The sequence below is a fragment of the Capra hircus genome, chromosome 21 (assembly GCF_001704415.2).
Source record: "Capra hircus breed San Clemente chromosome 21, ASM170441v1, whole genome shotgun sequence".
NCBI classification, from domain to species: Eukaryota; Metazoa; Chordata; class Mammalia; order Artiodactyla; family Bovidae; genus Capra; species Capra hircus.
In genome coordinates this window covers 60,939,777-61,083,955 of record NC_030828.1, presented here as the reverse complement: position 1 = coordinate 61,083,955, position 144,179 = coordinate 60,939,777, and the positions used below count along the sequence as shown (strand labels likewise).

The window sequence follows — 144,179 nt, the reverse complement described above, 5'->3', positions numbered from 1 at the left end:
AACCATTACTTATAGTTTAAGTAATAGTTATATCCGCGGATCTTAGTGCACTTAATTGAAAATGCATGTTATTAAAACGCAAGACTTAATCCTTCAAAAATAAAAGCATGATCCTAAAGAATAATTGAATACTCAGACGCAGAGCAAGAGAGAGGGCGGTGGGGGGAGCTTTAGAAAAAAAAAAAAAAACCTTTAAATACAGCACTTCTCTCTTTTTACGTGGTATTAGAATTATGTCAGAGTGAAATTAGCCACCCTCGACCCGTTATTTCAATTCAGATTACGACTGCCTCTCATCCGGGTGTCAGACTTGGCATCGGAGTCAAATCCGTCTGCCGAGGAGTGACATGTCAAGGGTGACAGTGACAAATTGTCACTAAGTGAGGAATAACACATGACAGGGCGTGTGTCCGTAATGAGGCATATGCATGCCAGGACGCCTCGGGACGCGCGGGGCTGAGGGCAGAATGCTGGGAGCGCTCCTGATACTGCGCTCTCATTAGGGCTCTGTGCCTCCCTGGATGGGGGTTTCCATCATTACAATAAATAAATAATAAATAAGCTCCTAAATGAACAACACACGGACAAAGCTCTCTCTGGTTGTTTTTTTTTTTTTAAAGGAAATCCAAATGTTTGTGATTATTTTTTTCTTTTTGAGGGCTTAAAATAAAATAGGACCTTTCTTTGTGACCTTTTCTTCCACATTCATGATTGGTTTCTTTGTTTCTTCCTTTAACTCCACCAAGATCAAGGAAATCCACACTCCAGAATGAAATGATTCTATCTCAGTGTGTTGGTGCAAATGTTTCTATGAGCACGTTGAGAGTCCATTTTCCCAAGCAGAGGCCAACACACAGATGTTTCACAGAAGCACCAAAAGAGCAGATTTCCTCTTGGTCTCCAGTGCAAATGACTGTCTTTTGACCCCAAGCAAAATGCAAACTGAGAGGGAGAGAAAGAGAGAGCAAGCAAGCAGGTAATAGGTATCATTATGAAAATTAGATCAAGAGGCCACAAAAATGGGAAGCATTAGGAGAGGAAGATAGAATCCCCTATTGTTTTGTTTCTTTTTGTTGTCTTTAATTTCCCATATGATATCTCTGGAATTGTTTGTCCTAATGCACAATGATGTTTTTATACCCAAGTCACAGGGATACATAAAGAGGTTCAGTTCAGTTCAGTTCAGTCGCTCAGTCGTGTCCGACTCTTTGCAACCCCATGGATCGCAGCACGCCAGGCCTCCCTGTCCATCACCAACTCCCGGAGTTCACTCAGACTCACGTCCATCGAGTCCGTGATGCCATCCAGCCATCTCATCCTCTGTCGTCCCCTTCTCCTCCTGCCCCCAGTCCCTCCCAGCATCAGAGTCTTTCCAATGAGTCAACTCTTCGCATGAGGTGGCCATATTACTGGAGTTTCAGCTTTAGCATCATTCCTTCCAAAGAACACCCAGGGCTGATCCCCTTCAGAATGGACTGGTTGGATCTCCTTGCAGTCCAAGGGACTCTCAAGAGTCTTCTCCAACACCACATTTCAAAAGCATCAATTCTTTGGCGCTCGGCTACTCTTGGGTTTTATTGGGTGATAGATAGAGGAATGAATGGATGGATGGATGGATGGGTAGACTGAAAAATGGGTGAACAGATGGACAGTGAAAGGATGGTTAGGTGGATGGGTGGATGGGTGGGCACAGAGGTAAGATAGGAAGTGACGAATTCACAGGTATGACTGGGACAGCTCCTTGAGGGAGTCAGATGTCATGTAACAGTATGGCTGTCCAAGGTGGTGAGTAACTAGCGAAGGCCCTCAAGTTGGAGTGGCGCGGCCAGATCCACACGGTGGGAAGATCACACTGGCTTCGGTGTGTGTGATCCGTGGGGGTCGATGAGCGTGGAGACAGGGCGACCAGGGAGGAGGCTGTGGAAATCTTCCAGGTATGAGACAGTAAACCCCAAGATAAAGTGCTGCAAGAGATCAGGAGAAGTGGACAGACATAAGGGGCAGTAGAGAGAAATAATCAGCAGAAGCTGGTTAACTGGCTGAATTTACAAAATGGAGATAGAAATTTTAGACGTCTCCAAGGTTTCCGGTAGCATGGTGGAACCAGTGGCCAACAGCAGCACAGAGAAACAGCAAGTTGTAGCAACATTTTATAAATGTTGAAATCTCAGCAAAAAACAACAAAAGAAGTGGATTTGGGTGCCTTCAGCACATTAGTGGGAATTGAAGTTGCAAGAGCGGAAGAGATTCCTGTAATCAAAGACTATATTTCTGCAAACTAGAAAGAACCCAAGGGGAGTGACGTGTGTACATTTCTGTAGTACACTTTCTCTACATACAGGTCTCCATTTTTTCAGTGGGATTATATTCTGTAATCTGCTTTATCTTTCTCAGCAAAAGTATCATAGACATTTTCCTTTATCCTTTTTCTTTAATTCCATTGGCAATAGCTGTTTCAATTCACATCATGAATAACTGAATAGATCCCCTTGTGTTGGGCATTTAGGTTATTTCTGGGTTTTCAAGATTATAAACAGCCTCCTGTGAATTTTGACTCTAATATATTGATCTTCTCAGCAAAGATTCCTCAGAGCTCCAGTGTGATAAAAAAAAAAAAAGAGGGGTGGCAGAGGAGAGGCATGGAGAGCTGCAGAAAGCCCAGATGCTCTTTATGAGGGTCTAGTGGTGGGAGGTGATTTGGGGATCATACACCATCTGGGCTGCAGGGAAAGATGCAGATACCACAGGGGTTCTCCGAACAATTCCTGTCTGCATCTATAGCTCCACCTGTTCCAGGGAGCCTCTCCAGGAAACTTCTTGGTCAACCATTCACTTAAAAGTCCCTTACAATAATTCAAAAAGACACATGCACCCCAGTGTTCATTGCAGCACTCTCTACAATAGCCAAGACATGGAAGCCACCTAAATGCCCACTGACAGAGGAAGGGATAACGGTGTGGTACACACACAATGGAGTATCACTCAGCCTCAGAAAGGGATGAAATTGGGTTATTTGGAGAGACATGAATGGACCTAGAGTCTGTCATACAGAGTGAAGTAAGAAAGAGAAAAACAGATATTGCATGTTACACTTGATCTTAGCCAAAAGGCCGAGAAGCAATCAAATATTGTATATTAACACATATATGTGGAATCTAGAAAAACAGTACAGGTTAATCTATTTGTAGGGCAGGAACAGAGACACATAGAGAACAAACGTGTGGACACAGGGTGGAGAAAAGGAGAGTGGGATGAATCGAGAGAGTAGGATTTACGTACACACGCTTACATGTGTGAAATGGATAGCTAGTGGAAATCTGCTGTGTAGCCCAGGGAGCTCAGCTCAGTGCACTGTGATGACCTAAAGGGGTAGGATGGGGGGAGGGGGAGGGAGGTGATATATGTATACTCATAGCTGCTTCATTTCATTGTACAGCAGAAAAGAACACAATACTGTAAATCAACTATGTTGCTGTTGTTCAGTCGCTCAGTCGTGTCTGAGTCTTTGTGACCCCATGGACTGCAGCACACCAGGCTTCTGTGTCCTTCACTATCTCCCAGAGCTTGCTAATGCCCATGGAGTCGATGATGCCATCCAACCAGCTCATCCTCTGTCACCCGCTTCTCCTCCTACCTTCAGTCTTTCCCAGCATCAGGGTCTTCTCCAATGAGTCAGTTCTTCACATCAGGTGGGCAAATTATTGGAATTTCCACTTCAGCGTCAGTCCTTCTAGTAAATATTTAGGATTGATTTCCTTTAGGATTGACTGGTTGGATCTCCTTGTGGTTCAAGGGAGTCTTGAGTCTTCTCCAGCACCACAATCTGAAGGCACCAATTCTTCAAGGCTCAGCCTTCTTTATGAAAGCTCAGACCACTTCAACTGTATTTCAATTTAAAAAGTCACTTATGAAATTCAATACCCAAATATCGGTGCATCGAGTCTCACTGTGACTCACAGACGTCAGCCTAAGTAAACAGCCTAACTGCCTCGTGACTGAATACAACCAAGTTTCCTTTTTGATCGTGCGAAATACCCTCATGTCCATTGCGGGTCTGTAGGGGACTCTGCTCCATACAGTGCCTCAGGGACCCAGGCTGACAAAGGCGCCACCATCCTGGAGCTTCACCATCTGGAACATTCTGCCTTGTCAGTCACTACAGTGAAGAGAGAGAGATTAGAGGATCCCGCGTGAGCTTTTCCCAGTGGGAAGTTCCGCACACTGTTGCTGTTCACAGTCCCTGGGATAGAACAAGTCAGGTGACTATGCCTAACTGCAAGGGGGTTGGGACATGTGGAAAGAGAACTGGAATATCAGAGGCTTTACCACCTCTGCCGCAGCCTACCCTGCCACGACAGAATATGTCACTGTTCCATGAAATGCCCACTGTATCCCGGCAAAAAGGATCTGAGACAGCCTCAGTGTCCGTTAGTAGGAAACTGGTTAAATGAATCTTACAATCATCCAGGTTGTCACAGAGCACCAGCTTTGGGTTCCCTGCGTCACACATCACACTCCCACTGGCTATCTATTTGACAGATGGTAGTGTATATGCTTCAGTCCTATTCTCTCAAATCATCCCATCTACAAAAATAATATATATATATTTTAATATTTATTTCCTTATTTAGCTGGGCCAGGTCTTGATCTTCAACCTTTGTTGCCTCATGTGCGATCTAGCTCCTTGACCAGGGATCGAACCCTGGGCTCCCTACATTGGGAGCGAAGAGTCTTAGGCACTGGACCAGCAGGGAGGTCCCCAGAGAATATATTTTAATCAGAAAAAAAAAAAAAAAAGAAAACACTCTTGCACCAATAGGAAATAATCTCAAAATATATTATGAAGTAAAGAAATGAAAATGAAGAATGGAAGGTATGGAGCCATGCCATTTGGTAGAAGGGGGTTATACATACAGCTAACTAGAGATGGATAGTCTCTGACAAAAGAAGCTGGTAACATTGGCTGTCCTTGGGAAGAAGGTGAATGGCTGAGAAATGGCAGGTCGCACCATGTTCCCGGCTTCCCTTCCCTACCTTTGTAGCATTAAGCCATGTAAATGCATGAACTATTAGCAAGATTTCTAAATCATTTTGTAAAAACCTTTACTGAAATTTGACTTCCAGCCTTCCCTACCCCTGCAAGAACTTGGACACACACACACCCGCGAGCCCAGGCAGCACTATGAGAAGGTCCCGGCTGCTCTCTCACACCTCTACAGGTCTCCTGTGAAGCCACCAGGTCTCAGCTGTGGCTGCCCAGAGCCCTAAGCAGGCCACTTTCCTCTGAGCCGACTCCTTCCGGTGGTGGTCATTGCTCCCCGTCCTGCCCTCTGGCCTCGGAGTCAGGCTGCTGCCTTTTCCATCTGACACCCCTGATTCAAGGCTTTCGGCTGTTTCAAGGCATCAGGGAAGCCTGGGGAGAAACAGAGAGAACCGAGCATCTGCTTCTGGACACGGGGGTCCTTGGGGACCACAGACCCTGCTGGACGCTGCTCCCACTTCCACGCCCAGGGGCGCTCAGCCCACACCCACGGGAGCATGCCCTGTGTCGCTGCACGTCCAAGCCTAGGAAGCCCAGAGTCGAAGCTCCTCTGTGGTACACCCACCTGTCCAGCCCTCATTTCATCCCCAAGGCGGGCCTCTCTGCAGGATGACTGACAGCGGAGTAAGCCACTCCCACCGGGGGCGTAGCCTCGCCCTCTGGTCCCAGTAGGTCAGGAGCCCGGGAACCATCCCACAGCTGTGTCTGGCAGGTGTGCAAACGCAGACTCACCTAGGAGGTTCTCCCCAGTGTGGTAAAAGTGTGGCGAGCAGCGTGGGCAGACGCATGACAGACCAGGGCGGCGGGAGAAAGCCCGGGACTCTTGCAATAGGCTTGCCAAACCCAGCCCTGGCAGGGGTGAGGTTCCCACCGAGAGAGAGGCTCTCAAGGCTCTGGTCCACCTAATTAATTTCAAGTGTTTGGGGAAATCAGAGGAAATACGCTGAAGACGAATCCCAGAGCTCCCATTGGGCAACTGCTCGCCCTCCTCATTTCCCCCTTAAGTCTAGTTCTGATGCAAATGCATCCCCGCCAGCCCCTCTCCTCCTCTCAGGGGACCCGCTTCCGCTCCCTCCACCCACCCTGAGCTCAGTCTCCCTTCCCTGCCAGGAGCATCCCCTGGGGGAGGTCTCCCCTGCCAGACCTCAGACCACAAAAACCGTGGCGGCCCCAGGCTGCCACCCTCCTGTGGGCAACAAGTGAGTCCCTGTGTTTCAGCGGTGTGACCCAGTGGGGACAGGGGTCTACCTGGCCTGCGTGACTGCAGGGGTCCCAGCTCTGGGGGAGGCAAATCCTGACCACGTGCTGGGCGCCGTTCTGGGCACTGGGGAAGGGGCAGTGAACAGGACGAAAGACTCCCTTGTCGTGGGGCTGGCAGAGGAGACGCACCACAGAAAACAAGCAAAGACTGACGAACGTGGAGAACTGTAACAGACCGTGACACACTGACTCTGGAGTCCCTGGGGCGGGGGTGAGGGCATAGCAGTGGAGGTGATGAGCTGGTTAGGGCGGTGTGAGTGCAGGCATGTTCCCCGGAGGAGAAGACCCGAGGGCAGGGAGAGGGGAGCGTGTATACAGACCAAACATGAACGTAAGCTGGAACATTCCAGAAACTGGGGGGAAAACAAAACAAAGCACAATGCCTGGGGCAGAGTGAGCCGGGAGACAGGAGCCCAGGAGGCTGGAGGGGTGGGGGTGGGGAGGGGGGCTGTGCGGGGATTTTAGCCCAGGGACGGCTGGGTCATGGGAACATGTGTGAGACGCATGAGCTCAAACTGCACTCGAATTACCGGTCATCAAAGAGCAGAAAGACAAACCATGGATACCCGCTGTTCACATAACCAGCCAAGTCAACAAATCAGAACCTATATGAAGGTCTACAAATCAGTAAAAACAAACAAAAAGGGAGGTGCCGGGAGGGGACAAGTGAAAGGAAAGACTCTGAACAGACTTCCCGGATGGAGAAACACCAAGAGACCACAGACAGGCGCTGAGATGGTCCGCCTGGTAAATAACTGGGAGATGCCAACTTGCTGCCCTTGGGTTCCAGCTGTGCAGGGTCCATAGCAAGCAGACACTCCATTAGGAAGTGATTGGGCTTCCTGGTGGCTCAGTGGCAAAGAATCCACCTGCAATGTGGGAGACCCAGTTTTGATCCCTGGGTCGGGAAGAGCCCCTGGAGAAGGGAATGGCAACCCACTGCAGTATTTTTACCTGGGAAGCCTCATGGACAGAGGAGCCTTGCGGGCTACAGTCCATGGGGTTCCAAAGAGCTGGACATCACCGAGCAACTAACTTGACTTTGACTTTTTGTGGTTAAGAATAAAATCAGAACATACTTTTTCAATTTGTATTTATTATTTCTTTCAGATAGCTACTGAGATGTTGTTGTTTAGTCACTAAGTTGTGTCTGATTCTTTTGCAATACCCCCAAAAACATATGTCCAAGTGCTAACTTCCAGAACTTGTGAATGGGCACTTACCTAGAATTAGGAGTCTTCATGGGACTTCCCTAGTGGGCCAGTGATTAAGACATCACCTTCCAGCGCAGGAGATGTGGGTTCAGTCCCTGGTTGGGGAGTGAAGTTCCCACATGCCTCACAGCCAAAAAACCAAAATGTAAAACAGAAGCAATTTTATAGCAAATTCAATAAAGACTTTTTAAAAAAATGGTTCACATAATACTTTTTAAAAATTACTAAAAACGAGTTAGGAGCCTTCGCAGATGGAATTATGTTGAGAATCTCCATACGAGAGCATCCTGGGGTTAGGGTGGGCCCTACTTCTATGATTGGTGTCCTTATAACAGGAAGTCAGAAGGAGACTGAAGGCCCAGAGAGGCCTGGGGAAGATGGATGATGTGCAGACAGAGACTGGAGAGATGCTGTCACAGGCCGAGGATCCCCAGGAGCCCCATTCACTGGAAGAGGCGAGTAAGATGATCCCCAAGAGCCTTTGCAGGTGACACGGCCTTGATGACACCTTCATTTAGGACTTCTGGCCCTCATTCCTGGGAGGAAACAAAGTCCCATTGTTTTAGCCCACCTAGCTGCTAGCCCCAGGAAATGAGGTTCAGTTGTCATGGGATCTACCACGAGCCAACAGTGGGGACTGGGCTTTATTCAGAATTCAGGATGGAGTTGGCACACTGTAACTCCCAGCAAACCCACCAACTAGGTCCAGACGTGTTTCGTGGAGCATTAGCAACTCTGGCCTTGGCATGATGGTCTCCGCATGTGAGCTCACTTTTTCTTTCTCTTCTGCTGCTTCTTGTGCACAGCATTCCTAGGCAGAAGGAGACGAAGAGCTGCAGCTGGGGAGCCCTTTGCTGGCTCTCATCCCACATCCACCATTCTGTACTGTGCGGTCACGGATCTGCCATGCCCCTCCCTGGGCGCTTGCTGGCCCATCTGCAGATGGCCTTGCAGAGAAATGAGTCAGCAATTAGACCTTTAAAATCCACCTGCAAAGGACCCTATCATGGGCCTGTTAGCCACAGACCACCCTGAGTTGTCATGTCACCATGGTGATAGCATCTCATCCCTGGGGGGAGGTAAGGTGGTTTCTGGATGTATCCAGTCAGCTAAAACTGCCATAACAAAGTACCACTCTGGGGCTACCAGCTGGGTGGGTTAAGTGAACTGAGACGCATCGTCTCCCAGCTCTGAAGGCTGGAATTCTGAGATCAAAGTGTCAGCAGCATTGGTTCCTTCTGAGGAAAAGTGAAAATGAAAGTTGTGTCTGGCTCTTTGAGACCCCATAGACTATACAGTCCATGGACGTCTCCAGGACAGAATACTGCAGTGGGTGGCCTTTCCCTTCTCCAGAGGATCTTCCCAACCCAGGAACTGACTCCAGGTCTCCCACATTACAGGCAGATTCTTTACCAGCTGAGCCACCAGGGAAGCCTTACGAGGAAGTGAGGGAAATCTGTTCCTGGGTCTCTCCCAGCTTCTGGAATCCTCAAGCGTTCATTGGCTTGTAGACGGTTTTCTCCCTGGAGCTTCTCATCGGTCTTCTGTGGGTGTCTCCGTGTCCAGATTTCCGCTTTATGTCAGGATGCAAGGACTTCATTTTAACTCAACTGCCTCTGTAAATGACTGACTCCAGTGAAGGTCACAGTCTGGGACACTGGAGGTTAGGACTTCAACATGTCTTATGAGAGGGACACAATTCAATCTGTAACCTTGAAACAGCAACAACAACAACAACAAAATGGGTTGATTTAGCTCCTCCTCACATCTAACCAGCTAGAGGGTGCAGATCTTCCAGAAGTCAGTCCACCGCTTATCACAGGGGAGGTGGGAAGGGCGAAAACAGCGATCAAAGGTGGTATTTGTCGATTCGTTGTGACAAGTGGTCAAGTGCCTGGCCATGCTGTCTGGGCTTGAATCCCCAGCTTCATCTTTCACTAACTTGGTGAACACAGGCAATTTTCCTAAACCTTACAAGCCTCAGTTCCTTCTTCTGCTACACGAGAACCAAAGTCGGGGTCCCCATCCTGCTAGGTGACTCTGAGAGTCTATAAGATACTCTAAGCACCCAGAGCAGGACAGGCATGTGGGTGCCCCAGATGAACCAGAAGTGTTACTGTTGCTTGTGTCCCCAGTTTCTTGCAGCTTTCAGGGGTTCCCTTTGTGCTTGGGGAGTCAGTGTAAGAATTCAGAGAATATATAAATGTAAACCAATATGCTGGCATAATTTTTACAGGTTTAGAAATGACCACCCACCTTCCTTGCTGATGCAAATGACACATGGGCCTGGTGGGTTGGAAAGATTGCCAGTTGCCGGTACGTGTTTCCACCAGGGGCGACTTCCGTGGGAGACGGCAGCCCCACGGTTTCTCCCACTGTAGAGACTGGTAAATGTTTTATACTTATTTACAAGGCAGAGCAATTATGTGTAATTATTCCATAATGCAAACACATTATGAATACTTACAGCACTCCTTTCCCCTCCTCCTCCTGAGGAATCTGGCTGAACCGTGCGTGAAAAATATTTTGTGTAATTGAAATTTGGAACAGGTGTAAGAAGGGAAAAAGGAGCCTTCTTGATGGAGGTGAAGAGAACTGCAATCAGATCTCCTGCTAAAAAAAATCAGAAACGAGGGACTTCCCCAGCCGTTCAGTAGCTACAACTCTGTGAACCCAATGCAGGGGGCCGGGGTTCAATCCCTAGTCAGGGAACTAGATCCCACACGCCACAACGAAGATCTGGTGTGCCACAACTGAGACCCGGTGCAGCAAAATAAATAAATATCTTTTAAAAAAATTGGAAAGCTGGCCTAGGAAGGACTGGGGAGGGGCTCTGTTATGGAGGAATCCTGCATATGAGAGAGCTTCAGACTCAATAGGTAGAGAAATCGAGACCTCAGAAGAAGAGGTCCCAGACACAGCGAGGCCACCCCTGAAAGAATCTTCATTTGATCCCTTGCCCACCTCTCACATGGGGGGTCTTGTTCACCGGTGTGTCCCTGTAGCCACAGCACCCCAGAAAGGTCTGGACACACAGTAGGCACTCAATAAATGCCTGTTAAATAAGCAAGCAAAGCAATGAACACATCACTCTCTGGAAGGAAGCCGAAGGGAGGAAGAATTAGCATTAAATGAGCGCTTACTATGCAGGACAATCATGTGCTCATGTTCACTCTCACAAACACTCTTGGGTCTGGGGTTTGACCCCAGTCCACAGGGGAGAAGCCTGGGATTCAGAAACACTAAGATCACAGAGGTACCGAGCTACGGAGATTAGAGTCTCGCTCAGGACTGGGCTCTGTCCGCTGCACCCCTGACCTGTCTCCCACATCTAATATCAGCACCCTGATAAAAGGGGCATGCTGTCTGGGTGCCCAGAACATCTCAAGTCCAGCAACTGAACAGCACTCCCACGATCAAAGGAGCCATCAGACACAAACGCTGTTTTCAGAAAAGAAAAGGAAATCTGAGTAGCTGGGGGAGGCCGTTCATCCAGGGAGCTCATTTTCCCAACAGCTGCATGGAAACTTGAACTACAGCCTCTCAACCTGAACTTCGACTTGGCCTCATTCTATATGGAGTGGCGACAGTTTGCCATCTGTCCTGGGTCTGGCCTGAAGAGGACCTCGAAGGGCAGATCTCATCTCTTCTTGCTTGGCCTTGACATTCCAATCCGTCTGTTCTTACTTAGGAAACAATACTGGCATTTATGGCCTGACCCCTCACAGATGGCCGGTCAGCCGTCTGCTCCCTCTGTCCCTCCATCTGAGAGAGCTGGGAAGGGACAGTCACTTTCAATCTTGGGTAGAGCCGATAAAAGCCCTCATGGCTGGAATTAGATGGGACGTGACAGACAACACTCGTGCACCTTTGCCCTAAGTGTCAACTGGAGACGCCCCATGGAGACAACACAGACTTGGGAATCAGACTGTCATCGGACCCCGGCTTCCTCCATGCTAGCTGTGTGAACTTAGACAAAATAATTTACTTCTCTGTTCAGCTGTCTTTAGCTTCAAAGATTGCCCCTTCCCCAGTGGATTACTGAAGATTTAATTTAATGGGATAATGTCTGTAAATCATCCTGGATCTGACATGGAAGGAGCTTCTTAAACAGTAGGTATTACTGTTAGCAGGTTACTTAGGCTCTCAGCGAGGGTGTCTTAAGCCAGAGAAGTCTCCAGGAACACAGCTGCAAATCTTTGCCTTTGTCGCACTAAGCTCTTCCCAGAACCCATCCAGAAAGTAAGTTTATCACAGAGCCATGAGAGATCTTGGAAGCAATTTGATCAGCCCACTTTACAGATGGGGACACCAAGGACCAGAGGAAAGGGATGCCAGAGCCACCCAGCGAGACCGTGGTAGAGCCAGGAGTGGAACCCCAGGTCCCCAGGTTCTCCATCTTCACTGCCCCAGCTCTGTATGTTCTGTATCAGTTACTCTTGCTGCATAACAAATATCTCCCAAGTTTAGTGACTTCAGACAACCACCACCATATTCTTATCTGTATTCATTTGCTGGGCTGCCAGAGTAAAATAATACAGACTGAGTGGCTCAAACCACAGATTTTTTTTTCTTCTTCTCACAGTTCTGGGGGCTGCAAGTCCAAGATCAAGGTGTCAGCAAGTTTGGTTTCTCCTGAGGCCTCTCTCCTTGGCTTGCTAATGGCCACCTTCTCGCTGGGACCCCTCTTGGCCTTTCCTCCGTGCACCCACATCCCTGGTGTCTCTTCCTCTTCTTAAAGGAGACCAGTCATATTGGAATTAGAGCCTCACCTTTATGAACTCAGTGAACCTTAACTGCCTCTTTAAAGACCTGATCCCCAAATATAGGCACATTCTTAGGTACAGGTTAGGACTATAGCATATAAATTTGGAGGAGAGAGACGTGACTCAGCCCATGGTAACAGCTCTCACTGTTTCTGCAGGTCAGGGGGTTCAGAGGCAGTTCTGCTAAGGGTTTCTCCGGCTGTAGCAGTCAGATGGTGGCCAAGATGGAACCACGGGGGCTGGGACACATGAGGACTCTCCACACAGTCTCAGGGCTCCGCCAGGCATCTCTTCACAAGGACTAGCTTGGGTTTCCCCTGGAGGTGGGATGGCTTACCTGGCAGCACAGGGCTCTGACCCAGGTGATCAGCCAATGAGCTGTCAGGTGTGTGGTCAGGCAGGGCATCACTTTCGCCCCTTCTGTGTGTCACACGTCTCCGGGTAGGAGACTGTACACCCAGAATCCATGTACACCCAGAACCCCAACATGTCACTTCATTTGGACACAGGGTCTTTGCAGATGTGATTAGTTACAATGAGGTTCTAGACTTCCCTGGTGGTCAGTGGTTAAGAACCTGCCTGCCAATGCAGGAACACTGGTTTGAGCCCTGGTCCGAGAAGATCCCAAATGCCACGCGGCAACTTAGTCCACACGCCATGCCTACTGAAACCCAGGCACCTAGAACCCACGCTCTGCACCGAGAGAGGCCACTGCAGTGAGAAGCCCGTGTGCCTCAACCCCACTCGCTGCAACCAGAGAAAGCCTGTGCACTGTGCTGAAGACCCAGCACAGCCAAACATAGATAAATTAAAATTTATTTTTTTAAATGAGGTCCTACTGGAATAGAGTGGGCCCTCAGTCCATTATGACAGGGTGTCCTAATAAGGAGAGGGGGATTCAGATGCAGAGACACGGAGGAGACACAGAGGGGAGGGGAGTGAAGACAGATGCAGAGACTGGAGGGCTGCAGCCCCAAGAATCACCAAGGATGGCTGGCTGCCACCAGAAACCAGGAAGAGGCAAACAAAGAGTCTCACCTAGAGCCTTCGGAGGGAGCGTGGCCCAGCCAACACCGAGAGCCCTTGGTGCTCCTGAATAAACATCAAGAGAATAAATTCCTGTTGCTCTATCCAGTTTGGATAATTTGTTACCCAGCCTGAGCGAACCAAGACACAAACCCAGCCAGATTCAAGGGGAAGGGAATAGAGTCCAGCCCTGGAGGGAAGAGGTGAAGGTCTCGAAGAGCACAGATCTTCTTGCAGGGGCCACCTGTCACCAGTGCCATCTGCCACAGACTCTCAATTAGACAACTGTGACTTAAGCCACAGGCCTCCAGACCCTCCCGAGCCAATCCAAGCTCTCGGGGGTGGACCACCCCCAGCTTGGGGAGCTCCAGAACCATGAAGATAGTGGTTGGACCTGGGGCCAGAGTGAAGGCTGGCTCAGGTGGGCAGAGAAGCTGGGGAGGAATGGCCTCTGGACTAGCATGAAGCGAGTGCCCTTGAAGCCTGAATAGGGATGTTGACCAGGCAATGCCAAGAGTCTGTCTGAGCTTCAGGGAGATCTCATCTTTCCAGGGCCAGCTGGGGCTAAAGAGGAGGACCCTTCTGATTCTGGAGATGCTCTGCTGCTGCTGCAGGCTGTTGTCCTGCTCTCTTAACACCTCACCCTCCACTGGGGCCAGAAGGAACTGCATTGCAGTTTTTTGCATCACAAGTGCCAACCTTGATTCAGTGTTAGGGGTCCGGGCTGGGGGCCAGGGTTGAGGCCCCCAGCTTTCCAGGGCTACATGCTAAGACCAGTGCCCAGAGGTCTCAGCAGGAAATCCTAATCATTCCATCAATCAGGATGCTGTGTGTGTTTGTGTGTGTGTGTGTGTGTGTGTGTGTGTGTGTGTGTGTGTGTTAGTCACTTAGTCATGTCTGATTCTTTGCAATCCCATGGACTGTAGCCTGCCAGGCTTTTTTGTCCATGGGATTCTCCAGGCAAGAACACTGGGGTGGATTGTCATTTCCTTCTCCAATCGAGATGCTAAGCGCTGCCGTAAATCAAAACTCTACCTCGATCTCAAAGGAAATGTTTTCCTGCCTAAAAGTGTCAGATCAGGGGTGGGGCAAACTCCAGGCAGACCGTATTCGTGAAGGAAACTCTAGTGCACGCAAAAGCAAAGTCACAAGTGATTAATGCCACCAAGTACAATAAAGGTTTATTTCTCTTTATTCTCTTTATTTCTCTTTATTCATGTAAAGCCCAAAGCAGTGTTCTGATGGGCAGGTGCCCCTTCGCCGAGGTGTGATTCAGGGACCCAGGCTCCTTCCATTCTGTGGCTTCTGTATCTTCTCCCATTTCGCCACATTCGACTGCATCACTTACAGAAATGATAAGCTCAGCGTAGAGGGTTGCTTACTTCCTGTCTCCCCGACAAGAATGCAGGGGCCGTGCGGGCAGAAAGTTGAGTCTGTTTTATGCTCTAAGGTATCACCGAATGCCACGCAGTGCTTGGAACATTGCGGACCCTCAGTAAGTCTGTGTTGGACTAATGAATAAAAGGACTGCCAGAGCAATCAGGGCCGTGTGCCTCTGATTCACACCAAGCAGGACAAGGAGAGGGGATTTAAAAACTAATATTCCTCCAGCTATGAAATACAGACTCCCTTTTCTGGCTTTTGAATCTGACCAGGCCAGTTTAGGAGGCATGCTACCCCAAGACTAGGATCCCCCACCCTCACTGACTTGGCTCTTTTTATCAAGCTTCTCCCTCGTGGTTGCAAGATAGCTGCTATAGCCCCAAGCATTACATCTTCACACTGTAGCATCCAAAGGAAAAAAGAGAACTCCAGCAAAAAGGAGGTCCCCATAGATACCTCTCTCTTCTTGTCAGAGAGGAAACTTTTTCTCAGAAGCCTTCCTGAGCAACTCATACTCCCAAATAGGAAGACAAGACTTCCCCTAGCTGCAAGAGAGCTGAGCAAAGGGACTAGCAGGATTTTTGAGCTTCCAGCATGGAATGGGAACAAGGGTGAGGGGTAGGCAGCCAGTAATGTTTAGCACACACAGCCTCACTCATGACCAGCTCAAGGTGGAGCACTGTAGAGGCCGCAGGGAGGAAGAATCCGAGGTATCCAGGCCATCCTGGGAGAGAGCCAGCATGAGCCACACACGGCTGTTAGTCAACTAACGGGAGCAGAGATGGACTCTATGCCCGACTCTCCACGCCCCAGCCAGCATCGTCCCCCAAGCCCCACTCCATGGGGTGTGAGCAAGAAGATCCTGGGAAGCACCCATGAGTAGGCTCAGTGGCAGCTTCCCAGCTGGCTCAGCGGTAAAGAATCTGCCTGCCAACGCTGGAGACCCAGGCTAATCCTTGGGTTGGGAAGAGCCCTGGAGGAGGAAATGGCAACCCACTCCAGTATTCTTGCCTGGGAAATCCCAGGACAGAGGAGCCTGGCGGGCTACAGTCCGTGGGGTCGCAAAGAGTCAGACACGACTGAGATAACTGAGCATGCGTGCATGCAGGTTCAGAGGTGCCCACCTCCCATAAGAAGGAGCACGGGATGGAGATAAAGCACTTCACTGCTTTCGACCAATCCCTGCATTTCTGTCATAGCTCCTCTCCAAAATCAGCAACAGCACGCTGACCAAGGAAGAAACCGGCAAACAGCACTGCTCACCCACCTCACGATACCCGTGCATCCTCCTGAAGCTGTTTTCCTCCTATTTAATTTCCTCCTCTTTGAGCCACTGTAATATACAGTACAATATATATATATATATATATTTTTTTTTTTTTCCCGGAAAGGATAGCTATTTTATCAGCATTACCAAACACCTTCAATTTGAACTCAGCTTGTAACCACAGCTGAGGACTGCTTCACGTTTAGTCACTATTATGTTGGAATGTTATTCATCACTTTTTCCTATTTTCAGCAATATGTTTTCTATCAATGTGTAAATCTTTTGTGACTCTTTTTTCTTTTAACACGATTGAATTCTTCTCTACCACACTATTACTTGAGGAGAACACGTGTGCTAAACTCCAGAGTGTCTTTGACTTCTTGGAAAGGAAAAGCAAGATGGAACTGAATTGAGGCTCTTTTCCCCGAGCCCATCCTCAGGACCTGCGGTGACCCCACTTCCTCCACCCTCCAACTGCTAAATGAGAACCAGGCTCCGTGGGGACACAGAGTAGGGTTGGTCTTCCTGGTTGCCCCAAACTTTGGGGCTTGGTGGGTCGTGCAAGCCCACAAGTCTAAGTTGGAGAGGAGGTGGGTGGCCCTGGAGACACCCCCAACAGAGGGGACAGCCTGCTCTGGCCAAGGGAGCGGTTACAAATGATGACAAGTGGAAGCAGCCTCGGCACATAGGAGAGTCAGGCTAGGAGCAGAGCCTCAGAGCCGGTCTCCACAAAGAGGCTCATCCCCTTGGGCAGGGGGAGGGCCACCGTCCCTCCTGATCACAGTCTGTGGCCATCTTTAAAGTCAGGGCTCTCTACCTGGGAGTCTTGGCTGGTCTTCAGAAAAAGCAGAACCGATCAACAGGGGTTGGGGACCTGACAGTTTGGGAAGGAAGAGAAGCAGGAAATGCCTCCTAACTTCAAGGTCTGTCCAATGCCACCTCCTCCAGGAAGCCTTCCTGATTCCTTCACCCTCATCACTGTTGCTCCTCTCACAATATTCACTTGGGTTCTGCGTGTTTCTGCCACACCCGAACTTCTCTCATTCATCAGTGAAAGCCCAGAGCCTAATTTCTTCTTTTTTTTAAGATTTTTTTTGATGTCAGCCATTTTTAAAGTCTTTATTGAACTTGATGCAATATGGCTTCTCTTCTACACTTTGGGTTTGGGGACCCCAAGGCATGTGGGATCTCAGCTCCCTGACTAAGGATTGAATCTGCGTCCCCTGCATTAGAAAGCAAAGTCTTAACCACTGGACCACCAGGGAAGTCCTGCAGAGCCTAATTTCTACTCAACACTCAGAAAATACTAGCTGACTTGCTTGATGAGCTCAGGCATGTTCAGGGTGGTATGGCCGTAGACCGAGTTGACTTGATTGAGACAGTCAGGGGTGCAGACACAGGTAAAGATAAGGCTGAATAGCGCCAGCCTCTGCAGCAAGTCCTCTGAGTTCAGGGTGAGGGCGCTCTCGAAACACAGCTCCTTGAAGAACTGACTTAGAGAAAGGCAAGGCACATCCACGGAGGCGATGGCACCCCACTCCAGTACTCTTGCCTGGAAAATCCCATGGACGGAGGAGCCTGGTAGGCTACAGTCCATGGTGTCGCTAAGAGCTGGACACGACTGAGCGACTTCATTTCAATTTTCACTTTTATGCATTGGAGGAGGAAACGGCAACCCACTCCAGTGTTCTTGCCTGGAGAATCCCAGGGACAGGGGAGCCTGGTGGGCTGCCGTCTATGGGGTCGCACAGAGTCGGACATGACTGAAGCTACTTAGCAGCAGCAGCAAGGCCCATCCAAGGGCCAGGTCGTGGCTGAGTGGTCCTTTGGAAAGGTGAATCCCATCATTTCCGCATCACCTGGAGAGCCTGTAATTAACCAGCTCCTGGCAAGTGTGTTGCCATTTACAAAGAGCTCTGGAGGACAGGAAGAAAAATACATTTGAAATGCCTAGGCTAGTGCTGGGTTACTTAGTGTCTACAATGGGCACGCTGCTGCTGCTGCTGCTAAGTCCCTTCAGTCATTTCTGACTCTTTGTGACCTCATGGACTGCACAGTCCATGGAATTCTCCAGCCCGGAATACTGGAGGGGGTAGCCTTTCCCTTCTCCAGGGCATCTTCCCAACCCAGGGATCGAATCTAGGTCTCCCACATTGCAGGCGGATTCTTTGCCAACGGAGATATCAGGGAAGCCCACGAGCTTAAGAGACCACTGATTTCAGAGAGGTTAAAATAATTAAGAACATGCATATAAGAATCCCTGAAACTTGGTTATTTGCGGACTTGGAGGCCATCTGGGACTGACGGAGGAGAGGAGATTGAGACCAGGCAGTGGCTAAAAGCACTGGTCAGGATGACACACACGACTGTGTAAATCAAAACAATAATTCTTACTAAACTTATTAAGATGGGTGTCTATGTGGAGGGAAAGATAAAGAGGGGCATGGGGAGAAAGTGGAAGAAGTAACAAGTAATGAACAATAAGAACAATGGTGACAAAAGCGAGAAAGGGATCTTGAAAATATTAAAGGAGGTCACCCATTCAGCTCATTTAATCCTGATAACTCTGACAACCTCCAGCTGGTAAAACGGAAGCTCTGCAAGAATGGGATGGAGACCCAGGTCCAGGAAGGGGAAAACTATTTATTGAGCACCTGTTGTATGCCAGGTGCTTGTTTAGCCTCCTAACAATCTGCCCAGGCAGGTACGACTGTCCACATTCTATAGATGCAGAAACCAAGGCTCAGAGAGGGAAGCTTTCTCGTCTGAGGACACACAGCTCAAAAGGACCAGGCTGAGATTTGAGGGTGGGGATGAAGCTCCACAATTTGCCTGTTTCACTGGGTGCCCTCTAAAGGCTCAGGCCAGGAGAGAGAGGCAGAAGAAAGTCTGAGGAACTAGAGCCTAAGGCCATGTCTGCAGGGAGTTAAAGGGCTGTGAACCCTGGAAGATGGTGGGAATGGGGAGCTCCAACCAGTGGAGGAGCCAATCCCCTCTCACTACGGGAACTACGAGCTCAGACGGCTTCATCCACAGGGCTCAACATGCGGGAGGAGACACGTGGCCCAGGAAGGCTACAGCCAAAGGGCAGGCTTGGTAGACAAACCCCTGTGGGTGTCTTTGCTGCATCCACACTGCCCAGACCTCCAGGCAAGTTTTAGAGCATCTGAGCCCCGTGCATCCTTCCTTCCAGCTGCCTACAAACACTTCCGTGCCCAGCTTTGGAGGCCGGGCAGGAGGCTGATAACCAAGGGACAGTTTGGAAACAATGGGGTTAGTATTAAATTATGGGCCAGTTGAAAGCCAGGAGGGCTTCTTGGAAGAAGCGCTCTTTTGAGCTGGCAGGAAGAAAGGATGACAGCAGCTCGCCAAGGGGTGTGGATAGACGACAGTGAACATCAAACCCCCAGGGCTGTGACAGCGCTGTCCTTGCACGGCCCTATGCACAGAAAAGGTGTGGCCTGTGTTGCCCTGATGAGAGATCTGAGTCCCAGAGACATGAGAGCTCACTTGGGTCTCTCTACCTCCAAACCCTGCACCCTTCTTGCAGTATCCCAAAGCCCAGCAGATGTTCAAGGTAACAAAACCACTGGGGCACAGGCGCCCTTCAAAAGGGAAGCAAGCTGGGGCATGGAGAGACCTCGAACAGCCCCCTGTAACTGGAGCTGAAGTCAGAGGGCAGAGAAAAGTCATGAGACAGGTGGGAGGGGGAGGCTTTGTTCAAAACTCTGACAAGTCTACCCTGACACCCCCTACGCGACACGTAACATGCAGCCCCCAACCCCATCCTAGCATCCTTATCCCAGTTCCAGTCCAGTTATTCAGTCATTTATCACGTCTCTTTGCGACCCCATGGACTGCAGCACGCCAGGCTTCCCTGTCCTTCACTATCTTTCAGAGCTTGCTCAAACTCACATCCATTGAGTCGGTGATGCCATCCAACCATCTCATCCTCTGTCGTCCCCTTCTCCTGCCTTCAATCCTTCCCAGCATCAGAGTCTTTGCCAATGAGTCGGCTCTTCACATCAAAGGGCCAAAGTATTGGAGCTTCAGCTTCCCAATAGGGAGTGGGGGTAAATCCCAGCTCACACCGTCGAATCACACGCCAACCAAGCAGCTTCACTGGCTCTTGGCCTTTGTGCCCTTCCCACATGTTAGTTACTTTTATGTATTTAGCTGTTGTTTCCCCCCAGGAGACTGCAGCCCCCATGGGGGCAGAATCTGCTTTCTTCTCTGTTGCATCCTCCGATCTAGAACAATCTCTGCAAACAGGCAGCCTCGGGCAAAGCTTTGTTGAATGAATGAACTCATGTCCGTATTCCACACTGTAGCAGCACTACAGCACCCACGGTCCTGAGCTACTGGAGAGGCCACTGTATAGTCTGAGCCAAGTTGGGACATGCTCAGATGTGCAGGAGTGGATAATGGTCAGGAGCCAGGTTGCCAGTGTGGGATTCCTGATCCTATCTCAGGCCAGGTAGTTTTTTTGTAGTTTTGTGGTTTTGTGCAGGTCACTGAATGATACCTTCCTCATGTGCAAAACAGGAATGAAAATAGTACATCCTTCATGGTATTTTGTGAGCAGGAAATGAGTTAACACACCTCATGTTCAGAACAGTGCCTGGCACTTATGAAAGGCCAAAGAATTGATGCTTTCAAACTGTGGTGCTGGAGGAGAGCCTTGAGAGTCCCTTGGCCTGCAAGACCAAACCAGTCAATCCTAAAGGAAATCAGTCCTGAATATTCTTTGGAAGTCCTGATGCTGAAGCTCCAATACTTCGGCCACCTGTTGAGAAGAGCCAACTCACTGGAAAAGACCCTGATGCTGGGAGAGATTGAGGGCAGGAGGAGAAGCAGGTGACAGAGGATGAGACGGCTGGATGGCATCACCGACTCAATGGACGCAGCAAACTTCGGGAGACAGTGAAGTGCAGGGAAGCCTCGTGTGCCGCAGTCCATGGTGTGAGACAAGACTCAGCGACTGAAGAGCAACAGTGCAAGTGTCAGCGGTGTCTCTGTTCGTGTTTACTGTGTAACAAGCTACCAAAAGTAGCGACTCGAAATGGTGATCATTTACTTAAGGCATGAGTCTGCCCTTTGGCAATTTCGATGGACGTCAACCATGAGGCTCTTCTGCTTAGCCTGGCTGGACTCATTGGTGCACGTGCTGGCAATCAGAGACCACGCTCACATGTTGCTTACAGGGGGACCTGGGTGTGCGTCTCTTTCATCTTCCAGCAGGCCCTCTCAGGCTTCGCTATGTGGAGGCAGGCGTAGTTCCCGAGAGCAGAAAGAGAAAGCAAGCCCCCACATGGAGGCACTTCCCAAGGCCCTGGTTGCCTCATTTTGCTAATATCCTACTCACCAAAACAGAGCCACCCCAGCTTCAAGGAACAGAGAGAGACAGACCATACTTCTTGATGGGAGGCGAAGAATTTGTGGCTGTTTTGCAATTTACTAGCCTTTCCTTTTTCAGAAAGGCCAGAGGCAGCTAAAGGGAACTCAGAAAGCCTTTGCTGATGGCCAGATCGGCTAGAAGACTGGGAGCCCTCTGGCGTGTGGGGAATGGGAAAATCCACCCATCTCCCCCCCGCCCCCCGTTAACATTACTTCCCAGTCCTCTGCCATAAAAACCAGTTACTTTGAGAGGCTGATTTCTGCCCTGTCTCAAATGGTCCTTAAACTTCGGGGGGTGGGGTGCCGTCTCAGAGCAGACCCTCTTTCAGGGGGTGGCCCACCTCTGCCTGCAGCATCCTTCTGGGGTGGGGGGTGGTGTTCTCATCCTCAGTCCACACCATCCAGGCTGTAAAAGCCCAGTCTCACTCAACGCCTGCTCAAACAATAATTTGAAATCAACGAATCCTGCTCTAACGTCCTCCGCCCCCATGATTACTGAGCTCTAGACACAGGGAAACAGACATTCTCCACTGAGCCCTCGATCTGTGATTACCGTTATTGCATAATTGAGGACATCAGGAGCAACCGAGGGCCTCGAGCTGCCAGGCCCCAGCTCCCACTCAAATGGCACCCTGAGTTCAGCTGCTGGGAGACGGGGAAATGTTGGGTAATTGAGACTAAAGACTGTTCTGTGCAGCTTTCTAATTTTCTACAGTTAGTTCCTATTCATTCTGCAGTGGGGTCCTTTTGGTAATTGACTTTCAAAAACTACTTGTTACATATCGCACTTAAGCGGGAGTGTTCATGGCAGGGCTGAGCTACACAACGAGTCTAGAAGTGGATTTCATTAGGGAAGCCAGCTCTGCAGATCTAGGCTACCCCCAACCGTGCCTGCCACATGCAAGTGCTCAAGAAACATGAGCTATGAGACACGTTTGCACAGTTAGCAGTGGACAGAAATCATGGCACAATCCACGTGGCAACCACAAAGAGAATCCCCACATCTTTCCTCTCACATCACATCTAGTAAAAACCTCAGAAGGACAAGTGATAAATAAGGAAACTGAGGTACAAATTTGGATCAGTCCTTCCCCCATGCAGTTTATTACACACCAACTCTAAGCCAAGCTGGAAATACTGACACGACTAAGGTACAATGTTCACAACCGTGATAGGGACACTGGTCGGGAGAGAGAACAAGAAAACAAACCGTAGTAAAGCAGCAGGAGCGTCTACATGAAAAGGATTGATAGAAATGCCACGATGGGGCTGAAAGGAGAGGAACTCCCTGCGGGCACTAAGGAGGTAAAAATCTCGTGGGGTCTTAAAAGGTGAGCAGGAATCACCCTGGTGAGAGAGGGGTAAGGCACCCCCGTTAGGGCAGCAAACAAATGTGCTGTCTACTGTAGGGAAAGGAAGAAATTCCCCAGGACCCATGTGCCAAGGGCATGCAGAATGGACTGACCTCAAGCCCCTGGCCTGGACAACATCCACAGTTTTGGGGGCACGTGCTATCAGACTGTTTTGCAGATAAGCTGTCGGTTTCTGCTCACATGGGTCCTCACGCAAGGCTCCCATGACATCCTCTGGGGAAGCCACATACACTCCAATCTTGTTTGGAGTCTTGTTTTCAAATTGCCACTGGAGTCCCTTTGTAAGCCATGTAACACTTCTGCTTTTATAGCAATATAATGTTTTTGATCCCAAGAGCTATATTCCTCAGCGTAACTATTTTGTTGCTAGATTTGGATAACTCCAAAGAATTTGGAACTATCTCCAAACATTAAATCTAGCCTCAGAGATTGCTGATGATCTCCGCACTGTGCATTTTCAAAGAAATGGGCAGGGGACCTGGTGCCCAAACGCTGATGACCCTGAGTATCCATCAGTGGCTCTTGTCTTTCATTTAGTGGGATTATTAAGCTGGTCCTGTCCTCATCCCCACTTTGGGAGTTAGCCAATTTATTCACTCTGGCCTAAACAGGTCACTTTCATTTGCAATTCTTGTAACTCAAGGTCAGTCAGAGGAGCTTAGGACCCCAAGATTTGGATTGGGGTTCAGAGAGCTATAAGAGGCTCTGCTTACTTTGACAGACAACATACTTATTGAGATACAGACAATACAGGATGTTTGTTATCAAAAGTCTGATGAGTGTTTAAAAGCCACAGTTTGTATGCAGACAATGCTGGGAAGAGATACAAAGCATTTTCCATTAAAAAATGTTGACAAAATCTTTTTCCAGGGAACACAATCCTGAATCCAGATACATGAACCCAGAGCCCACTTCTAGGCCAGTGCGTGAGTCACGAGATTCCCCTCCTGTTGTCAAGTGAGGGGGTGCCCCCCTGCACCAGGCTGGTGTGTGAGCCCTTAGTCCGGAAGCCCCCCGACCCCGCCACCCGGAGGATACTGCTGTTCTAGGGTGCCAACTCTGGCTCTCGGAATTACATGCTGTGAACTAAAACCCCAGGGCCACAGAGGGTAGCAGAGAGAAGGACTGGCATTTCCAGCCTGGGAATTCCAGATTGAGGTCCCTGGGTGGGGGCTATGGTCCCCCCTCGCTCCTGAGGGCAACCAGGTGGGTGGCTGCCCCGCTTTCCCCTTGCGCCAATGAGGGTGACACCGTCATTCACCAGGAAAAGTTCACTTTCCAAAATACCACACGCTGCAGGTAAACGGAAGAAAGGTCAGAATGATGTAGGCGTGCGTGTTATAAACCATCTCGTACATAAAAATTGCCTAATTACTGGGAAGATGTGGAAGAGCACATATTACTCTGAGCAGCAGACCCTCAGGGCTGTGCAGGAGTGGGGGGGGGTTGCGTCTCGGGATGCTGAGAACTTCATGCTTCTTCTAGCTGCAGAAAATGCCAAAATTCTTCATATCCCCATCCCCATCACGTTATTACATATAAAGCAAGCTCCGTACCAATAGAAGGGAACATCACGCATATGCGAATCTTCTGTCTTCATTTCACACTTAAGTAATGTGACCAATCATTGTTTTTGACTCTCTGCTCTTGGGTTTTCATTATGAAGATTCAAAAGGTGTAAATTTCATCCATTAGGTTTGGGAGCACACATAGCATGTTATCTGAATGAATCACATTTTGTTGACTTGTGTCTATTTCAGTCAGATTTCAAAATAAGATGGGTACACATGGTATGCCCCAATCTCCTTTTATTTTGCTGGGTACCCAGTCTCTCTGTGGCCCAGTTCAGCAAATAGAGGCTCTTTACCATTCAAACACAGTCTCTTCTGCAGCAATACCGTTGTTTTTTAAAAGAACTTCCTAATTCAATTACCCCACCCAAAATCATTTATTAAATGTCTCTTATGTTGTAGACCTTGGGCATTGCTCCCATATTTCTGTGAACTTTTTGGAAAAAGACCACATAGCAGATATGTAATTATAAAACTAGCTGTTCATAAATGTAAAACAGGGAGCAAATAGGAGGTTGATGGGATCTAAGCCAGCATAATGGGATCAGGGAGGGTTTCCTGGAGGAAGTGAAGCCAGACTTTTAAAGAATTAATAAGAATTAGTTCATTGCAAATGGAGAAGGCAATGGCACCCGGTGGGCTGCCGTCTATGGGGTCGCACAGAGTCGGACACGACTGAAGCGACTTAGCAGCAGCAGCAGTTCATTGCAAAAGAGAAGAAAGGGCTTTGGGGGCAGCGAGTGTCCTGAGCAAAGACATGGAGGCTGACGGAGCAGCTCATTTGAATAACTGCCAGCTGTTTAAGATGCATGACATTGTCACGAATTGTGAGTGGCAAAGCCTTTATTTCCAATTAGTTTTTCTGTGCAGTAAATAGAGCTCCTTCTTGAGTCTTCCTTCTTCTTCCCTTCAGGGTATGCTGGTGACATCAGTGTTAAGTCGATACCGTTTTTTCTAGGAAATAGCCACTATTAGAGTACAGAAGCCAGGATAACAGAGATTTCTAGGGAGATGGATGGCAGGTGGAAGAGAGCAGTGAGGCTTTTGGAAGCACCAGTGAGGGACCTCTCTGGTGGTCCAGTGGCTAGGAGTCTGCCTTCCAATGTGAAGGACACAGGTTTGATCCCTGGTCAGGGAACTGGGATCCCATATGCTCTAGGCAGCCAAGCCCGCATGCCGCAATTAAGACCCTACATGGCCAAATAAGAAAATTTTTTTTTGTTTTAAAGGCTGATGAAACAATCCAGGGGCCATGGGAAGCAACTCTCTGACCATCACACGAAAAATGGCAGATGCCAGTTTCTGCAATTCCATTTCCCATTTCTGCATGTGTGAACACACACACCTAAGGGTCATCTGGGTTGACTCTTGGGTCATTTAGGTGAAGGGCTGAATAGATTCAAACAATAGATGAAGAGAAGGTCCCTCATGTCAGACAAGGAACTCTCCAGAGACACGGCTCACTGCTCCTTCCTCTGTAGTTATCAGGGCACACAGTCAGTAGATTCTTCCTGGTAAGTCCTGCCCTGGACTAGCTGTCCTCTGTGGACGGCGCACATAGGAGTGGGATAAAATATCCAAGGAAGGAGGTCATGGTCTTAATATTTCTAATGCTCTTCAGATAGCTACGTCCCATTAGTGATGTAGCATAGTGTAGTGGTAAAGAATCCGCCTGCCGGTACAGGGGATACAAGAGATGTGGGCTTGATCCCTGGGTCGGGGAGATCCCTTGGAGGAGGGAATGGCAACCCACTCCAGTATTCTTGCCTGGAGAATCCCATGGACAGAGAAGCCTGCCGGGCTACAGTCCATGGGGTTGCAAAGAGTTGGACACGACTGAGCACACACACACATTAATGATGCGCTTTGGGCAGCTGATACTTCCTGTCTTTCTAACGTGGATCTTCCTAAAGGACTAAATTAATTTAAAAAGTGAAAGAAAAAAATGCAGCCAAGGGCCTGAAATGTGAGCTGGACTGGGGCTGTGGTCCCCAGACCTTTACTGAACACGCCTCCCATCACTGGTCCACCCACCGCTTCATGGTCTGACGTTTGTCAAGCACCTTCTAGATGCCAAGAGTCGTGGGAGACACGAACCAAGAAGTGCTTCCTGCCGGTGAGGAGCAGACAGTGAGAAGATGTGACCACGCTGTAGAAAGGGGGCTTGGGAGGGCCGCACCCCCACGCTGTGGAAGCAGAGGAAGGGTAGCCCCCGTCCAAAGACGGTGATCCAGGGAAGGCTGCACAGGGGAGCACAAAGGTTTGGGACCCCTCCTCTCGGGGGAGGTGCTGGGGCCTGTGACCACAGTGTGGTCTAACTTCGCCCTCTGTCTCGCCTGGCTTGTTCCTTCACTCCCCATGGGCACTGATATACGACCCTGGGCACCTCTTCCCAAGTCTACCTCCTGTCACATTAGTGGCTAGAAATCAGCCACGGGGGGTCTTTTACCCCAGGGAAATTGTCAAACTATAGATCAAGACTCCTCCCTGCCAGGAAGTGGTTGTTAAACCAGTACCTACATGCATGCCCCACTGTTGGTCCCCAGACAACTCAGCGAGCTTCCTGCCTCAAGACCCCGTCCCTGCTCGGGGCCCCTTTCCTGGTGACCCAGTTAAAGACACCAGGTGACTCTAGGTGGGTACACACTAGCCCTACCTTGACATGGGGACTTCGGGCACTTCACCCGATCACAGTGAGCCTTCTGTTTCCCAAATGCGTTCTGGGTTGTGTTACATGGAGTGTGGGATGCCCAGGGCACCTGCAAGGTGGTGGAGAGGACACCTCATCCCAGCGCAGCCTGGGACCTAAGCCCCAGGGTCCCCGCCTAGTAAATGGGGATATGTCCCTCAGGTTACTATAAGGAATGGAGGAGACCAGAGCCCAGTCCAAAGCATCTCTCTGCATGAGTGAAAGGTTCTCAGACGGTGGTCCCTGAGAAGGGATTCTTTACTCCCCCAGAACCCAGTGGCTCAAAAACGTGCCAAGTGATTAGACAGAGTAGGCCACAGCAAAGAAAGAAACAGGTAACCAGCCAATCCAAACACAAGACTTTCACTCCCTTTTCTTGTTGCCAACGTAAACAGAAGACAGAGAATTCTAGGAGAGGTATGCAATAGCCACAGAGTCCAATTCTTTAGGACTGCTCCGCTCTGCTTCCACCATCAGACTACCAGAGGGTGTTGGTTTTCGGCATCACGCTCTTGCTGCAGAGAGCAGGTTAGATTTACCCTCGCCCATCTGCATCCAGCTACAGTTGAGGGTTAACTGTTACCTTGGAGTGGGTACGTAGCTGTAGGTCTCTCCTTGCAGAGCCTAATCAAGAGGATTTCTAGTAAACCAAGATGCAGTATCAGGCTTTTCTTGGAAGCAGATGAAAGCCATTTGTCTTTAGCCTTCCATCGTGCACCTCACTGATCCCTAAATGATGTGTTCGGGAAGACAGTCTGAGACACTGCTTCCGCATGGCTGTTTGGCAGGGTGCTTTCCCAAACTGTCTCACATCATTTGGAAATTAGCAGCAGGTGCAATTCAGGTGGGGTTTAGCAAGTAGAAACACAAGACACCCAGTTACATGGGAACTTCAAATAAAGAATGGATCGTTGTTTTTAGAAAAAGTATGTCCCAGGCAATACTGGGGAGATGTTTATATGAAGAAGTTACGTGTTCATCTGAAATTCAAAAATAACTAGGTATCCTATACTTGGGGGCTTCCCTGGTAGCTCAGCTGGTAAAGAATTCACTTGCAATGCAGGAGACCTGGGTTCGATCCCTGGGTTGGGAAGATCCCCTGGAGGAGGGCACAGCAACCTACTCCAGTATTCTTGCCTGGAGAACCCCCATGGACAGAGAAGCCTGGCAGGCTGCAGTCCATGGGATCACAGTGTCGGACACAACTCAGTGACAAACACTTTCTTAGCCACCTGCGACATCTTCTAAGTGATCTCAGCTACTGCCCCGTGACCAAGTCCTGCCGCTTTGTCCATCACGTCCATGTTCTTCTGGAAACAGAGGGGAGCTATGAGTTAAGAACCTCTGCCTTTTCTAAGTTGGTTTATTTCTGGTTTGGTGCTTGATTTCCAAACAGGGGAGGGTACCACATTCTCTCTGAAAAGTCTGTGGTGGGTGGGGAGAGGAGAGTAGAGGGTAGAGGAGATTGAGAGCCAGAGCTAGAAAGACAGAGAGAGACAGGGAGAGAAATCTGAAACTGTGTGTAGCACTGGGCTTGCCCTCAGCCAGAGAAGATGCTTGATGGATTCTCACCTGCATTCCTGGACCAAATGAAATAGAGGTGGGGTGGGGGTGGGGGCGGGAATCTGAAAGCTTCTGCACTTCTGCTGACTATAGGATCAGTGCTATCATTGCTCACCTTTGGCCACCCAGGCTTGCACCCAAGGGAGTTAACGACTGAGGCTGTCCTCGCAGTCTATCGGTAATTATAAAACAAGATTGTCTTCCATAAGCTACAAGCAAACTCAGCTCTCATTACTTAATATTGCTACATTATGATCTGATGTCAGTAACTTGTTATTTCAACCCCTTCCTGCTTAGGAATGAACGCCACTCACGTTGCTGACCACGTATTCCCGGTTCTTCTTCCCCAGGAAGGCTGGGTCGTGGAGTCTCCAAGGACTCATACTGTTCGTTCACAAGACAGATTTTCAGCTCTCTGCCGACACTGACCTTCTCCACCACACTCCCCGAGACCACTTCTGTCCTCTTCTCCAAATGAAATTATCCATTTTCCCACTGTTTCCTGGTGTGGCATGGTTTCTTAACCATCCTCTATCCTTCCTACACTCTTTGGAAGCACCTCCCTTTGTCTGGGTCCATGCGAATGGGGCACCAAGATGTGACCTATTGGTTGCAGAGTGTATCAGTCAAGCAGCTTCTGACTGGTGACCGCCCTTCCACTGACCTGGCCCAGGGGACGGTCAGCAGCTTACGTCTCCTTCCCTTCCCTATGATTTGCTGCTGGGCCATGCCTTCTTCATCCTGCTCTTGGTAAGTGTTAGTCACTCAGTCGTGTCCAGCTCTTTGCGACTCCAGAGGTAGCCCACCAGGCTCCTCTGTCCATTGGATTCTCCAGGCAAGAATACCGGGGCGGGTGGCCATTTCCTTCTCCAAGGGATCTCCCCGACCCAGGGGCTGGACCGAGGTCTCCTGCATCACAGGCAGCTTCCTTTCCACTAGTGCCACCAGGGAAGCTGATACTCTTGGGTAACCAATACTTTTTCCCTGAACATTTATGCCTGGCAGATTAATTTCGTTTTCCCAGTTTTCCTCGACTTCCAGCCAGTCATTCATTCATTCAGCAAATATTTATCCCCCATCAATGATGCGCCAGATGCTGTGCTGCTACAAAGACAGGAGGCTCAAGGACTGCTGAGGGGGACAGACCGATAATCAGAAAGACTGTCCAGACTCTTCTGACTTCTGATATCATCCAAAGTATAAGCTGCTGTTGCTGATAACTTATTTCATCCGCAGACATGACGTCTTTGGGGCTCCAAAAAAAGTGTCATTTCTACAGAAGAAAGAATGACAGCAAGATCTAACTAACCGGTCAATCCTAAAGGAAATCAACCCTGAATTTTCATTAGGACTGATGCTGAAGCTAAAGCTCTAATACTTTGACCACCTGATGCAAAGTGCCAACTCACTGGATAAAGACCCTGATGCTGGGAAAGACTTAGGGCAAAATGAGAAGGGGGTGGCAGAGAATGAGATGCAATGCTTGGATGGCATGACCGACTCGATGGATATGAGTTTGCACAAACTCTGGGAGATAGTGAAGGACAGGGAAGCCTGGTGTGCTGCAGTTCACGGGGTCACAAAGTCGGACACGACTGAGCTACTCCACACCAGCACAATACGCAGGTTCTTATGTCTTTACATAAAAGACAAAGGAAATGTGTAGAGGACTGAGCAAGACAGCAGGACAGTGAGGACTTGTCTGGGGAGCTCTGCCCTCCAGCTACGACCACCTGATATGATGCCCACATTTCTGCACTTTTCCCAGGACCCGTTGTTTTGCTAAAGTTTTTTTTTTTATTCCTAACTAGTGGCAAAGGAAATATACAAGAGAGGAAGGGAGGAAGGGGGAAGGAAGGAAAAAGGGAAGGAAGAGAGGGCGGGAGGAAAGAGGAAGGCTTAAAATGAAAAAAAGAGTTACGTCAGCATCATGTTTAAATAAATCCAGAATATGATGTGATGATGACACTTGAAGATTTGCCCATTCTGTTATTTTTTTACTTTTTTAGGGGTTACTCAAAAATCACCAACTGTGTTTCAACCATCACATACCAGCGCATCCCGGCTGTCCTCTAGGTCAGTGCTTGGACAGCTCGGTTCACGTGACGTGTCCTCCTGACTCAACACTTTTCTTGAGCTCTGAGCACTCCTTAGAGAAATATATTCCTTTAACAGTTCTGCTTGCCCTTTCCTCTGTCAACAATTACACAGCACCTGGCAGGTAGCGGGCACCCACTGGTGTAGCAGCACAGAAGCAGCCCCTGGAGGGCTCCCTTGGGCAGCACAGGACCCCGGGTTTCCCAGGGAGCCGGGGAGAGAGATGCAGGGCTGGAAACAAGGCAGCTCACTTGGACCCTAGTCTTCCGTCCCCGCTTATTGTGGCCTTAAACATTTAACATTATCTCTAAAATGTTTAAGGCTAAAAGGAAGGAAACCTCCCCAAAACTGAGATGAAAGAAATTAGAGAAAAAACAAGAAAGAGGTCCAACAAGTAACTGCTAAGACATAAAACAGAGAAATCGGAAGGAAGGACATAAAGACAACAAGAACGCTTCTCGGAACTGAGTGGCAGTCTCCTCTGGCCGGGAGGGCCGTGGATGCCAAGCCACGGCGTGCGAGTCTGAGACGGCCTCCGCAGGGCTCGCTGCCCGTGTCTGCTCCCGCTCCTCTGCAGCTGGTTCTCCCAGCGCGCCTCAGGTGGTCTTTTAAAGGGGGAAGTGGTGCCTACCACTCTCCTTGTGTCCCTATGTAACATTCCAAGGACTTTCCATTTCAACAAGAATAAAACCCAGACTCTCTCCTACAGCCCTGCGTGGTGTGGCATCGCTGAGCTGCCCAACCTCATTTCTGCCAGTCTTTCTACCACCTCTCCCCCAACTCTACTCCCTGCCCGTCAGCTCAGGACCTTCACACTTCCTTTTGCCTCCAATAGAGAACCATCCTCTCTGGATTGCTTCCTCCTCCTCCTCACTCACCAGGTCTCCGCTCTGACATCATCTCATTAGAGGGAGAGGGGTCTTCCCAGGTCTTCCCTGATGCTGTCCCACAGACGTCCTCCAAATTCATTTTTCTCTTCTATGTTCTTCACTGTCCTGTCATTATGTGAAATTATTATAGCTATCTGTGTATTTCTTAGTTTCCCCTACCCGATTATAAGCTCTACTGAGAGTGAAAACCTCATCTATCTTACTCACACATCATCTCCAGTGTTCTGAACAGTGCCTGGGACAAAGTAAATTCTCATAACTGGCAAATAATTGGTTTCCTAATACAGCAAATGACAAGATGCCTCGTTGAGTCGTGAACTATTGTAACAGCAGAGTTAAAGAGAAGATCCTAAACGTTTCAGAGAGAAAAGAACCGATGTACTGGGCGCCCCTTTGGCAACATTGAATCCAGAAGGCAGTGGTGCGAGATTCTAAGGAGTCTGAAGGAAAAGACTTTTCAACCCAGGCTTCTATACCTAGCTAAATATCTATTACATATGAACACAGGTTAAAGATACACTTTTTCAGCCATGAAAAGATTAAAAAACAATTAACCTCCCACACGTTTTTAAAGAAACTCCGGGAGGATTACTAGCACAAAGTAAGAGTGAGGATCAAGAGAGGAGCTGTAGACCAGGAGATACACTACAGCAAAGTGACACGGAGTTCAGTATTACAACCAGGAGATGCCCTCGGTACAGAGCTCTGCAGGAACCCAGGGACTGACTGACTCAACAGAGCAAGGCAGGCTCCAGCTGATTTTTAGCATATATATGTAATATGCTATAGGTTCCCAAATGTTATATGGTATGCTATTTTAAAACTACTGTCAATCACTTTTTCCCATCATCCTCTCTATAGTTTTAAAAAAGTATAGTAGACATACAATATTGTTACAGAAGTGCTATATAATTACTATTTACTATTCCTATCGATTTACTCAAAATGAGTATTTCCTAAAAATTAGTTAAAAATGATGTATGGATAAGGGAGGTCTAACATATATTGCAGACATTCACTTAAGGCCCACAAAGGCCATCCATCAGCTAGAGGGTCCCCTGAGAAACCACGGGAGGGCTGTTTCTGCCTTCAGTCGCCACAGGAGAAACCATCAAGCCCTGACCTCTAAAGAGTTTGACCTGATTTTCAAAGCCAGTTCTATTTTTATCAAAGGCCAATTAGTTACATATACATTTTTAATAGTATATTAATTTGACAGACTTAAGAGTTGAACCATAAAGGCGGCTGAGTGCTGAAGAATGGATGCTTTTGAATTGTGGCACTGGAGAAGACTCTTGAGAGTCCCTTGGACAACAAGATCAAACCAGTCAGTCCTAAGGGAAATCGACCCTGTTTTGGAAGGGCTGACGCTGAAGCTGAGGTTCCACTTTTTTGGCCACCCAATGTGAAGAGATGACTCATTAGAAAAGACCCTGATGCTGGGAAAGACTGAGGGCAAAAGAAGGGGGCAACAGAGGCTGAAGGGTTGGATGTCCGACTCAACGGACATGAGTTTGCACAGAGCCTGGGAGACAGTGAAGGACAGGGGAGCCTGGTGTGCTGCAGTCCATGGGGTTGCATTTGTACATGACTGAGTGACTGAACAATAAAATTTGACTGCACATAATCTAACACAGGATAAAATGACCTTGCCCTCTTCTGTCAGCTTCTAGCAAAGGACAGAAACCACCAGAGAGGCCCTCCAGCATTTCTGGTCCTCTTCTAAGACAGGTGAAGCTCTTCACCCTCGTCAAGGAGGGTTACTCTCTCACTGATGGCAGCCCAGTCATCTAGCCAAAGGCTACAGGAGCAAATCCCGATGAAAGACCGTGTGTGAATGAGGACTATGAAACACACTTACAGTGGAAATGTAACTATAATCAATGCTTGGGTTTCACTAGAATTTGTCTGCCAGGTGGCCTTCAGTAGGGAGGATAGCACCAGCAAAGCTACAGCTTCACAGTTCTGAGAGTGAAAGCTAACCCACGTAACAGCCAGACACTGGGGAGGGGAAAATATTCAAACATGCTTACTGCTTTAAAAATTAAGATTAAACTACAATTCCTAATATCTTCTAAATGGGGAAATTTACCAAGTCACCATTTGGAATAAAAAAAAACCCACACAAATAAACCTGTACATTTTTGATGGGGATCAACTATTCCCATTCCAAAACAGGTCATGGGCAAGATGGGCAGCCGGAGGTGGGAATGAGCTTCGGGTGCACTCGTCTGAGTCAGGGGACAGGACCTATTTACCGGCTAGTTTCTCCCCACATCTTCATTCCCAGGGTCCTGACGATTCAGAGAGGAAATGTCAACTGAACACGCCTGTGCTAGTCTAATTTCTTTTGACAGCCTGTTTCACAAATTATAAAAAAATTTTGAAATTAAGGATCTTTGAAAATGGAAAACAGACGAACTGTCCCAGTACGGAGGGAGGGGGCACGCCATGTAGAAAGTAAAACTGTGGCAAACCAATTTGCAAAGGGCTGGGGGTATCAGTGTTAGAAATGGTCTGAATTAAAAAGCACGAACAATAGAGACCATCAATTAAGCACGAGGGCTCTGAGCCTATGTGCTGGCTCGTCTACAATTTTTTTTTTTTTTTTAATGTCTGGCAGAATGTTTTACAAACTAAAACCCAGCAAGACTACAATTCTACCAGAAGGTGCCTCAGATGGTTTTGCTAATAATTTTGATCAGCTGAAATGGAGAAAAGCATCATTTCAATTATTCACTTTTCAAAACCTGTCAATTTTAAGTTGGAATATTAAATGCCCCTTTTCTTCTTCCACCACCAACCAAATAAAACCAAATCCCAAAAGAACACTCACAGAAAGGAAAAGGGGGTCGGCAGTGACATTGTCCAGTATGTTAACATACTAAATATCTTGATGTTGATTGCTTGCCACTCAGAAGGAAGTAGGAGTCCAGCTTATATGTAACTTTGAGGGAGAGAAAGTTCCTTAAGACAGTGAGCTAGGGGGGAGGCTGGCATTGCTCCTGCCGCAGAGATACAAGTGCGAACCACCATATATTGGCTTTTGTTTTAATAGCCTTTTAACCAACTTTGTTAATGGACTGAATGCAATTTAGATATGGAACTTGGCTAAAACGTAGCTTCAATTGGCTATTAAAATTTAAGAGCCAACTAAGATAGCTAATTACAAAAAAAAAAAAAAGCTCCAGTGATAATGCGAAGCAGAATTAGTAATAGCAAATGGCAGTCTGTCTGGTCTTATTCCCACAGGGAAAGAAACTCTTAACTGAAGTCAACCAGAGACTGCAGCCAACCTAACTGCATCACTGGCATTACAGCATGCAGACCAGGCAGCCTGCTGGGACACAGCAGAAGAGGCAGTCTACCCAGCCCGGGGCAGAAAGCAGCTGACCCTCTTCTCCATTCCAGTTACAAGAGGTTCCGGGAAATTCTTTTTTTACGCGTTTGATGGGGAGGTGGTCTTTCCTGAGGAAACCTCCCGGTAAAACCCTGTGAGGAGTGAGGACGAAAGCAGACAGACTCCAGAAAGCAGTTCAAAAGGAAAAGAGCCTTCATGACACGGAATGAGATTCTCCCGTCAGATATTTAGGTCTGAAAGAGACAACAATAAATATCTGACTGCTAAAAAGTTGAGCTTGAGGCGGGGGGCGGTCAGTGGTGGTGGTGGTGAAAGTTCCACTTCTTTGCTTCATTATAGATACCCTCATTATGGCATCGGGGAAGTGCAGACTAGCTCTCCTGTGAAGATTTATCGTGTGTGGTGGCCACTTTGAATCGGAGGTGCCGGAGTCTTTAACATTCCCTAGTCAAGTGTCTCCCTGCTGCGTCTGTAAATGTCAGTCCAGTTTTTTCACGGCTGTGCGCACAGATTAGAAACAGCAGGAGAGCCGGGGAGTATGACTACAATACCAGTCAGGACACTTGTCTTCGTGGCACTGCTCAAGTGATTCTTGGAATGCAGGACCCCGCTGTTTTCTAATATTTACACACAACTGGAGTCATCAAGAGCAGTAAATGCAGTCTAAAGGCAGTCTGCTTCTTTTGTTAGGGACTTTACATTCAAATAGGGACATCAACAATAACACCAGGAAAAAGAAAAAAAACCCACAACCACCATTTTTAAAAGTTTCGTATTCCCCTCCAACCCCGACCCCTCCTCCACCCCGACTTTGCTGCTAAAAGACCAACCAGGTATTATCAGGACTGTTCCCTTAGCGCGACCCTCTCTTCCGAACATCTTCTGTGAGTATCACACAGTTCATTGGGAACAGCAGGGGTTCTGGATTCTTGACCCTGAATTGTGATTCTGCAGGCTGCTGTTCCTCTGACCTCCAAACGAACAGACGGGGCCTTGGAAACCATTTTGATGTAATTTCAGCCACCTCTGCTTTCTGAACACTTTGCATGACATATCAAAGACTTATCTGGGGCCTTGTATCACCTGGAATACAGACTTCTTTTTCAAAAGCATGGTTAGGAGCTTTAAGAAAGGGCTGTGTGTGGGGGGTGGGGGGAGCCCACTGTAACTGCATATGTATCTTAAGAAATGTCTAAACGATCCTATTTTAAATGATAAGTTATAGGGTAAGTTATGTATTTGGTCTTAAGTTTTTAAACATCTGCCAAGAATTTGTGGAAGAGAAACCCGAGAAGTGCTTTTCACCTTATGAAACCTACAGTGACGTTTGTCAATTATTTCTCAGTGAAACTGGAACAAAAAACAAAACAACACAACTTCGGTGGCTGGTAGAAGGTGATGGAGTGCTTACGTGTGGACCACACTTCACACACTTTGGCAACCAGTGCTAAACAGGTAAGGACATGCATAGCACTCCTCCAGGTAGACTGACTCATGGGTCAGCACCAAAATATTCTACAAGAGGTAAAAAAAAAACATGAAGATTGAAAAAAACAAAAAAAGCTTTTTTTTTCCCAGGGGTTGGGGGTGGGCAGTGAAGTGTGGAATCTAAAGTGCCTAGAACATGAATGTCTTCTTAAGGATCTTAAAGGCACAGGTCTCTACCTTGAAAAGTTCAAGAAATAAACCATTTCCCTTGGCCAGGCAATCTAACAGAACAATGTGTACTTCCAGACGTAATCTTCCGAGATACACAGCCCTAGAACGTCACAGTGTTCAGGGTTAGCAGACCCTTCAGTTGCTTCACTATGAATTTTAAGTATATCTGTATGAGGAAAGCTTGAGACATCTCTCATATCTGAGAATACCAAGAAGGTGCGCCATGAACTTCTGTACCATGATTTTTGTGTTAAGGTCAGAAAAATTGTAAAATGCAGCAATTTTTTAGTTATTAAACAAACTGAGGCCCAGGTGTTATAATGTGCTCCTTTACATAACTGCGATCACATTTCTAAACCATGACCACTTGCTTCTAAGACACCAGAAGCAGGAAAACCTAGAGAAAAATGGAAACAGATTTCAGCCTACTGTCCCACCTCCTCCCCGCCCCCACCCAAGGCTGGATTCGTGCCTTTAAAATTCCTTCCTGCCTCTGTACTCCAACCACAAAGATTATCTTATTTCCACTGATAACTTGACCCCTGACAAATGGTGGACCTAACCAAGACAAAAAGAAGAGTTTTTCTGAAGAGGCTTTTGCAATTCACAAATAAATCTGTACTTTGCTCAATGGGGAAATTTTACAGGTAATTTCATGACAAGTCAAGACTACAAAAATTCAGGACTACTACTCATCAGCTACAAAATGCTACTGCTATAATAAAAAAAAGCTCACCAATATACGAATAACAAGCCTTAGTACAGTGGAAACAGTAGTTATTTTATTTGTAAAATAACAACCAAGTGGTATGAGTTGCCTAAACCATCTGGGCAACAATATACTGCACAGAATCACTAATATAGTGAGTGCGGCTGTATTTACCTAAAGAACCCCTTTCCAATGTTAATTCTTCAGTGTCTTGTATTTTTTATATCAGGAGAGCTTCATGAGTGACAGGCATATAGAATAAACTGTGGAACTGTAAAAGACACACATGCAAAACTTTACCAGTGCAACTAGTACAGCCGGAAAAATCACATGAAACAAGACTGAAAAATAATACGACCAAAGGATAAGAGTTTGATTTTTGTGGCAGTGGTGAGGTCATAAATGAATTTTTTTCTTTCATTTTGATTTCTGTTAATGTGGCTTGGGCAGTAAATAAGAATTAATAAGTAAAACGGCACTAATTAAATCAGCGTGATGCTCGCATAAGAACAGACAAGACGGATTAATGAAACTGAACTGACAGTCAGATCCTGGTATAAGAACTTAACATGTAATAAAACAGGCAAAACAGACCAGAGTGGGAAAGGGGTGGGGAAGAGAATTTAACAAATGGTAGTGAAACTACTGGTTAGCTCTTAGGAAAAAAATCCATTGTGATCCTTATCTCACGGTATACATAGCAAAGTGAAAGTGAAGTCGCTCAGTCGTGTCCAACTCTTTGCGACCCCAAGAACTGTAGCCTACCAGGCTTCTCCATCCATGGGATTTTCCAGGCAAGAGTACTGGAGTGGATTGCTATTTCCTTCTCCCATGGTATACATATACCACACTAAATTTCACATGGATTAAAAACTCAGAAGCATTAAAAAAAAAAAACGCCCTGGTAAACATTTGATATCAGGATGGGAAATATTTTAAAACGGTGGCAGAAATTACGATGAAAAAGATCAATAGATGAAAGCCACAAAAATTAAGTCTTCAAAAAAAAAAGGAGAAAAGTCAGCAACAAACATGACAAAGATCATTACTACACAAACAGTGTGAACATACACATTCAGACAGTGAATAGAATGGTTAGTTTACAAATGCATGCTCAGGTTCACTAGCAATTTTAAAAAGTTACCTTAAAGTGTAAATATTAGTAGTAGGATGACAAAAATGTTAAGCTGAGCACTGATTCATTGGGTCAAGTGTTAACTGGTGTCATTTTGCAAAGCAAGTTGATAACGTGCACCAAAAACCTTCTGTTTTCATAGTCTTTCACCCAAAAGTTCCCTTTGGAAAATCTAAGGAAATACTTCCAAACCTAGCGAGACTCTGAAATGCGTGTTAGTACTTTAGGGCTTCCCTCATAGCTCAGTCGGTGAAGAATCTGCCTGCAGTGCAGGAGACCCGAGTTCGATCCCTGAGTAAGGAAGATCGCCTGGAGAAGGTAATGGCAACCCACCCCAGTATTCTTGCCTGGAGAATTCCCTGGATAGAGGAGCCTGGCAGGCTGCAGCCCATGGGGTCACAAGAGTCAGACACGACTTAGCCACTGAACCACCATCACCACCAAAGAAACACTTGTACATGTGGACAAAGACTTCTGCCCAATTTTATCCAAGAATATTGTTTATAATACCCTAATACTGAAAAAAAACTTAAACGTCCAGTATGAGGGAAACGGTCATGAAAATATAACGAATTCATAAGAAAAGAGTATTATGGAAGCACAAAGACTATATTTACAAAATAACATGGTCAGTATTTAACGTTCACTTTACAAAGCAGAATATAAAGATATGTAAAGTATGATGTTTGACGACAAAATTGCATAGAAAAGATGTGTAAAATATTAACCGCGGGTTGCCTGTGTGTGGTAGAATATGGCTAGACATTTCTCTGTATATTCTAAATTTTCTAAAGGGATCATGTATTACTAACACACTATGATGACAGAAGAATACAGAGCACTAAAAATAGAATTTTAAAGGATAAACAGCATAACACACACAAATACAATGAGGTGTTTATATTTCCACCAATTATTTACCACTATGCAACTTAAGCTCTTGTTATGCATATTTAAGTTAGAAATTAAAGAAGTAACTGGTGAGGGTCGGGGGGTGGGGGTTGCTGCCCTGGCCTATTAGCGTTTGATTTGTCTTAAAGATCATTATTGAAGAACACCTAGGAGCTACCTTACACCAGGGCTTCAATGGTTATCTTAAGATTTATCAGTTGTTTTCTAGAAAATACAGAGCACCTCTAGCTCCCGTTGTCTGAAGGCAAGTGCCTGGCACAGGTGTGGGTCCTCAACAGAGCTGAAACCCTCGCTCATCACTAAGAACCTAAGAAAACAGAGGGGCAGGCAGGCCACGGTGGGGACAGGAACACGCCCCACGTGGACGCTGCACGGTAAAGGGAGAAGGAAGAAAGGCAAACCCACTGGATGCAGGGACCGGAAAGACAAAAGACTGAAAACAACAAGGATGGAGCTGAAAAAGTCAGGGATCGAAAGCCTAACTCCGAATGACAAGGCGGTTATTTAACCACTTTTTAGAAAAATATATGGGTAAGAAAAACCAGAGAGAGGGAGAAGAAGAACAGCAGAATGAGCGATGCAGCTGAGGAATCAAACTGGCTACTGCGGCTACTGGGTTTTCATTTCTGCAGTCCTGCCAACAGAGCAACATTCGAGAAAATGCCAGCACTTGTTAAAAACAATATGTGAGGAAATATTTGTTTTCTTAATATTTAACCAACAGGTTTTTGCTATGTTTTTGTGTTTTGAAAAATAAAAAGGCTAAGGCATATACACAAAAACACGCCACACACATTTTATCCTATTTTAAGCGTCAATGTGTTTGAAACAGAACTCGAGAGTTGATTTTAGGTGTTGCAAATAAACTTGAGTCCACAGCACTGATGAGTACTAAAATCCAGCAATCTACAGAAAACTGGAGGAGGTTCTGCCCAAAATCTAGTTCTCTATTTTGTAAAGACACAGAGCCCAAGAACTTCAGGAGGCATTTAAGATTAACCTTCAAAGGAAAGTTGCAGATCTGCTTTCATATTCCAATATCCAGCCACCACAGGGATAAACGCTTCGTGTGGCAACTAAATACCCACGTTGAGAGCAAAGGCTGAAGTCTTTGTGTTGGTTCGGAGCGGCTCAAACCTGGTACAACCCTGAGAATTTCTGGTGTGTCTACATCCACCTGTACTATTATTTAGTTAATATTTTCTTCAAATTAACTTGCTTTTAAAAAAAACTCTAATACCTAACTTCAGCCTTGCCCTAAGCAAGAGAAATTGCCAGTTTAATGTGTTATTTATATTCTGAATACATATTAAATAAACGCTTAAATATTTAAATAAAAGACCATCTAAAAACACTGTATAGTTTACAAGTCATAAGGCATTCCACCCTTAGAAAATCCAACCCGATTCCAATTTCTCTAATGAAGCAAATCTTGAAATTGTTTATGTTTAAATTCCAAGCTTTATTCCTAATGCAACTATAAAAAGTCCACATTTTAAAATTTCTAATCACTTAAACTCTAAAGTGTTTGGTTTTCTGTACAAATATACACTACAAAAAATAAAAAACTTGTAAGAAAAATAATCTCCTGTAAGTGAACAATAAGTCACATGTATATACTCGACAGTATTTCCTTAAAGGAAGCCAGTCTATAAAATCTTTGATCATGCCACCATGTGATAACTGTTTTCTTATCATACAGCTTGCACACTTAACTCTCATGTAATCTTTCAAATACATATTTCATTTCTCACTGATATACTTACTATTCTATGTTTTCTTCCATAATCCTTTCCCTCCTTTTTGTACCTCTCATTTCATACAGCAGGTGATTAATAAATGCTTACAAAACTGAACAAGATCAGTATAAACTAAAATCTTATGGTCACAACAAATTGTATATTTGTATCAAGCAAAAAAGGACCTTTATTTTAAGTTGTGTATTTCCTTAAAAGTAAGGCTTTTGTCGGACATTTATACTCTGGAAAACATACAACAATTAAAAAGTGCAAACAAACTGCATCGGACATCTTAAAGGGTATAACCTTAAAACTGTTAAATTTTATAAATTAGGCTTTAATAAATTGTATGCAGTATTTATTTTAAAAAGTCTGCTTTTCAAACACATAGGTACTTCACTGTTAGCCCCACTTCCACGAGACACACATGAAAATAAAACACTTAATACAGAAAAAGAGGAAAAGGTCGAATTGAAAGGAGGAAAGCCAAATGAAAGGAAGAAAAGAAAACCAGTTCACAATATTTACTTCTGCACTCTCTTTCTGGTTTTTGAACCTTGAAGAGAAAACAAAGAGATTTAAATCATTAATCATTAATTTACAAAAGCAAAATAACAAATATATAAGCATTTCCATATACACTTACTAATATTCAAAATCTAACTGACTATGATTTTGTGTAGTCAGTGGACATGAAATTCAGACACCAATTTATAACTGTTAATACCCTGAAAATCTTAGAAAATTGTTTCATTTTTTTTAGTGTGTCAAAAGACATGCTAACAAAGTCTACCTTCTACTTTGAGGTTATATGAAAATGCATCCACTGGTAAAATATACTCCATTTACACTGGTCATGAACTATTTCTCCCCCAAATTTTTATTGTGCAATTTAAAACATTAACTCCTAATATAAATCATAGCAACGAGGTAGGTGTTCCTTGGGGGAAAGCACCGAGTTACGCTATTAGGAAAAGCCAGGAATTTTGCCTACATGTGTTGCTTTTTAAAGCCTGCTCCCTCTATTCTTCAGGCAGGAGAGCAGTGGGCTATTCCGAAATGCAAAGTCTTGTCCACTAGCAATTAAGTAGATCCCAATCAAGTCGCCTTCTAGAAAAGCATCACATCTGACATTGGCCTAACGTGCCTTCGGACAGCTCCTGGGCTGGGAGAAGCCAGCGCTTCTTTATCCGGGGCACGCGGATCCGCCTCCCCAAGGAGACGCTGTCCCCCTACACCCCAGGCCACCTCCACCTCGAGCACAGCAGAGGCAGAAGGACGAGCCCGGCCCAATCAGAGCCGCCTGTGCTGGCAAGCGGAGTGTGCCTTCCAGGCCTCGGGGCTTCCTTCCGCCAGGAGAGAGCAGCGGAACCAGGGTGAGGGCAGCGAGGAGCCCGCAAGTGATCAATGAGCACACTGAACAATAAAGAGATCAATATTTCTTTTCTGAAGTGAACAAAACATCCTTTGAATCTAGGACAAAATATCTACCACACATGTCTAATCACACACAGTTTCTAAAGGCTTTCTGATTACAGGTTTATTTAGATACTTAATTGGAAGATCAGGGTTTTTTTTAATTTTTCCAGGTTCTAGTTTCTATTCAGTCGTCATACATTTCAATTCATGCAAACTTTAATCTTATATAAATGCCTTTTTTTTCACCACCACTCACAGTGCCCAGCCTATATACTCTGGTGGGCTTAAGAGTTTTTCTTCAATTTTTGTGATATGGCCTTCTTTTAAAAATATGCCAGGGCAGATTTTTAGGTTTTTACTATTATAACTTTGAAATTAATTTTGCATAGAAAACTGAGACCGCTGTGATTGTCTGAAACTGGCATAATAGAATACCACAAAATCAAGGTCAAAGGGAATACATCTCCCTTTCAATAAAATCTGAATCTACTGCCACATTACAAAGGACACTAAGGTTAACAGTTATAACTACTTTCTCATTAATGTCCTAATTTGACATTCTACTCTTAGATTAAATACCACTGCTACTTATCCCCATTCAATCTAGATTTCAAATTTTCCACTGCAACTAAAAATGCTATCACCACCTGGAATTTATTATATAATAAGTATTATGCAACTTAAGATACCTTGCTACAGGTATCAACTCAAAATGGCTCCTAATAACAAATTCTGACTGTTTCAAGAAAAAACCTATTTCTCCTCCAATCCCTTAAAATATATACTCATTTTCTTAATATTTTACTATGGGTAAAAGGCCCAATCATAAGACTAATGTGTAAAATCTAACATTTGAAAACTAAAATATACAAGATTGGGATACTCTTCTATGATGCAGAAGGGAAAAAAAAAAGTGGGAAATTTCTTTGCAGGGTGCCTTAGAAATATCTCTTCCTTTACTAGACCATAGCTCTTCAAGGGGTAAACATGTCATGCTTTCCTCAAAGAACCCTCAGGAATAGTCCAAAGTCCAAGGTACTTCAAAAATACCATCACCAAGAGTAGGCTGTTGAGTACTGTCTATTGTATGAACAGTAGGGACAAAGTATACTAGCCATAAATATCATGGCTATATTAACTAATTGTTAGTGCAGTTCTAAAATATTGGCATGGTTTTGAAATGCCAGAATACATGTGGTTTTTTTTAAAGGTTTATCATTTTGTGGGGGAAAAAAATTACTTGCAGCAAATTACCAAATTTCCTCAATTGGTAAAAATTATGCCTTGCATAAAAATAAAAGGATTAGAGGCCTCTGTTCTTCCTGAAAACCACCCCGTCACCCCCTCTCTTTCTTCAAGAAAACCTACACAATACACATTTTGAAAGCTTTCAGAAAGTGTTCTTACACAATAGACCCCCAGCTAGTCAAAATGAGTTTAGGTGTATCAAGAAAATTATACACATTTTTAAAATGGTCTAAATAGATATTAAAGGAAAGTTGCTCCCATTTTGCTAGGCACAGCATTCTGAAAGATCACACAGTGAGAAAAATCTCTTACCATATTGTAAACCATAAATTGTGTTTGAAAATAAAATTGTTAATGAAGAAACTGACATTTCTAAAGCAGCTGTTAGAGGTAACCATTCTTGAAACATGTTTCTGACACAAAATCTTAAAGCTCTAGAAACACAGAATTCACTGAATCGTATTATGTTATTTCTTTAAAAAACTCAAATGTAATAATGTGCCTTCTCCTTCAAGTTACTTTAAATTGATGAATACAAATACATACATTTTCATGAACCCCTGGATGGATTTTTTTCTTTGCAAGAAGCAATAACATTTTACTATCTCAGGTAAAATTTCTCTCATTTATGAATATTTAGATAGCAAAATACCTTAACTAGTCTTATATTTTAATGGAGAGAAAGAATTACAATGGGAAAATAACAGCATTTAATTAAAGCAATTCAGAGTTTATATGAGTAGAAGAGAATCTATTATCTTTATTTTTTTAACATCAAAAAAATCTGGATTGTTCTTAGTGATGGAGTCTGTTCTCTTCTTTTGTCATTAATAAATAAAATAAAGATACTAATATATTTTCTTACAGTAAAAAACCATCAGTATAAGGATCTTAAATTAAAATTTTAGGTATAAAAAACACTTTTCATAATTACAGTCAAACTGAAAATCAGCACCAAAACAAATATCTCAGATGCTCATTAAGCAAAGTTCAGGGAACAAACGACCCTCAGGCATGAAGGGAGGCAGGAGGCTTCCCCAGGCACAGCTGGGAACTGGCTTCGGTCTACATGGGTATCAACCTTACTATAACAACGCAGGCCCTCTCCTAAACTAAAATTGCCTGTTTTAAATGTAAGGGGTTTCTTTAGGTAAAAATATTGCTCGATTGTTATAAATGCTCCTTAATTTGGCTCCCAGTCTCCATCATAGCTGTTGCCACTAGCCTCTGGCTGAGACATACTTCCATGTATTGCTCCCTGGGAATCCTCACTTTCTAATAACAAAATGAACAAGACAGGGGAGGGGGAGGGAAACAAAAACAGGAGGGAATGGGAAGACGGCAGCGGAAAAGTGAGAGGCACTGTTTCAGAGCCTTTAGCGTCCAGAGCGATGCTATACACTCCCTCTGCAGGTGCCCCAAGGGTTCTCTTGGGTAAATTCAGATAAACCTAAGGACAAACTATCCATAATACACAATGAAGAAAATGATCGTAACATCTGAAGGTGATTCTCTCTCGAAAGTCAACTTCTGCCTTCCACAAACATGCACCAGTGCTGCTTGTCAAAGGGAAGGAAAACTACAGCACTGGCCTGGCTCTACAGGGCACTGACACTTTGATGAAATTTTTCCCAAAATAAGCCTTTTCTTTCAGAAACCAGAAATATTTCAGGGCCAACAAACTAATAAATAAAAGGCAGACATAGAGGAGAGAGATTTGGTGTGGGGGCGGGGGGGCGGGGCCTGGGGGCGGTGAAGAATGGTACTGTAGCCAGCTCTGAATCTCTCCTCAGCGAGGCAAGCAAACCATCTCTCATGAACCCTGGAACATTCCCCCCGTTTTCTGAGCCTCACAGGTGTGCCTACACACCACAGGCTGGCCATTCACTAACCAGACCAAAGTCCCACCTCGTCTTGCCCTTTGCAGATGCTGCCTTGCTAAGGTCACTTCTGGAAGCCATGCTCTCAGAACCAGTGTAGGAGTCACTGAAGAAATGACTTTATACTTTGCTTCCTGCTTCAAGAGCTTGGAAAAGCGATGATTCAAGGCTTTAATTCCTTGCAGCCCAAGCTGTTGACAGAAGAGTTGGCAGACCCTGCGGTAAGCCATGTACTAACCACCTGACCTGACATGGCCCTTCAAGCCCAGAGTTCTATGGTGAAGTGTGGGCAGCCAGACAGAGAGCAGCCAGAGAAGTAAGTGTTCTGGTCTCCACCTCTAACCCTTCCACAACATTCTGTCATGTGAATGCTCTGTGTATTGGGCTCTGTATCTGCAAAACGAGACCAACTTCTGGTCCCAACTTCAGGATTACTGGAAATATGATGAGAGTATATAACACAAAGCATGAACAAGGGACAATGTGATGGATGGTGTCTAAGACCTTTTCTTACTTTTTAAAATTATACAGTGAGAATGTTATGACCCAAACAGTTAACCCTTTATTCCGTGGGAAGAAATGAAATTTGCGTTTATTATATAAGAACTAATAGACCGTCAGCTTACGGGTTTGCGTGGCCTCTTCTGTCTGTTTATCCGAGCATTCCATCTCTTCAACACTACATTCTACGCTTTCCTCAGCTTCTTTCTTTCTCTTCTTACATATAAAAATTAAAAGAAAGAAAAAGAAATGTCGCATGATGGTTAAGTAAATATACAAGTTTACCAGATATTAGCATGAATGTATCTATACAGGATTGAACGTGCCAAAACATACAGGAGAATATACGCAGCTTCATGGGTGGGAGTCACCTAAGGAAGGGGTAAGGCATGAGAGAAAATGTGGTTAAGAGAAACTTTACCTATATAGTTAGCACAGGAATGGGTACGTTTGCTATATCCACCTTTTTATGCTTAAAATTTATCATTGAAAGTCATGTTTTAGCCACCTGGACTGACTATACAGAAACCCTTTTTGAAAGCAGAGTGTTTCACAAATTTGATACCACGGCTTGCTCAAGCCAAAAATACTTTTGCCATTTTACACTGTGGAAGCAGGGGTCGGGGGTGGGGGTGGGGGAGTAAATTCATTTAATAGGAAAATATATACCTGGCCCATGTATTGCATCCGTGGTTATACTGTATAAGTTGGTTGGAAAATTGCATTAATCAATCATGGCAAACTTCCAATAAATTTTTTTTTTTAAAGTTTAAGGCCATAAACCTTACTGTAAAGGAAGAGTCTTAAAAGTATACAGTGCTCCTAAAATCTCAGAAACAGAATGGATCTTCTAATACTCTCTCAGACCTTTGCTGCTTTCTATGTACTTTTCTAGGCAAGTGTTATTAATACTTAGGAGCTAAGGGCTACATTCTATCACACCCAATTTTTTCCAAATGTTCATATAACTTATTTTTCTTACTTTCTATCACAACTATAGTTTCTAACTAGTTCAATACTGAGTAAAACATTAAAAAAAATTTTTTTTTCTTACTTTCTTAATTTTATTTTTTATTGAAATACAGTTAAGTTACAATATTGTGTTAGTTTCAAGTATACAGAAAGTGATCCGGTTATTTTTTTTTAATGGAGGAAAATTACAATGTTATGGTGGTCTCTGTTGTATATCAACACAAATCAGTCATAATTATATACATTTGTTATTATTTAGTCGCTAAGTTGTGTCTGACTCTTTTGTGACCTCAGGAACTATAGCCCACAGGCTCCTTTGCCCATGGGATTTTCCAGGCAAGAATACTGGAGTGGGTTGTCATTCTTCTCCAATCATATATATATATATATATGTATGTGTATATATATATATCCTCCCTAAAATTCATAACATCTCTATGTGGGTATACCTATAGAAGGACATTAGTAATGAACCGAAAACTTTGTTATTTTTCATACAGCTATTATCCCATGTAGTCTCAAATTTAAATGCGTTGAAATCCACATCAGAACTCAGAGCTTCTCTTGGCTTCCTAAAGTAAGTCTGTAGCATTTAGGAAATCATCTGATACCTCCCAAATCTCAGAGATCACAGCACATCAGAAGGTCCTCGTTTATATCTTCCTAACAATTCATTTTAAGTTAAACTTTGTTGAAAAAATAATTTTCCCAGCTTCAGGCCATACTGTGTACAGCTATGAAAGAGTGTATATAATGCCTGCTGACAGGACATGGTTCTTTTTCCTAATGGCAAGCATGGGTTCCGTTCCACAGACAACTACAGGGAAAGCACAACTCTATCCAAATGACATCATCTTAAAACCGCCAAATGGTCAGAACTGTTGTTATCTATGTACCACAATTAATCCCACTGTTTCAAAACACGCTGAGGGTGGCTGTGGAAAGATGAGAACTCAGACATACCCACCATGGTTCTGAAGAAAATGTGTTGCAAATATAAAAATAATATCCTGACTAAACCTTAAGAAACTTTCAAAGGCATTCATTTAGCAGATTTGTATATGGAGGTATTGCTTCTCAAAAGTAGCTGGAAGAGGGGCTGTAACTTCACGTAAGTGATGAGAGAAGGGGAGAGTGCCTCACATCTTTCTTTTCCAAAGTGTTGCTTCATGATTACCATCTAAACCCTGCTGGGCTGAACAGATTGGTTCGATAATTACATACAATAACTGCAGTGGGCAGGTAACCCTCAGCTGGCACGGGGCAGCTCCCCTGTGAGAACTTCCATATGCAAACTGCACTGATGGAGCGCATTAGGTGCCTCTCTCCTGCCGGTGCACAGGCCTGATTAACGCCAGCCAAGACTCCAAGGTTAGCATGTCAGCAGATTTGTGATGCATTAGGCAGGAATAAACACAGACACTTTTGTTTGTTCGGACCAAAATTAAGGAGGAATATTTCAGTACTATGTTGCTTTCCATACAGGAGAGAATGCATTTTCCAGTTTTAGGAGGGCAGATTTTTAAATGCTCATTATAAAGGGAGCTATCCAATACGTTATACCCAAGAACCCAATGCATTCATCTTGTTTTCAAGCTTATGTAATAAGTAGGAGCTTTCTTTATCCCCATGCAGGTAAATTACAGAGGAATGAAAATCAGACAGTATTCAACCAACAAAAGAAACACCTGTGTTTGAGCAGGATGCACTGGGGAAAGCACTGAATTTCATGAATCCACGCTCCAGTTGGGTGTCTCCTGCCCAACTCCTCTGACAACGCATACAGTAAAGATGGAAAGGACCAACGGTCTACAGACTAAGACCAATTAACAACAAAAAGAATATCTAAGTATGTTACTCATTTTACAAGGGAATGAGTAAACTTCCTGATAACGTGCTGCCAGCTTCTTTCTCCCGATATCACCAAATGCTTCACTTTGTTACCTGACAGCGTCCTGGGCTTCAGACAGTGCATTATTTTGGTTCTCTGTGAACAGAAAACAACTTCACAAAGTGTGCTGAGCTCTGACTTTGACATATTCCATATCAGGTCTCACAGGTCCCTTTCTTTACATTTATAAACAAAACCAAAATATTACAGGACATACAAGAGTAATTCATAAGCTTAGGATAAGGCTTTCTTTTAATTCAGCATGGCTAGAATATCTTTTAAAAATCAGGTTTATTTCAAAGGGCATGAGTGCATACATTACACATTGTATTTCTGAAGTGCCTAGATATGCTGGCTACAACTTACTTAATTAGCAGCTTCTCACCTCTAATTTAAAAACAGGAAGACAAATCAGCTAGATGCACTGAACTGATAACTTACTAACAGTCTAACTGAATGGAGGCCAGTAAGCTGTTTTAAGGAAAAAGAGAAGAAAAGTCTTCAGAGACAAAAACCAAGGACCAATTCTTTGCACCCCAACTCAAACATCCAAAGTGAAAGTGAAGTCACTCAGTCATATCCGACTGTTTGCGACCCATGGACTGTAGCCCACCAAGCTCCTCTGTCCATGGGATTCTCCAGGCAAGAGTACTGGAGTGGGTTGCCATTTCCTTCTCCAAAGATAACTTCTAAATGCTTTTAGCAGCATCTAAGAGAAGACAATCAAATTCATGGTTACAGCAAAGGAGATGTGTGCTCAAGGACTGTTATTGGGTTTTTTCCCTGCTTATTACAAAAGTCATAAATGTTTATTACATGGGACTTCCCTGGTGGTACAGTCAATAAGAATCCACCTACCAATGCAGGGGACACGGGTTCGATCCCTAGGTGGGGAAGATCCCACATGCTGCAGAGCAACTAAGCCCGTGCCACAACCACCAAGTCCGTGCTCAAGGGCCAGGAGGCCACAACCACCAAGTCCGAGCTCGAGGGCCCGGAGGCCACAACCACCGAGTCCGTGCTCGAGGGCCCGGAGGCCACAACACCGAGTCCATGCTCGAGGGCCCGGAGGCCACAACACCGAGTCCAAGCTCGAGGGCCCAGAGGCCACAACCACCAAGTCCAAGCTCGAGGGCCCAGAGGCCACAACCACCGAGTCAGTCTGCTGCAGCTACTAAAGCCCGCGCGCCTACAGCCTGTGCTCTGCAACAAGAGAAGCCATGACAATGAGAAGCCAGTGCATCACAACTATAGCGTAGCCCCTGCTCGCTGCAACTAGAGAAAGTCCATGCGCCGCAATGAAGACACAGTACAATCAAATATACACAATTTTAAAAAAATTACTGTTCCCTCTATTCTGTTCCCTCCCTTCCTCATAGGAAACCGTATTTTTAAAAAGTGTTTCTTAAGGAAACTTAGAATGCACAGCTTAAAAAGTTTAAATGTTTGCTATTGCACATGTGTCAAAGAAAGAACTCTACACACAAACATGAGATTGCAACAGACAGTTAATCTTATTGGACTTCTTTGATTAAGGCCACTGAAATCATCAGGCAAATGTAGACACTTTACAAATTACTATTATATTCCTTAATAGTAGCCAGAAATAGAATATTTGTTACTAGTGGTAACTAAAAGGAAAAAGACAGAATGTATCTTCTGTGACAGTAAAGAAACCTATGTGCTGCTGCTGCTAAGTCACTTCAGTCGTGTCCAACTCTGTGTGACCCCATAGACGCAGCCCACCAGGCTCCCCCGTCCCTGGGATTCTCCAGGCAAGAACACTGGAGGGGGTTGACATTTCCTTCTCCAATGCCTGAAAGTGAAAAGTGAAAGGGAAGTCGCTCAGTCGTGTCCGACTCTTCGCGCTACACCACAATATTTATAAAACCAGTGGATCTTAGTTAAATTTCACTATCTAGGCAGAAAAAACTGAGGCTGGGACAGAAGCAAAGCTGGGAGAACTCGTTCAGTATTTCAATCTGGTGGGGTAAGGCCGTGAGGACTCAGAGCTCATGGTTCTTATCAGAACTTCCTTCCACAGGACCATACTTCCTCCCACAAGACTTTTCAGAGTGACGTGGTGGTCACCAATTGCGGTGCTTTCACTGTAACAGACCCCTTCCTGGAGAGCCAGTGAGCACTTGCATTCATGTGTTCCTGGCCAGCCACTGCCCACGCCCTTGCTACCTGCTCTCCCACCCAGGACCGAACCGCCATCATGCATGTTACACACGCATCCGTATCTAGGGGTCTGCACCTGTTGAGCAAACAGTCCACTACTACAGTGAAAACAAAGAGCTGACGATGCACGCCCCTTAAAAACCATGTAAATGGACATGGAGTAATTCTAGAGATGTTTTGAGAAAAAGTAGGAAACGATCAGACATAATGGAAAAGAGAAGAGATGAAAAGATGGGAGGTGGGTTAGGAAATAAGCCCGTGGCTTAAGTGAAGGGCAGATGAATTTAAAGAATGGTCTAAATGTTACAATACATCAAAGTGATTTATTATTTTAAATGAGTCTGTGTGTTAAAGGTTGGGATAAGAATAACACATGCTGTAATTTCCTTCCACAGTAACCTTGATTCTACTGGAAAAGAGGCAGGAACCCCATCATGTATTTTCTAAGCACCTACTGCATACCAGGCTTCCCTGGAGATCCAGGTTTGATTCCTGGGTTGGGAAGACCCCCTGAAGAAGGGACAGGCTACCCATTCCAATACTCTTGGGCTTCCCTGGTGGCTCAGATGGTCAAGAATCTGCCTGCAATGTGGGAGACCTGGGTTTGATCTCTGGGTTGGGAAGATCCCCTGGACGAAGGCATGGAAACCGATTCCAGTATTCTTGCCTGGAGAATCTCCAGACAGAGGAGCCTGCGGGCTACAGTTCACGGGGTCTCAAGGAGTCGGACACAACTAAGCAACTAACACTTTCACTGATAAGAAGTCATTTCAGAGTTCCATAAATGAGTCCAATGTAACCACACATATAGAGAATTTCACTCTGTGAAGTATTAATTCATCTGTAAAGTGACAAAGGCAACACGACATGGTCAAACCCTGATCTTCCTTCCATGGCTAACAAAATGTGGAATATCTACGTCCTTCACCAGTTCGAGCTACCACATTCTTATGCCATGAAGAATGAAGCACTGCCTGTAATTATATGAAAATGGTGCAGCAAAGATCACTGCTAACTCATGAGTTAGCAAATAAAACCAATGCATCTGTAAACTCTGTCAGAATACATAAACAAGTGGAAACACTGCAACTCGGTGGCAAGCACACATGATTGCTTGCTCTATGGGCAACACATTTTTTAGCAAAAACTGCTTTCACAAAGTAGGCATAAACGTCCACTTGCTTATCTGGAGCAAATACTGTCACCCACACTCTTAAAAAAAATACAGCCACTGAGCAGTTAACGAGCTGAAAAACAAGCTGACTCTGAGCACGTGATCTTCAAGGAATACTACATGACTGAGAACTTACTCTCATCAAGTAATAAGGGCAATCACAGCCTGGCAAGATCTCCCAATATAAGCACTTTGGGAAACAGTAAATCCATCTTCCACAGAGTTGGCAACAATGGCTTTTTGAGACTCTATCATCACTCACATCACAAGCACCAAAAATATGATCAAACTTGTGATCACTGAACAACTGAGAGCTGTATCCAGACATTCAACAAGCACACGTTTAAAGACTAACACACGACAGTACTCTCTTCTGTGTTGGAATTAATATGACCTGAGGCTTCCATGACCTGTACCATTAACGTCAAAACCTCCAGCAAAGTCATGGTGTTTCAAGGGCAACTTACCGGGAAAGGCAAATGCATAGCTAGTGATGCTTTAATTGTCTTTAATATTTTATATCTAAAACCACTAGGAGATTTTCAAGTGCCTTGAGTTCATATGAGGGAAAAAACTATATAAATGCATAATAATACTAATAATTAATGGTTATATGGCCCTGAACAATTCATCTAAGTTCCGATTTTCACTTTCATCATTTGTAAGCAGATATATATATCATATCAGTGCTGTAAAGTATACGCAAAATAACGTGAAAGTACTGATAGACTACAGAGTACTACATAAATGTTCAAAGGAGACCCAAGGTTGATATAACCAGCACTGAGCACTATCAAGTCCCCTGGGTAAATTTCAAACTAAGAATTAAAAGCACAAGACTCTGAAGTTGTAATGTTGCAAACTAAAGAGACCAATATTTATAAAAATACATATTTCAATGAAAACCAAATCCTCTGTAGGTACTGGTGGGGAATTAAACGTTCTCAAGGCATTCATGAACAAGTTTCTTAAAATAAACCAGGCTGCATTAGAGTTCCTATGAAAAACAGACTGCCTGACCTCCCCCCACAATACATCTATGCCACAACATTTCTAATTCCTAAGCAACATGGGTGAATGGTGAACACAGAATCCTCTGGCACCAGAAGTCCTCTGCTTTACATCAGCTGCCTAGGTCCTTTAGCAGCAATTAACAGCTTGAGGAAAGAAAGTTAACTTCAAACTCATTAATTTAACCATTTTTAATATGAGTGAGTTATGGAGCTCCAGTTTGGAACCTTTATTTCATAGCAATTATCATCTTGTTTTTCTTGCAAAATCAACTTTTACCAATTCCCCATCATTTACTATTCCAAACAATCAACTTGAACACACATACTCACCAAGTCAATGTAAGCCAGTCTTCGTTCACATCTGCCTCATATACTTGATTGCATAAACTGAACTTTAGTGATATATGATTTTAGTTCAAAAGGTGTTGAAAGAGTCAAATAAAAGTTATTTGACTCTTTATTTTCTTGACATCAAGACACCAGAAAGACTTGAGAAAATGCACTCAGTGAAACAGCATTACTGCTGCAGTTAACACTTACTCATCAATCATGTGCTCAGCACTGTTCCAAGCACTCTCTAAATCTCATTTAATCCACATAACAATCTTATGAGCACGACAGGCAATATTATTATTTCCACAGAAAGATAACTTCTAAAAAACTCATCCCTTATTAAAAATAAATTCACACAAATGTTTAATATAATTCCTAAAAACTCGTCATGATATCACAGAAAAATGGAATCTTGGTCTAATACTGTCTTTTGAGATCTAAGTTTTGAGCATATCTTATAAGCATATCTGTTTATTATGTCCAAAAATAAATCTCCCTACGTACCATTCAAAGCACTTATATGATGCCAAATTTCCTTTTCTATCTCTTCCAATAAAAATTAAAACATGGCATGTATGAATAACTGCCTATGAATACAAAATGGTCATGAAGCTGATAAGTGCTATTATTTAAACTCTTTCCAGACTTAAATGCCCAATACCTGCTTTGTCTATTTGCAAAAGGAATGCTTTCCACATGGAAGTTAGAATTCTAAGATACTCAAATTTTGGTTGGCAGTGGTTCTCAGCTATGCCTGCACAACATAATCTCCCTAAAATCCTGAGGCCTAGGTCCACTCCCATAGCTTTTGGCTTAATTGGTCTGGGGCGTAAGCCAGGTAGCGGAAGTTTTAGAAGCTCCCAGGTGACTTTAATATGCAGTCAAGGAGGCCACCCCCTGCCTTTCATCTGCACTACAATCATCTGAGGCACCTGTGGTATGGTGCCCTCCCAGATCACAGCATGCAATACACAGCTGGAGACGCCACTGCAGAAGAAAACATAGTCCTCCCCTCAAAAAGAAAGCTCATAAAGTAAACCGGAGGCTTAAAAAGAGATTTTAAAAATTAAAGAAATGAGAAATAAAAGAAAAATAACAGGGAAACCAGATAGCTAATAAGAAGAAAAATAATCATTATTGAATTTTTAAGTATATTACAGAGCTGACCACTAAATGACATGAAGGTCTGGGATGACTATAGATGATGCAAAAGGAACAGACTAAGAATTAAATAAGCAGTTAGACGTGGAAGATGTGTATATTCTCTACACCGTCAGATGCAACCACAAACATCACTGAGGTAAGTAGAAGAGCACCTAAATAAATATAGAGGTATACCATATCCATGGAAGAGAAAAGAATACTGTGACGATGTCAGTTTTTCCCCAAAGTCGATGCAATCTCAATCAAAATCCCATTAGTATTTTTGAGGAAATTAGTAAAATTTATAGGTACAAAGGGCCAAAAATAGAAAGATAATCTCATAGAAGAACAAAGCTGGAGAACTTAACTATCAAATATTACCACAAAGCAGTAGTTCAAGCAGTGTGGCACTGATACAAACACAGGAGAGCAGGCCAGTGGCAGAGAACAGAGCATCTAGAAACACATTCAGCCACGTGTGGCCACCTGAAAAGCAGCTTCCTGCTCTAGGGACACTATGATCTTCCCAGTAAATGGTTCAGATCAGCCAGATAACCAGAGGGTAAACAAACACCAACTCACAACATTCACAAAATCAGATTATGTTAAATTACAGACCTAAGTGAAAAAGACAAAATTTCTTGACAAAATGATGATTGTGAACAAAATCTTTCTAGACTACACAAAGCACTAGCCATAAACACACACACACACACACACACACACACACCAAAAACCCCTGATAAATTAGGCTTCATTAAAGTTAAAAACTTCTGTTCATCAAAGATGTCATATTGAGAGTGAAAAGAAAAACCACAGACTGTATTAAAAAAATGTGCAATACATATATTGTGTATATACAAAGTACTTAACTCAGCCAATCAAAGAAAAGCAGACAACTCTGACATATTTTAATGGACCTGAAATGCACTTCACACACACACAAAAAGGTTAAGACTGATGTGCACATGAAAAGGTGTTCAAAATCAATATTCCCAAGGATATAAAACTAAAACCATAAAGAAATACTAGTAAACATCTACCAAAGTAGATAAAATGAGAAATGCAATAACTAGTGTCAGTGAGCAACTGAGACTCTCCTAAGCTGCTGGTGGGAGAGCAGAGTAGACAGAGCCTTGGCAGGATCTGCTAAAGCTATTAAGCATAAGCTCCTATGCCCTGGTAACTATACTATGTACACACCCAACTTGAATTAATTATGTGTTTCTTAAAAAGAATTTATGAGTGTTTTTAATAGTATAATCGCAATCACCGAAAACTGGAAACAATGCATGTGTCCATGAACAGCAGAAGAAACAAATGAATCATGATACAGTCACATCAGAGTCCCACGTGTGTGCTCAGTCACTGCAGTCGTGTCTGACTCTCTGTGACCCCATGGACCATGGTCCGCCAGGCTCCTCCGTCCATGGGATTCTCCAGGCAAGAGTACTGGAGTGGGTTGCCACTTCCTTCTCCATAACAGAGTACTATACAGGAACAAAAACCAAAAAGACTTTTGCTACTTGCAACATCACAGAAATTCGAAATACAAATGAATCAGACTCAAAAGTGTACAAAACATATGGTGGTACTGCTAAGTTTTTTTTTAAATAGCAAAATGAATTCACAATGTTAGAAGTCATAGTGTTGGTTGTTCCTAATGAAGGGGTAATGGCTGAGAGAGGTTTCAATGAATGATCCACATCTTGATTTAGGGGTCATTTAAATGCATGTGTTCACTTTCGTGAAGTTCAAATTTCTCACTTATTTGTGCACTGTGCTGCACAGGGAGGGCTTCCCTTGTGGTTCAGCTAGAAAATCCACCCGCAATGTGGGAGACAGAGCTGAGTTGCAAAGATCCCCTGGAGAAGGGAAAGGCTACCCACTCCAGTATTCTGGCCTGGAAAATTCCAAGGACTGTATAGTCCATGCAGTCACAAAGAGTCAGATACGACTGAGTGACTTTCACTGCACAGATATAATCTCACTTATTTTAATGGATTTTTACAAATTAGGGACAAAAGATACTTGACAAAACCCAAATAAGACAACGTTCAAAGTAAAGAAATCAATAATGGGATTTGTTGATACAATAGGATTTATTGATTTATTAAGGACAGAAATGGTATGGACTTAAGAGAAGCAAAAGATATTAAGAAGAGGTGGCAAGAATACACAGAACTATACAAAAAAGATCTTAATGACCCAGATAACCATAACGGTATGATCACTCACCGAGAGCCAGACCAGACATCTTGGAGTGTGAAGTCAAGTGGGCCTTAGGAAACATCACTATGAATAAAGCTAGGGGAGACGATGGAATTCCAGCTAAGCTATTTCAAATCCTAAAAGATGATGCTATGAAAGTGCTGCACACAATATGTCAGCAAATTTGGACGACTCAGCAGGGGCCACAGGACTGGAAAAGGTCAGTTTTCATTTCAATCCCAAAGAAGGGCAATACCAATGAATGTTCAAATTACTGCACAAATGCACTCATTTCACATGCCAGCAAAGTAATGCTCAAAATTCTCCAAGCCAGGCTTCAACAGTACATGAACTGAGAACTTTCAGATGTGAAAGCTGGATTTAGAAACGGCAGAGAAAACAGATCAAACTCCCAACATCCATTGGATCATCAAAAAAGCAAGAGAATTGCAGCCGAATATCTATTTCTGCTTCACTGACTATGCTAAAGCGTTTGACTGTGTGGATCACAACAAACTGTGGAAAATTCTTAAAAAGATAAGAATACCAGACCACTTGACCTGCCTCCTGAGAAATCTGTATGCAGGTCAAGAAGCAACAGTTAGAACTGGACATGGAACAACAGACTGGTTCCAAATTGCGACAGGAGTATGTCAAGGCTGTATATTATTAGCTTAGTTAACTTATATGCAGAGTACATCATGAGAAATGCTGAAGCACAAGCGGCAATCAATCAAGACTGCCAGGAGAAGTATCAATAACCTCAGATATGCAGATGACACCACCCTTATGGCAGAAAGTGAAGAGGAACTAAAGAGCCTCCTGATGAAAATGAAACAGAAGAGTGAAAAAGTTGGCGTAAAGTTCAACATTCAGAAAGCTAAGATCATGGCATCCGGTCCCACCACTTCATGGCAAATAGATGGAGAAGCAATGGAAACAGTGAAAGACTTTATTTTCTTGGGCTCCCAAATCACTGAAGACGGTGACTGCAGCCACGAAATGAAAAGATACTTGCTCCTTGGAAGAAAAGCTATCAGAACAAACCTAGACAGCATATTAAAAAGCAGAGACATTACTTTGCTGACAAACGTCCATCTAGTCAAAGCTATGGTTTTTCCAGTAGTCATGTATGGATGTGAGAGTTGGACCATAAAGAAAGCTGAGCACTAAAGAACTGATGCTTTTGAACTGTGGTGTTGGAGAAGACTCTTGAGAGTCCCTTGGACTGCAAGGAGATCAAACCTGTCAATCCTAAAGGAAATCAGTCCTGAATATTCACTGGAAGGACTGATGCTGAAGGTGAAGCTCCAATACTTTGGCCACCTGATGTGAAGAACTCACTCCTTAGAAAAGACCCTGGTGCTGGAAAAGATTGAAGGCATGAGGAGAAGGGGACAAAAGAGGATGAGATGGTTGGATGGCATCACTGACTCAATGGACTTGAGTTTGAGCAAGCTCCGGGAGTTGTTAACGGACAGGGAAGTCTGGTGTGCTGCCGTCCATGGGGTTGCAAAGAGTTGTTCACGACTGAGTGACTGAACTGAACTGAATGGGATTTATAGGGAAAGGAATTCTCAGTAAACACCAAATCCACTTAGATATAGATTTAAGAGCAAACTACCATTAAAGAACAAATGTTATCAACTGCAACAATCTAAATTTATATAGTTAAAATACAGCCTGCTATTCTATCATACAAAAACAGCTAGACAGACCTTCACCAAATTTAGACGGTATATTTGGAGCAATCTGACTTCAATTACAGGCTACATGGTGTAAATTTAATGATGCTGAGGTGTGATCACATCAAAGAGACAGAAGTTGTCCACCAGAGCAGCTGCAGGCCACTGATCGGAGCTGGAAGATCTTTCTTTGCTCTTGTTCAGTTCTTTGTACCATGTTCCAGGCTGAGTGCCAGCAGGAATTTATTTATTATTTATTTAACAATGGTTAATGATTTTTCAGAGGAACTATGGAAAGGTCAACTAGCATCACATAACTTAGAAAAGCAAAAAATTGGAAAGTAGGAAAAAAGGGTACTTGGACATCACTTATAGGGAGCAACAATATATGTTGCTTGAAAATAAAGTTAAAAAACAAAAACAAAAACAAAAACAAATTGTAGGCCCATGCTCTAGACCTAGTCAGCAGATCTCCAGGGATGAGACCCAAGAGATTTCAATGAACAGCTCCTTTTGTTGGCTTGGGCAAGCAACTTAATCAAAACCTTATAAAAAAATAGCTAATGGAGGTATTAATGTCTTTTAACTTGCTGAGTTCTTTCCAGTACATTAAACTGTTCTTAACCCAGATGGGACAGGGAGAAATTCTTTAAGGACAGAACTACATGTTATTGATCCCTGTAGCCCCGGGGACCTAGCCTAGATCAGGTACATAAATTAGACCTTACACATAATTGCTGAACGGTGATTTAAGAGTACACAGTGAATCCAATAACTGTTGGAACTATACCGACAGATCCTAAGTGTGGAGTTCTAATCAACAGTTGAAATTTTTGGCTGCAGTACTTTTAAAGGATAAACTAATACTTAGTATCTTTCTACTTCAGCTTTATGTCAAACCTAAATTCTGTGCTTTAAATAATACCCTTCGGTTATTGAGACCAAAAACAGTTACAAGGGGATACATTCATATTTCACTACAGTTTCTAAATTTACTGTATCACAATCAAGTATGGTTATAAAATACTAGATTGAAGCCTTGCTTCATTTCACTGCTGATCAATTCTTACAGGTTTTGTTTTTTTAAAAACTCTTATCTCTTAGGAATATAAAGAGAAATGTACATTGAATTAATTAAACTCATCCCTTTCAGAGATTTGCTGCTGCTAAGTCGCTTCAGTCATGCCCGATTCTGTGCGACCCCATAGATGGCAGCCCACCAGGCTCCTCTGTCCCTGGGATTCTCCAGGCAAAAATACTGGAGTGGGTTACTACTGCCTTCTCCGTCAGATTTGAGTGTCCTAAATACAAAGAATGTATACTTTTATTTAAGTGTTTTAAAAAATTATGACAGAGGAAAAGAATAAAGAATAAATATGCAATTATAAGGATTAATACAGCTTCTATGACAAAGCATTATACGCAGCTCTGAAATTCTGAAAATCAGAGAAAAAAAAAAAAAAGAGGAATTTCAACTAAATACACGTTCCTAAAAAAGAGATGGAATATACTAATTTCTCAGAGAAGAAAGCTTTCTCTTTTTGGAAGTCCTCAGACTCACAAGCTGGATGAAGCTCTGCTTTCATCTGTTTTAGATGTGGTATATTTAGAATTTATTTGAAGAAAGTGTTCTGATGCTTAAAAACAAAAACTAATTCTTTCATTTTACAAATAAAAAACAAAAGGCTAACAAAATCAACAATTAATCTACAGTTAAATGCCTAACAAGCAGCTTCAGGATCTTACCTAATCTTAACTTTGATTAATTTCTTTTCAATACAAAAACAGTCCTGTGCCAGTTTTGAGGTGGGGAAAAAAAAAAAAAAAAGACAGCAAACCAATGAAGGAAACCTAACGGTTCAGTTTTTTATTCATGTTCTTTCCTTAAATGAAGCTTTATGCATGTAGGGGATGATCTAACAAGAAATTTCCAGCTTTCTGAACTATCCAAGGACACAGAATTATAAGGTCACAGATGTTAGCTCTGCAGCAGACTGACCTATTCAGCTGTAAAGTCAGCCAACCTGGGGAAACAAAATTTTCTCCAGCATGTAGTTACAAACAACAGTGATTTGCACAGGGAAGGGAGATGGCACTGGACAAGTTCTCAGGACAACAGAGTTATTTTTCAATCAGCAAAATTTTAGAGCAAAACACTACAGAAGCCAGCTATAAATATTAATGCACAAAAATCTGTCCTGAGCAAGATGTGAGCTGTATGTTTATACATATATGCAAATTCTAAGTTTACCACCTTCCTGAAAAATCCAACTCAGTCTTCAATTTATCCTCTTCACATAAAACTGGATATGGTTTTCCTCATGGTCGTTGACCACAAAAATGGAATAAGGTGCAATTAAGACAAAACTTATGAAAGCAAGATGTATACATAGATGCATATGTTTAATTCCAGATTCTGTGATGAAATTATAAAGAAATCTACTATTAGCCAAAAAAGTCAAATTTATGATCCAATTTCAAAATTCCTATCTACTCTGTAAATTAAAAAAATTATGAAAAACTTTTAATATGCTGCTTATTTTAAAGGGAGAAAATCTGTTTTTAACTCTTTATCTCAGTTTGGAATATGAGACTTCCAAAAAGTCTACTCGAATTTACAGAGTTAATGACAATTAAAAGTCAATAATGTAAAAATATATTTTTCTTCTAAAAGTAGTCTTCCTTTTTCGTATAAAAGTAACTAACACAATTTCAGATTAAAAAAGGAAAAAGTTAAATCAATAATTATTAAAAATAACCAGTAAGATAATGCATACCTTAAAATCTGAATTTTAAAGTGATACCAGGGGTTATCTACAAGTCTGTACAATACTTCTACCATAGGTTTATTATTTAACATTTCTTTCCAAAAAATTAATCTTCTTATATACAGATACACAGCTTTATGAAGTGACATTTCTGTAAAGAGCAAAATAATGTTTAAATGGGAAATATACCAACAAATAAGGAAACTTTCAAATGCAATTTTCAAATAATAATTTTTCAAAACCAATTTTCAAATGGCAAATACTTGGACCACGCCAATGAACAAGGAAATAGTGAAACATGGGATCAACCGAAAGGGGTGACATGGGAGAAAAGGACACACGGTATGTAAATTGAGTGCTCCACCCAAATTCCTCTGCTAGATAGTAGTATCCCAAGTTAGACTCGTTCAGGGAATTTCTTAACTTGCTACTGGACATAAGAAATACATACTCATTTTTCTAAAACCCTCTATGTATTTTTCCGTATCATAGAGTTTGCTTTTATGTAACGATGATAAATATTTAACTGCAGAGCAATCTGCTATTTTCTTTACTGAGCTACTGGTTTACTTGCCTATATTTGTTGTGAACAGTCACAGGTAACCCAAAGGAAAATTCAATAACAAAACTCACCTTTGCCACTGGTTTTGCTTTCAAACTTCCATTCTCCACAACAGTGAGGTCCAGCTTGCCATCATCCTTACTTCCTATAGCTTTCAGTCCTTGCAAAAGAATATCTCGTAACTTTTGATAAAGAGGTTTTTCGACATAATCCAGTAATTTCACTGTTTCCATGTACTTAGCAATTTCATCTAAAAGAATAACACAATTATTTCGTAGTTTTATCATACATACAACATACTTACCTCTTCTAAGAAGATGATTCACAACTATAGTAACATTAGAATGCAAATATATAGCTTGTTAAATATGTTTTTCTATCACATCTTCATTGAAAGTATGCTTTTGAATTCAGGAATTGTCAGGTAAGTCAAATTTAAAAATGTATTTTTAGATACAATGCAAAAAACATCTTTTAATTCTGACAGTAAGAAAGAAGACAAGCTTAAAATTTAAATATATATAAAAACAATTACTAATGTAATTTTAACGCTACTTTTTAAAAGGACCTAAAATAAATATTATGAAGTAAAATGTGCTTAAGTACAATAAACATCACAGCCAGAATTTTTTTTTTTCCCCCACAGAAGCCATTAGTTCTACAGAAGACAGCTGCATTTTTTAGGTAAATGAAAAATAAAACATGAAGATCAGGTTGAAAAAAAGAAACACAAGCAAGGCCTGGTTGTCCCATATAAGAGAAAAACCAATTTGTGAATGATAAAATGTCTACTGTACACTGAGGCAGAACCAAACCCATAAAAAGAAATCTTACTAGTCAAGATCAACACCTCTCAACACCCATCTAAAAATCCACCTTTGGGTTAATGACTCATACATGTATATGCCCAGTCCAGCCTTTCCACTGACCTCCAGACTTGTGTATCCACTGACTTCCACTGACTCATATACTGGTTCTGTAACTGGCATCTCACATCCCAACCAAATCCAAAATCCTGACCAACCCCTAAAACCTGCTCACCCTACGGTTTTCTCTGTCTCAATTATAGAAAATCCCATTCTCCCGGCTCCTCAAACCCTCCTCCCACATCCAATAAATCAAGATATTATGTCAGTGCTACACACACACACACACACATTCATTCATTCATTCATTCATTCAGACATTTTAAGTACCCACCACATGTCAAGCATGATTCTAAATACTCAGGTACATGAGAAAAAAGAAACGAAAATCCTTCCTTTCAACTTTCTTAATCTGACAAAGGGGATCTACAGAAAACCGAAAGCAAACGTCACCGAGTGTGGTGAAATACTGGACTTCCCTTCTGACAGAAGAACAGCAAGGAAGCCCATCTGCACCATTTCCATGCTGCCTGAAGTCCTGCAGCTTTTAGCCGGTACAGGAAGGCAAGAAAAGAAACAGACGGCACTGAGCGGAATGGACGATGCAAAACGGCTTATTCACAACGTGAGAGTGCATGTAGAAAAGCCTAAGGAATCTATCAAAAACCTTCTAACCAATAGGTAAAGTTAACAGAATCACAGGACATAAAGTATTTAAAAATCTATTTTACTTCTATACACTAGCAACAAGCAACTAGAAAAGTAATAAAAACATATCACATACAATACCATCAAAAAGCATCAAATACCTACAAACCTATATAATGAAAGATGGGCAAGATTTTTCCCAAATGAAAACTATAAAACACAGATCAGAGACACTGACACCAAATTCAATGGAAGCTACAAAGTATCAATTGTATAAAGATGCCAATGCTCCCCAATTAGTCCAGAGTCCCTGCGATCCCACTCAAAACTTCAGCACACTGCAGAGGGAGAGGATATGTGTGACAGTGACAAGGTGACTCTGAAATGTACAGATATACAAAGGACCACACAAATCAGCAAAGTCAAGTTTAAGGAAGAAAAAGTGCCAGAGGACTTGAACTACCAGAGAAAGCTACAGTAATTAAGACAGTGTGCCCCAAGAACAGAAAAAAAAAACAAAAACTACTATGAAAGAGCCCAGAAATGGACTCACAGATTCACACATGATTGAACACAAAGGTGGCATCACAGAGCAAGGCTGGTCTTTTCAAGAAAGGCCGCTGTTAACACTGTGAACTATGAGAGGTGATAGCAGTGTTAAATCATGTTCATCTTAGTAATCGGTCTCCAGTCTACACGTACAGGCAGATCTCGGGAGACACCGCGGGTTAGCTCCAGACCACCGCAATAAAGCAAGTATCACAAAAAAGCAAGTCACCTTTTCTGGTTTCCCAGTGCACTGAAAAGTGATGTCTATGCTACACTGCAGTCTATTATGTGTGAAATAACACAATATCTAAAAAAATGTACATACCTTAATTTAAAAAACACTATTGCTAAAAAGTGGCCACCATTATCTGAGCCTTCAGTGAGTCATAATTTTTTGCAATAATATCATTGATCACAAATCACCAAAAGAAGTATAATAATAATGAAAAAGTTTAAAATATTGTGGGAGTTACCACAATATTTGACACAGACAGGAAGTGACCAAATGCTGTTGGAAAAATCGGCACCAACAGACTTACTCAACATAGGTGGCCACAAACTTTCAATTAGTAGGAAAAAAACCACATCTGCAAAGTGCAGTAAAGTGAATCGCTATAAAATGAGGCACGCCTACACAGAAAATCATCACATTATAGAATTATATTTGTCAATTATTCCTCAATAAAGTTAAAAATAAAAACATTAAACAAATGTAACAATGGGAATGAATTTCACAAATGCAGTATTGAAAGAAAAAGACCACCACCAGAAACTAGAACATTAAAAATCCCTGTCCTCATGAAATCTGTTTTGTTCACTCTATGATTCCATTTCCATATAGCTCAAAGAGAAATCCTTGACGCTGCAAGTTGTGCTAGTGATTCATTAGGCCAGAGGAAGAGGTTGGTGACTGGGAGAAGGCAACAGGGAGCAAAGCTGAAAAAGCGCTAACATTCCACTTCCAGATGTGGTTGATAGGCTGCAAATTTAAACAGCTTAAGCTCACGGTAGACCTCCCTGAAAAGGAGACAACTGAGCAAAGGCTTGAGAAGACCCAAATATATCCAGACTGACCACTGCTCACACCTGCACTGCTACTTCCCTTGCTAGGATTAAGGCAGGAGGCTCCTAACCGGCTCCTATTTGTACCCGGCCTTGCCTCCTTAGCGGTCAATCTTCAAGACAGGAGCTGGAGAGAGTTCCCTTAAAGACAGACAGTTCACATCCCTCCTTCCCTCCACACCTCATGCACTCTTGCTCAAAGTAAAAGCCAAAGCCCGTGATGGCCTAGATGCAGGCATCAGCAGGCACTCATGTTCCTTCCGCGTGGACACGTTCTTCCCCAGAGCTCACTCCCTGTCTCCTTCCCACAGCTGCTCAAATGGCACCTCCACAGGAGGACCATCCCAGGCCACTCTATTTACAGTAACAACCCACCCCATCCCTCCAATTCTATTTCCTGTGTTTTTCGTTTTTGCCACAGTAATAATCATGCAATAAACTGTGCAATTTCCTCACTTGTTTACTGTCTACCTTTCCCAACTAGAGCTTCATGAGGACAGGAGTTTTTATGTATTTTGTTCACTGATGTATCCCTAGTGCCTAGGAGAGTCTGAGGCACAAAACAGAGCCTCAACTAAGAAGACAGCTGCATTACTGAATGAAATGTGGGTCCTTGACCGAAAGCACTGAATAACAACTGAGTAAGGCCACTTGTGGGAAGGCCTACGCGAGCAAGGCTCCAGTGAGATGGTTACATTTAACGACACCGAAGCTCTTACATTAAGGGTTGTTAGTCTACGGACCTCAGGATGCTTTTCCTCTCAGAAAACAAAATCCTTATGAACGCTGAAGAAGTCTTTTCTTACCCGGCTTGTTTTTCTCAGGAAAACATTTGTCCATCAAACTTGCAATATTTTCTCTGTATCTGTTAAAAATGAAAAGAATGAGCTACTGTTTGATGCTTGATGCCATGGAAAGTCATTAATACTTAATAACAGCAAAGAGCACATTAAGCAGCACTGTGCTGTCCTAAATACACTTACGAACATTCTTCCGAAATAAATTCAACAAAAATAAGTGCAAGGAATCTTACTGTTAAACAAGTACTTTCTTATTTCTACATTAGTGTCAGTTAAAGCTATAGCCCTCGTGAAGAAGTTCTGACCAAACATCTGCCTCATCGTTTTGCCTGAAATAATTTACTGTAAGTTTTCCTTTACCTGATTTTGGAATCTCTAACGTAGTTAGGATCTTTCAAATTATCTTCCCATGGCAGATGGCCACTAAGCCACTGGATCATGCAATAACCAAGGATTTCCAAGTCACCGCGTCTTGATGGCGCTGTGAAACAAAAGAAGCAGATTCAGCACAGTGAAATGATGTTTAAGGCAGAATTTCAGGTATATCTAAGGCAATAAGGTAAAAAGAGTCAACCCTATGGTCTTCTTTTTCATCATACAATCTTGACTCCATTTTGAAAAAAAACACCAAATACTGGGCAGTATCAAAGAACTCATTTACCTCCGACTAATAATTTACTTTATAACCCAAACTGGCAAAACTCTACAATTTCAAACTGAGACTACCAGTCTACGAAATAAATTATAAAGCAATGACACATTTAATAGTGCCCTTGGAAAATGTGAAGATATTAAAAATGCTGCAAGCTATTAAGAAGCCCAGAGAACTGGGGGTTTTGGCTCCTCCACAGTGTTGGACACAGGAAAAAAAGAAACAACGGCTGAAGAAATAGGCCAGCTGAATGAGTGACAAAGTAAGTCTACTGGTTACAAAGTTGTAGCTGCATAATAAAACACAGACCTCTCTGGGGGAAACCCCCAGCATTCCAATTGAGCTAAAGCAAAGCAAAAGAAGCCTTACTGCAGCTGACTGCACTACTTCGCCACCGACCCGTCACGACCTCTGAAGGTCAGAGGAAGACAGGGAGCAGGTGCCCTGTCCCTCAGACGCAGTAGCCTGAGCTCTCTCTTCTTCCCCTGCCCCATCCTGCCTCTTCAGTTCTGATCCGTCTGCTTATCTACTACTGCAGGATGAAGAGCCACAGGAGTTCAGTGGAAAGCACTGGCGCTGTAGCTAAGGTTCAGTGCCTCGGACATACCCACACCGTTGTGCGCGTCGATGCTGGTGAATTCAACTGTGCCATCATGACATCTTTTGGGGTCTTCTTTATATTCTTTATGAGTCCCTTCTGGGCAGTATCGATAAGCAAGGCCATAGTCTACCAAGTACACCTATAAATGTCCAAGCACCAAGACAAATTAAAGCCTGCAAAGCTCAGAAACAGAGTACTGTCACTGGAGGGCAGACTCCGCCACAAAGCCACACTATGACACCCCACGTGTTTGATCCAATACCCGAACAACATCAAGTTCTTAATTCTGAAGTACCTTTTATTTAAAGAAAAACATTAAATGACCATGTAGCTACAGCGCAGATAATACCAGCTGACTTTCCTACGCAAGTGTGTGCTTTACTTGTAATCATCTTGTCTCCTCAATTTGAGCAAGGATCATAAATCATACACTTTTTCTTATGGCATCGAAAACAAAACTGAGCAGAGTAAACCATCAATACTTGTCGCAATACAACTGCCACACACTGAGCGCAAGTGCTAACTTAGCTGACACGTGGCATGTTAGTTTTCCCTCTCTTTACTTATAGAATAATCAAGTATCAATTCACTTCATAAAAATATTTTCAAGATTATAATGATGACCTGAAGAACTTTTAGATGAGGCTCTTAGGTACATTTAAATATTATATGTTAAAGTCAAGTCTTCATAATTAAAACTAAATTTTAATATAATGTATACACATATCTATGGGCATGTACATGTACATCTGATTAGCATACAAAGCTAATAAATTTGGCTTTCCTCTGTCCCAGAGCCACATATTACATCTCCAACTCCGGGTAACTGTCTCGCAGATGTATGCATCTGGTCACAGGAGGGAAGTGAAGTAAAAATATGGGTCTGGATTGAGCACATACATCTAATACTAAAAAAATTATCCCATCCAAAGCGTATGCCCAAAGGATAACCAAGCTGCAAAAATATCTCCACCCGAACAAAAGGCAGCATGTTTCAGTCAACTATAAAGAGAAATTATATTTGTATTTATAAGTCTGGTCTACTTCAATTAACGGAATCCTTTCCCTTCAGGTTCTTAGCTATGTATTGTTTGCTTGCTTGCTTATTTTTAACATAAATGCAAATAAAGTAAGTTGCCTGGAGATTCTGTGGCTGCCTTTAGGATTTCTCCATTAGCCTGCTCTAACCAGCAACTTTCTTCTATGGTACCTATATAGCTCCTTACAGCCACCGTAACAGAGAGAAGGAAGGGGAGGTCAGGAAAAGAAAGAGGAGCCAAAGGAGAAAGGGAAAGCTAAGCAAGAGGAATTCAAAATCAGGCCTAAGACAAAGAAGAAAAAAGTAAAGTATATTGACTTAACACACCTAAAATGCCTAAGTATCCCTTTCTTTCACAAGCTCAAGTTAAGAAGTGAGAACATATATGAAATGGATTAAATATAGAGGCCCAACTATGACTTCAACTAAACCTGTGTTGAAGAACTCTTGAGAGTCCCTTGGACTGCAAGGCGATCCAACCAGTCCACCCTAAAGGAGATCAGTCCTGGGTGTTCATTGGAAGGACTGATGCTGAAGCTCCAATACTCTGGCCACCTCATGTGAAGAGCTGACTCACTGGAAAAGACCCTGATGCTGGGAAAGATTGAGGGCAGGAGGAGAAGGGGACGACCGGATGACATCACTGACTCAATGGACATGGGTGTGGGTGAACTCCGGGAGCTGGTGATGGACAGGGAGGCCTGGTGTGCTGCGGTTCATGGGGTCGCAGAGTCGGACACAACTGAGCGACTGAACTGAACTGAAACCTGACTTTTACCAAAATCATGGAGTCAGCTTCAAGAAAATTATAAACCCCTCTAACTCCAACTAAATTGACCCAAAAAAAGGTATAACATCAGCTTTTCTCTTTTCCTTAAAAAGTGAAAATTACAAAGTCAATGTAATAAGCTTAAAAAATGCATATTTGAATTCCAAACCCTATACAAATTTAGACAGCTAAGATATTTCTGTAAACCAATTGATTTCAATAATCAACATGTTAAAGAGCAAATTTTCCGAGTAGCAGAACACTTACATTTGATGGATCTCTTGAACAAAGGAAACAAAAAAGGTGACAGAGCAGACAGGCGAGCGCACTCGTCGTGCACTGCGCGATTCAAGCTCCCACCCCCAAATAACTACTTGGAATTCATTCTGTATCACAAGTACTTCTTCTGAATATTATTTAGGGCAAAACAGCCACCTTGATAAAGTGCCAACAAATCGCATCAAAAACGTAGAATGTTAACTAGATAAAAGTGTCAGGAAGAAATATTATTATTACCATATCTACTTCAAAGTAAAACTTCTGCATGGGTTCAAAAGTTCATAGCAACTCTATTTGTTTTCAAACAACAGGTTTTAAACAGTAGAAATTAAAGTTATAAAGCTACCTGGTCAGGATTCTTGTAGCTGAGAAGAAGATTTGAGGCCTTGATATCTCCGTGTACATACTCATGCTCATGAATATATTCCAGAATATCCAGCTATAAAGCATCATATACAATAAATTAATGCAGTACCTGACACCAACCAGCAGAGGACCAAGCGTCAACACAACTAGCCTTTACTGGATTAAAAACGAGAAGAATGTAGCTCACATACAATTCTTAAGCTTAGCTGCAAGACAGTTTTCCGAGAAAATCTTTTGGCATTTGCTTCATATATTTTCTGAAGGTCACTCCCAAAGCGATCTATTATCATAAATCTGTAACTAAAGACAAACAAGAAAAGTCAATGAACAAAATGTAACTCAGGAAAACCTACTCTGCCATGAGTACTCTCCTTTCAAAGTAATTTTTGTCAAGGCAATGTTTAGTAAGAAAGTAAAAAGCGAAAGGAAAGAAAGACATCTGAAACTAGTTCTTCCAATGAAAAATCTGAAGAGCTGCAAGGGCTGTCCTGGTTTTGCCTTTTATCTTAGGGGCCTCCTGGTCTCAACAAGTTACATGATACCATATTCAATGCAAGGAAAAAACACCCACAGAGAGAAGACAACAGATGCTTTATGGTAAAGATAATAAAGATAAAATAATCTGAGTAAGGCTAATATCACTGATTTTTGTCATAGTTAAAGTTAATTTATGCTTCGGGATATCAGCTTCCTGTCTCTGACTGTTCTCTATTTTTAAGGGACATTTTAGCAGTATTACATTCTGTTAAAATCAAGACTGTCAAGAGATGCTGTCACAAAAGCTAAATGCAATAAAACTGCCTAGATGGTACAAAAGAACTGTATACTAAGTGCTTGACAGATAAGATTTGGGGAACAGTAAATGTACCAGAAAAACATGAAGATTTTCAGTTTTGCCACAAAAGCAACTCTGTCACCTTGGCTGAGTCACACTTCTTGTTTGGGCCCCAATTTCCACAGGTGTCAAACGGGACAGTGGGGCCTCACGCCTTCTAAGGTCTTTCCCAGCACCCAAACTCTACAATTCAGCAACTAAACATGTCTTTCTGTATGCTGCGTATACAGCACACTTCAGGGCACTGGAAAGCAGCACCTGGTCGCGGTGAGATGGTTCATCTTTTGCTCTGTGAGCCACTTTTATCTTTATTCTGAGCTGTCTAGTTAAACCATTCAATAAATCAATAAAAAAACCAAGATGTATCAAACACTCAAAATGTATGAAGCTATTTTCTAATGGGAATAAGATTAATAATCACTGTAACAACAACAGCTGGCATTTACTGAAATATGAGAACGGCCCTATTCTAAGCACTTTAGATGTATTAATGTCAGTGCATTTAAACCTCCCATCACCCTGATGAGGCAGGCACCCCCAGGAGCCCCATTTTACAGCAGAAGAAAACTGATCATTAGTCATTTGTCCTCTAGGAAGTGGTGAATCCACGTTTTTGACCACCACACTAAATATATCAAAATAAATAAACGTAAGTAGGACACAAAAATCTTACTTACATATTTTACGTTTCTAAGATAAAAGTACAGCATGACAATTCTATAGGAAAAAGGAAGAGCTAACAGTTAAAAGGCAATATGCCAAATAAAAAATCCACGATTCTACCTATTCTTGAGCTGGAAAAGAATTAGAGATCCTTCTAAACATCTTTTAATAAAATAATTAACATTTATAGAGGCAAAGTTATTTGTCCAAAGTCACATAATTAGTCAGTGGCAAAATGTCTTCGGTTTTCTAAGACCTTCAGTACCCCGACCTCAAACATAGTGAGGGGGGAACAGTGACGCTGACTGCCTGATTTCCTCTGTGCAACAGGTTTTGAGAGGTTGAGGGAGGAAACCAAGGACACATGGATGTGTTTGTTTTTACAAATGAGTGATATCATTGTGTAATTATTATAAAATAACATGTAGGTAACAAAAATGCAGCCTCTGCTGACACTTTGAAAGGGAGCTGAAGCACACGTGGTTTAATTCTATTGGAGATCTATCAACACATCCCAGGACGGGAGCTCTGTCTTTATTCACAGATCACCCCACCGCTACTCTCAACAATTCCTCCCTCTTCTCACCATGCCTGAACTAGCCACAGCAAATGAAGCAAGATTCTGTATACTGCACAGAAATCTTTACCACGTTCTTCCACAAAATTATTTCTACCACTGAGCACTAAAAGAAAAGCTACTTCCAAGTAACATCTCTAAAGCAAAACCACCGATGTATACTTTCCTGGGGACTTGAATAAAACAATGCAAATAATGGGAATCTATAAATCAGCATAAATGATTTAATAACGATAGCAGCTAACATTTTTACGAGCCTAACACTGTGCTAAGCACTATAGTCACATCACTTCAGATGAGTTACAGGAAGAAGTAAGGACTTCTGGCAGGGGAGGAGGGCAGGAAGGAGTCTTACTTTCTTTTTTTTTTAAACTTTTGTAAGAACTAAAATGATTATTTCTTAAGAGCTTCAACCTAAAAAGTAAATCATTACCTTCCGGGTGATGTACTTTCCCATTCAGAAGATATCTGCAGCCAACTCTATGTCACAGAAGACATGGGCTCAGTGGCAAGGTCACCAGGAGTCAATGGGGGGTCAGCTGTGCCTCAAACATGTCTGTTCCTTGTTTAAGCACCTGCAGCAGCTTCCAGCCACTCACCGCACACAGGCTCCGAAGAGCCCTTTCTTCCGTGTCTTCCATTACCTGCCTCAGCCTCTTTCTCCAAGTCATTTCCTTCTCTTTGTCATGTGTGTGCAATCACCCTTTCTTTGTTAAAGACCGATGGCCACAAGGCCACCCCGAAGCCCAGACGCTTACTCTGCCCCCATGTTCAGGTCACTCCCCGCTGGAGATGCTATTCCTCGTCTACAGTGCTTCTCTCAACCAGCAGTTCTTAATATTTACGGGATTAAAGACCCCTTTGAGAGTAAAGCTAACACTCACACGTATTCTAACAGCTTTACATGTAATACTCTTTATTATGTGGGTAGGTGTTACTCAGCTTCATAGATGTGGTAACAGAGGCAGAAAGGAGTAACGTACCCAGTCACACACATTTTAAGGGGCAAAACACAGATTTGAAACCAAGTGTCTGTGTCTAGTCTGCTCTATACTATTTCTCTAAAAAAATTTCATGAAAACTACAGAAACTTGTCCCAGCAAAACTATAACAAAATACTATCTGGCCATTCCCTGGAGTTGCCGGGCTCCCTGGGTTCCAGGATCAGAACTTCCTGGTGCAGAGTGCTGGCCGCCCACCAGCAGCTCCTCTGATCTCCATCTTGCCCAGCGGAGCCCCGCTCAGGTTCAGGCTCTCTAGCCTTTCCTCTGTCTCATCGCTGTGACCACCCTGCCCTTGCCAGTGGCTGGTTTAAGAATGAGCACTGATAAAACTCCAACAAAGAAAACATGGAGGGACGTCGGCCACAAGACCCTTGGCAATGGTTTCCCTGCCAGGAAACTGAAACTCAAGAGAAGCAACCCTATTTTCTGCTGTGGGGGGACTGTTTGCATGTGAAGTCTAGAAATAGGCAGTCACCATGAGACTGCACAATGGAGAATTAACAGAGAACAAAGCCAAGATAAAGGAACCCAGGCACTTGATGGTGACTTTAAGAGAGCTGAGCCAGTTTTATCTTTACCTGCAGCTGAGAGCATCCTAACCAGTACATCCCAGTTCCAATCAAATCAACTCGCCAAATCTCAGCTACCAGCATTGCTAAATGACACTCTATTCATTCAATCAAATATTTTTTAAAGTGTCAATTATGCATCAAAAGCATTGGAGGTTTCCTCCAACTCAACTCTGCCAACAATGTCCTCTCCTCTCTGAATTCCTAAGACACACACAAGGCAGAATCACACAATTTGGCACTTAAACTGGTCTCTGGTTGTTTCAAACAACTTTGCTTTTCTCATCAGCTAGACTGAAATCTCATCAAGGTGGGCAGATTATACTGATGTCTCTAACAGGAAATGCCATATTGAAGCCCGAGGGCTCCCTCTGACATAAGCAACATGAAGTTTTCTCTTTGCTTATTCATTATTAAGAGGAAAAAAATAACGCAGGCACATTTGGCTTTGTGTTCCTACTCGTCAGCTGAGTTCCAGGCAGCCGCTACCACTTGGGACAAGCCCCCCAGATGAGAGAGAACACCTTGTTCATCTCGGCAGAAGGCACTCCACACACCCAGGTGAAGGCCAAGCAGTACTGTAGGGAGGCGCTCAGTACATAACTCTTGACTAATCAAACTGAACAATAAATGCTCAAAACGGGAGGAGAAAAACAAAACACGCATGTTTTTACCTTTTTCCATTTTTGTCATGTAGACCAGACCCCCAATACTTAGGGACACCCAGGTACTTCAGTTTATGGGTACGAATCCATTTCTGAACTACAAGTTAAAACACATGCTTGTGATTTCAGTTTTGTTATACATAAGCAGGTTTTTATATCTTCAAGAACAGAATGTGTAAGAGTCCACCTTAATTCACAAAAAATAAGTGAGCAGTACATAATAAGCAATAAATGAAAAGTACTTTACAACTGAAACATTTTTATTAACCTACAAAATTGTGCTATCTTGCCCTAACTGTTGTCTTTAAAATGAAAAATCTGCAAAAGACATTTTTTTAAAAAGTCAAACCACAGTACTGCCATTAAGATTAATATCTCCAATTACCTAAATGTTTACTTATTTCCAGAGTCTTACTTTTTATCTCATTCTAAAGGTCCTCAGCCAGGAAATCAAGCTCGAGGAGAGACAGAGCCTCTAGAGAGATTCCCAAACCCAATACCAGCCTACCAGGAGACTCCCTGGATCTGCAGAGGGGATGGAACAGGAGAAGGGGACAGGACAGGCAGGATCAGGGGAGCGGGAAGACATCTTGCCCTCCCCCTTGGCAGTCTGTTCTAGTTCATCGTGATGGCAACCCTACAAGTCATGGTCTCCAGAACTGAGGAAAACACTCAGAAGAAGGTTTGGAGATCCCTGAGCCATTCTCATGGATTAGGGCTAACTCTCAGTTTTTAACACTATGTCCTAAATCACATATTATTTATTAACTCTGTATTATCAAGATAAGTGAAATCTTATCACAACAAATCCATTAAGAGATCAAAATTCTTTCACACAAATCTCATTAAGTATAATCTATCTATAAAGTAAAAATTAACAAAACCATACTGCTCTCATCTTGGCTTAAAACAAAAAACAAAACCAGTGGTCATTTTAAAAGTGCAAACACATGTGTACTGTATTTCTTACTTTGTTCTGGTTTGGCAGCTCGCTGGTAGAACTTTAATTCAGTAAAAAGAGGTCCATTATCACTGGGTTCCTTAAAATAAAAGAGTTCATTAGTACACACATTAGTTAAAATCACTGAGTAATTTTCAATGAACCTTCAAAAAACACTAATGTATCAATTTTTCTTTCCAGACTCTTTGTGACCCCATGGACTGTCCCCCTACCAGGCTCCTCTGTCCATGAATTCTCCAGGCAAGAATACTAGAGTGAGGAGCCATTCCCTTCCTCAGGGTACCTTTCCAACAGGAACCGAACCTGGGCTTCCTGCATTGTAGGCAGATTCTTTTACCATCTGAGCCACCTAGGAAGCCCTCTTCCAACAGTGTGATTTTGATATTTCAGTTTATAAACTGTGTTTGAGACTAAGTAAAATGCTTGGATATGTTTCAGATAGTCTCAGAAGAGTCCATAAGTCTTGTATTTCTCAGGGTTCATTTCTACATGTGGTAAACTATACAAAATCAGATATATAGCTTAATCTTTGCAGAAATTTAAGAAAAATTGTTAACCTTATTTTCACCATTATTACACTGTCTCTTAAGCAAAGATCAGCAACCATGTTAACTGTTTCACCAAGGGGCTACAAGATTATTTCTGAGATTTAACAAAAATTTCAACACTTCATTTAACCCATTAGTGGCAAAATCCCATTCCTTTCCTATTTCTCATTACAGTTATATCTAACTGGCAGGAAACCAATCTGATCACCAAGACAAGTGTTCTGGAACCCCAGAGCAAGCAAACATGTCCACGTGACTAGATCCTTTGTTTTCATTCCTATGATTTTCAAGGAGGGAACCCTGCAATTTATTCCCCGCATGGTAATTTAAAGTTCAGAGGGGAACGAGGCTCAACAAGCACGTTTTCCACCAATGTTAGTGAACTATACTCATTTAAGGAATATGAACAGTCAAAATTATTTGTAAAGAGGCTTACATTCATAAAAAAGTACTTGAAAAATAAGAAACATCAGCCTGTTGGGAGTTTTGCCTAGCTAAATAAATCTGGGATGGTGGGAAACATAATTTTGTGAACTTTCTAAATAGTAAATTTGGCCTGATTAAAACTGATCAGTATTTAATGTTTGATAGTTCATGTTGATATTACCTTAATTATTAACAGTCTAAAAAATTTTGAAAAGTATGAAAGTTTCAAATAAGGAGGCTAATATTTCTAAACTAATTTTGGGGCTGTTTTCTTTTGGAGAAGTTCAGGAAGAAAGTCATTTCAGTCAGAATGTCTGTGTAACCGGACTTCCAGGGTCAGCAGAGCATTAGAAGAAGCGGTAAGGGAAGTCTACTACCATACCAGAGAGAAAATTTGCAGAAATATGTAGATTTCCACAAATATGCAAATACTTAACGTATGTTCACGTTTTCTTTATTCAAGATACTCTCACTGTCAGAGAAGTTAATTTTGCTCCTTAAAGTTTAAACAAAACTACTCTAAATACACAGTTTAGTATCTCAGATTTCCTGTTATTCAGAAGAATAGAAATCCCTAGTTTAAGTACTTACAGGAAGATTGATTAGACAATATGCAGAGTCAGGCAGTAGCCACTAAGAATAAGTATTCCACAGCAAAAGAGCAACATACATAATACTGGTATCACAACCGGAAAATAAGCTAGCCTTATTTGTTACAGGCAAGCTTTGGAAGAGACTGGTATACAAGGGCTGTATACCATGTCTTAAGAAGCAGAAACTAACCAATATACTAAGGTGTGCCAAATCACTACCTGTGGACTCACAACCACAAGTTTTGCCATAACCTGTAGTTTTTTCCTTGCAGCAATGGGAGCCAGGCAGACACTTGTGAATGCTTAGAGCCCATGGCTGAGAACAGGCCTGCAGCAGGAGTAACAGACTCAGTGTAAGAAATGGAAATTCAGGAGAGGAATTTTGGGAAGTTACTCTCCAAAGGCTAACTTTTAGAGTAGCTCATAACTCAGGTTTGAAAGGAGTTTCCTAAGACACATTCCTGGCTTATTACCATCTGTATAAAATTCTGATTTATTCAGTTTCAACCTATGTCATATCAACTTTAATTTTCAAGCTTTCCTTCAGGCAATAATTTATTAAACTTATAATAATAAGAATCAACCTATATAAATCAAGCTATTATATTGAAAGTCCCATTACAATAAAGACTCTTTGATCTCATTTCATCCTTTTTTCTAATTCAATAAAATTCCATTATAACAAAATAAAGGACCTACTTCCTTGGCATTGCACTCCAGCCAAAGCTAGCTATTTCTGTTGAAGAAAATACCTTAACTCATAACTAAAAATTTTATTAACATACTTCAAATCTAAAATACTTTGCCAACTCTATAATAGCCAAGATTTAGAAAAGAAATTGGGACTGACATTTTAACTAGAATATCACTAAACGTTTCCTTAAGACTTCTAAGTGTCAAAATGAAGATGACAACAGAAAAAAAATTAAAATGTGATATATTTCAACAGCACCATCTAAAAGCAACTGGCTGCCATTTAAAAATGAAGCTGTATAAAGTTTCTCCTTCCTACCAGAAAATTATGATATATGAATTGAAAATTCAGGTCACTTCTCATAACATCAGTGTGGGAAATTAAACATCAGTCTTCAACTTCTTTCCAGAGAACTTCAGACTACAGATATCTATTAGTACACGCCGGGAACAGACTGTAACATAAAGAACTGTTAGAATACAAGATCCCAAAGCCTGACCTCTACCCCCAGTTTTGCTACTAGCTCAGGACATGACCACAAAGGGGGGCTGAATGAAGTAATCCATTATACAATCTGTTAATAAGGAAACACAGAAGGAGGGATTTCTAGTGGTCCACTGGTGGTCCAGTGGTTAAGAATCCACCTTGCAGTGCAGGGGACAGGGGTTCAATCCCTGGTGAGGGAACTAAGATCCCACATGCCGAAAGGCAACTAAGCCCAGGCAGCACAACTAGAGAGAAACTTGCCTGCCACTACAAAAGAACACGAGTGCCACAACCAAGACCCCATGCAAATAAATCAGTATTAAAAAAAACCACAAACACAGAAAGACGTTTTCCTCCTTGCATTATCCAATTTACCATTTCTCTCTGCACGTTTACTTTCCTGAAATAAAATACAGAGAGTGTCTCTCAGGTCTCCATCACAGGTGACCCAGCACCGTGAGTCCAGGACCACTCCCACAAGTCAGTAAGGGTTAACCAGACACGGTCACTGAGGAGGACAGAGACTATACCTGCTGCTGCTGCTGAGTCGCTTCAGTCGTGTCCGACTCTGTGCAACCCCAGAGACGGCAGCCCACCAGGCTCCCCCGTCCCTGGGATTCTCCAGGCAAGAACACTGGAGTGGGTTGCCATCTCCTTCTCCAATGCATGAAAGTGAAAAGTGAAAGTGAAGTCGCTCAGTCGTGTCCGACTCTTAGCGACCTCATGGACTGCAGCCTACCAGACTCCTCCGTCCATGGGATTTTCCAGGCAAGAGTACTGGAGTGGGGTGCCATTGCCTTCTCTGGAGACTATACCTAGCATATACCTACACATCTATCTTAAATGTGTTAGTCGTTACTTCACTTCAAGACCAAATGTAAGAAATGCGTGGATTAGTGTTTGGAGTTCTTGTGCATACCCGTTAACACTGCGAGCGCAATGATCAAATGTTCTAACCAGTCCTCCACACGGAGACAGCAAGCCTACCAGAAGCACAGGGCACCTGGTGACCCCCGGGAATAAAAGGATCACAGGCAAAGGTAAGCATGGCATGGGCACAGAATCCCACTGAAGACTTCAGAACTACGGTGCTCTAGGCGCCAGACCCCACCAGTGGCTCTCAACCTTGATGCACAACAGAATTTCTTGAGGAGACTTTACCAAAAATACGGATAACCCAGCCCTGCACTTGGAGATTGCAATTATCCCGTGTAACCGGAGCTGAGAACCACTGTTTGATTTGATATGCTATAAATTATTAAGTCTAATTTCACATTAAAAATCAATTTGCCTTTATTTCTTAAATAATTTTTTTTCTTTCTCTAAAGATAAAATACCAATTCACTTTAGAAAATCTGGAAATACTATATTTTCTTTCTATATATAGTTATTTTATAAAATTACCTCTGTATTATAGTTTTATATCTTGCTTTTTGGGTAATTAATTATGAAGCTTCCCCAAAGAATAATACTTGTTCTTTGAAAAAAATGGTATTTAATAGCTCCTGATGTTTAAACAGCAAATGTTCATAAACAGTTCTGATCTTAATACTGGAAAGAGGTGATAATCATTTCACATGTTCGTATTTGATGCATCATTCTGACTTCTACAAAGCTCTATGAGAATAAAAGAACTGCAGGTTAGTAGTGAACAGAGCTACGGCACTGCCTATCACAAGTGAAGACAAATCACAGACAGGCCTGCGCTAAAAGGCACAGACAAGAGACAGAAACAGGCGCATCAGGAAGTTACAAGGTGGCAAGCAATTATGGCCAAAAAGTTTTGAAAAGAATAAAACAGGCATTTAAGGGTGGCATAAAGAAAACAAACTTTAAAACAAGGCCCTTAAAATCTAGTTAGGGAGATAAAATTAACACATAAAAACTAAAACAAGTAGAGCCACGAGAAGGATATTAGCAAGTGAAATTGTAAAACAGATGAAACTATACAGAACGGGGGCTACAGCAGTTTAAAGGAGTTCAGGAAAGACAGGTATGAGGGAAGACGACCAACAGCAGCCACTAACCCACCTCTTAGACAGGAAAACAAAAGTCAACATTGTTTTGCTTATGGCATTCTTCCAGGATCACAGACAAACCAGGACACCGAAAATGTTACTGAAATATTAAATGCAAGAGAGAGATCAGCTGAATATTTATCATCGTCCTAATTACAAAGAGAAGACGTGATACAGGCGAATGGGAGTAGAACCAAATTAGGAGACAGGAGACACAGAGGACTGAACCAGGGTTGATGACAAATGGCTTTTAACTTAGAAATGTAATTTGCTACCTTAAGCAGTGAGGAAATACTTGTTTCTACCCATTTTCTTTCATAATTCTGTAAGTGAAAAGGACACTGAATAACAAATAAAATTCTTAGAACTACTCATAATGAAGAAGAATATTATAAGTCTAAAATAAAACATACTTTCAAGAAGCTAAGGTTACACATAAGAAAAAGAGACACGGTTACATAGCAGCCCCACCTACAAGCCACGGCTCAGACACTTTCCTCCGAGACCTAGAAATAACTGTTCAGGTAAAGCAGCTGCCAAGTGGTCAGAGGCAACTGTATTTTCTGAACCTCACTAATATGACAAGTTCATAAGGGGACTTGTTTTCTTCCCACAGTGGAAACTATTTAAAGATTCTAAGAAGAAACTAATCTTACCCATAGATTTTAATATTTTAATTTGTCATATCAAAGACAAATGCAGATAATATTCCATGCAAATTCCATGCAAATGACCCAATTTAATAGTACAGACTTTTGTTCCTCTGATATAGGAGCAAACTAAGTATTTCAAAGGAATTTAATACATGAGAAGGAAGAAAAATCCAAAACGAAAAGGCATAAAGAAAGGTGAAATGGCAGCGGAAACAAACCAATCACATCCACTCTAAAGTTACCCACGTTGCTTCCACCCACAGGCATGACGGAATAGCTGGGATCCAATTAGCCCTCTCACAGTAAACAAATATGAACACTGGACAAAATACAGGAAAATTACTATTCTCAGACATCCGACAAAACAGGCAGTACAGGACTGTGACTTCTAAAGGACCGGAGACAAGCAAATGAGCCCCAGGACAGGATACTTGAGATGCTGTGGGGCCAGAAGGGGAGACCAAGCTCAGTGCGCCAAGAAGCTTGACACCTACACCAAACAAGGAGATGAGAAATGCTTTCATTGCAGGAATATTAGGAAAAATTAACAACCGACATCCTTCATAAACAAAGATGCAAAAATCCTTAATGAAATATTAGCACATCAATTCCAGCATTATGCAAAAAGCATAATACACTGTAACTAACTGGAGTGTCTGTTAAGAATACAAAGTCAGTTTACCATTCAAATATCAATCAATATAAATGCCACATTAACAAAATAAAAGAAAATGCTATGATTCATCTCAAAAGATGCAGAAAAAGTATTCAGAAAATAAACAGACAAACTACAAACTGGGAGAAAAGATTTACAACACATATATTTAAGAAAGGACTTGTATACAGAAAAACTCTTACACTGAATTATAAAAAGCAAAGCTGAGTTATTAAAAAAAAGAGGGAGAAGGGCAGTGCCAGAAGACCACAAAAGACTGAAGCGGCTCCACAAAGGAAAATATATAAATTGTCAACAATCATAATGCAAAAGTGCTCAAAACCAGTCAGCAAGTAAATATAAGCTAAAACTATGAGACACTACTATACTTCCGGTATCACGGTCACAACACACCAACAACACACCTGACAATCCCAAGTGTGAAAGGGGACACAGAGCAGCTGGAATTCTCACATGTTACTGGTGCCTGTGTAAAATAGTAACCACTCTGGCAATCTGGTTAGTACTTTCTTATAAATTTAAATATGCACCTTCCCTATACACCAGTAATTCTAGGTACTGATCCAAGAAAAACAGTGACCAGAGTATTTACAGAAGGTCTATTCATAAGAGCCCAAAACTGGAAACAATCCAAATGTCTATCAACAGGAAATAGAAAACTAACTCTAATATAGCTACCATATAATACTACGACATAAAGACTGACCAAGCAACTGAGATGCCAGCAATATACAAGAGCCTTTAAAACACTATGCTGAGCATAAGCAGTCAGAGACAAAACAGAATGTCCTGCATAAATACCATTTACAGGACATTCTAGAAACAGTCCACACGGAGGAAGGAAACTCAAACAAGTGGTTTCCTCCACGGTGATCAGAAAACGACACCAGAATCTTTTGGGAGCACTAGAAATGCTCTGTATTTTAACAGAGGTAGGATTATACAGGCATATGCACTTGTCAAAAAAGGATTCAAACTGTTTATTTCATATCTATTTCCTTATAAAAACTACACGTGAATAAAAACTTGGTGAAAACAATCAAAAAACAACTCAGATCCAAGAGTTATTAACTCAAATGGGATCAAATACATTCTTTTAAAAAAAAAAGAGAGAGTAAAATAAGACAAATCATAACAAAAAACCTTGAGGTAATTCTAATTCCAGAAATCTGTAGCCTTTAGGAAAAAAAGCAGCGTTGGGGAACTCTGTGGTAATCTGCCCAAATAACAGACCCGTTCACTTCTTCTATTTAACAAACATGTTCTTCATACATAATAAAGAATTTTGAGAGGGGAGTTACAAATGTTGGTGAGCAACAAGATGCACACACCCTCAAAAACTAGCAAATAGTAGTTAAAATGCTTGTTACTGCCAATATATAAATTGACCCGGCTATTCAGAGTATGTCTATGTTAGACAAGATACCGTCTGCCTTTACCCATTACAAATTAATTTCAATGTCAGTGTAGCAAAAAGAAGTTTCAAAGTGACCACAAATAAATAACTGTATTTACTAAAATGAAAGGGGAAGGGAAAGATAATGGGAAATAAAAAGAAAACTGACCAAGTGTAAGTTCAGAAGCAAATGCATGACAAAATACAATAAAGTTCATGAAAGTAGTATAATCTTGTAGGATATAAAAAAAGCATCTCATCTATTATAAATACAGCTGAAATAAAAAGAATGAGCTAAACATTTTTATTCCACACCTGCAAACCTCCAGCCTTTCATTCATTGTTTCCACAAATACTAGTGTCACTCTAACTCAAAAGAGGGGAGAGAATTTTTGAATTCAAATTATTTAAAACTATAAAACTACGTTTTGTCTCATTTAATAATTATGAAACATTATTAAAAATGCAGTACCTTATGGTTTAATTAATTCTAGTTATTAAAAAGAATGCTTTACAAAATATATACTACAACTAAATCAACAGAAAAGAAAAAAATCAGCTAGAAACATTTCCTTACCACTTTTACAACACAGGGTGCATCGCTGCCCACGGATTTTGAAGAATTCGTATCAGCTGTTTGAAAAAGTGACATATATAATATCAGAACAAGAAGTAGCACTATTACAGCCTATTACTAACCCCTTATTAATATGTAGATCTGTATATCTATAACCTCTTGGTAGAATAAATTTCAGTTCCCAAATATGTGTCTCAGGATATCATTACTGCATATTTCATCAATTTTAAGACTTTTTTCCCACAATTTAACATGTCTGAAATTGGAAGTCATCTTACAATTGCTGCTATTTTCAATGTGATCATCAATTAAGTATGGAAAACTGAGTTAAAGATTTCTTTAATTCAAAAGTACTCATGATCTTTGATATGCTAACATATGCTCTAAATTCCCAAGAGGATGATAACTGATACAATTTCTTAAATTTAACAAACTAGGGAATCCTTTTAAGAAGTAGCATTAGGTAGGAAGGTAAGAAGAGAGGGAGCTAAAGTTCTAAAAAGCACTCGTTTGGGATAAAGATAGATCAATGGTTCAGGATATTGGCACTAGACCTTTGAAAGGCCATCCAGAATAATTTTAATGTGGCTGTCAGTATTATTTTGTGCAAATAAGAAGCATAGTTGCCCTGAAATGCTGAATTAGGAAAATAAGGTTTCCCACACTCATTAAACACATATTTTTTACCAGATAGCTATTACATGCCAGTTTCTAAGAAATTGATTTAGCAATGAATAGGAGCAAACAATCTCTACTTTTATGATGCTAACATTTCAGTAGTTGGACACAGACAACGATTAAAATATAAAGTATATTTGATGGCAGTAAGCGCAAGAGAAAGAAAAGCAGGAAAGGAAGGTAGAGAGCTGCAAATTAGTAAGAGGAACCTCAGTGATAGGGTGTCACTGGATCAGTGGTCTGGAGACAGTGAAGGATGGAGCCATGGAAATAATCTGGGAGAACATTCCAGGCAGTCCAGCGCAAAGGCCTACATGTGCCCGGAGAGGAACAAGTGAGGTGCAAAGTAACAGGGCACAGATCAGAAAAGCAGCAGAGAACAAATACAAAGACAGGCGACCTAACGCTGTGGCTATGAATGCGATGGCGAGCCACTGGAAAATGGAGAAGAGAAATGGTAAGCTCAGACTGATTTTCTAAAGAATTCTGCGAGTGGCTCTGTGAAGAATGGAGGGTGGACAGTAAGAGCAGAGCAGAGTTAAGCTAGGCTATTAGAATACTCTGGGTGAGGAATGGTGGCAGCGTGAACCAGAGCGGCAGCACACAAGGTGGTAATAAGTGGTCGGACTGTGGACATATTTTTAAAGAAGAGCCAACAAGATTTGCTGATGAATTAGATACAGAGGGTAAGGCGGGGTGGGGGGGAGGGGTCAGGATGACTCCAGGTTTTTGGCCTGAGCAACCGGAAAGAGGAAGTTGCTACTTGCTATGACAGAAAACTGCAGGAGGAGCTGGTGTTTTGGGGTGTCTTAAGTTTGAGATGCTTATTAAACATCCAAGTTCAGGTGTTAAACAGGCAGCTGACGTACAAGTCTTGAGTTCAGAAGAGTGGTCCAAGTTGGATAAAGAAATTTGAGAGTCATCAACACAGAAATGCTATTCATTCAAAGTCATGAAACTGGAAGGGCCCCTAGGGAATGAGTATAGACAGACGACAGAAGGACCACCAAGTCATAAAAACAGCCAAATGGGCAAAACAGTAAGTCTGAGCTCCTTAAGGAACAGTCCTGCTGTGGTGACTACATCACCCAGACACTGGATTAATAACAGACCAAAGTTAAATTTTTTAAAATAAGCATTTAATGCACAAGTGTTGAAATGAGGATAGTATCCCCCAAATACTGCACAATTCAAATGAGGAAAGGGGGAAAGGGAAATTCGATAATTCATTCAAACAACAAATACTGAAAAAAAACGCCAGATACTATGAAACAAGAAGAGTTGTTTCACTGCCAAGGAGGACATATTTATTCTGGAAAACAAAAGTAATCTCAGTGCAGCGTGAAACATACTATGAAAGGGTTAACAGAGGAGCATTATAATCAGATACCACCTGCCCTAAGTTCAGCTTTGGAAAAATAAAGCAAAAGAAACATCACATACAAAGATCAAGAGGCAAAGGACAGCATGAGAGTCAAAGACAGATTCTGAGAAAATAAAAGGGATGAGGAAAAAAGTTCCATAGGGACCAGACTGCGCAGAAGGTCTGGGACGCCATTCTCAAAGTCTGGTACTGCATCCTAAGGTCCCTAGGGGAGCCATCGGAGAAGCATAAACTAAACAGAGTAGGTCACTCAAGCCACAATGTGAACAGCAGGACGTAAGAGGGCGGGGCTGAGCAGAGAAAAGTCACTGCTATACCGAGAATCCAGACAAGACATGACAATGACCTGCAGGACCAGCAAATGCTGCAGGACCAGCAAAAGAGAGAGAGAAATGAATGTATCTGAGAAGTCTCACAGCTGAAGCAACAGCACCAGATGAAATACCAGGAATATTAGTGTAATAACACTTGAGAATGTTTTCCAGTATCTGGCTTGAGGGGTGTCATTCAATCAGATCATCTTCTTCTGATCCTGACAGAATCACAAGATGGAAGAGGATGATATAAATTTTAGACATGCCTGTGGGTCACCCAAACAGAGATCCCTTGTAGGTCACTGACTATGGGCTTGGACTCAAGGGACCAAGAAAGGCCTTGGCTACTAATAAAAGATGGAAATCAACAAAAAAGAGACAACGGAAGCCAAGAGACTCAATGAGATCACTCTGAGAGAGACTACCCAGAAAGAAAAGCGAGCTGAGAATACAGAGGTACCTACAAAGATGACCGAGCACATCAAGAGGCAGGAGGAAACCCACTGGTGAAGGCGTGTATTATGAAAGATGATGGAAGCAACGTTCATGAGGAGAGGCAACCCATGTCAAATGCTGCAGGAAGTAGCTAGACAAAAAGGCAATCTTTTAGCAGAAAACCATCAGTCAGCAGAAACTGCTGATCATCTTGAAAATGGCTGTTCTAGTGTCAGTGGGCAGAGAGAGAGAAAGTGGAGGCTGCAATACTGAAGAAAACTCCTTTTCCAGATCAATCTAGTTTTTAAAAAGTGAAAGCTTTATTACAGAAATCTGTCAAACCACTGAATATTAAAAATACTGTTAGATGGCACTTTCTGATGAGAAATACCAATACAGATAAAACGGCCAGCACACAGGGAAAGCAAGCTGCAAATTTGCCAAAGGTTACAAAAGCAGCTTAACTAACAGAAAATGAAGAATTTACTTGCTTTAAGACAAGCTCCCATTCCTAGTATAGGAAGTCTTCAGTATACACATTCTGTAGTAGAGCAAGCTTACAGAATTGCCATCTCTAAATTACAAGGTCACAAATATAGACCTGGCTAGTGTAGCTACTAACCTTTCATGACTTATGAAGGCTTTCAGTTTAAGTCAGATAGTCTAGGTCCCTGGGATGGGTTTGGTTCTTAATAAAACTAAAGAAACAATTTATTTCCCCTAAGACAGGTGCCACTGATCTAGAGACACAGCATTTATAAAATACAGTAAAGTGCTGGTTTTCAAACTATGCTTCATGAACATACCTCTAGAGACTGCAGCTAACCAACTACAACTCATTGGTCCTGGTTGAGTTAGACCCCTCCTGACTAAGAGCAGTTGCTCTTCCACCTATGTCGGTGGTTCTCAAACTTTCCAGGCATCTACCTGCACCACTGCAGGGCTTCCCAGTCACAGGGATATACCTTCTCCCTATAGCTGCTGATTCGTGGGTCTGGGGTGGGACTCAAGAGAGCACACTTCTAACAAGTTTTCATACGATGCTAACCTAGTATTAATAGTAGCATTGTGAGGAAGATGTTGCTTGAAAGAAAAGGAAAGTTTTTAAAAAGAAAATTTTATAAACCTCATACAGAAATTTAATAATTAAATAAAGATTAGAGGAGTAAGAATATACAATAGAAAAGTCAGAGAGAAATATCAAAAGCAATCATTAAATGCACTGTATCAATACTAATATTCTGAGAGACACAGCTTTAGAAGCAATCAGGTAAAATGTTTTTCAAATAAACAAACTTACAGTATCTCAGGGTTCCACAATGGGTCCCCTAAAATTTAAATAATATGCTAATTAAATAGCACATTTCAGACTTAACATGCAATTTCTAGGTCATTCTCTTAAATTCCACCATGATGACTATTAAGTTTGCATAGAAAGAAAAAATATCCATGCCTATTAAAGATATGAAAAATCTCCAAATTACACTAAAACAAAGGGAATGTATCCTAACTGGGTGGAGGTGGGGAAAGAAAGATATGGCTGTCTTTGGGTCTCAAAGGAGATTAACAGCATACAGAATATCTAAGAAATATGAAGCCTATGCTCACTGGTGGCAACCCTAGAGATGTTTTATCCTCTATTTCTGCTGTGATTACATCAACCGTCTTCTCCACTCCCACATCAAAGAGGTATTTTTGCCTAATAATATTATGTTGACGTAGGCTATTAGGAGCATCTTGTAAAAGTCTGCAATTAAGAAAGTATTTTGAAAACAAACTTGTAAATCTTTGGACTGACAATCAGAAGTAGTGGAATACTTACCAAGATATATACAACCAAAGCCACCTTGGCCAATGGGAGACCCCAGTTTCCATTCCTTTTTGGTCATATCAGTGATTATCTCCCCGGCTGCAAAATGTTCTGCAAGACGTCTCTTTGCAGGGCCCTGTCTTCCAGCCTGAGCCGCTTTTACACGAGGCATTTTCACTATAAAACAAAGCAACACTCAAAAATGTTTTCACTGAGGAAAGCTTTCTAGGCAAAGATGCTATTCAAATTCCTACTTACTCCGAAGTTTAAATAAAGGACTCATAAGTGCTGAATTCTGTTTATCTCTTAACTTGGAAGAGGAAGCAATAAGTAACATGATCCATGCAATTACTTGTTAGAAAATATTTCAAGTTCCAGTGGTATAAAATCATCAATGACTAAAAATGCTATTTAATGCTAACAGTGTATGGGGGTGGTGTGTAATTTCAAACTCTAAGAAAAACCTATTTTAATCTACTAATTGAAAAATATTTAAAACAAACAGTTTTTAGGATCTATAGTTCCTTAAAACTATATTATAGATACAGTAAAGAAAGAAAAGAGATAGATAAAAACTGTAAGGTAGTCTGTAACATCTGAAATGGCTATTTAGATAAACGATGTCTGTTAAGACTTGACAATTTATGTAAGTAGTTTGGTTTTGAGCCTAGATATTCTAAATACATACACATCACATTAGACTAGAAAATTTAAGCAAGTATCTACCCACTATCAATTCTACCTACACAAACTCCATTTATGCAAATGCTCTTTATTAATTTACTGGGAATTTTTAAATTTAACTTTTCCTGACAGAGTACTGATATATATCTTCATTGTCTATATCCTAAGTTTTCAAAATAAATGTGTCAATTAATATCATATTAATTAATTCTCTTAATGTGTTTGTAATCATTAAAAGTTTCCTGAATGGCATTTCAGTGCAGCCGTTAACAGCCCACATTCAAAACATCAAAAAGAGGTGATTTTGACAACTACAGTTAAATAGACTGAGTATAATAACTAAAACACACAGTACTACCAAATACTAAAAGGAATGCCTTCTAAATTTTATCCAACTTTATCAAACCACCAGAGTGATAGCCTATTAATTTCCTTATAGCATTCAAGACAGTTTAAATGATTTAATTAGAGAAGATTCCTGAACTTAAAAAAAAAAAAAATGAAACTACAAAATGAAAGATCACACCTACATACTAATCAACCCAGGATGACCAGCTCTAAGACACAGCCTAGTCTGGTAAAATTACTGAAATTAACAGTAGAAGAAAATATTCTTTGTGCTTCCAGGCCAAAAAGAAGATACTCTGTAAGGAAAGTAAAATCATATTGTCATCACAATGACAGCAACACTTTATGCCAGGAAAAAAGGGAAGTAACATATTTAAGACTCAAGGAATGAAAATACGAACCAAAGAATCTATACTCAATTAAATTTCAAGTCTAAAGACTTCAAAGTGTTATCAACATAGAAATGGGGGAAAGGAGTAAGAATCCACGAGAAAACAAGCCTCAGATATCCCAAATGACTAAAGAAACGTCACTGTAAGAACTGACAGTGAGCAGTAAATAGATAATTATTTGCAGAACTGAGTCTCAACAAGGGTTATAAAGGAGATGATAGACTATATAATAGGTATATGTTCTGACAACGCAGACATAGCACAACTGCAAAAAAAGGGAAAACAAGCTGAAAAAAAATCAACTTTCGCTCATACTGTGGTGATCCTTGGTTTTGTTAACTAAGGATACTGTAGGCAGACATGGAATAATGCAAATGAATAATTATGTGATGTTTTAATTCTACCAATGCTGTGTCCTTAAAAAAACAGGATTCAAATATGGAAGAGGATGCAGATGAAAGAAGAGGCAGGATTATATTTCGAAGTATTGTTTTTAATTCAAAAGGTATTTTCTCTTTTACAGAAAGAATATATATATAAACACACAGAGACATATACCTTGGTACTCCCAAGCCCCATTCATAAATAAAGAAGCTTAGAAAAAGAAACAACACAGTAGCAAATAAAGAGCATTCCTAGTGTACAAACTGTATTCTTGAAATACTATTTCCTGTTAAAACGGTGCCTTGAACAAATTACTGATTTCAGGTGTGGAGCTAGAAATGTACAAGATAATCTTGGAAGATCTCGTCATTTCTAGATGTCAAGGATGCTATCAAAAACTACTACAGTTATGTCAAATATGTCTAAGGAGTCAACCTGGAAGATGCTACCACTAACCAAAGATGAGCCAATTTGAGTCAGTAAAGATAATAACCATAATGGATTAAAACACACAAAATGTGTAAGTCGAAGAGTTTGTAACAGTAAGAAAACTTAAGTGGTCACCTCCAGAGGATAGCAAGAAACCACTCAATTTTGAAAACGAGTGAATAAAGGGAAACAATCAAGCATCCTTCCTTCCTTTCGTATATGAATTGTACCACCAGGTAACCCAATAGAAGATGAAGAGAAACTTCTCCTTACACAGAAACATTTCAGCTAATAAGTGAGTAAGAATGGTTTTAACTTAACACCACTTCCACCTCCTAATGAATTACGGATCCAGGCATGGAGCACTGACAGACACTAACATCACAAGGAGAGAACTATTCAGACAGTACATGCCTCCTGATAAAAGAACACGCCACTAGCCATGAAAAAATCCTGCCAAAAAAGAAACAAAAAATAAACAGACCCTGAATCTGATTCAGCCTATCAAGTCACAGGATATGAAGGGACCAGAACAATATGATAAACTATGACACAGGAATGCGGTCAGCAGAATTCTAACTGTGGGAAGGAAACCCTTATGGTGCATATGTTCCCACTTTTTCAACAGATACAGGAGGGAAAAAGAGATGGGGGAGAGGAAAACTAGCTTTAAAACACTTTAAAACATATCTAACAAAATCTGGCAAATCTAAACCACAGTGTTGAGGGATACACACCTGAATGATAAAACTACAAAGAGAAGAAAGCAATTACCATAAAAGCTGGAGGTGACTCTGGGGAAGCGTAAGAAAGTCGGGATTTGGATGGGGCCCGCGGTGGGCACATTTTTCTTGACACAAGTGGTGGTCATGACAAAAGTTCCCTCTGATTCCTTATGTCTGTATGTGCATAATAAGGTTTTCTGAATTGTGACATATTTTATGGTTTTTAAACTTTAAAAAAAGACTGTTCCTGTAATTAACAATCACCAAGAGATCAAAATTGCAAGTCTTTCATACTCCATGAGCTTGGTCCAATCACACACACATACACACAAAAAAAAAAAAAAGAAAGAAAGAAAAAATAAGATTCCCAAGTAAAACCTGTACTTCATTTCCTGTGAACTACTGGTGGCCTTCTGCTTTTTCATTCACAGGCACTCCTTATACATTCTATACGTATTAAAGAAATTAGCTCTTGGCATTGCAGCTAATCGTCCCAATTTATTTGTCTTTTGACATTGTTTATTTTCAGTTCTGGAGTTTTATGTCATCCTTAGAAAGACCTCTCCCAGTAAAATTACTTTTTTTCAAACATCTCCCATGTTTTCCTTTAGATATCTTATGGTTTCATAAAATTCTTTGCTAATTTTTTTGTCTGTCTACACTTATACTGGTCTAAGATATGAGGTGGGAATCCAGTTTTTCCCTTTTAGTCGGTCATCCATACACATCAGGGAGCTGCACAAGTATTGGAGAAGCTCACTCCAGTGTTCTCGCCTGGAGAATCCCATGGACAGGGGAGCCTGGTGAGCTACAGTCCTTGGGGTCTCAAGAGTCTGACACAACTTAGCAACTAAACCACCACCATATATATCAAAAAAAAACCCCAAGTAAACTAACTATAGAAAACAGTTCATATAAAGTGCATGACGTAGGTCCTCTGTATCACCAGTTTCTTTGGAATGGAATGGAATGGAAGGTTGGTTACTAGTTAGTATTTAAACTAACCTCATCCCTGGGTTAGAACTTCCCTCATACCTCTATCTACTCCACGTGAATGTGAAGAAGTCACTGAAATATACTCTGCTGCTCTGACAGAAAGGGGCCACTACAACATACAATTTTCTTTAGAATAATCTTCACTGAAACTCCTTTCCTCTGGTGCCTTTTTGTGGAAAAAGATACGGTGGTCCCCCTCCGGGCAGTCCTACAATCTTAGATGGGCCACAGACAAACAACAGCCACGCCAGTGCTCAGAGCTGGCTTCTGCTGGGTGTGAGAGGGCGACAATGACAGTCGATTAATAAATAAGCATCTGGTCAACAACCTTTTTAAAACATTTACTTTTAATTGAAGGATAACTGCTCTGCAATGTTGTGTTGGTCTCTGCCATACATCAGCACAAGTCTGCCACAGATACACGTGTGTTCCCTCCTTCTTGAACCTCCCTTCCATCCCACCCCTCTAAGTTGTCACAGAGCCCCAGTCTGAGTTCCCTGAGTCATAGAGCAAATTTCCCCGGCTATCTGTTACATATGGAACAACCCATCTTTTAAAATGTGAGGACAAACAAAAGACTTAAACAAATGCAGCTGGTTATGCTCACTTCATAAAAAGACTTTAGAAGTTTGTCTTCTCTTACCACAATATAAAGAGTTTAAACAGCATTTAAATTATCTATCCCTAAAAAGTTGTGAAGATCTGCACTGTGGATGGAGAAGGCAATGGCACCCCACTCCAGTACTCTTGCCTGGAAAATCCCATGGACGGAGGAGCCTGGTAGGCTGCAGTCCATGGGGTCACTAGAGTAGGACATGATTGAGCGACTTCACTTTCACTTTTCACTTTCATGCATTGGAAAAGGAAATGGAAACCCACTCCAGTGTTCTTGCCTGGAGAATCCCAGGGACGGGGGAGCCTGGTGGACTGCCGTCTATGGGGTCGCAAAGAGTCGGACACGACTGAAGCAACTTAGCAGCAGCAGCAGCAGCACTGTGGAAGCCTGACAATACCAAGTACTGGTAAGGATGCAGAGCAAACAGAGTTCTCACATACGAGCCAACGTTTCAACCACACTGAAAATCTGTTGTGAGGAGCTGTGACCCGACCCAACAATTCCTCTCCTGTGCACATACCTAAGAGAGATGGATACACATCCACCAAACCCACGTTAAAGGATGACAGCAGCTTTACTCAGAATGGCCAAATACTAGAAACCCACATGTCCATCAACAGGAAAACAGATAAAATAAAATAGATGAACCACCGGAGACATCACTTTGCCAACAAAAGTCAGTATAGTCAAAGCTTTGGTTTTCTCAGTGAGAACTGGACGTGAGAGCTGGACCATAAAAAAGGCTGAGTGCTGAAGAATCGATGCTTTGAACTGTGGTGCTGGAGAAGACTCTTGAAGAGTCCCTTGAACTGCAAGGAAGTCAAACCAGTCAATCCTAAAGGAAAGTGAAAGTTATTCAGTCGTGTCCAACCTTTTGAGACCCCATAGACTGTAGCCTGCCAGGCTCCTCTGTCCATGGAATTCTCCAGGTCAGAATACTGGAGCGGGTAGCCATTTCCTTCTCCAGGGATGGAACCCAAGTCTCCCACTCTGCAGAAGGATTCTTTACCATCTGAACCACCAGGGAAGCCCAAGAACACTGGAGTGGACAGCCTATTCCTTCTCCAGGGGATCTTCCCAACCCAGGAATTGAACTGGGGTCTTCTGAATTGCAGGTGGATTCTCTACCAGCTGAGCTACAGGAAAGCCCATATCCTAAAAGAAATCAACCCTAAATATTCATTGGAAGGACTGATACTGAAGCTAAAGCTTCCAATACTTTAGCCATCTGATGCAAAGAGCCAACTCACTGGAAAAGACTAATCCTGGGAAAGTTTGAAGGTAAAAAGAGAAAGGGGCAGCAGAGGATGAGGTGGTTAGACAGCATCACCAACTCAACGGACATGAATTTGAGCAAACTCTGGGAGACAGTGGAAGACAAAGGAGACTGGTGTGCTACAGCCCATGGGGTCGCAGAGTCGGTCTTCAGTCGCAGAGACTTCGCGACTGAAGATCACCCACCCAAATGGTATGTTGATAGCAGGAGGCCAGACACAAGACGACACATTCCATGATTCGTCTCATGAATCCGTGATGTACTAAGTCACTTCAGTCGTGTCCTACTCTTTCGACCCCATGGACTACTGGAACCCAGCGGGCTTCTCTGTCCATGGAAGTCTCCAGGCAAGAATACTGGAGCGGGTTGCCATTTCCCTCTCCAGGAGATCTTCCCAATCCGGGGATCGAAGCCACATCCCCCGAGCCTCCTGCACTGGCAGGCAGGTTCTTTACCACCAGCGTCACCTGCAAAGCCCACGCCGCAATGACAGAAGTCAAACAGCAGGACCACTGAGTCAGAAGGTTTCCGGGGCTCTGGTCATGTCCCATACCCCAGTCTGGGTAATATCTACATTGTATGTTCACATCATTAAAATTAATCAAGTTATACACAGGACTTATTTCATTCTATTTTTAAATTTATGTAAAATTAACAGCTGATTACACAAACCTTAAGTGTTATTAACAGTCAGGATCCAATCAGGAGTTAAAATGCATAAGTAACTTAAAACTTATAATAAAAAATTATTAATTTCTAAAAGGTACTATTGACTATTAAAAGGGGTAAGAGAACTCTAAGGAAGAGCAGAGGCAGGGAGCAGGTACACTCTACAAGATCAAAGGAGAGAAGACAGAAAGGAACTCCTCACTGGATGGGCTGTGGGCACAGCCCACTGGGCGGCAGAGCCCTCGAGGGCGCCTGCTGTACACAGGACTCCACCTGCTGGGGTCCTGGTGGAAACAAGATAACTGCTACTGGGATGCTAAACAAAGCCGTGGAGGATAAGCATGCTTTGCTCATCCACGCTTTAAAAGGGGTGGAGGGTGGGGACCAAGCACACTGCAAGAGCAGGAGAAGCCCCTTCCCCACTCTGCCTAGCAATGTCCCTCCCTCACCCTCTACTGACTAACCTAACATTGTTCCGGAGAGGAAAAATGCTTACAGGGTCTAGTTCAAGCATCATCAACAGAGCGAAGAAAGATGCTTATGGAATTGAAAGGCAATAAACTGATAACCTGCATAAATGTTCACAAAGGCTGGCAAATCTCTGTGTGTGCACACACACGTGGGCACCAAGCACACTGGAACATTCTCACCCAGCAAGTGTCCCTGGGCCCTCTTCTGCCTCCAATCCAGACCTGATCAGGCCTCAGACCTCAGGGAGCCCCCTCCTGGCACCCCCTGCACCCTGTCTGACCTGTACTCCACTTGGTCACTCCTCTTATTCTCTGGTTCAGAGTAAAAGACAGCTCCAAGCTTCAGAGAATATGAAGTCTGTGTGTCTCAATCTCCTTGTCCTTTTAAGAGGATTTCTAAAAAGAAGAAAGGAGAAGTACTTAAAATCAGAAGTCTCTGGTCAAAAACTAATAACATGACCATAAGCATTTGCCTCAGTAAAGAACTTAAAATATTCATTGGAATTAAACAATTGCTTTAGTATATTATAGGTTTCTGTTAACAATGAAACCAATACCTACATTAAGGTTTCTATTAAAAGAATAAACCAGAGGGAACAAACCTCCACCAAATTAAATCTTTCTGCATAATTTCTGCCCAGCTGGAGCAAAGCAAATCCAAGTTATGATGCCCAATCCAAGAGAGAGATTTCAAAGAAAAGAAAGTTCACTGCCACTAACCATTACATAATCTGACCACTTCTTCTCCCATTGACATTAAATGAAATTCACATTCAAGTAAAAAGCACATGAAAATGTAAAGCAACACCACCCTTTACTGAAATCATTTGCTGGTATATTCCATATTAGCATATTCACCAAAACTTAATTGTAAACAGAGTAATTATGGTACTAAAGTTATTAAATACACAAAGCAAGCTTGGAACTATACATATTCAAATAGAATTTCAGTGGCAGATCAACTTTTATATTTGAAACAATACCCTAATTAATAGTCAGCTCTGATAATAAAATGGTCCTCTGTTTTTCAGATAACATTCCAAAAAAAGTTCTGCTATGAATATTAAAAGAAAGTTTTGTGAAAAGATTCTTAAAATTTCAAGAGCTATATTTATCACAATATGGTACTGTATTTAGACAACCGGCATTTTCCAAGTCCTGGATTCAAATTTGGAATTTTTTTTTTAATCCTCTGTTGAAGAGAGGGAAAAAAAGCTTGAATGAATCCAATAATGCTGCTTACACTCAATGAGCTCTGAATTCATCATATCCAAACTGGGAAATTACAATGCTGTATAAAGCTTGTCACATATCGGATGACTAGCCATACATTTTCCCTAAAACAGGTGTGTACTTGAGTTTCTCTGAGGGGATCATATATTTTTATGAAATTTTCTTTAAAGTCATAAGTTCTCTGACGCTTTTAAACTGCACAGAGACACGCTGATTCAAGGATAATTTTGAACAACCTGGACTATTCACCAGGCCATTAACGTGGTACCAACATATTGCTAGCTCTACTCTTTGCAGCAGAGAGCACTTTCTCACCCCCACTCCCCATATACACTTGCTGAAAATATTTTCCATACACAAAGATCTAGCTCTTCTGCAGTCAGACATGACCTCTCAAGTCCTGTTCTTACTGCTTATTGCATTTGATAAATGTTTCCTCTAAGTTTATGAGCTCCCTAACTACGAGACCTGTCTTACAATCACTGCACTTGGTAAGAATTCAATATATGTGTCAAAGTATGCAGCAAAAAGGTTAATAAGTTATTTTTTCCTCAAGTACCTGACATCTAACTTTATGCTTAATATACATCCAAATGGAGAGGACAGTGCCACTCTTTTGAAAAGCCCAGCAATTGAAATCCATATCAAACCCTATTTAGTCTCCTCAAAACTGTAATTCTCCTCCCTAACTCATAATTCTCAACAGAGGACCTCATCTCCTAATTTAGAGAAAAAAGCCAGAAACTTCAAAGGGAGTTTCTCTATCTTTCCAAGACTCAAACCTACAAACCACCTGCATCCACTTCAAGTCCAACTTTGCCTCCATCCTATCCTCCAACACCAGCTCCTTCACCTGTATCCCATGCCCTCCTACTTCCTGACTGAAACTATTAACTAACCCTTCTCTCAAACATTCAACATCTCCCTCAACTAGAGCCTTCCCATCAGCTCTTAAATATGCTCATGACATGCCTATTAAAAAAAAAAAAACTTTTTAATTCCCCTCTGCTATCATCAGTACCAACCATCTTCAACTTACCTGTTCTTACTAATGTACCCTTTCGCCTCAAGTCACCACAACTCACTCCACCTGGATCATGAGTCCACTCGACCACTCTAGCTCAGGGCACTAAACCCAAGTACCCTTCGAATCACCTCATTCACTCTGCTCATTCCCCAGCAGCACTCAACACTGCTGTTCACCCTTTCTCTTGCTTTTCTTGCACTTTGCTTTCATTCTCTTGCTTTTGCTTTCTCAACAAAACACTTTCCTGGTTCTCAATCTACTGCTTCCGGCCCTCACAGCATAGATAATTTGGGAGACACAACAGTGAGTAACAGCTCATTCTTTCAAGGAACTCGTTCCACTTTTTGATGTATATTTTTCCAGGATTGCATCACTCTAAAAAAGCAGACCATCTATATTTCCACAGCTTACACCACAATACAAATTTATAAGAATAAATTACATAAAAGAAAAACATGCTGTTAAGTAAAATTAAGACCTCTGGAAATAAAGCTAAGAGCTTTAAAAGATGGAGGCATATGCAGAGAACATAACTGATTGATGTGACTTCCTTAAGCTAACAGATCTCAAGAGTTTATAGCCTTCAAGCAGTATGTGCACACCCGTGCTCAAAGCAGCACTATTCATAACCACCAAAATGTGGAAGCAACCGAGATGCCTGTCCACGGGTGGGTGGGTACACAAAATGCGGTAAAAACATGACGCAGAATCTGCAGCCTCATAAGGACGGAAATTCTAACCCAGGTTACAATACGGAGGTACAGAGACCAGCGGTATTATTTCAAACGCTGTTCTTGTAGATGTTAATTACACAAATCTATCCGTTATCACAGCAGTAAATAAAGGTCAACTGTGAGTGATGTGAACTTAGGAAGAAGAGGAATGGTTTGTTCATTCATTCATTCATTCATTCATGCACTCAGCAAGCATCCACTGACCACCTGCCACTCACCAGGCACTGCTCTAGTTCTCCTCTAGCTCTTCACTGCTCTCCAAGGAACCAGACAAAGGTCCTACCTCTGACACATTCTAGAAGAAAGAGAATAAAACCTACCAGAATGGGAAGACTATCTAACATTTTAGAGGATGTACAGGCTATGTTCAAAGAGAAGAGCATGTCAGGCGACAGAGGACAGGGAGAGCACGGTGGCTGGGGGCGGCGTGTGGTGTCAACAGAGAGGTCACTGTCAGCCCCCTGAGAAGGGGCGATCCGAGCAAGGACAGGAGGGAAGTGGGAAAGCTGGCCATGAGTATCTGGGCAGAGGGCTGAGCGGTGCAAAGCCCCTAAGTAAGGAGTGTGCCATGCAAGCAGAGAGAGCAAGGGTGCCAGGTGCTGGTGTGGAGTGGGCGAGGGGAAAGAAGTCAGAGAAGGAACACAGGAGCAAGAGATCAAGGGGAGCCCCAGGGGCCACTGCAGAGACGCTTCTGACCTTAGCAAAAGGGTAAACAGGGTACTAGGAACAGGTATTATACTTGCATCTTGACTCACAATCCTTCAAATCAGTCAGGATGAAAATCACACTCTGATTACTCAAGTCAAGAATTCTCCCACTGACCAATTTCTCACCAAAATTTTTACATTTTTAAAATGTTTCTGGCTAATGTGAATTATCCCATCCTCAAAATTTATTCCATCTAAAAGCTGAACTTGATATAAATCTAAAACCTTAAGTACTTTTGTCATTAAAGTCACCTCAAGGTAGGACTGGTTTTATAAAGGATCAAAATTCATTTACAACAGCACAGACTAGGACTAGACCTTACCCTCCCTTTAACATACACATAAGTCACGTGGTAATGCTTTTACACTACGTGGCTGCAACTTTGGGGCAGGAAATACAAAACTTTACTATGCTATGCCTCCTTTAAAATTTAAAATAAAAATAACACTGAATCATACAGAATTCTGTACTACAATATGTAGTGTCTGCTTCATTAACTCATTTGCTCACCAAATATTTACCTCCGTGCCAGAACTGCTCTGGCAGATGGAAATAAAACAGTAAACAAATCCGACAAAAATCCTGCCCTCACTGAGCATAAGCTCATTATTTGAGGAGACAATTTTTTTTCAAATCTGAAACATGTGCTATGTCCAATGATGACAAGTACTGACGGAAAAAATAATAAAGGAGGAATAAGGGATGGGGTGGGGGAGCTGGGGCTGAAACTGAAATGTGATCGGTAAAGCCGCACAAGAAAGTGACATTCAAGCCAAGACTGGTGCCTCCCAGGTGGCTTGGTGGTAAAGAATCTGCCTGCAATGCAGGAAATGTGGGTTCGATCCCTGGGTCAGAAAGGTCCCCTGGAGAAGGAAACGGCACCCACTCTGGTATTCTTGCCTGGGAATCCTGTGGACAGAGGTGGCCGGCGGGCCATGGTCCATGGCATCCAAGACTCAGAGACGACTTAGCAACTAAACAACAAGAAAGCAAGGGAGGCCGGCCAGGCGGTGACGGAGACGAAAGGCATCTCATGCTGAGGGAGCCACAAGCAGAGGCCAAGGGCCAGCGCCTGCCCAGCACAGCAAGGAGGCTGGCGCAGCTGGCGGAGAGTGCGCTGGCTGACGTCAGACGCGGAAGAGGGCCAGGTGCAGCCATCACGTCCAGGACACAGGCCACTGTGAGGACACCGACTCTAAACCTCAGTGAGGTGGGAAATCATGGCAATGTTTGGAGCAGAGGAGTAGTATGCTCTGACTGAGGTTTTCAAAGGACCACTCTGGTAGAGGCGTCAAACAGACTTGGGGGGCAAAGGGGGCAAGGCAGAAACCGCTACCAGCTACTAGGACAGCGTAGCCACTGGAATAACCAACGCCTGCCTTCATGCTTCCTGACTAGTCGGAATGGCAAGTTTTTAAAAACTGATTTTAAGCCACCAAAGAGAGGGATACAGAATAACAGGAGGTTTTTCCAACTTTTTTTTTTAACTTTATACAAGCTATCCACTCCCAAAAAAACAAGGATCCAGTGCCAAGTGGAAACAATCAATATTAGTGACAGATGGTCTAGGAAACATGCTAATCATCTCTTACTCTAGACTGTCTAAGCTCTATCTCGTGGCAAATTAGTTCACCAGGAAATGAAACGTTTGAACTCATTTATTCCAAAGGCCTTTATAGAACACCTCAGTATATGCACTGGGCAATGTGCTGGGGCTACAAATATAAACACAAAATGCAACATTTGGCTTCAAGAAGCTGCACTTAGCTTCATGCAGAAACACCATCACACAGTTAGGATTGAATATTAGACCATCAGCTTCAAACAAGGATCAATAAAAGCTTGCCAGGTAAAGAATGTTTCTGAATTCTTTGATAAAAACTATTTATTAAAGAAAGTGAGCAGTTGCAGATATCTACAAGATCAAACTTTATTAGTTTCATGGTGGGAAAAGAAGTGCCTCTTCAGTGATGGAAGTTTGAAGCCATTAAGAGCTATGAAACTCCTGTTTCCCTCTTTTCACTGAGTGGCAGGAAGTTCAAAAGAAAAGTATAAACTCGATTACATAACTACCCATTGTGGGAGACAGTAATTCTCAAATCCTGGCTACACATGATTATCGGTAGAACTCTGAAACACTAAACCTATTTCACAAGAGTCGCAGTGCCTTATGTTTTAATCCTGCACAGGCAGCTGTGAAGTGCAATCTGGACCATTGGTCTATATACATCATCCCTCCGTATCGTCAGGAGATTGGTTCCTCGACCCCCTTAGAAACCAAAATCCACTCAAGTCCCTTACATAGAATGGCACAATATTTGCATATAGTCTATGCACATCCTCCCATATACTTTAAATCATATCTAGATTATCTATAGTAATGCAATGCAAATGCTATGTAAATAGTTGTTCACGTGGCAAATGTAAGTTTCACCTTTAGGAATTTTCTGGAAATCTTTTCTGAGTATCTTTGATCCAGTTAGCTGAATTCACAGTTGACTGAACCTGTGGATGCAGAACCAACGGATACAGAGGTCAACTGTGTTCTGGCACATCTTCCTTTCCTCATTAAGTCAATCATTTTCAATTAAGGGCTCTATTACATACAACTCTATTGCATCAGAAAATTTTAATAAAAGCCTCCTTCACTGCAGAAGTTGGGTAAAACATATAAAGTAGTGAATGAATGATTCAGAACGACTCCCCCCGCCCCATCCAAATCACCTTTTTCGTATCCCACCCCAGGCCGAAAACCTTCATTCATATTTCAAACTTATTTGAAATTAAGAAATAATTACATATTTGGTATAAATGGCTTCCTGCCAGTCTACAATAAGTCAAAGAATAAAATCAACTAGAAGATAATCAGTCAATAAGAACTTCATCACCTCTTTTGCTAAATTGTATCAAGAATAATTTGAAAGCAATACATCTAAAGACAATTCTCTTACAAATGAGCCAGCTAATCAGAAGTTGATTAATGTATCTGATGAGTGCCAAAAAATCATATGAAAAATATAGACTCTTGAGTTTATATATCCTTCCCAACAATATACAGGGTCTCTTTTATATATTTACTTCATTTTATCCCCACAAATCCTACAGTTGAGACAAAACTGTGAGGATGACCACAGGAATGAATGCAGACTTACTACTATTTACATAAACTAGTGAGAAGCAGGAAGGTTTCCTTTGACTTCCTGTTCAGTTCAGTCATTCAGTCGTGTCCGACTCTTCATGACCCCATGAATCACAGCATGCCAGGCCTCCCTGTCCATCACCAACTCCCGGAGTTCACTCAAACTCATGTCCATCGAGTCGGTGATGCCATCCAGCCATCTCATCCTCTGTCGTCCCCTTCTCCTCCTGCCCCCAATCCCTCCCAGCATCAGAGTCTTTTCCAATGAGTCAACTCTGCATGAGGTGGCCAAAGTACTGGAGCTTCAGCTTCAGCATCATTCCTTCCAAAGAACACCTAGGACTGATCTCCTTTAGAATGGACTGGATGGATCTCCTTGCAGTCCAAGGGACTCTCAAGAGTCTTCTCCAACACCACAGTTCAAAAGCATCAATTCTTTGGCACTCAGCTTTCTTCACAGTCCAACTCTCACAGCCATACATGACCACTGGAAAAAACATAGCCTTGACTAGATGGACCTTTGTTGGCAAAGTAATATCTCTGCTTTTCAAATATGCTGACTTCCTGTTAGGGACACCCAATCAATCTCCTGGGCTTCCCTTGTGGCTCAGCTGGTAAAGAATTCATCTGCAATGCATGAGACTTGGGTTCGATCCCTGGGTTGGGACCCTGGAGAAAGGAAAGGCTACCCACTTCAGTACTGTGGTCTGGAAAATTTCATGGACATTATAGTCTTGGGGTTGCCAAGAGTCGGACACGACTGAGCGACTTTCACTTTCATGTTTCAATCAATCTCCTAGTTTCACTTAGAGAACCATGCATATCAATACAAGTATGAAAAGTAATCATGGCTGTTATGAATACCCTCAGCAACACTAGCAAGTCAGTCAGTGTTAGTCACTCAATCATGTCCAGCTCTTTGTGACCCTATGGACTACAGCCCACCAGGCTCCTCTGTCCGTGGAATTCTCCAGGCAAAAATACTGGAGTGGGCTGCCATGCCCTCTTCCAGGGGATCTTCCCAACTCAGGGACTGAACCAAGGTTTCCAGCATTGCAAGCAGATTCTTTACTATCTGAGTCAAATATAAGACAACAAATCATGCGAATTCAGAAATGAACTTCCACAGATAATGATCCTATCAATTCATAGGTTTATTCCTGAAGAACATTAAGCTAAACTCAAAGAAACATTAAGCTAAACTTAAGACTGTGACACAATCTTTAGAAGCAATTTGTCATACTAGTCATGGTTTTGCACCTAAGCTGCAAAGAACTAGGTGAAGACTCAAACTTCTAACTTGGAAAAATAAAGCAGATTATCTTCATAGGAGAAAAATTTCCTCCTATTCAGATTTTTTAAACTTGTATTAAAAGTGATTAACATTAGATTTTTATAAAAAGTTTTAGTACAGTGAATAAAATGCTTAAAATACAGTATCAGATGTACTTCAACTTTTATTTCCTTTAAATGATATCCAGAAGCTCTAAAAGAGGAACACTAATTGCAGGACTAACTTTAACTGAAAATATACAGCACGGCACAATTTAAAACACAAGCCCAAGACACCTCACTGCCACCACTTCCCCCCAAAAGGAACAATTTCATGCGGTTTCTGCTGTGCACTTCTCCTTCCAACTTTTGATGTAGTGGTTAAAAGATCCTAATAGGTCTCCACGAATCAACCGTGAAGAAGGCACTACATTAAGACCTGGAAAACTTACTTTGCCCAGACAAAGGCATCGACTCAAAGAAAGGAGCAAGCTTAAGGACGCCGAATTCAAAGGGAGGCAGCACCTGGCCCCTTGACCCAGCAGCTCTACAAAAAAGAGCTAAAAGGAATGCTTCTTTATGTAAAGAAAACACTGAAAATTTTCTAAAATTAGAAATTTTGAACTATATTGCTAATTTATAAGATAACATTTAGCACACTTTGATGCTCTTGTTAAATGACAGATTTCCCATTAGCTCTATGGCGGCAGGGGTGGGAGGGGTGCAGCGCGGCGGAAAAATTAACTACCGAACTTGGGTCATGGTAATTCTCCAGGTGTTCACTATTAAATCTCCACAGGACAGCGACTGAACAACATCCTTCCTTGTATATTCTTGCAGCAGGGCTCCAAGGAAGACTATTTCTAAATACTCTAAAGGAAATTAAGATGACCAAACAGTCACCGTAAATCAGAATAGGGCTACAGTCATTAAAAAATTCTGCATGAAAACATAATAAACATTTCAGAATCCCAGAGAAGGGTGTTCTATGCAACACACAAAATAAAACACACAGGCCTAAAGAAAATTAATAAATTTGACAAAATAAAAACTCTCCACAGATTAAAAACACCATCAACAAATTCAAAGACAAATGAAAAATACCTACAGAATATGTGACAAAGGCTTACTTTCTCAGGACATAGTAAAGAATCCTACAGATTATGAGAAAGTCAAAAACACAACAGAAAAATGGCAAAGTGACAGAGAGAGGCAAATTCATGGAAAAGGAAATACAAATAACCCTGAAAAAAAAATTAGAGGAATTAGCAAATGCAAACAAGTAAAAAAGGGATATAATGAACTCCTATGTACACATCACCCAGTTTCCACAATTACTCACATATTACCAGTTGGTATACCCAATTCATAGCCCCTCCCAAGAGTATTTCAAAGCACACCTTAAATACAGTATCATTTCATATGTAAGAAGTATTTACTTCTAACAGGGACTTTCTAAAAATACAACCACATTAACATTGTCACATCAAACAAAATAACAATTCCTTAATATCACTTAATAAATAAATGTTCAAATATCCCCAAGTGTCTTAAAAAAAAATCTTCCTATAGTTGATTTCTTAGTCACTGTAACTGGCTGATATGCCTCTGAATCTCTTAAGCAGACAAGTGCCACCTCCCTCTTTTTCTTTTTCTTTCCCTTGTTGGTGTTCCACACTTTGGATTTTGCTGACTATCTTTTAATTGTCTAACTTTACCCCTGTACTTTTCGTCACTGTGATTGCTAAAACTGCTCTATCTCTGGTATCTACCTTTCAGCAAGAGACCACCAGAACACACCTCTAGTCCTATGAGTTGGAAGAACACACACCCACAGAACCGTGGGGCATCCTGATAAGAGAATGGTGTAAAGAGCTCCCTGGGGGTACAGTGGATGGGAATCAGCCTGCCAATGCAGGAGACATGGGTTCGATCCCTGGTCCAGGAAGATGCCACATGCTGAGGGCAACTAAAGCCTGCACGCTGCAACTACTAGAGCCTACGGGCCTAGAGCCCGTGCTCCTCGGTGAAGGGCAGCCTCCGCCCACCACTAGAGAAAAGCCTGTCCGCAGCAACGAAGACCCAGTGCAACCAAAAATAAATAAACTAATCTAAAAAAGAAAAAAAAAGAATATGACAGGATTTGGGTTTTGCTTGGGTAAGCCTGGGGAGGGTCTAGGAGGGAAGCTTCCCTGATAGCTCAGTTGGTAAAAAATCTGCTGGCAGTGGAGGAGACCCCATCCAGTTCAATTCCTGGGTTGAGAAGGTCCCCTGGAGAAGGGAAAGGCTATCCACACCAGTATTCTGGCCTGGAGAATTCCACAGACTGTACAGCCCATGGGGTCGCAGAGTCGACACAACTGAGTGACTTTCACTTTTCAGGGAAGCCAGAGTTTCTCTAAACTGGGTGCAATTAGAAAGCAGGGGGAGTCTATGTTGGGTGTCTCAATAAATCTTATTTGAGAGGAGACAGGAACAAAGACAAAGTGGTAACTGGTAAAGAATCTGTGGTCACTCACTCCAGCCAAGTATTCTGCGGATGGCAGCGACTCTGGCTTTGCTTGTGCTTTGTCTCGGTTTTCTGTGCTCGCGGAGAAGCCTGGTGTGAGGCGTTTTGCGAGGCTGGCTGCTGAGCTGGAGGACGCAGGGCCAGCTGTGCCCCGGGCCAGCTCCTGACGCTGGGCCACTCCTCTCGCTTTCCTTTTGCTCTCGACAATGAAGCCCTTCCAGCTGGCCACACTGTCCCTCTGACTCGACCCCAAGAGTGTTGGATATTTTTCTGGTCTCACAACCCGGGACAGTATGTCAACAGGGCCAAGAATCAAAACATACGGATGGCAAGTATAATTTTTTGTAAAAAATGCCTCTTTTGCTAATTAACAGAAGCACTGAGAGAGTAGAGTGCATACTGCAGAATCATCTGCAAAATGAAAAGTTTTTAGGTGGTAAAATATTTGCTTTAATGACTAAGTATATACACATCATAAAAGTAGTATAAAAGACAAAACAGAAACATATCCTTGTTACTACAAATACACAGCCTACTGTTAAAAGGATGACTTCCAAAGATCAAGAGGACAAAAGTAACAAAATAACTGATGTATAACTCCCCAGAAAAATGCTTTTCGTTGCAGTTTACTAATACAAAACATGACAAAAATTCAGCTGGAAAAACTTGATGTGATAAACTACTGCAGAATATATGATAAAATAGTTAAGAAAATACTGTATAAAAACAGTATGAAGAGACTATCTTCTAGATTCCCGTGGAAAACGCTGGAGATTCTAAAGTCAGTTTCTTCTGCAACCTCAGCATCTGGATGATGGCATTTGTGTTACCATTCCTTACTGAGAGGTCCAGATAAAATCAAGTACTCAAAAATCTACCTGCAAAAGAAAAGTGATAAGAGCACCAGCCCATACCTCCTTGCACACCTCTCACAATGTCTGTGACACTGAATCACCATAAGTTGCCTATGTGCTGTGCCTGTGTGATGTATTTTATGAGGATATGAAGTCAGGGAACCTGTCTTACCCCAGTATCCCTTGAGTCTAACATATCACCTGGTGAGAAACCAACAGCTATTTCCTAAAACTAGGCTGAATGAAGCCGTGGTCCAGGGCCACCTGCTATTGAGACAAGGTCCAACTTCTCCAGGTCCTTTTCCTTAACTAAAATGACCTGAGTTAAAGTCTAACCAGGTGCTTAACCTACTGGTTTTTAAGGGAAGAAGCATGGTTCATTTTAGAAGTAGGATGAAAAGGATCTATTCCAATAAGCAGAAGATGTATATTTTTCATTCTAAGGTATTTCACAGTCACATATTTTGCCAATGGAATCTGTTGCCAAGAGAATGCAAAAGGGCTAGAGAACCTTCTTGACCTGCCTGCTCACTTCAGGAAAAATAAATGGTCCCTGAGCAAAAGGAAAGAAATATAAAGGAAGGAAAATTGAGGGAAGAATGTTTCTAGTTGCAAATACATCAAGGTGATTCAAGGTGAACATCAGAAGGTTAATGAACTCAATAAGAAAAAGGCAACCAATTTAAAAACATACAAAGGATTTAAATAGAAATTTCTCCAAAACACATAAACAACTGGCCAAGAAACACACAAAAAGATACTTGACCTCATTAGTCATTAAGAGAAATAAAAATCAAAACCGCAATGAGATACTACTTCACACATGCTACCACGGATACAAACAAAAAGACAGAAAATCACCAGAACTGGTGAAGATTTGAGAGAACCGAACCCTCAAACAACTGCCAGTGAAAATGTAAAAAAGATGCAGTCAGTTTGGAAAACAGTTTGGCAATTCCTAAAAATAAGTTAAACAGAGTTACCATGTAACCCAGCAGTTCCAAGGGTAGTATATACTCAGGAAAAATGAAAACGTGTACACATAAAAAACCTGTGCATAAATGTTCACAGTAGCATTACTCATAACAGTCCACAAGTGGAATCCACTCAAGCGTTCTTCGACGGATGAATGGATAAATGTGATATATCCATACCCTGGGATCTTATTCAGCAATAAAAACGAAGCACAGATTCTGGTACAATGCAGATGAACTTTAAAAACATGATAGATGACAGAAGACACTCACAAAACACCACCTATGGAATGACTTCAATCATGTAAAATTTCAAAAACAGGTAAATTTGTAGAGACAAAAGCAGATTAGCAGTTTCTTAGGGCTCTAGGGGGTGCTTCCCAGGTGGCTCAGTGGTAAAGAATCTGCTTGCCGATGCAGGAGACGCAGGAGACGCAGGTTTCACCCCTGGGTCGGGAAGATCCCCTGGAGGAGCAAACGGCAACCCACTCCAGTGCCTGGAAAATCCCATGGGCAGAGGAGCCTGGTGGGTTACAATCCATGAGATCACAAAGAGTCGGACCCGACTCAGCAACCCTGAGCGTGCACGCAGGGTTCTGGGGCGTATGGGAGAGAATGAAGACTGACTGCTAGTTAGCTGGTGGGGGAGTTCTCTCAGGGTTGATGAAAATATTCTAAAATTAGATTACGGTGATGGTTACAGTCCTGTGGCTAGACTAACACTGAACAATACCCTTTGAATGAGTGAGCTATACGATAACTGAACTGGGTCTCAATAATGCCTTTTTTTTTTTTTTCTATGACAGGTGGCATGCGGGATCTTAGTTCCCCGACCCGGGATTGAACCCATACCCCTGCACTGAGAGCGCAGAGTCTTAACCACTAGACTGCGAGGGAAGTCCCAATAAAGCTTTTTTTAAAAAAAGTTAATGACAGGGAAAATGTGATATCAAGAATGACGAAGGAGCTATGACATTCTGCATAAGGAAATTATACTTTCTGAATGAAGGACAGAAATCACCCCGACACAGACTACCAAGAAGACTGAGGAACCAGATAAAGGCAGACTTTGCTATGTCACCAGTGTGGTTCCTGACCGCTTCACTGAAGGCACCAGTACAGTACACAGCTATCTGCAGGAACTGCCACGTGGAGAGAGAATTCACCGAGACAGTAACTCACTTGATCACGAATGCCTTCTGCTGATCCCTGAAACTCTACATTGTCATCTGTGGTTCTTAGAAGTTCAAGTCGGAAACCAAAGGAAAGGACATGTGAAATGAACAGTTGTGTCTATGTGAATGGCATTCAACCTGGAACTGGTGTCTTGAACCACAGCTTACCAAAACAGAACAGTGGGCTCCTGGCAAGCGACAGAGTACAGCAAGATCAGAAGACCACGTGCGGGGCAAGGCCTTGCCGCCGTGATGAAGAAAAACCTGATGGCAGGCTCACCATAGCCAGTGATCACATTAAGCTGGGGGAGATCAGGGACACATTAGGTCCCGGAAACCAGATTCATGGATTCTTATAGGCCTAAATAAAACTGCACGCTGGGCAGAATGATTCAACAAACCAGAGCCAGAAGGAAGACCAGAAACATTTCATTCACGTCCTTCATACTGCAGGTGAAGTTGAGGCCAGACGGTTTTAATAGTCTGCCCAAGTTCAGAAGGTGCATTAAGGGTGGATAAAGGCTGAGAATGCAAGAATGGTCACTCTCAGGCTGCTGCTCACCAGGCCCAGCACTACCTGTTACTAGCTGTGGAGATAAGCAAACGGGGAGAAAAGGAAACTTGGCCCACCTCACCACACACAAAAAATCAATTCCTGGAGACTGAGACCTAAATGTGAAAGGTCAAAGGATAAAACTTCTTGAAGATAACCTAAGAAAATATCTTCACAACCACAGAGTAGCAAAACTTTGTGAACAAGACACGGAAAACACTAGTCAAAAAGGAAAAGATTTGTACACCGAAACTGATTAAAACTTAGAATTTCAGGTCATCTACAGACACAAGAGTGAAATGGCAAGCCACAGGATGGAAAGAGATTTTTACAGTTCATATTTTCAACAAAGACTTCATATCCAGAATACACAAAAACCCCAACATTTCAATGAGAAAAAAAAAAAAGACAAGACGATTTGTTTAAAATGGGCAAATGACACTTGAATAGACACTTTATAAAACAAGATATTTAAAAGGCTAATAGCAAATGAAAAGGTGCTCAAGTCACCAGTTAACAAAAAAATGTCAATTAAACCACACTGAGATCTTCATCACAACCACAGAATAGTTAAAAAAAAAAAAAAATGTAATGTCTAACTGATTGTACCAAGCATAGGTGAAGCTGAAGAGCAATGGGAACTGTGTTTTCTGATAGAAGCATGAATTGGTACACACTTTGGAAAACTGGCAGTAACTATCAAAGCTAAAGATACACATACACTGGGACTAGCAATTCTACTCAACTAAAATGAATACAGATGTGAACCAAGAGATATGAACAAGAATGATTTCAGCAGCATTCTGCAAAACTTCTCCAAAGTGGAAACTTCCAATATCCATCTACAATTACAACAGAATGGATAAATTGTGTCTACAATTTATGGTGGTTTTTAAAAACTGTCACAGAACTTTTGACCCACCTTTCATAAAGATGTGAGGTCTAAGTTTTTTCCCCCTTGAATCCAGGCAGACATGTGTCCATTTCAACCAATAGAGTACAGTGGAAGTGACGCTGTGTGACCTCAGGATGAGTCACTCTCAGCAAGCTTCCTGTGGGAACCCACTCCACGTGCTTGAAGAGCCAAAGGCCCCGTGGAGAACCTGCGGCCAGGGCACAGCCACCTTCAGAGCAACCGCTGTACCAGTGACCACCTCTCTGTCTCAATGGAAATCTCTGCTTCTGGATACAGACGATGACTTTCCTCTGGTTAAAGACCATCATCGACCCCGTTTACACCCTTTCCAGCAGCAATATCTGAACACTATCCAAACAATCTACTCAAAAGTTGCAAAGAAGCAAAGCAAGTTTCAAGTAGAAGTCTTTGCCTCCATTCAAACTGTTTTAGATATACCACTGGAAAAACAAACAGCCACTTTCAAAAGAAAAAAAAAAAGTTAAGTACTCCAGTCAACAATCCCAGATGGTCCTGGTCTTCATGACATCCCAGCCAAAGCGCCATACACGTCAGTGCGGAACCTTGAAACGACAGGTCAAGCTGTCCTAACCAAATTTCTAACCCATAGAATCCATGAGCAAAGTAATATGGTTGCTGTTTAACTCCCACTAAGTTTGGTGTTGTTGTAACAGATGGTGGCTCAGACGTAAAGCGTCTGTCTTTGGTGTTAGGTAGTAATCAATAACCAAAAAACTCATGTATTATACAATAACAGTTAACCAGAATTAGAGAGCTACTACCAACACACGCAACATACTATATGCAGCATGAATGAATCTCAGATGTGTGTGAGCTCAGTCACTTAGTCACATCCAACTCTGACTACAGCCCACCAGGTTCCTCTGTCCATGGGATTTTTCATGCTAGAATACTGGAGTGGGTTGCCATGCCATCCTCCAGGGGATCCCAACCCAGGGATCGAACCCAGGTCTCCCACATTGAAGGCAGATTCTTTACCGTCTAAGCCAGCAGGGAGGGTATGAAAGTAAAATAAAGAGTAACTCTAGGTTTTCAGGCATAACTGACTAGGTAATACCATTAACTGAACAGTTAAACCATGGGGCAAATAGAAACAGGAGGAGCAGAAAGCAGAGACAATGTCCTATTCATTTTGTATTCAAGGATCTACCCCAGTATTTAACACACAAGCTCTCCAGCTTCCAAGATAAACTCATTTTCACCCTACTTTTTTTGGCCCACCCCTTCCTGGTCTCCTCTGTTGCCTCCTTTGTGTCCAGCTGCCTCTTAATATCAGGATTCCCAGGTTTCCATCCCCAATTCCCCTTTCAGACACGTGCACGCACACACATACCTTTCTCCCATATTTTCAATCTCAGTTGATAGCATCATTATCACCTACTTGTTCTTTTAAGCTAAAAACTTCAGAGTTGACCAAGAATTTGGATTGCAGTTAGCTAAATTAAAAAAAAAAAAATTTAACAGGATAAGCAGATGTTATCATGCTTAAACCCCAAAACTAATGCATAAAAACAGGCTAAAGAAGACATGGCTTAAATAGATCTAAGGGTTTTTTTACTCAACTCTAGGTTCAACATATCACGTGGTCATTAAGAGGATACAGCTGATAATAAAGGATACAGCTGAAAGCATGTAGATGATGAAAGGTAATCTTTCCTATCCTAACAGAAAAGTGTATCTAAAGTAAGGGATGCAACTCAAAAACATTTTTTTTTTAATTTATCAAGCCCTGCATGGAGTACTGCATTCAATTTTAAGTACTACCATTTAAAAAAATAAAAATAAATTAAATCAAAGGAAAGTCACTCATGTGGTGAAATGACATGAAATCAAGACTTGTAAGAAACAGTTGATGAACTAGATGACGTTTCAACTCAAAAAGCCTGAGAAGACTTGATGACCATTTCCAAGTATCTGAAAGACCATAATGCAGAAGAGGAATTGAGCTTGTCCTACATGTCTCCAAAAGACAGAACTGGGTAGGAAAAATAAAGACTTCCACTCAACCTAAGAAAGTACTTACTAACAGTCAACACTTCATTAAGAACAGGAGAGAGCAGTGGCTCTCAAACAGGGACAATTCTGTGCCCCCTGGCCGGGGATGGTGAACACCCGACAATTCAGAGAACAATCCCACACAACAAAGGGCAACCCATCTAAAATGTCACCAGTTCCATGACTGAATAACCCTTTTCTATAGGTAGTGAGCTCCCTGTTGTTGGAGGCAATCCATTATAGACTAAACAATGTGATGATATCCAATACATGACTTTCAAGAATGGTATTAATAGGAAATGAGTGGAAAAAAGATTTCCTGTTTCAGGTAACTCTCCAGAGAAAAATGCCCTCAGGTATATTACAGCAATGATGATGATGATACATGCTTATTGAACACATACAGTGGACCGGTCATTACACCAAGCAATTCACTGTACATGTTTCACAGGCCATTCTCACAACCACCCTATGAAACAGCTATTATTTCACCTTGATGTGATGGTAAAATTAGGTTACCCTGATGTCACACAGCCATCAGTCTGTGAACTCAGGTCTACCTGACTCCAACCAATTATGTACATCACTGTCCACACCATAAATACCTATGGCTTCAGAGCTTCTGTAGGCTAGAAAAAAAATGCAACAGCATATATTCTAGAAGTATCGGGACCATGTCTGAACAGTTTTGTACTCACTGCAAACCAAGTTGGCTTGGAAAAAAAGAAAAGGATTATTTGAAGTAGTCCTGGGATGAAAGAGAGGACAATTATCCTGATTGTCCCCAATTGCCTACTTCTGTAAGCGCCAAGAAGCTCTTACATACCCATGGAATCTCAGTCAGAGGCTGAGATTAATGATGGCATCCCTTTATCCATAGGCGTGAACGCTCAGGATGGACAGACGTTTGAACATCCCCGACTGGGAATCCTGCCCTTAACAAATACACGGGTTTCTTGGCTGCCTCTACGCACGCCCATCTGTCAGGATGGCAGTGTGCCTGCTCACATGTTGGTCAAACTGTCACTAGGGCATAGGTGCCAAGCAATGATAGTTTTAAATGGGCAGCTTGCATAGCACTGTAAGAGCTTGCTCTTCTGCAGAAAAAAAAAATTCTGTTTTAATACTGAAGGGTTGCGATCATGAGTGAAACAGTCTTGGTCAATCTAAACATTTCAGTGGGGAAAAGATCTAGACTTGTAGATAAGAATCAGACTAAGAAAATTAAATCAAAGAGAAAAACTGCTCTGAAGGCAAATAAGTGATCACACGAAAGCTTCTCACACTGCCAGTCTTTCATTAATACACGTCACAGTAATCTCTTATGCAGTAAAATCCTTTGCTCAACAAGTCATCACTGATGTTTTATAAAAACGAGATGATACGCTTTTCCATGTTTTAAATTTTAAAAAGTATAAATGCATGGATATTTAGCAGTTTGACATTAAAAAAGTTCTGTTTGTTGAGAAGCTATTTTTTAAATGACAGAAGTCTAATTTACATCTAAGATAATCTTTTAAATGCACAAGAGAAGGCAGAAACCAAATGAAACTCCCAAAGGTGAACAGAAAAAGAAATATAATTTGTTCAGGGAAAGAAATCAAGAACAGGAAATGGTTGTTAAGAAAACAGAAACTGAGTATTTCTGGTCACAAATTAATAAATTAGGACTCGGGGGCTGTCACCTGTCACATCCTCAACTATAAGAAAAATGTTCCTAGACTACATCTAAGCTTTCTATTCCCTCTCTAAAGACCCTTCCATCACTGGCAGGAAGCATCTTATGTTCTCACTGCCTGGAAAGTCCTTCCTCAGACTAAACCCTAATCCTGCCATCTGAGCTGTCTGTCCTTGTTCAGTCCTCAGTGACTCTTGAAGAACAGCTGGTCATCACCACTCTCCGTGTGGTTCTTCAAATACAAGTATCAGGACATTCTGATTAAATAACCCCTGAGTCTGCTCTTAGCCATGATAAATAAAAGAGATTCCATTAACTTTTTCTCACTGGACCAATTCATCAACTCTTTCATGTTTTCATCATTTCAGTTGCTCATCTCTTGGACTCTTTTTAGGCCTGATAAGAAATGTCATCCAAAGTCAACAATGAGCCAACACACACAACTTACTACAGGAAGCATTAATATGAAGGAGTTAGTCCAGCAGAGTTCTCAGGAGCCATCACTAAGGAGAAAAATCTGAAAAAGTGGCAAAAGTCTGAAATCTACCAAAGCCCTTCTGAGAAATACAAGGGACTCACTGTTATAAAGTAACAACACTGTCAGGGTCATGGCTGTATCTGCTCTTCCTGCTAACCTAGCACTGCCATCTGAGTGCTTGCTTAGTAACTCAGTCGTGTCCAACTCTTTGTGACACCATGGATTGTAGCCCGCCAGGCTCCTCTCTCCACGGGATTCTTCAGGCAAGAATACTGGAGTGGGTCGCCATGCCCTCCTCCTCCAACCCAGGAATCGAACCCACGTCTCTTATGTCTCCTGAGTTGGCAGGCGGGTTCTTTACCACTAGCACCACCTGGGAAGCCCCATCACTGCCATACATACCCCTAAAAGAAAGTCTCTTGAAGACTATTTCTACCATATTCTTCTTCCTGCTCCAGAACCCACAGTACCTTCTAGCAGTCAATAAACTGATTATAAACTAGCCAGCAGTTTCCTAGACACATGAATGAATTATCCTCCCCTGATGTCCCTCCTCCCCTTCTCTCCCATGACACCCCAAAACAGCCAGTTCTTGTTTTCTCTAGGACCTAAATTTGCTCATGATATTCTCTAAAATGTTTTCCCACTTCCTCTCAAATCTATACATATTTTTTTCAAGACTCAAGCCATGAGTCTTTATACCTTCAGACATCTGTATTAATTTTCATACTTAATTGCTTATTCATTTCCTCCTGTCTTCATTTTGTTTGCAGTTTACAGCCAACTGATTTTTGATAAAGATTAAAAAAAAAAAAAAGACTCAATGGAGAAAGCATAGTCTTCTCAACAAATGGTTCTGGAACAAGCAGACATCCATATACAAAAGGAAAAGAAAAGAAAAAGACCTAAAAGTCATACTCCATGCAAAAATTAACCCGAAAGGGATTCACTAATCTCAATGTAAGACATAAAATTATTAAACAGTTAGGAGAAAACTTGGAACATCTACCTGACCTATGGTTCGGTAAAGAGTTCTGAGACATGCATGACACCAAAAACGATCCATACATTGGTAAGCTGGACTTCATGAAAATTAAAACCTTTTGTGCCGCAGAAGACACTGTAAGAGAATGAAAAGACAAGCCACAGACTGAGAGAACACATTTACAAATCACATATCTGCAAAGGACTTGTATTCAGAATATATAAAGAATACTCTAAATTCAACAGTAAGAACACAAATTAGAAAACAGGAAAATGATTTGAACAAAGTAAGATATGACTGTGTGGGAAAGAAAAAAAAAATTCCTCTACCATTCTAGGTTCTTTTGCTACTGTATCAATTAAATTGGCCTATGACAAATTAACAGGAGAAAAACAAATTTAATTGTACCTCCATAAAAATATGGGACCCAAGGGCAGGACAGGCCACTGAGGCTTATTTGCCATCCTGAGCAGAGGAGGGACATGGGGCTGGGACTTGAAAGAGGAGGAAGGTAACTCAGACATGGGATCAGATGTTCGTTATTAGATGCCACACAGTTAGGTCTTTCAGTTAAAAGTTATCTCTGGTAACAGCTCTCTCTGACCAGGCTCCTTATCTAAACTAATTTGTCAGTTGAGGGGGCGGTAAAAAGTTCTGAAATCTTTTGGGCCTACATTGTCTTTGGCTTAAAGTAATCCACTTGCTATAGTGACACATTTTGTGGAGGCTTGTTCTGAACCACTTCAAAGGACAAGCATATGGAAAGATGTTGAACATCATTAGCCATCAGGAAAATGCAAATTAGAGCCATTCTGAAATACCAATATACAGCTATTAAAATGGCTAACATAAAAAATACTGCTAACACCAAATGCTGGTAAAAATGTGGAAAATTGATCACTTATATAGTGATGACAGGACTGTAAGATGGCACAGCTCTGGCAAGTTTGCAGTTTCTTAGTGGATAAAACATATACTTACTCCTACAACCCAACATCATGGAGCATAATAGTGATCAAAATTAGGAAACTCACTGATACAGTGTTAATAAGTACTTATTCAAACTTCTGGTAGGCTGCAGTCCATGGGGTCGCTAAGAGTCGGATACGACTGAGCGACTTCACTTTCATGCACTGGAGAAGGAAGTGGCAACCCACTCTGGTGTTCCTGCCTGGAGAATCCCAGGGACGGAGGAACGTGGTGGGCTACCGTCTATGGGGTCACACAGAGTCGGACACGACTGAAGTGACTTAGCAGCAGCATTCAAACTTCAGTTTTTACCGTGTGTGTGTGTGTGTGTGTGTGTGTGCGCGCGCGCGCGTGCGTGTACATCCCGTGACATTTCATCATATGTAAAGATAATTAACACCATCACAATAACCCAGCCACCGAACTGTTCAATCAGCCCCAAAGAAACTCCCCCAGGCTACCCCACTATAGTAACATCATACTCCCAGCTCTCACTGTGGCAAAAGTGAACTCTTCTCCACTGCTGTAACTTTATCGTCCTGGGAAGGTCATATAATGGAGTGTGAATCACACAACCTTTTGACTCGGTATTATGCCCTTAAACTCCATCCAAACTGTTGCTCGTGTCAGTAGTTTGCTCCTTTTTGTTAGCAGTCGTTTTCCATTATATGGCTAAACCTCATTTTATTTGACCATTTACCCACTGAAGGATGCGTGGGGCTGTCTCTGGGTTTTGGCTTTTATAAACGAAGCCACTAGAACATTCACGTACAGGTCTTCATGTGAACATAAGTTTTTATTTTCTGAGGATAAATGCCCAGGAGTGCAACTGCTGGGTCATGTGCGTGGTATATGTTTAACTTTTTAAGAAACTGTCAAACTAAATCCCAGAGTGGCTGCACCATTTCACATGGGCTGCAACATGTGAAGTAATGCATTTCAAAGTCACAATTTCTACAATATTTTCTAAAAGCTTGTAAAACCAGTAAGATTAAGCCTCTTAAATGTTATATCCTGGCCTTTTTTTTTTTTTTAATGAATTTCTAAAACTTTGCCCCTGATTCCCAAAAGACTTTTTTCCTTATTACCTCTAATAAAGAATGCATAATTAGATACAATCTGTACGGTGATAGCTCTGCTACCATGTTAAATAGTAAATTACAATAACAAGTGGCACAAAAGCAACAAGTCCAGCAGAAACAGCAAAAGTTTGTTTCTCTATGTTCTTGACAGTCTATGAAGACTGAAGGCTTAATGGCACTTTCTAACAGGCCATGTGAGCACAATGCATTTATACGCAGCACTATCAAACAATGGCATTTGTTCGGCTGTTATTAATACTTCATAAGACAATTTGAGGAAAGCAATTAATCTGAAATAAAGCTGTAGTTATCTTAGCTCTAAGATTTCTAACTTCATGACTTTTTAAAAAATTTTGGATCTAACTGACAGAGATAATGGAGCCTCTCTGGGATTCTTGAAACAAGGAGCCAGCACTAACGAGACTATCTGCCCCAAACGTGGACAGCAGCAAGACCGGCAGTCTGCAAAGAGAAAACTAAATAAAGGCACAGAAGGAAACTATAATGCCGGGAAAAGTAAAAGATGGTGCTGCCCTCTGCCCACTGGCTTTCCAGTTCTCATTCAGACTGGGTACTGAGCTCCGTTAAGACAACTGTGCCCAGAACATTCCCAAATCTCAAATTAATAACCCTGCAACTTAATTACATGACTTCCATCCAGTGTATCTTCCCACTTATTACATACGGCTTCTTGATCAACACTCCAGTCTACGTGTAGGTTTAATATTCACCCTAAACATTGGGCAGTGCGGGCAGCATCTCATTTTCAAGTCGGAGATGGTTCCTTTCTCTTGGGTCAGAGACCCATGGAGAGACAGGACTAACTGCCAAGAATCATGGAAATCCACGTACCTCCATGAAGACTAAACAAACAACACAATTCAAGCTGACAAAAACGCTGTGGCTAATAGAATTCTTGGTAAATTCACCAATGAATGTTACTAGTAGTTTCCTGTCGTTGGTATTTTATCAGTGAATATTAAAAATCAAACTCCAATTACAGGGGAAGGGCAGATTTCATACCTATCCAGACTCTAGAGAGCTTTTCTTTTCAAGCGTTGTCCACTTGTCATCCAGAAAAGACGAGTAGAATGCGCTTGAGTTTGAGCGCAAAGATTCAAGGTGACATTGGGAGAGAGATGGAGCACCACTCGAAATTAGTTCAAAACAACAATCGTGGAATGTTAGGTACTTAAATATCATTCAGAAGCTAAGGGGGCAAGATATTAAAGGGAATGGCCCTCTTTACATCTTTTTTTAAAATTATTTTCAGTGGAGGCTAATTACAATATTGTGGTGGTTTTCGCCATACATCAACATGAATCTTCACATCTTTATAAAGGCAAGTTAGAACATATTCACAGGAATTTGGGTCAAAGGGGCCAAATGTATCACAGAGTATAAACACATCTAGGTTACACCACCCAGCTAAATGCTTTAGCAGGATTCCATCACTTTTCCATATCATCCTTACACCCTTATTAAAAATTTCCTGTTTTCTACATTTTTCCACTAACAGTACAGTTTTTCGAATGTGCCATACACACTTGACTTTTCTTGTGCTGGGTGCTAAATAACCAAAGCTCAAAAGAATGACCTCTATTAGCTTAAAAGATAAGTTGCTTCGACAAGACACTACAATCACAAGAACAGATTCTGCCCCCAGCACAGTTCTAGGCACAGGAAATCTGGTGAATAAACAAGTCCATCTCTGCTCACTCTGAAAAATAAACTTGGCAAACATGCAAAATGTACTACCAGTCTGAAAAACATTCTCCAGGCCTATTCGGTAACCCATCCACTCTTAAAACTCACGAAGACCAATTTCCAGGAAAGCCTCAGCCACACACACACGGAGGCAGCACTTAATTTTCATTAGGTTCAATGCCTGATCTATGAAGATACTAACATTTGCATAAATTCAAGAGTCATCTTTCATTTTGATATGAGGTAAATTTTTAAGCTTTGCCTCATTTCCAGTAAGTTTTATCAAATCAAAAATACTTTCAAAGTTTTATTTTTTAAACCAAAATTCTATTCATAGCACATCATATCTTATTAGGGATGGCTTTAAGGAAAAATATGTACATAGTTGTCAAAATAAAAATCGTTATTTTTCTTTCCAAGACATCTGGGACCCTCACTTACATTATTTATTATTATTTCACATTAGCTCTCAAAAAAAAAAAGAAAAAGCCTGGCCTATTTAAGAAATTTAATTTTAGGGTCTGTCAACATTTTCAATGCACTACTATGAATTTTTAAATATACAACTTGCACCCTGGAATAAAACTTAGCATAAGCTTTCCACTTAACCATCTCCTGGGCACTTACTAACTTATATGCCATGTTCTACGAATGTCACATTCCTTCATTTTCTCATTTGTTTAACAAATATCCTCTCACAATTTCTGCTGTGCTTAACATAAGCCATTATACTCTAAACCTGGTATTTGCACTAGACTGTTGTTGCTGTTTAGTCACTAAGTCATGTCTGACTCTTTGTGACCCCATGGACTGTGGCCCACCAGGCTCCTCTGTCTATGGGATTTCCCAGGCAAGAATACTGGAGTGGGTTGTCATTTCCTTCTTCAGGGGATCTTCCCGACCCAGGGATCAAATCTGCGCCTCCTACTTGGCAGGAGGATTGTTTGCCACTGACCCACCTGGAAGCACTTCTGCACTAGATACCAGCATAATAAATGGACAGTAATGCCTAACACAACTTTACTGTCACTAGATTCAAGCTGGGTTACTATTATTATCCCAGAATCTAATGAGCAATGTTGACATGCACAGAGAACAGCACCTGTAGCAGCTTCAGCAGAGAAGTTTGTGTTAAGTGACTACTGAATTCCCTTCTACAGATGGCTGATGAACATCATCTTATCTTGGGGGAGAAAATGGCAACCCAACCCACTCCAGTATTCTCGCCTGGGAAACCCCACGGACAGAGGAGCCTGGGGAGCTACAGTCCGTGGGGGTCACAAAGAGTCTGGACACAACTGAGGGACTAAACAACAACATAAAGAACCCCTGCTGCCCTCTGAAACTTCTTCAGAACTGTAGATTAAAGTCTTCCCCAAAAGTATCACACTCAGCAGGTCATGAAAGGTAAGATGCCTTTATTCTGAACTCTTAAAAAAAATGCTGCCCTATTTATTTTTAACTCTCGCCAAGTTCAGCCTCCACAGATGGGCAACTGCAGTTAAAATAGAAAGAAATGAAAAAACAGTCATTAATGAGGCTCTTCAACAGTTCCTTAAACGCACCACCCTCCCAACAGCAAAATTGGTTATTTCCAGGTTGTTCCAAGAAGAGATGAGGTAAAGAAAGAGTCAACCCCAAGCAAAAAAAAGGGGGGGGGCGGGGAGTGAAAAACGGGTGGCCTCAACAGGAACCTAGTGTCTGCGTCCCCTTCCCCGCTCTCTCAACCCAGAGACTCTGGTGCTTTTTGTCTAATTCAAATAAATCACCTATGAGTTTTGACACCAGAGCCAAAAATTATTTCGACAAAAGGAAAAACTACTTGCTGCCCTTGAATACGGCTACATCAGCAAAGGGTGCCACCCCGTAGCTACGGAGGGGCAACAAAAAACCGTCAGAAGAATGCTAAAATCCCTTGTAAAACTCTCCCACGGAGCTTCACAGCCTTGAACCTTGCGGTCAAGTGCAAGCAAGCTCTTACCCGGCCTCAGCCGGACACCGACTGGTTAGAAACGCCTGGAACGCTAGCCTCTGGGGAGCAGGCTCCTTCCCCCATCTCAGGTCTCAGGACCAACGTCACCTCCTGAGATGCTCTCCGTCACCCCTACCACTCCGGCCCACCGTCGCCTATCCTATTACTAGGGAGCTTTTCGGCATCTGCAAATGGTCCTATTTGCTTCTATTCCGACTCCCCTGCAGAGTATGAGCTCCGAGAGAGCGGAAAGACCCTGGCAGTCGAGACTGGCCTTACAAGGGCCATCTCCCAGACCCGGCCCGAGCTACCAGGACACGGCGCGAGTCTGACCGGCCTACGTGTCAGCCAGAATGGGAAGCTGAGCCTTGGGGGCCCGCCCGGCCGGTGCAGGAAACCCAGGGCCGCAGCGGGACCTGAAGGAGCCCCGGCTTGAGAGGACGCCGGCGCCGCGCCGACCGCAGCCCTCGACACCGCCCGAGGGCGCGGCCGCCCGGCCGCCCCACGCTAGCCCAGCTCCCCGGCCGCCCCCTCCACAGTCCCCGCTCTGCGCCGGCGCCCTCGGACCGCTTGGCGCGCGGCCGCCCTACCCCAAGACGCAGACCGTCGCCTTCTGCCCAGTACGAACTTCCCGCCGCTTTCGCCGACTTGCAACTCCGCGGCGGCGCCGGCCCCGTCACACCCTGCAGTATGGGGCCTTCCCATTGGCTCAGGCTAGAGGGAGAGGCGGAGCGAGCAGGAACGCGCGGGATGGGCGGAGCCCGCGCTCCCCAGGAATGCCGGGAGCCGCGGGCGGCCCTCGCACTGCGTGCTGGGAAATGGAGTCTTTCACTGGCAAAGCGAGACCGCATTGGCTCGGCCCCTGTGCGCCTCTGGGAAATCCGGTCTACAGTCTCTTGAATCCGTTCTTATGGTCAGGTGTTGTATCCGTCAAAGCCCTAGGAACCGAAGTAAATATCGCCCGTGTTCGCAGTAGCTTGATTTATTAAATAATGTGTTGAAAAGAGTTGGATGTAAAAGAATATTCCCGTTCGGCCAAGTGGTGCTTCCATTTTCCCACCTGCTGGTCCACACCTGCATGCTTGTCACACAGCCGCTTGGTTCTGTATATTAGGGCCTGGCTCTGGAAGCAAACAGCTCGCGATCAAATCTCGGCTCCTCCACTCTGTAACTTTGTGAACTAAATGACTTAACCCCTATGAGTCTCAATATCTTGTTTTTGTCAGGATTAAGTGAGATATCGTAGAGACAGTGCTTTGTCTGTAGTAGATGCTCAATAAAGAGCAGAGAGTATTATTCTCTCCACTCATAGCCACAAGTCTAGATCCTGTCTGTCAAAGCCTACATCCACGCCTACCTAATCTGTGTATTCCATCCGTAATTATCTTATGCTATAGTTTGCTTTGTAATTCTAATCAGTTGTCTAAGCCTTCGGTAATCCATATCCATGAGACAGTAAGCTTATTTAGGGCAGCAATGCTGTTCTAGGTCAATCTCCCCAAAGTCATAGGCAGAGGGAGATTTACAGTGAAACTAATGAGGCTTAAGCACATGTCTAATCCAAAGCCTTCTGTTAACCATTTTAGTGGATTTTTGTTTTTTGGGTGTTTTGTTTGTTTGTTTGTTTTTAGTTTTGTGGGGTTGTTTTCGTTTTTTTTTTTTGGCCAAGGTAAGATATTTTTGTATGATGTTCTTTAAGCTGCTGCTGCTGCTAAGTCGCTTCAGTCATCTCCAACTCTGTGCGACCCCATAGACGGCAGCCACCAGGCTCCCCCGTCCCTGGGATTCTCCAGGCAAGAACACTGGAGTGGGTTGCCATTTCCTTCTCCAATGCATGAAAGTGAAAAGTGAAAGTGAGGTCGCTCAGTCATGTCTGACTATTAGCGACCCCATGGACTGCAGCCTACCAGACTCCTCCATCCATGGGATTTTCCAGGCAAGAGTACTGGAGTGGGTTGCCAAGCAGACCCCCAAAATTGTGTGAACTTCGGACCTCACCGAACCTGGAATCCCTATCCACTGGACAGTGCAGTATTTTGCCTGTTGAGGTGCATTTGCCCCTCCAGATACCCTCCAATGCTCCAGATGCTCCTCCAGCCTGCCCTCCTCCCCCTAGAGGTTGATCTGTCCAAGCCACTACCAGGTTCCTGGGCTCCAGGCTCCTAGAGGATTTGGCCAGTAGGGAACCCCACAGAGGAGTGGAAAGAAAGAGAGATGTTGCTGAAAGTAAGTATTCCCCTCAATCCTGGTTGGCAAGGTCCCCTGCAGTCGGTTGAAGGCCACTGTTGCCTGGCCTTTCTCTCCAGCTTGCAGTGACAGCCCCCTCCCTCTGTGCCTCAGACCTGCAGCTGATAACCCCAGGACCCTGCTGTGCCAAGGTTACTGCTCCATCCCCATAGTTCCCACCCTCACACTTTTGCCAGTAGTCTCACTGCAAATAAACCCTCTGCAGATAAACTCTGTTTTAAATGTGTCTTCTGCTTCTTGTGGAGACTCTGATGGAAACACACGCACAAGGTGAGCACTCAGTGAATACTTGTCAGCAAAAAGGTCTCAAGATCCACACATCTCACGGGTGTGGAAGAATCTCCCCAGCAAGAACCTGTGGCCAAAATCCTTTGAGAGAAAGATAGTCTACATATGGACACACACACATGCACACACATGTACACATGTGCAGACATATACATACATATACACATATGTGTGCACACACATAGACATATACATACACATGTATACACATAGACACATACACATGTATACACACATAGACACATATATACATACACATGTATACACACACATACACATATTCACACACATATATACACACACACACACTAAGGAGTCTTGGAATAGGACTTATTTGTCCCACCATCACCATGTTCCCCTAACCTCACCATACAGTGCAAAGGGTCCCTCCCTTCACACCGGGTTGAAAACTGGCTGGCCTTGAAACACACTTAAATCAACAGGGCCTGGGATATTCCAAGGTGAGAATGGAATGTATTTATTCTGCAGCTCATGGCTCCTTCACCCTCACTCAGATGACTTGCTGTTAAACAATGCTTAGATGCAACCATGCACCAAGGCAACTGACATCTTCGACACCACCCACAGGTGCTGAGATGTCCTACTGGTACATGGCAGGACATCACTGCTATCACAGAGACTGTGTGTGTGATTGTGTGTGTACTGTAGGTACAGTTACAGCCCTGGGACACAGGAACCCTCAAAGGATATTTATGCACTGATACCTTGGTATCAAGATCAGGGTTCTGCAGAAGATGACCCATGAGACTTGATAGATCTGGGCTTTAGGATTTAAGAATTGAACTTGGGAGGAAAAGTTCTTGAGTATAGTCCTGCCATATATTCAAAAATATCTATACCATCCAAACAAATGTTCATTGTTGTTCAGTCACTAAGTCGTATCTGACTCTGCGACTCCATGGACTGCTCATGTCCATTGAATCAGTGATGCCATCCAACCACGTTATCCTCTGTCATGCTAAAATCGATCCCTTCTCCTCCTGCCCTCAATCTTTCCCAGCATCAGAATTCTTTCCAGTGAGTCGGCTCTTCACATCAGGTGTGACCAGGAGTTGGACTAACCTCTGGGAACTCTGGGGTTTTCAATTTAATGATTGTTTACAGAGGTCTTACAATGTATTAGGCACTGCGCTTTTTCACATGCACTATCTCTGTTCTTAAAGAGGGGAAAAATGAAAAACTTTACATGATTCCAGCCTGCCTGAATCTACTTACAGCTTCCAAATTTTTTTTTCTTTTACTGCCCCTTTATGCATAGCCTCAGTACATGAGGATACATCTTAGAGGGAAATAATTTCAATTCTGTGATAGAGATTTATGGAAGATGCTGGCTTTTAGTTGGGTAAAGAGATTCCTGGACAATGGATCATGGTAGATAAAGCAAGGTGAGTCATGAGTGGGTTCAGCCTGATGAATTAATTGTTTTCCTCCTGCCTGGCAAAAACAGACCAGCTGAAAATCTATGCATGGCATCTGTGTTGATTTGCCGCATAGTCAGGCTCTGGAGTGCCCTCCTTTATTTCCAGGCACTCTCCAACCCTGGTAACATGAGTATAAAGACACAGATGGGGAATAGTAATACAGGGAACTTTGGGAAAGGGAGAGGAGATTGGCAGTAGCTAGATCATAACAGAAGCTCAGTCTGTGAAGTTCAAACAAGCACGAATGTCATTAGCAAGCAACACTGCCCTGGCAGGCTTCAGCAGATGCTGGACCTAACAATGAGTCAGTTTATGAGTGTTTGCCCTTGTTTGTTCCATCTATAGAATGGGCACAAGCATCCTGGACCAACCAGTTCCGCACCTCCCAAGGCCAATGAGAGGTAGACGAGGTTGTGACTGAGAAGGGCTTTGATCTTCATGAAACAAAGCTGCTAGGGTGTCCTTGCTCAGTGTAGGCATCCTAACAACAACCCAAGAAATTATTACCTCCTGGGGGGAGGGGAAAGGGAGAGGAGTGAGGAACAGAATATGTTCCGAAGTCTTCTGAGTGCCCTGGCCCAGGTTCCTACTCCTCCGTCCCCTTTTGATCTCATCCCAGGGGTCCAGAGACCCTATTTCCATTTTAGCAAGGACTTTTGAGGATAAAGTTGGCACTTTTACCATGTGCCAACCACTTGATACAGTGGTTGATACAATCTATAGTATCCTTATAGATTTATAATCCAGACATGATTATAGACATGATTGCAAATTCTGGTAACTGTGATTTTTATGAGCATTTATTATATGCTGGGAAAACTATCTCATGTAACTCTGAGAGGTTGGTAATATAATCCCCAGTGTCCAGATGAGGATACAAAATCCCAGAGAAATGAAATGTTTTGTTCAAGGTTGTACTGCTAGTGGCGGCCAAGAGGGCTGGCTAATTCTAAATCCATCCTGGTACCACTCATACCTGCTGACTCTTAGAAAATGTAATGAGATAATATAGTGGCTCTTAGATTCCGTGCACTGAGAATGCAGGAAGAACGCACTGTTCTGCCAGACCTCATGGTCAAGGTAACACTGACCTAGTTACTCCGCTGAACTAATCTAGCAACTCTTGCAATAGAAGAGATAGGTTCTTTCAGATTTAGTGATACAATAATCAACGATCACAGGCTTCCCTAGTGGCTCAGTGGTAAAGAACCTGTCTGCAAATGCAGGAGCCACGGTTCAATCCCTGAGTCAGGAAGATCCCCTGGAGAAGGAAACGGCAACCCACTCCAGTATTCTTGCCTGGAGAATCCCATGGACAGAGGACCCTGGAGGGTTACAGTCCATGGAGTTGCAAAGAGTCAGACACAACTGAGCGACTGACACGCTAAGGTCAGAAGTGGATGAAAGAGGCTTTAAAGTCCTAGGAAAATGTTTCCTTCGCCTTTCCTTCATCCTGGTAATGATGACATTGATGATGATAATGATAATGATGGCAGCATCCATTTATTAAATTTTAAGCACTTTCCAGGAATTGTGTAATAATTTATAAACCTTCGCAATAACCCTTGGAGTTTGATATTATCCCTCCGCCAACTACAGAGATAAAGAAATTAAAGCTCAGAGAAGGTAAGTAACTGACTCAAGGCCACACAGCTAGTAAGTGATACATTTGGACTTTAAGCCAAGGTTTAGACTGATCCAGAAGACCAACCATTTAATTGCTCTCCATGCCGTGCATCAACCAGTCATCATTCTGTGTGTTTGTATCTCCTGAGCAGGTTTTAAAAATGTCATCGTTATTTGTCTTCCCCAAGATTTGAGAAATTAATGGTACAGAAAAATTTAATGTGTGAGCCTCTGAGAGTGATTGAAATGTTTCACACTCTGCTGGTGAAACTCCCTGAGCTGGGGGTGATGTGAGCGGCCAGCGGATGGCTTGCTTTCTATCTACTTGTCGAGAGGAGTGGCAGATATGGTACTGAGACTCACACACATTTCTACTGCTTTCTACTGTCCTTTCCTGCTTCAGAGGCTGCAAATCTAAAAGCCGTGTTTCCCAGGGCTTTGGATTCTGGATGTAAATTAGGTTCCTCCCATGAGATACCTCAAGGAAGATTTGGAGGCAAAGGGAAGTGTCAATGCAGGCATGGAGTCTTGGGATTTTTCTGCAGCAAAGTTCCAGTGCCATGTGTGCAATGCTGTGTGTGTCAGAAGGCAGCTGTGTTGGTGGCAGTAGGAGCTTCCTGGTTGGCGGGTGGTGGGTACAATTGTGAATGCATCCTAAAGAATTTAACCTTGCCCAAAAACAGCTCTGGCCTTTGTTCTCAGCAAGGTGATCTCTAAGACCTTGGAATGTCAGTTAGGAATGTCTGTGTTTGCTTGGGAGCCTTGGGTCACCAGATTGTCCCACAATATGACTTGGCGTGGTGGCTGGCCATGCTAGAAGGATCAGTAATGCAATCTACGTGGATTCTTTGGGTCATATGGTATCCGTCAACCTCTGGAGGGACTGGAGACTGAGCTCAGTACATGGACAATGAATCACACATTTGTGATGGAGCCCCGGTAAAAGCCCTGGACACTGAGACTTAGCTGACTGGTTGGTAACACTCCGTGTACATGGTCACACGTTGATGCTGAGAGGGTAGAACTGTCTTAACTCCACAGGGAGAGGAGCTCCACATTCAGAAATCTCTTGGGCTCTGCTTTTGCCCTTGCAATTTTTATCTGCATCCTTGGCCCACAGTAAAATGTATCCATGAGTACAGCAGCTTCTGGTGAGTTCCATGAGTTCTTCTAGAAAATTATCAGAAAACAAAGATCATGGCATCTGGTCCCATCACTTCATGGGAAATAGATGGGGAAACAGTGGAAACAGTGTCAGACTTTATTTTGGGGGGCTCCAAAATCACTGCAGATGGTGACTGCAGCCATGAAATTAAAAGACGCTTACTCCTTGGAAGAAAAGTTATGACCAACCTAGATAGCATATTCAAAAGCAGAGACATTACTTTGCCAACAAAGGTCTGTCTAGTCAAGGCTATGGTTTTTCCAGTAGTCATGTATGGATGTGAGAGTTGGACTGTGAAGAAGGCTGAGCACCGAAGAATTGATGCTTTTGAAGTGTGGTGTTGGAGAAGACTCTTGAGAGTCCCTTGGACTGCAAGGAGATCCAACCAGTCCATCCTAAAGGAGATCAGTCCTGGGATTTCTTTGGAAGGAATGATGCTAAAGCTGAAACTCCAGTACTTTGGCCACCTCATGGGAAGAGTTAACTCATTGGAAAAGACTCTGATGCTGGGAGGGATTGGGGGCAGGAGGAGAAGGGGATGACAGAGAATGAGATGGCTGGATGGCATCACAGACTCGATGGACGTGAGTCTGAGTGAACTCTGGGAGATGGTGATGGACAGGGAGGCCTGGCGTGCTGCAATTCATGGGGTCACAAAGAGTCGGACATGACTGAGTGACTGAACTGAACTGAACTGAAGGGTGGTATGGACTATAGGACATTTCACCCCAAAATAATGAATTTCACCTTTTTCTCAAGTGCACACGGAACATTCTCCAGAATAAATCACATCCTGGGTCATAAATCTAGCCTTGGTAAATTTTTAAAAAATTGAAATCATTTCAAGCATTTTTTCTGATCACAATGCAGTGAGATTAGGTGTCAACTACAAGCAAAAACTATTAAAAATACAAACATATGGAGGCTAAACAACACGCTTCTGAATAATCAACAAATCACAGAATAAATCAAAAAGGAAATCAAAATATGCATAGAAACACATGAAAATGAAAACACAACAACCCAAAACCTATGGGATTCAGTAAAAGCAGTGCTAAGGGGAAGGTTCATAGCAATGCAAGCTTACCTCAAGAAACAAGAGAAAAATCAAATAAATAACCTAACTTTACACCTAAAGCAACTAGAAAAAGATGAAATGAAGAACCCCAGGGCTAGTAGAAGGAAACAAATCATAAAAATAAAGCAGAAATATATGAAAAAGAAATAAAGGAGACTACAGCAAAAATCAACAAAACTAAAAGCTGGTTCTTTGAGAAGGTAAATAAAATAGACAAACCATTAGCCAGGCTCATCAAGAAAAAAAGGGAGAAGAATCAAATCAATAAAGTTAGAAATGAAAATGGAGAAATCACAACAGACAACACAGAAATACAAAGGATCATAAGAGACTACTATCAGCAACTATATGCCAATAAAATGGACAACTTGGAAGAAATGGACAAATTCTTAGAAAAGTATAACCTTCCAAAACTGAACCAGAAAGAAATAGAATATCTTAACAGACCCATCACAAGTACAGAAATCAAAACTCTAATCAAAAATCTTCCAACAAACAAATGCCCAGAACCAGTTGGCTTCACAGGTGAATTCTACCAAAAATCTAGAGAAGAGCTAACACCTATCCTACTCAAATTCTTCCAGAAAATTGCAGAGGAAGGTAAACTTCCAAACTCATTCTATGAGGCCACCATCACCCTAATACCAAAACCTGACAAAGATGCCACAAAAAAAGAAAACTGCAGGCCAATATCACTGATGAACATAGATGCAAAAATCCTCAACAAAATTCTAGCAAACAGAATCCAACAACATATTAAAAAGATCATACATCATGACCAAGTGAGCTTTATCCCAGGGATGCAAGGATTCCTAAATACTCACAAATCAATCAATGTGATACAACCACATTAACAAATTGAAAGATATGATTATCTCAACAGATGCAGAGAAAGCCTGACAAAATTCAACATCCATTTATGATAAAAGCTCTCCAGAAAGCAGGCGTAGAAGGAACATACCTCAACATAATAAAAGCCATATATGATAAACCCACAACAAACATTGTCCTCAGTGGTGAAAAATTGAAAGCATTTCCCCTAAAGTCAAGAACAAGACAAGGGTGCCCACTCTCACCACTACTATTCAACATAGTTTTTAAAGTTTTAGCCATAGCAATCAGAGAAGAAAAAGAAATAAAAGGAATCCAGATTGGAAAAGAAGTGAAACTCTCACTCTTTGCGGATAACATGATCCTCTACATAGAAAACCCTAAAGACACCACCAGAAATTTACTACAGCTAGTCAATGAATATAGTAAAGTTGCAGGATATAAAATTAATACACATAAATCCCTTGCGTTCCTATATACTAACAATGAGAAAACAGAAAGAGAAATTAAGGAAACAATCGCATTCACCATTGACTTTCTTCTTCTACCTACAGAAACAAAAGATTTATGTATAGAAAACTATGAAATACTGATGAAAGAAATCAAGATGACAGAAATAGATGGAGAAACATACTATGTTCATGGATTGGAAGAATCAATAGAGTGAAAATGAGTATACTACCCAAAGCACTCTACAGAATCAACGTAATCCCTATTAAGCTACCAACAGTATTTTTCACAGAACTAGAATGAATAATTTCACAATTTGTATGGAAATACAAAAAACTTTGAATAGCAAAAGTAATCTTGAGAGAGAAGAGTGGAACTGGAGGAATCAACCTGCCTGACTTCAGACTATACTACAAAGCTACAGTCATCAAGACAGTATGGTACTGACACAAAGACAGAAGTGTAGATCAATGGAACAAAATAGAAATCCCAGAGATAAATCCATGCACCTATGGACATGTTATCTTTGACAAAGGAAGCAAAAATATACAATAAAGAAAAGAACAATCTCTTTAACAAGTGGTGCTGGGAAAACTGGTCAACCACTTGTAAAAGAATGAAACTAGAACACTTTCTAACACTGTACACAAAAATAAACTCAAAATGGCTTAAATATCCAAATGTAAGACCAGAAACTATAAAACTCCTAGAGGAAAACATAGGCAAAACGCTCTCTGACATAAATCACAGCACAATCCTCCATGACCCATCTCCCAGAGTAATGGAAACCAAAGGAAAAATTTAAAAATGGGACCTAAGTAAACTTAAAAGCTTTTACACAACAAAGAAAACTATAAGTAAGATGAAAAGCCTTCAGAATGGGAGAAAATAATAACAAATGAAGCAACTGACAACAAAGAATTAATCTCAAAAATATACAAGCAGCTTATGCAGCTCAATATCAGAAAAATAAATGACCCAATCAAAAAATGGGCCAAAGAACTAAACAGACATTTCTCCAAAGAAGGCATACAGATGGCTAACAAAAACATGAAAAGATGCTCAACATCACTCATTATCAGAGAAATGCATATCAAACCCACAATGAGGTACCATATCACGCCAGTCAGGATGGCCGCTATCCAAAAGTCGACAAGCAATAAATGCTGGAGAGGGTGTGGAGAAAAGGGAACTCTCTTACACTGTTGGTGGGAATGCAAACTAGTACAGCCACTATGGAGAACAGTGTGAAGAGTCCTTAAAAAACTGGAAAGAGAACTGCCATACGACCCAGCAATCCCACTTCTGGGCATACACACCAAGGAAACCAGAATTGAGAGACAAATGTACCCCAATGTTCATCGCAGCACTGTTTATAATAGCCAGGACATGGAAACAACCTAGATGTCCATCAGCAGATGAACGGATAAGAAAGCTGTGGTACCTATACACAATGGAATATTACTCAGCTATTTTAAAAAAAACACCTTTGAAACAGTCCTAATGAGATGGATGAAACTGGAGCCTTTTATATAGAGTGAAGTAAGTCAGAAAGAAAAACACCAATACAGTACATTAATGCATATATATGGAATTTAGAAACATGGTAACAACGACCTTGTTCACGAGGCAGCAAAAGAGACACAGATATAAAGAACAGACTTTTGGACTCTGTGGGAGTAGGCGAGGGTGGGATGATTTGAGAGAATAGCATTGAAACATGTATATTACCACATGTGAAACAGATCACCAGTCCAAGTTCAATGCATGAAACAGGGCACTCAAAGCCGGTGCACTAGACAACCCAGAGGGGTGGGATGGGGAGGGAGGTGGGAGGGGGTTTTGGGATGGGGGACACATGTACACCCATGGCTGATTCAGGTCAATGTATGGCAAAACCCACCACAATATTGTCAAGTAATTAGCCTCCAGTTAAAATAAATAAATTAATTTAAAGAAAACCCTCCCCCAAACTTGCAATTGCTGTTGGAATTGAGAGAGGTGGGCTGTGTTCTGTGCAAGTGACTAGAACTCTGGCAGAGTTCCTGAATTCTCTAGTCCCTGTGGCGGCCTCCTCATTCCTCCTCTTTTTGATTGTAGCAGAGCTAGTGCTTCCCAGGTAAAGCAGTTCTGTCGTGCTCTCACTAGTGTCCGCTAGTCTAGGCCTTCAGCAATTTTATAAGTACCTAACTCCCTATATTAAATCCCTTTGTGCTTAAAATACCTGCAATGGTCATTGCACCCTGCATTAAACTTCAGCTAATGTGGGAGAGGAACTGACCCAGATCAATGACATCTTGTATCAATTCTAACAAGCAAGCTTTTCACATTTTAAAATGTGAAAAGTCTCTAAAATCAGAGTATGTCCAATAACTGATCAATGCCATTGTAACTGGTGTTGGTTTTATTTTTCCCTTATTAGTAGCACATGAAATAATGGGTTATTTTACAACTGATGGACCCTTGTGTGTGTTAGTCGCTTGGTCGCATCTGACTCTTTGCAACCCTGTGGACTGCAATTTGCAAGGCTCCCCTGCCCATGGAATTCTCCAGGCAAGGATACTGGAGTGGGTTGCCATTCCCTTCTCCAGAGGATCTTCCCAACCCTGGGACTGAACCCTGGTCTTCCACATTGCGGGAAGATTCTTTACTATCTGAGCCACCAGGGAGCCTTAGAATTTATTAAATTCTAGGATACTTGGTGTTTGCTTCCTCAAACTTGTCTGCAGACCATCTCTCCTCCTTGTTCCACTCCCAGCATTGCGCACTGGATCTGACACTCTCGAACTCTCTCAGTGATGTGGAGCTTTCCTCCTTTCTCCCACCCCATGCTTTTTGAAAGTGAAGGCAAACATCCTTAAAGAAAGGAGGAAGTGGTGTGGTAATGTGACAGCAGTGTAGGTTTTATGAAGGAAACAGATTCTGGAACTTCTTTCTACATTTAATTGCTGCATGACCTTGGATAAATTATTGACCTCACTGAGCTTCCTCTCTCATCTGTAAATGCTAGCAGTTGTTGGGATTCAATGATATAGCATGTGTAACATTCCTGGCTCCTGGTAGGCACTCAGTGAAGTTTTTGCCTCCTCCTGCTCATCCTTCTCTTATTTTCTTCCTTCAGAACATCAGGAGGTGCACTTCACTCCATCTCCAAGAGCCAAGCTACAAGCAGCTGCCATCAGGGATTGGCAGGGGTTTGCCATGGACCCAGGTCACATAGACATACATGTTCACATCCAGCTGCCAAGTTGCAAACTAGGAAAGTTAGAGGAGCTTTTCCAAAAACAAAAGCAAATTGTTGCTTTTATCTTTGCAACCATCCAGCTCTTGTTATGTTTTGATTTCAAGACTGCTCCAAGATTCTGAGACAAAAGGCACTATATAAAAGCATTATTATGAGACTCAGAGGGGCTCTGAGCAAAACAAAATCCTTTCATGACAAAAGAATTGGAGAGATATGATGCTAAATATAGTCACTGTGTGGAAAGTGTTTTTCCTTTTTTCCACACATCATCACCAATACCACCTCCCTGGCTTTAACTAAACCCATAGCCTATCAATTAGTCTACAGGCAAATATTTTTAAATAATAGCAACCAACATATCTCAGCATCGGACGACAGAAGCAAGGTCCGATGCTGTAAAGAGTAATATTGCATAGGAACCTGGAATGTTAGGTCTCTGAATCAAGGCAAATTGGAAGTGGTCAAACATGAGATGGCAAGAGTGAATGTCAACATTCTAGGAATCAGCAAACTAAAATGGACTGGAATGGGTGAATTTAACTCAGATGACCATTATATCTACTACTGTGGGCAGGAATCCCTTAGAAGAAATGGAGTAGCCATCATGGTCAACAAAAGAGTCCGAAATGCAGTACTTGGATGCAGTCTCAAAAATGACAGAATGATCTCTGTTTGCTTGCAAGGCAAACCATTCAATATCACAGTAATCTAAGCCTATGCCCCAACCAGTAACACTGAAGAAGCTGAAGTTGAATGGTTCTATGAAGACCTACAAGACCTTTTAGAACTAACACCCGAAAAAGATGTCCTTTTCATTATAGGAGACTGAAATGCAAAAGTAGGAAGTCAAGAAAAAATTTGGCCTTGGAATGTGGAATGAAGCAGGGCAAATGCTAATAGAGTTTTGCCAAGAGAACGCACTGGTCATAGCAAACACCCTCTTCCAACAACACAAGAGAAGACTCTACACATGAGTATCACCAGATAGCCAACACCGAAATCAGATTGATTATATTCTTTGCAGCCAAAGATGGAGAAGCGCTATACAGTCAGCAGAAACAAGACCAGGAGCTGACTGTGGCTCAGATCATGAACACCTTATTGCCAAATTCAGATTGAAATTGAAGAAAGTAGGGAAAACCACTAGACCATTCAGGTATGACCTAAATCAAATCCCTTATGATTATACAGTGGAAGTGAGAAATAGATTTAAGGGCCTAGATCTGATAGATAGAGTGCCTGATGAACTATGGACTGAAGTTCGTGACATTGTACAGGAGACAGGGAAGACCATCCCTATGGAAAAGAAATGCAAAAAAGCAAAATGGCTGTCTGGGGAGGCCTTACAAATAGCTGTGAAAAGAAGAGAAGTGAAAAGCAAAGGAGGAAAGGAAAGATATAAGCATCTGAATGCAGAATGCCAAAGAATAGCAAGGAGAGATAAGAAAGCCTTCCTCAGAGATCAATGCAAAGAAATAAAGGAAAACAACAGAATGGGAAAGACTAGCGATCTCTTCAAGAAAATTAGAGATACCAAGGGAACAGTTCATGCAAAGATGGGCTCGATAAAGGACAGAAATGGTATGGACCTAACAGAAGCAGAAGATATTAAGAGGTGGCAGGAATACACAGAAGAACTGCACAAAACAGATCTTCATGACCCAGATAATCATGAAGGTGTGATCACTCACCTAGAGGCAGACATCCTGGAATGTGAAGTCAAGTGGGCCTTAGAAAGCATCACTACGAACAAAGCTAGTGGAGGTGATGGAATTCCAGTTGAGCTGTTTCAAATCCTGAAAGATGATGCTATGAAAGTGCTGCACACAATATGGCAGCAAATTTGGAAAACTCAGCAGTGGCCACAGGACTGGAAAATGTCAGTTTTCATTTCAATCCCAAAGAAAGGCAATGCCAAAGAATGCTCAAACTACTGCACAATTGCACTCATCTCACATGCTAGTAAAGTAATGCTCAAAATTCTCCAAGCCAGGCTTCAGCAATACATGAACCGTGAACTTCCAGATGTTCAAGCTGAATTTAGAAAAGGCAGAGGAACCAGAGGTCAAATTGCCAACATCCGCTGGATCAAGGAAAAAGCAAGAGAGTTCCAGAAAAACATCTATTTCTGCTTTATTGACTATGCCAAAGCCTTTGACTGTGTGGATCACAATAAACTGAGGAAAATTTTGAAAGAAATGGGAATACCAGACCACCTGACCTGCCTCTTGAGAAACCTATATGCAGGTCAGGAAGCAACAATTAGAACTGGACATGGAACAGACTGGTTCCAAATAGGAAAAGGAGTATGTCAAGGCTGTATATTGTCACCCTGCTTATTTAATTTATATGCAGAGTACATCATGAGAAACACTGGGCTGAAAAAAAGCACAAGCTGGAATCAAGATTGCTGGGAGAAATATCAATAACCCTCAGTTATGCAGATGGCACCACCCTTATGGCAGAAAGTGAAGAGGAACTAAAAAGCCTCTTGATGAAACTGAAAGAGGAGAGTGAGAAAGTTGGCTTAAAGCTCAACATTCAGAAAACGAAGATCATGGCATCTGGTCCCATCACTTCATGGGGAATAGATGGGGAAACAGTGGAAACAGTGTCAGACTTTATTTTTCTGGGCTCCAAAATCACTGCAGATGGTGACTGCAGCCATGAAATTAAAAGACGCTTACTCCTTGGAAGGAAAGTTATGACCAACCTAGATAGCATATTCAAAAGCAGAGACGTTACTTTGCCAACAAAGGTCCGTCTAGTCAAGGCTATGGTTTTTCCAGTGGTCATGTATGGATGCGAGAGTTGGACTGTAAAGAAAGCTGAGCACTGAAGAATTGTTGCTTTTGAACTGTGGCGTTGGAGAAGACTCTTGAGAGTCCCTTGGACTGCAAGGAGATCCAACCAGTCTATCCTAAAGGAGATCTGCCCTGGGATTTCTTTGGAAGGAATGATGCTAAAGCTGAAACTCCAGTACTTTGGCCACCTCATGGGAAGAGTTGACTCATTGGAAAAGACTCTGATGCTGGGAGGGATTGGAGGCAGGAGGAGAAGGGGATGATAGAGGATGAGATGGCTGGATGGCATCACCGATTCGATGGACATGAGTTTGAGTAAACTCCAGGAGTTGGTGATAGACAGGGAGTCCTGGTGTACTGTGATTCATGGGGTCACAAAGAGTCAGACACGACTGAGCAACTGAACTGAACTGAACATATCTCAGGAGATATGCACATACTATGCACCAGAAATGGTCCCAAGTACTTCACATCTAGTGTCTCCTTTGGGTTTCCCAGTAGCTCTATGAGGTAGGTACCATACCATAATTAGCCCATTTTACAGATGTGGAAATTAAGCCTTAGAGAACTTAGGCAGGCAATTTGCCCAAAGTCACACAACCAATAAGTGGTTGAGGCAGGATTTGATCTCAGCTCTGAGATGTCAATGATTATGCTCTTCCTACCTGGGCTGTGGTAGGTATTCAATAAACCTTTGTTAAACAATAAATGAATATACTTTGATTTACACTAGCAGATTCCTTGAAGGGCTCTGCACTGTGTCCTGAATCCTCTTAAAGTTGCTTGACAGATTTTTAAAACCCCTGAGGCTTTTGTCTCTGTGCTGTAAGACCACTGATGTCAAAAGGAACATGGAACACATGTGGTCCCAGACCTTCAGAAATCTGATCAACTGACATAAGTGTCAAGATCAGGTGGAGATTAACAGAATTCCTAGAAGACAGCAAAATGGGACTGGAATGAAAAGGCATTGCACATCTGTTATGGGAGGCATTGAGAGGTGGCTGACTTACGTAATCCTTATTATCAATCCTGAAAGGCAAGCGTGATTATAATTTCCTATTATGTGAGAATAGGATCTTTAACCACGACTGTGGCTCATTAGTGACAGTGGGCTTTTATACTTGGGATTCTTTGACTCCAAAGCCGTGATAAGTCCACACTGCCTACTGAAACTAGGTCAGTGGACTTTCCCCCACTCTTTTTATGCATATATTTCTCTGGATAATACCCTGAGAGACAGTGAATAATCAGGCTGTTGATAAATCATATGCACGTCAAGCAAACAAGTCAATTGTTGTTTTGCCTCTAACAGGTGTGTCTTGATTGCAGACCATTAGTGACCATTATAAAAGAAACCCGGGTTGCAATTTCCCAGGATTTGTATTTCTCACCAGGGAGCTGAGCTCAGACAATATTTTCAGAAGCTAACACCTGCAGCAGAGGCAGAACTCATGACCTAACAGAGGTAACATTTATCTTCGGAAATTAAAACTAAGCCACAGGATAATCTGTGAAGTAGATCATTGTTTCCTCTGCCTGGCATTGGTATTACAGGATAGAGATAAAGCCTCGGGTGTTTTAAAAATCTGAGAAGGAACTTTAAGAGGATTCAGGACACAGTGCAGAGCCCTTCAAGGAATATGCTTGTGTAAATCGAAGTTTGTTAATTTATTGTTTCACGAAGGTTTATTGAACACCTACTACAGCCGGGGTGCTGTGCTAGGTTCTCAGGATAGGAGAACAAGACAAGACCACTGGCCCACGGTTGGCCCATTATCTCTCCTTAAAGCATGTTCTCCTCCTGAACGTGTTCCTCCTCCTTATTATAATGCAACAAAAAATTAATTTAAAAGCAAAGAAATGATAATGGTTCTTATAACACTAGAGTCTGCCCTAATTTCACTTTCCTTTTCTGAAAACTTTGCAATGCTGCCTGCTTGCACCACTTCTTCAGCTCCAGCTTCTACATCTTTAAGGCTCATTGCTCTCTTTATATTCATATCTATGCAGATTTCAGAGGGTAGAAAGAAAACCTTGGGAATCATCATGACATAGTCAGCTTGTTAGAAATGGAAACGGACAATAGAATGTCACGCAGCCATAAAAAAGGAACGAAATTGGGTCATCTGTAGAGACTTGGATGACCTACAGTCTCTCATGCAGACTCTAAGTCAGAAAGAGAAAATTAAACATTGTATATTAATGCACATATGTGGAATCTATAAAAAATTATATAGATGATCTCATTTGCAAAACAGAAACAGATACACAAACATAGAGAACAGTAAGAACACCAAGCGGGGAAAGAAGGGAGAGCGGAGTGAACTAGGAGACTGGGATTGACATATATACACCATTTATAATTTGAATTAAATAGATAACTAATGAAGACCTCCTGTATAGCCAAGAGAACCCCACTCAGTGCTCTCTGAACGGGAAGGAAATCCAAAAAAGAGGGGATATACGTATACACATGGCTGACTCACTTTACTGTACAGTAGAAACTAGCACAGCATTATAAAGCAATAAAAATTAATTTCAAAGAAAAGACATGAAAATGGCTTATCCATGAGGATGGATGAACTAACCCAAGGAGGGAATATAAATCAAAAACATAAAATAAAATAAATAAGTCAAAGGACTTCCCTGGTTGCGCAGTGGATAAAAATCCTCCTTCCAATGCAGGTGACGTGGGTTCGACCCCCTGTCCAGGAAGATTCCATGCGCCACAACCACTGAGCCAGTGCACCTGAAGCTCGTGCTCTGCAACAAGAAAAGCCACTTCAGTGAGGAGCACACGTGCCTCAGTGGAGTAGCTCCCATCACTGCAGCTAGAGAAAGCCTACATGCAGCAACACAGACCCAGCACAGCCAAAAAGAAAAACAGAGCGTTCCAGCAGCAATGGTGGACTCACTTATGGCATGCTCATCTCCCACAGGACGGTAGCCAACCGCTGGCAGACTGAAGGGGATTTGACCCTTGAAAGAAGGGAGCCACTGTGTGGAAGACCCATGTTTATCAGACCTTTCCATTGAGAACACTCCACAGTCCACAGGCCACAGGGTGGCTAGAACTCAAGAAGGAAACCACAGTCCTTTGAGACTGAAGAGTCAGCTGCATGAGAAAACCTCCCAGGCTGCGCAAAAGGGAAGGAATAATTGGAAAGGTGAAAGAGCAGGCAGAGCCAGCTGCTGCCCCTTGCAAAGGAGACTGAGTCCTACCCAAGTCAGAGGAGCTCGGTTATTTCAGGTTAATTTCTGGTTCATTACAGGCTACCCATTAAGAAGCAAAAAGTACCAGGCCTGAAGGGCTTCCTAGGTGGTGCTGGTGGTAAAAAATCCACCAGCCAATGCAGGAAACGCGAGAGACTTGGGTTCGATTCCTGAGTCAGGAAGATCCCCTGCAGGAGGGCATGGCAATCCACTCCAGTATTCTTGCCTGGAGAATCCCCTTGGATGGAAGAGCCTGGAGGGCTACAGTTCATGGGGTCACAAAGAGTCAAGCACGACTGAGGGACTGAAGCGAACTGAAGGATTATGGAACTAAGAAAGGGAGCCCAACAATGTCAGTAGTTTATTTTAGGCACACAGCTAATGCGTGGAAGGGCTGGGACTCAAATCCAAGGATTCTGCCTCCAGAGCCCACGCCCTCAACCACTGCATTCAACTTAACTCCCTCAGCACACTGTATTCTTCCTTTAAAGCTCTCACCTTCAAAGTCAACACCCAGTGTCTTCGCACAGTCAGTTGCTTTTCTCCTGCACGAGAAGAAAGATTCCCTAAAAGCAGAGGGCTTGCACAGTGCCTGGTACCCGGGCCCATAAAAATCTGTTGAATGAACAAATGAATAGTTTGAGGTGGCTGACTAACCAAAGCCTATGCATGTATAATGTATTGATATGTTTCCTATTAGTAAACACATATCATTAAAAATGCAGTCCCGCCATATAATTTCACTCCCTCTTATGATCCTGGAGGGAATTAAATCACCAATAATCACTCTGGTTGTAGCTGGGTTTATTTGCACGTATCTGTTACTATGTTTAAGCACCATCAGGAATTTATAAGCATAATATGAATGACTCAGTATTTTGATTAATCAGCTCAGTAGGGGAAATTTCCATGGGTAATCAGACTGAACATAAAGATAGGGCACATGCTGAGAATGAATGGAGGGGAGGGGCAAGAGAGAGAGAGAGAGAGATGAAATTACTTTGTAGTCAGAAAGGCAGTTTGAGTCAAGGCCACAGAACTTGCAAAGTTTCTGTTTTTATCATTTATCTACTTGTTTGGCCGCACTGGGTCTTAATTGTGGCCTATGGGATCTAGTTCCCTGACCAGGGGTCAAACCGGGGCCCTCGCTTTGGGAGCTTGGAGTCTTAGCCACTGGACCACGAGGGGTGTCCCACAAAGGGAAGAGCTTATGAAGGCGAGCAGAAGAGACAGTAGCTGGAAGGTTTCTGTTGTTGTTGTTTTGTTGCTAAGTTGTGTCTGACTCTGCAACCCTGTGGACTGTAGCCCGCCAGGCTCCTCTGTCCATGGGATTTCCCAGGCAAGAATACTGCAGTGGGCTACCGTTTCCTTCTCCAGTGAATCTTCCCAGCTCAGAGATCAAACCTCCATCTCCTGCTTGGCAGGTGGATTCTTTACCACTGAGCCATCTGGGAAGTCCCAAAGTTTCTGTTTTATCATAAACTTTAGTTGGTAGCTGTATTAGTTTCCTGTGAGTGCCGTGACACATTGTCACAAACAGGTGACTTAAAAGAGCAGAAATGTATCTCTCACAGTTCTGAAGACCAGAAGTCCAAAATCAAAGTGTCAGCAGGGGGATTTCCCTGGTGGTCCAGGGGCTAAGGATCCAAACTCCCAATGCAGGGGACCTAAGTTCAATCCGTGGTCAGGGAACTAGATCCCACATACCATAACTAAGACCTGGTGCAGCCAAATAAATAAATTAAATAAATATTAAAAGAACAAATGAAAAAAAACCAATGCCCCCAAAGTGTCATCAGGATCAAAAACTAGGGGAGAACCTTTCCTTGCCTCTTCCAGCTTCTCGTGGCTCTGGGCATGTCTCAGCACTCCTTGGCTTGCGGCAGCATCACTCCAATCTCTGCCTCTGTCTTCTCATGGCCTCCTCCTCTGTGTCCATCAAATCTCCCTCTTCTTTCTCTTTTAAGGACACCAGTCCCTGGATTTAGGACCCACCCTAAACCCAGGACGATCTCATCTCAAAATCTTTAACTTGGTTACAACTGCAATGACTCTATTTCCAAATAAGGCAGCATGTGCAGGTACAGGGGTAAGGGCTTGAACTTATCTTGTTGGGGACATGATTCAACCCATAACACCAGAGAGGCAATGTCACTGCCATTCCCTTGAATGGGATACAGAGAGGGGGGCTGTGCTGACAATTTCCTTCTGACTTCAGGTGCTGCTGGGCATGTCCCCCGCTGCCGCATGTCCTCCCCAGACTGGATCCTGCTCTGGCACAAACACAACCACTCTGAAGGATCCCCACTCTCCAGAGATGGAAACAGAGGGCATCTCTGGTTTTACCAGAAGTTTAAGGTTAAACCAGCTGGTGGAGTCAAACTTTGAACCCAGGTATGGTCTTCTCCAGAGCTGGGTATATGTCCATCCCACACTACCTGAAACACTCTCATTATAAGAAAGCCCCTGTACTCTTTAAACCCTTTGTTAAATACAAATTCTTCCTTAGAGAAGTTAGTCAAGCCTTCATGGAAACCTCGATTGTGGAGGAATGTATTAGATGAACTTCTAGAACATAAAGCCATTTAATACATTTCTGAAATGTATTCTAATACACTCAAGAGATCCCCCTGGGAGGTCTTCTAGAACACCAGAGATCCTGGGGGTACCTGTGGGGAGAGAGCAATAAGGAGGAACTCTGATATAAGGGTAAATTTACAAATTGAGAAACTGCTGCCCAGAGAGATTAAGTGACCTGACCAAGAGCACACAGCAAATGGGTAACATAATCATAGATCACATCTGAGAGTCCTAATTGTGTAAGGAAACTTAGAAGGCATCAGCCAACCTGCAATATTCAAATTTGCTGTGCTGGAGGGTTGCTATCAGCGGAAGCTAGTATAAACAGCAAAGCCCGAACCAGACCGAGGAGAGGCTCCCCTGGGTCACCCCTTTCCAGGAGGCCTCTCTTGCTGCAGAGTTCAAAGAGGAGAGTCCAAGAGCGTGAAGCTGAGGGTAAGAGGCCTGAGTGCTTGCGGTAGGCCTGCTACTGAAGACTCAAGTGACCTTGAGTCAGTCACTTCTCCCCTCTGAGCCTCGGTCTGTTTAACTTGAAGCAAAAACATGGGATTTAATCATCTCAAAAGTGCCTCTGGCACCAAGCATTTCTTATTCATAAGCGTCTACTGCTTGAGCAAGCCTCCAGGCCAGCTAGAGCAAGTTCAACCCCAAATACATATCTGCCGTTTCCTCTGCCCCACATCCTCTCCTCCTTCCTCTATCAGCAGCTTCCTAGGAGGCCAAAGGGAATGATCCTTGATAACTTTTTCTTCACAGCTGAAAGGTGTAGACCCCACTTCCTGCTTCCACTCTGGGTGGTCACATGACCCAGGCCTGGCCAACTAGTGTAATTGTACCCGAAAATGCTGATTGGCCCAGGGAGGGACACATGATCCAATCTGAGCAGATGAGGTTCGACTCAGGGGCTTTGGTGGGAAATACTGCGAAAAAGTTCTCTTTCTGCTCTCCTGGCGGAGAATGTGAACTTGGGGCAAAGGGAAGGAGCTTGACTGACCATGATGAGAGAGAGGGGCACCAAGTCCTTGTAACAATGCTGGCTACACTGTTGCCTGAACACTCGAGGTTCGTAGAGACATGAGCCTGATAGTCACTTTTTTTTTTTTTTTTTTTTTTTTTGCTTAAGACAGTTTGAGCTATCGCTTGCAACTAAAAGTTTCCTGATTGATTCAAAAGCCCTCATTTTAAGAATGAGAAAATGGAAACCAAGAGTAGGAAAATGACTTTTCCATATAAGCTGACAATAGGAAGCACCTTAGTGCCCATCAACCCCAATTCTTACTACTCACAGATAAAGAAACTGGTGTCCAAAATGAGGTGAAACTTCTTATGCGTACACAACATATACACTTACACACAGAGTGGCGTGAATCGTCTCATTACAATGCTGAGAAACTCTGTTTATCATCAAACATTTCATACATCCTATTACACATGAGAGTATTATCTAGCCTGGTGCCGTGAAATGCTTTTTCCCATAATGGAATTTTACTCTGGAAGTGTATTTTGGTATTAAAAGGTTCCACTTTATAATGTCGATGGTTCAATCTGTGATCTAAAAGGCACTTAAACGCTTTGAACAAGAGGCATAAAAAGCTTTTATTGCAAAAGGCTTTCTGGATCTACCAATTTTGCCATTGATCCTTTTCCCCAGAAGGCTTCTCTGGAAGCAGCCCAGGCAAAAGCTAACCCCACGGTGGGGCTGGACCTCCAGTGAGTGAGTAAGACACGTTTGAGGACTGCATTTTCCATACACCCATTTGCAGATATTGAAACTATCCCGGTTGGACTGCAGCAAGCTTCTTCAGGCACCTACCTTGAGCAAAGACATCCAAGCCATCCAGAATTCAGAACCAAGCCCAAGAAGCTTGATTCTAACTCCCTTTGTTACTCCCAAGTGTGTGTTTTTGGTTGGGTCACTTCATCTGTAACATTGCTGTATAGTCGCTAAGTTGTGTCTGACGCTTTCCCACCCCATGAACTGCAGCATGTCAGGAGTCCCTGTCCTTCACTATCTCCCAGAGTTGCTCAAACTCATGTTCACTGGATCAGTGGCACCATCCAACCATCTCATCCCATCCTCTGCCGCCCCCTTCTCCTCTTGCCCTCAGTCTTTCCCAGCATCAGGATCTTTTCCAATGAGTTGGCTCTTCGCATCCGGTGACCAAAGTATGCACACTGCTTCCATGTCCTCTCTCAGGCAAAGACAACACCCTCAGAAATACGGCTCCTGGGACTTCCCTTTTGGTCCAGTGTTTAAGACTTCACCTTCCAATGCCAGGGGTGTGAGTTCAACTCCTGGTTGAAGAGCTAAGATCCCACCTGCCTTATGACCCAAACATTAAACAGAAGCAGTGTTGTAGCAAATTCAGTAAAGACTTAAAAAACATGAAAAGAAAGAAATATGGCTCCTGGCTGCAAGGAGCTCATTGTCTAAAAGGCAGGAAGGATGCGTGAACAGATAGGACACGGTGCGGTGCGTGAGATAAAGACACACCTTGCAGGGTGGGCTGGGGTGGGGCGGATGTCAGAGATGCTTTGTCTGAAAGATGAGCTGCCGCTGGAGGAAACAGTCAGAGGAGGCAGGACTGCTATGGAGGCAGCACATGTAA

General features: G+C 42.5%; 1 protein-coding gene across 7 annotated transcripts; it reads right to left on the bottom strand.

Annotated features, from left to right (window-relative positions):
* On the bottom strand, positions 40,776–121,285 carry VRK1 (vaccinia related kinase 1). Of its 7 annotated transcripts, XM_018066425.1 has the most exons (15): positions 121,190–121,285; positions 100,755–100,825; positions 94,900–95,014; positions 87,642–87,806; positions 83,009–83,064; positions 74,951–75,020; positions 73,990–74,077; positions 69,859–69,967; positions 69,648–69,740; positions 67,221–67,353; positions 66,322–66,442; positions 65,968–66,026; positions 62,108–62,286; positions 46,226–46,316; positions 41,394–41,608 (listed from the first exon to the last, which is right to left on the bottom strand). In XM_018066425.1, the coding sequence occupies exons 4-15, from the start codon at positions 87,799–87,801 to the stop codon at positions 41,577–41,579; spliced, it is 1,191 nt and encodes a 396-aa protein (XP_017921914.1). In that variant the 5' UTR covers positions 87,802–87,806; positions 94,900–95,014; positions 100,755–100,825; positions 121,190–121,285; the 3' UTR covers positions 41,394–41,576. The 7 variants fall into 7 exon arrangements, with proteins under 7 accessions (XP_017921911.1, XP_017921914.1, XP_017921912.1 ...); XM_018066423.1 differs by lacking the exons at positions 94,900–95,014; positions 100,755–100,825 and adding an exon at positions 114,894–115,004; XM_018066427.1 differs by lacking the exon at positions 94,900–95,014.

What these genes read in the sequence shown, in the direction of transcription:
- VRK1 (XM_018066421.1), bottom strand. Translation starts at nt 90,737, where the DNA reads ATGACCACCACTTGTGTCAAGAAAAATGTGCCCACCGCGGGCCCCATC. An exon ending in CTTTGGTTGTATATATCTTG is followed by an intron (nt 83,065 to 87,641) that starts GTAAGTATTCCA and finishes TTTTTCAAACAG; the next exon opens with CTGATACGAATTCTTCAAAA. An exon ending in CGACGCGCACAACGGTGTGG is followed by an intron (nt 66,443 to 67,220) that starts GTATGTCCGAGG and finishes TTTGTTTCACAG; the next exon opens with CGCCATCAAGACGCGGTGAC.